Source organism: Apis laboriosa, unplaced genomic scaffold, assembly GCF_014066325.1.
Source record: "Apis laboriosa isolate Shangri-la unplaced genomic scaffold, ASM1406632v1 scaffold26_cov146, whole genome shotgun sequence".
In the NCBI taxonomy this organism is placed as follows: domain Eukaryota; kingdom Metazoa; phylum Arthropoda; class Insecta; order Hymenoptera; family Apidae; genus Apis; species Apis laboriosa.
In genome coordinates, this window is record NW_025222592.1 from 4,378,397 (window position 1) to 4,519,274 (window position 140,878).

The following is a 140,878-nucleotide window of genomic DNA, read 5'->3' on the forward strand; positions in this document are numbered from 1 at the left end:
AATTCGAAATTTACTATAAAGGGAAAGAATAAATTAAAAAAAAAAAAAAAACGACCCTCCTCACCCGCATCTCTCCCCTCGAGCGTGGACCGATGTCAGCGCGCGGATTACAATACATGGAACGATCGGGTTACGAGCGTGACGAGCCCCGATTCGAGCTGATTTTCAGAAAATCGAAAACCCGCTCGTCCACTCCAAGCTCGTACGTGTACCCGGTTATCCCGGCTGGCCATTGTTTCCGTTTCGATTCGATCGACGAAGAGGAGGGAGGGGCGATCGAGAAAGCAGTTAGAACGTCGATGGTGGCTGCACGAGACAGCGGAAGCACTCGAGGAAATCCCCTCGCTCGCGGGATCGAATCGATCGGTAAAGAAGAGTCGACAAACAACCGCGGATCCCCACCCGCTCTTTACCCCCAAATTGAAATTCGATTTTCGGCGGAAGAGCAGTGGACTTCCCTCCCCTCCCTGGAAGGAAGCTGAAACCTTATGATGGATGTGTGAAACGAAGATCGAAAGAGAAGATTTAAGATGATAAGAATGTAAAAACAAAGTGTGAAATGATCGGATTAAAATTTGCGAATCGAATCGTTGTGTAATTTTATCGATCTCTAATTTTATTCGGATTATTAATTGAAAATCATTTCGGGATTCGAAATGGCCAAAGCGCCATGAAAAAGAAAGAAATAATACCTTTCGTTAACGCGTGCTCCACCAATTTAATTTTCCCCTCGTAAATATTTCGGCGGGCATTAACCGCTTTACCAAACATCCGAATTTAACATGTATTCCGCTCGCAATCGAGAGACTTAATTTCTGTCCGATCCATCGATCGTTTTTCCAATAAAAAAAAAAAAAGGAAGGAAGGAAGAAACGAAACAAATCCTTCTTTAAATTTACCATTTTCAACCGGCGAAAATGCTCGTGATACTTGCCATGATATCAGGAACAGGATATCCTCTCTCTTTCTCTCTGAACGAGAGAAGTCGAAGGAAGGAACGTTAAAGCTGTTTTCACATTGTCGTTCGCGGAGGAATTCTCCGCCCCGAGTACTTGCCATGGTAATCAAGTGGAAGCCCACCGGCTGGGTCCATTCCAGATTGCCCCTCGTTCAATTAGCATACATACGATGGCCACGTACGACTCCTTCCTCCGAAAGAGGAGGAAACCTCCGAGCGTTAATTGATTCGACGCGTCCTCCTTCCAAAAAATAATCCGTCACCATTTTCTTTCTCAGAGAAATGAATGAATTTGGACGATTGATTGACAACGATCGATACGCAACGTATTAAGAGATAAGAGACAGTGTCATCTTCGATATCCACGTTAACACAGCGATTCTCCAAGTGTCCGCAAAACATTTCAGCTTCCATCCCTTTTCCACGTGTGCAATACACCGCCCGTATTCGAACTTCTCGTGTTTTCCACTCAGCCCATTTTTCCTCCCCGATGTTTCCTTCCCCTTGGAATTTCGAAAAGTTTCCATTCCACCGTTCGACCGTGAAGCAATAAGAAGCGAGAAGAGGGGAGAAATTTCAAATCCCACCCCGTCATTCGGTTATCGATTTTTATTTCTCGCCGCCATTTTCGATGAGATGAAAATTAGCGCATCGAGTTTAATAGTTCGAAGATTATGATGCATCATGCAAAGCTTCTTTTTTAAAAGGAAAAGGAATTGTTGCTTCATTTGCATCCCTGAACTAACGTTAATATTATTTACATAATTGCGGAGGGTGCCATTGAAATAAATATATGAAAAAAGCATGGCAATTTGATGATGTTATTATAGTTACTGAATTATTATTAAAATCTCTTATAAAAAAGTTTATAATGAATCTTCCGCGTTAATAATTGTGTAAATGAAAATAATAAGTCTGAATATATTTTATTTTGGCAAAAATTAATAAAAGGCGAAGGAATATGAAATTTCGCGGAAGAATACCGGGCGCGTATCAGCTCGATCCGATTAAGTTTCGTGTAAATTTCAGCCAGGATCCGTGTATCCGTGTCGTATTTCATAACTCGTTGCCTCGTTGCACGGGTTCTCGTTCCTTTAATTTCCGCCTTCCTGCCCGGCCTCGACGCGATATATTCGCCTCCGTCCCGTTGCAAATTCGTCTGGCGGCCAATTACGAAAACGATACCTGGCAGTCGATAAACTTTCCGCCACAGCCTTCGATTCGCGTTGAGCCAGAAGTTATCGAGAATAAAAAAAAAGGTAAGGGGATAATAAGGGGATCAAGATTCTTTGCTTCGTAAATCGAAGGAAATATGAATTCAGTAGTTTAATTAGAAGGTATTAAGATCGAGAGGCAACATTCTTTTCTTAATTTCACTCTTTGCGAAAGATAATGCTTGGATAAACCGTTCGTTTGGCATATAAAAAAGATTTTTAGAGTCGAAATTTTTAGAGTGAAATTAATCCGTAACAAATAGTTTTAACGGGGAATTAAAGAAAAATTAATCAAGTTGCAACGATAACGATATCAATCGTCAACAAACCTTCGATCGCAAAGCTATAGATCTTCCTTCCCAGTTTTCAAAGCTCCATTACTCTTCCAGCTTATCTCAAAGGAACGATCCTCTGCCACCTAGGAAGGGATAAAAAAGACGTTGCTCGAAGGACGATCCAGATCCCTTATCCGAGGGAAGCATTCTTTTAGTAAAAAAAATGTTGGAATCCAGGAAACGGAAACCACTTCTTCCCTCCTGTGGTTGGCATCTGGACGACGAAATACGGGAAACAAATCTAGTGGGAGAATCCAGTGGCCAGTTTTCTCTTCCTTCCCCCCTAAAAAAAAAGAAAAACAAAAATAAAAATCTTGTAATAATATCTCGTAATTGTATACGCAGCAACAGGTATCTATTGGAAGAAAAAACAAAAATAAAATTGTGTTAATCGATGAATAATATATTTAGATTGATTATTAAGATTGTATTATCATTAGATCGATGATAAATAGTGATGCGATAAAAATGGGGGTCGAGTAATTTTCCGATGATTGTGTAAAAGGAACAATCGTGGAATCGGTGTTTGTATTTTTAATTTAAAAAAATACATTTTCAATATTGATTTGGAGAGAAAAAATTGGGAATAATAATGAAAAAATAAGAATAATGTTTCTCATCCACGATCCAATCTTCTATTTCTTCGGAAAGAATTATATTAAAAAAAAAAAGCATCTTTACGAATGATGAAACGAGAATTAAAATGACGATGAGTTCCTCGAAGGAAGTTGGAACAGAGGAGCACGATGTCGATGTGTACGTGTAGCGTGTACAGCGACGACAAGCGAAGCTGTACGAAACCGGTCATGAGGAGGAAAGGGAAGAAATAAGAAAAGAGAAGGAACGACATCTGTCGAGTGGCTTTGATCGGTCAATAACGATTTCCCCGGGAATATAAATGTCTCCGCGAGAGCAGTAGTTGTCCAGGTTGTTCGATTCGACCCGTGTCCGGCATCGCCTTTTAATCTTGTAGCTTTGCCTCTTTTAATCTCGTTCCGATCGACCGGCTGGTTTCCTCTCCACCACTCGTTCGAATTTCTTCTTTCGTTTGAAACGATTTGGAATCCTCATCCAAGTATACGCAAAGTCGTTGTACTGGTTCAATGTTGTTAATTTTGAAAAGTATGAAAAAAAGAGATGGAAGTTCGACTTGGAAGTTGTTTAAGAATAATTGTGAAAGATTTGTGAGAGCACATTGTTTGGAAGGTACAAATATCTTCGATATGCTGTATGAATAAGATGATTGCTTTCAACTCGACCCTATTAAAATTCAGAAAAGTTTAAACCGTTGTAACTCCGAAGATAGTAACTTCCGGTCAACGAACGAAAGATCATTAGAAGCGTGGAACCTTGCCCTTTAAAACGGTTTTTCATTCGTCTCGATACGACTTCCGGTTCCCGAGATGTCATCGTGTAAAGACAAGAGTAATTTTTAATCATTTACCTTCAACTCGATTCAAATCTCTATTAAAATTCAGAAAAGTTTAAACCGTTGTAACTCCGAAAATAGTAACTTCCGGTCAACGAACGAAAGATCATTAGAAGCGTGGAACCTTGCCCTTTAAAACGGTTTTTCATTCGTCTCGATACGACTTCCGGTTCCCGAGATATCATCGTGTAAAGACAAGAGTAATTTTTAATCGTTTAATGTCTTCGTCCTTGTCGGTTATTCGTATCTCTCGCTCGCACCTCTTCTAACTGACCTATTCCAAATTCCAGACAAGCGACAGACGTAATTCTTGGAAAAATGTAGTACGCACTTTCAAAAAATGTAGGTCACGAGTCCATTCATAATATCCGCGCTATGTTAAATGCCATGGAAACTTTGACTCGTTATATCTCGGCAATGGATTGAGATATCGGGATGAATCAAAAATGGATTTCAAGAGCATGATTCCCTCTATATCCTGAGAGTGTTTTAAAGAGGAAATTTTTCTAATTTTCTACATATTAATTGAATTGAATCTGGTTTTATTTAAAATATAATCTTCGCATAACAATACACAGCGTTTTCTATTAATGTATTAATTCTCCGTATACGTCTCTGGATACCTTCATAAAGATTTCAAGTTCTGGCTCGAAAGAAATAGATTCGTCTAGCCATAACGAATTTTTCCTCCGTTGGGAAAAATTGTCTCGGACAGGCAGGCAGTCTTCCACGAGGCTTTCATCGCGTGCAAATTTTTACATCGAACGTTAAACTTTCGGGAAGTGTGACGCTCGCTTTGTCACTTCCATGGCTCGGTACATCGGAAATCCACGCCCTTTGACGCCGTCCTGAAAAGTTGCTGGCGACGGGCGATCAGGTTTGACGGGCAATTGACACCGATAATCAAAGCTTCGTACTTTCTCTTTTCGCTCGATAGCGATGACAATTTTTACTTCGTACCCGGGAATAAAATTATTTCTCTCTCGTCGTTCCACGTTGAACGAAAGTCGTCGAGAAAATAAGACATACACGATATTCGATATTCTTTCGACATGAAATCGTTAAAGAGATTAAGAAACTAAAAATTCATCTTATTTCTATATATATTATTATTATTATATATATCAAAAAATGAACAAATAAATACCAACAAACGATATTATATTTGAATTTGAAAATTTTCGAATAATCGAAACGAAGATAAAAATTCGATACCGCCTTAAAAAAGAGAGAGAGAGAGAAATAAAAAAAGACCGTGTCAGTAATGAAAATCGTGCATCGTGCCCCTATATTTCCGGTTATTTAACCTTATCATTGGCGATTCCACGGGATCACGGGAGATGGATCAGGATATTTAGAGTGGCGCATCAATCTCGCATCGGGGGCCGGGCATACGGCCCATTCGGTTGCTCGCAAATCCACGTCGTTTCGCCGGCCGGTGCATTAAACGGGGGATTTATATTTCCTCGAATAGGGGGCGATGGGATCGATCGGCTATTGTCGGCTCCAAGTGGCGCCATTTTGCATCTTATTTAAGGGAAGGGAAGGGACCGCGCCTCCAATAAAAACATCTTTCCTGTCCCAAGGGAAGGGAGGGGAGAGGGTTGGTTGGTTTGTGATCGTTGCCACTTTTGTGCGCGTTCTCTGTCCCCCTCCACTCCTGCTGCGAATTTCGATCCTCCTCGTGCCCTTTCTTATTGCGTTAGGTTATAAGTTATAGGCTCACCTCTGTACCTTGGCGGAGATACAAGGATTTACGAGGTTCTCGACGAATTTACCTACCATCCCCTCCGAAAGAAGAAAACGTGTAAGCACGTGATTGAGGGGTAGTTTAAATGGAATAGGATTTCGATCCTAGTTCTAAATAAGGATAACGAGTAATTTTAATTTTTTTAATCAATCAACCCTTTATATTTCTAAAAATAACGATATATCGATTATTTTATACAATTGAAATATTATTTCCAGTTTATTATTTGTAAAAATTGGGATTCACGTATTTTAAAAAAAAAAAAAAAAAAAAAGAAACTCTCAGAATTTCGATACTCTTTCCTTCCCCCTCCTTTTCGGTGGCGATCATCGCGAACGTAGTCGCCGGAAAAAAGTTGGCAAAAATGGAAGATCTCGGAATCGAGCGTCGATCGGTCGAGAGACAGACAACGATCGAATATCTCGTCCGTCAGTGGTGGAGAATTGTTGGAGTCTCTCCCCGTCGAGGATTGGGACGATTTGGCGTGGCGCTCGACGATATCCACGGGGAGACAGGCGTGGGCTACGGCGAAAGGGCTCGGTGGTAACAGTCGGGACGGGGCGCATAAATCAGCCGCACGAGACCCTCGAGGAGCGCGGAGGAGGCGTCTGGAGGAGGGCCGGCAGGCCGGGCCGTCGATAAAATGCTAAATCGGAGAGATAATAAAGATAAAAATAAAGATAAGCCGCCCCCGGATCCGCACAGAGAGTTCTTGGACGCTGAGTCCACCGACGAGGAGGAGAGGCGTAAGATTTACGAGAGAAATATTAAACGTTTATCCTCTCTCCCCCTTCCATTTTATACGATTCCTCTGTACCATTCCCTTCGTCTCCTTCTCCTTTCGTTTCGTTTCTTTCTTCTTATCCCCGGATGAATTGTTGGACGCGTTCTAACCTAACGATCTCGATTTCGATCAAAAATTAATCGCATTTTAATTGCGATTGTCAAGTATAATTTAAGAATGTATTATTTTAAAAGTATTTTAATGTATTAATGTATTACTTTAAAAGTAGTTTCAATGTATATATTTTAAAAGTTTAATTTTGAAAAATTAGTGAAAATTCAAAATCGAATCGTAACGATTCTTGGAATATTTTCGTTGGAATCTGGAGTATATGAAAGTGTATAGGAATATTGAGCTACTTGAAAATGAGGACGGTGGAAAGCCTTATATGTACCTATCTCGATCCTCCGCGTTCAATTTATCGTTATTAATTGGCCGGTAATCAAAAGAAGCAAATTATATGGCTCCTTAATAAGCAATAGTCCTTTTCTTAAATCCAAATATTACTCCCTCTCTATCAATAATCCTTTTTCTTAAACATCCTTTCCTTTGAAACTTTGCTTCAAAATGTACCTGTATATACATCCTAAAATATTTATCTTCTTATTCTACAAGATTTTACAAGCTTAAAGCTAAGAAATATTTAAGAAATATATTCACAAGTTCGACAATTTGATAAATAAGATCGGCGTCTTCTCGATCGATCGCAAGTACATCGCGTTCAACAGGGATTGAATTATGACGCTCGATGTGATCCACTAACAGACGATTAATAGGCCATTCGATCCGCCCTCGTGTTCCTAATTCGTCTCGAGGTTTACGATAATTCGAGGCCTGTCCCTCGTCAATGCCACGAGTTGGAGGGGGTGGAAACGTGTTTCCAAGTTTCGTAAAGTAGGATGAAACCGATGACGAAAGTGGTGTGGATGTCTGTCGTGGATATTTGCTCGAAATATCTGTGGAGTATCCGTGGAGAGTTGTAGGAGGGGGGGAGAGGGATGGCGAGAAAGGGAGCGGGGTTGAAACAATTAATGTCACGGGCTGGCTGCGGATGATCGAGGGCGGCGAGGCAATTCAGTGGCGAGGACTCGTCGCAAAATCACCGATGGGGTTTAATTTCCTATTAAATTACCCCTTCGCGTGCCTCTTCGTTATCAAGGGGGGGTGAAACGCGGGAGTTAATTATGCGGCCGCCGAAAATTTTCTCGATTTTTTTTTAATCGATTAATGATTATTATTCTCAACAGATGGTGAAAAATGGGGGAAAATATCAGGATGGTAAACGAATAATCATACGAAATTGTTAAGAATTGTTAAGAATTTCTTATATTGTTCCAACAATCTACATAACATATCATATCATATTCTTCTTACTATCGATAATTCGATATATTTAAATATTAGATAATTAAAAAATTATTTTCAACGATTCTTCTAAATAGAAAGAAGAGAGAAATCGAAGTAAAGGGGAGAATCTAAAATTCTCTGATCTCATTATAATTATAAATATAAATTCCATTCCCTATCGATTGGAAAATAAAAAAATCGCTACAATTCTTCGAGCCTTCCGATTGATCCCTTCTTTTTTTTTTTTTTTTTAAATTACGTACTTCTGCAACGAGCGGAATAAAATTTAAAAAAAAAAAGAAAAAGTGAAATTCAATTTTAGGGGAAAATCATTCGAAATCTACCGTCAAAAATGTTATTTCGAAAGGAAAAAAATAAAAAAAAAGAAAAAAAAAGGAGAAAAATCCCCCGACTAAAAAATCGGAGCAACGTTGCTCGAACAAGGTAGCAGATACAGGAATGGCGAAATAATTTCGCACATCGCGCAAAGTGGCCGTAATTACGTCGACAATGGTCGTCGGCGCTCGCGCGCGAGTTAATACACGGCCAAGCAAAAATGTTTGCCGCGAATATCCCGGGTTCGATCGGGGGGAGAAGGGGGTCTCCCTCTGTCGAGAGGAAGGGGAGGAAAAAAAAAAAAAAAAAAAAAAAAAAAAATACCCTCGCGTTGAAAACGCGTAACGAAATTGTAACTGTTAATCCTCTCGACGAGAATTTTATTGCGAATCGCTATTGCGACCAACCCCCGACCACCTCCCCACCGATCGATACGAATGTTAATGAATTTTAATAAACAGCTTCCCCAGCTTTCTCCCTCCCCCAGTCGCGAATATTCGCGTATAATCGCGCTGATAATTGAACAATTTGTCACCTCTCGAAAAACCACCACTCTCGTCGCGTTTGGATTGTAATTTTAGAATTTCGCTCGAAAGGAGCGATTTGGCCGGATTTTTTGGCCGTTTCTCTCGTTGACGAATTTTGATAAAACGGGCCGCTCTTCTTTTGGGATGGATCATGGAGAAATTTACGAATATATCGCGTTGACGATCGACAACCTCGAGAACCATCCCCTCTCGTTGTTTGAATATAATTTTAAGTATGCTTGTGTGATTATTCTCGATGATATTTTTGGGGAGAGGGATGGAAAATTGAAAAATTTATTTATTTATAAAATCGCGTTGAAATAAATATTCTGCGCGAGTCTGGTCAATTCTCTGGACGACGTTTAACGAATTTTCGACAAAAAAAAAAAAAAGAAATTACTTTAATAATTGAACGATTTAACTCTCGAAAAAGAAAAACTTTTCCCTCCCGTTTTCGAATATAAATATTAGATCACTGGTAATTTTGCCAAATTCAATTTTCTCCATTACAACTAAATAACCCTCCCAGATCAATCCTCCCCTACAAAATTTATAATAAATTCCTTCTCTTCTGTGTATTACAAAAATTGTTCCTTCAAATTCTACAAATCCAACAGATTTTTTTCCACAATTTCTTTATCCCCTCTCCCCCCATTTTCATACAAATATCTTCTCTTTTTCCCTCCCTCTCTCTCTCTCTCTCCCCTCCCCCCATATCACGATCCCTTTCGACGATACGAAAAATTCAACGGCAATTCGGCTTTCCTCCTCCTCTGATGACAGGCGCGGGCGCGGCCATTTCCGCGCGTGTCATTTCCCCCCCACCCCCGATGAAAAACGCGCGCCTTTCCCGCTCTTTCCCTGCCTGCAATACATTTTCCATTATCGCTCGATCCCTCGCGCGCGATATCACGCGGAATGTTATCGAATGTTGGCGTGGTCTGGAAATTCGCGACGATCGTAGGTAACTTTTTTTTTTTTTTTTTTTTTTTAAGCGAAGGAAAAAATGGCCGGGACGCGTGATGTTCGAATTGGCGCGAATTTTTTTTACTTTTTTTATTTTTATTATTTTTTTTTTTTTCGGAGGGATTTGCAAAGCGGAAATTGAATCGAAGTGTACGAAGTGGAACGAGAATGAAACAGGGGAGGGGTAGAATCTAGCTTAGCTCGAAGTGGCTAATTGATTCGTCTAATCCCCTAATCTGATTGCGATTCGTATTTTCGTATTATTGATGCTCGCAACGTGTGGAGGAGGATTTGATGAAGAGATTATTATATTCGGATTGATAAATAATGTTGCACGAATATTACGAGCGAGTTTTCCAATTATTTGGTTCCTCCGATCCGATTCGAAATCTTAAAAGGTTGAAATTGGGCGCGAAAAGAAGAGGATATATAATTAGAATAAAAATCTAAGAAAGATGGAGCGAGGAAGTTGTTCGAAAGGGACGATAAATTAGAAGAAATGTTCCCTGAAGCAACAGCCCTGTTAAGGCATAGACTATCATAAAGGCAAGTTTTATGATGTCGAGCAGCCGCGAACAACAAATTTTCACTTCCAAACGGGGATGGAAAAACCCGTATTCCAGCTTTTCCGACAGTCGTTCCAACAACAAGTGATAAAAACACTTTTGTAAATCTCGGGCAAGACACGTTGTTAAGCGACACAAAATCTGTCCCTGTTTTATATACGATGACAATAACGATACGATTTTCGTGCTAATTGACACGCGCGTGCGGAGGAAAAAATTTTAATTATTTCCTATAAGAAATTTCTTCTATTCGAGTATTCCAAAGAAAGATTCTGAATTAACGCGAATCCAAAGATCCATATACGTATTACATTGAATCTAAAATTCGAAACAAAGAAACAAAGATCCGCTCCAAAATCCAAAAGCCAAAACCCTTACTAACAATCCTTCCATCCCGACGAAAGCAAAGTTTTCATTAACAACAATTACAAGAAGAAAAGAGTGGCTCCTCTACACTCTGTTATAAAATGAAATAAGAACGTGACAATGAACGTAAACCATGAAGAACCATGGAAGGCTACGATAATAAGTCCCTTGGCCGGTATTTCCTCCCTGGAAAAGATGGGGAGAGGATGCATCGTTACTATCTACATAATGCTCCCTATCATAGACCGATAAATTACAGCAACGTGTCCCCCCGCGTGTTTCCTCTTCCGCCGTTTCGGTTCCTAGCCGATCGATTTATCGTTGCTGTTAGATTGCCAGCGACGAAGTATCCTCTCGGGATACTTCGGCGAAAAAAGGGGAGATCTCTTGGAAACGATTTAAAAACGCGGTTGGATTTGAAGGGATCTGAAGGATGGATTCGTTTGAATTCTTTCGAGGTCTAATTTTAGGGAAGGAAGGAGTGATTGATTCGAAGGGCGGTCGTAGTTGTACAATTTTGATATTCCTTGTCTTTGGATCGAATCAATCAAAACTGGAATATGTTTCTGTTGCAGGATACGAAGAGGTGGTCGAAGAGGAGCTTAGACCGGTTTACGATGACGAGGAATTGATGGAGCTGGTTAGTGGTTCGACTCTCGCCTTGTAGAATATAGTAAAGTATTCTATCACACGATTGGGTGATAGGATGTTGATGATTATGAACGAGGATGAGAAATATAGGGGGATATTGTTAGTATGAATTATGAGAAAAAATGATGTTGATGAGGGCGGTGATGACGAAGATCGTGTGGATGGGGAAGGTGATGATGAAGATGATGAGAATGATGAAAATTATGAGGATAATGATGATGATGATGATGACGAGGATGATGAGGAGGAAGAGGAACAGGAAGAGGATGATTAGGATGAAGAAGATAGATAAACGACGATGGATAAGTATAGACGATAATCCAAAAAAAAAAAAAATAAAAAATAAACCCGAATTATAATTATAAACCAACATCCCTTCTGTTCACCTTCTGTGTGTAAGAATAAATTAAATCGTAAACGAACGAATCTAAAAATCATTTTTCAAACACATCAAAAAAAAATCATTGCTCGATACACTGTGATGTATCTGTAGAAAAAAAAAAAAAAAAAAAAACCTTCTTTCCTCCCTCAAGATAAACATCGTAAAAGACATGACGACGTTGTCCGGCTTGAAGGACACTCACTGGACCTACTTCAGCGAAATGACGATCCGTGAATTCTTCCTGAACCCGAACTTCACCACCATATGCATGTTCTTCTCCCACAACAGGCTGATCGTCTCCCTCTCCTTCCCCCTGATCCTTGTCACCGAGTTCACCTACTTCATCAGGCAGCCACGGCAGGTGCTGCGCGCAGAAACGTTCAGGAACGAGATATTGTTCGGCACTGTGAACGACAAACCGGAATACTACATACTGTCCATAGTCGAGAACGTGTTGGCGCCGATCTTCCTCAAGATCGAGACCTGGCCAGACAGTATCCTGCTTAATTCCTGTTTAATTAACCAAAGGGCAAAGTCTTCTCCCTCTTGAACGATCTCTCCCCTCGAAAAAGTTGTCGCAAGTTTAATTGCATATTTCTCGAACGAATATCCCGTACATATAATTCGTATCCAAATTTTGGAAAGCTTTTCGATTTTAGCTTTAAATAGATTCCTCCCATAATTTGCTTTGATTAAAAGTATTCATTTAGATAAAAGAGTCGAGAGATTTCTTCGTAATATATATATGTATAGGAAACGCAAAAGTGACAAAAGGAGTAAAAATTTAGAAATCATCCCTCGACTTTAAGCTTTCGACGAGTCTGGCGTTACCAAGCGAATTTCGTAACTTGGGGCGCGCAATCCCTGTTACCGCAGCGCGAACTTCCGGCTTCCAGTGTCGGCCAACACAGGGGTGGGGAGGGAGAAGGAGGACGGCGAAACAGGAAGGGTTAGGACGAAGTTATTATTACCATAATTTTCGGCTAAATGCACCGCTGCAACTCTTCCTCCTCCTCCTCCTCCTCCTCCTTCTCTGCTGCAATTCGAATGTTTGCACACGCACATAGGGGAGGAATTGCATTGCAACGTTTGGCCGGAAGTCGCCTCATTATTTCTAATGGATCCACGTTGAACGGGATGGACAGTGACTCCTCCACTTTTCGTCCAATCTAGAATTGGTGGTGTATATATGGGGGGGGGAGGAAAAGAAGGGTGGTTTTTCTCTTCCTTTTTCAATTTTTCAATTTTTGCCCTAATTTTAGGATTACGATGGTCGTTCGTGATGACAATGAACGATTATTGTATGAGATCATTGAATATCTTTGGATTTTCAGTCAGAAGAATTTGTTTTCTCGATTTAAGGGATACTTTTTATGAGATTGAAATATTGTATCGTGCAAACGAAATGACTGCAAGGATTCGGCTTTCTTTCTTGTATTGTTTTAAATATATACTCAAGGATGATCGCGAAAGATCGATATTTTTTTTCGTTTATTAAATTAGGAAAAAATAATGGAATCGATAGATATTAAGTTTCTTGGAACAATTTGAAATGATTTTTGAAGGGTATCTTCTGAACATCCTTCTTGAATATCCTTTGAAGAAGAAAAATATTTACGTTTCCCAGGCTTATTGCTATTTCCTTAACCTGATACACATGCGTGAAGGCGGATTTCTACACGCACATGGACTCGTTCCTGTGCTCCTTAACGGACCTTACGTACAAAATGCAGGGGTTAACGGTGATATACGTGCCGAGGGAGGGTGACGAGCTGGTTGTGGACGAGATGGGCGCCGATAAGGAGATAATCAAGAGGATGGAGGTGGTGGTGGCCTATTGGACCACCCAAGTGAGGATAGCGCTCTCGGATCAGGAACAGGCAACACCCCTCGAATTGTTGTGCCTCAAGGACGAATACGACTTTTGGATCTATCGATGTTAGTTCCATGCTCCGTCTTGATTTCGGGGATATTTGTAAAAAAATACGATTCAATTCAGAATTTTCCCGCGTCCGTCCATCTCATTCATAATTCATAAATTGGAATTCGATTTTGAAATATTCCTCGAATATTTGAATTTCGACATTTCCAGTGTCGAAAAGTGTTGTGTGAACACTTTTTACTGAAACGAAAAATTTTCAATTTCAATTCTTTTTCCTCCTTATCGTATCGCGGAAAAAAAAAGGAATCTTCATTTTACTGATTATTACTCGGTAAAGATTCGTTGGACAAGATTTCACACTCGCGGATATCTTTTGAAGAAAAATAAATTCTCGTTCGAACAGACGACAATCTCAGCGGTTTAAACTACCAAGTGCAGAACCCCACCGTGAAAAAGATAACGGATTTCCTGATGACGAGCCACTCGACCTACGCCCAACAATTCCTGAAATTAAAGGACGAGATCGAGACGTTCGTGAAGGAGGCCATGTCGAACGTCGAGTACCTACGAATCCTGGTCGACCCCTCCTCCGAGATAGACAAATGCCAATCGCCGTCCGAGATTCAGCAACACTTGCTCCTCATCATACACCTGATCAGAATCATCTGGTTGAATTCACCGTTTTACAACACCCAGGAGAGGATCGAGAATCTGTTCAGGGCGCTCAGCAATCAGATAATCATCATCTGCCGGGACTACATAAACTTCGACGAGCTTTTCGCCGGTCAGACGAGAAAGTACATGGAAAAGTTCGACGAGTGCATACAGAGCTGTAAAAATTACATCGCACTGTACGACCAGGTAACATTCGTTTGATTTCAATATTAATATTCCATAATTTCTTTTCGAAGAAAATCTTTTCTTTCGCCTATAAAGCGAGTCACGCAATTCTTCAATAGTCAATAATTAATGTAATATAATTTCCATAATAAATGTAATTAATATAATATAATTTCCACGGGTTCGAGAACCAAACCCTCTCCTTATCGCGTTTTCAAATTCTCTCCCCGGTCGGTGCATTAAGGAACTATTAAACGACGTGTGTGCAGAGTTACCTCGGATACTTGGGGAAGAGCCGTTAAACGTTAAGCGTTAAACGCCACCTCCGCCTTTGCCCGCTGGTTCGCGATGATCCCAACCCCTTGTTAAAGCAACACACTCGCCCTTCCTCCTGCAATTAATCTTATCTTCATCTTTAATCAGGGGCGAGATGGTTGCAAGCGCGCACGAAACCTGCAATAATCGCGATTAACAATACCGATCTCGATCTTCTCCCGTTAAGAATCGATATAAGAGATGATCGTGAAGAAAATTGTAGCACGAATTGTTTAAAAATGATTCGTCGAATTTTGGAAATTAGGGTTTCATCCCTTGTTGAAGGAGGGGAGGGTCAAGTTTTCGGGTTAATACTAACCCTTAACTTAGGCGTTTCTCGTGTGGTTAGATAAGGCAAGGGGGATGAAAATTGCCACGAGCCATGTAGCTGCCGTATCCTCGGTGGAAGGAGGGTGCAAAGGGAGGAGCACGAATTTTCCTGAAAAATCTCTCGGTTTCGAGGATCAATGGAAATCGCTTTTACGATTATTAATTTCTGTTTCGAGATTGATCGATCTTCCCTCTTCGATTTTCTTAAAAATTAAGAAACACTGGTCCTAATGATATATAATTTGTGCATAGTATTGTAAATTTTTGCGATTATTAATTTCTGTTTCGAGATTGATCGATCTTCTCTCTTCGATTTTCTTAAAAATTAAGAAACACTGGTCCTAATGATATATAATTTGTGTATTGTAAATAGTGCGAAGGAATAGTTTTTCGTGTCTCTCCTGCAAGAAACAGGAATCCAGTTCATTAAAAATCATCGCACCGAAAAAGTAATACGATTCCTGTGCTGATGAAGCAAGCAAGGAAATAAAAAAAAAATAATAAAATAAAAATATTGCATTTTCGATATTGTTTATGAAACCCTGGGGGAGGGTTGAGAGCCGTATCCGTTTCGAGAAACGAATCGTGTTCGATAAAAAAAAAAGAAAAAATTTTTTTTCCAAATCGATTTGAAGAAAAATCGGTTTCTGATCGAAAAAAATAACAACATCGCGCGTTCGAACGTTTTTTTTTTTTTTTTTTTTGAAATTGAATCACCAGTCAGCCAGCCAGTCAAGTCCAATATAGGGGGTGTTTAACGAGGGGATTCGCTTCGTGGGAACGAAATGGCGCCACTTTTATTTCGAAAATTTTTAATAATTTTTAATAGTGTTTTGAAGGGGTGAAAAAAAGGTAATTTGTGAGTGAAACGAATAGAGTACCACCATCCTGTGGAGGTGGTGGTGAACTGTTTCCCCTAAGCGGCCGATAATACAGAATAAATTGTTGGTCTCTTGTGTATTCTCTTATTTTCTCTTAGATCTTCTCGATGAGATATAAATAATATTTTGAAAGGGTTGGATTAATTTCCTCGCGTTACGAGTAATGTAATAGAGATTTTGTGTATTCTCTTTATCTATCTCTTGTAGAGAAAAACATTTTTCCCCTGTACAATTATTTCTCTCCAGATATTTCGAAGGCCTAAAATAATTAATATGATAAACCAGTATCTTAAATTTTTTTTTAAACTATTTTGTAGTTGGAAAAAGAGTTGTAGTATATGTATGATATCTATAGATCTAGGACTGATGTATTTTAAAAAAAAAAAATAATTTTTCAGATAGTGCATGCCCATACTACTCTGTTAGGCGTATCGTGGGATTTGAACAAGATCAATATATTCCAGCATATTGATACTTGCATCAGCAGGTGCTACGATATGATTGAGATCTGTCAGGCGATGATCGATTTTGCCAGGTAATCAGTCCACGCCTCTTCATGCCTGTAGACAAACGACCAGAATTGAAGACAGCGTGATAAACAGGATGAAATCTCGAGTATCGTCTCGATTGTGATTTTGCCAGTGATTCTTCGTGAATCAACAGATATAATAATAATTAAATATAATAATAATTAAAAATTATTCACCAATCTTTTTATATTTTGATAAAAATTAGGCAGATATTTGAAGCGAGAAATTTAGAAAATTTCTAAATGAGAGAGAATTTTGTAGAGTAAAATTTTCTAAATTCGCATGATCTTTCAAATACGTTTTAAATTTATACGATATTCGCAGAATGGACGAAACCACAGACGTGGCCAAGCCTATGTTCGGCGGTACGAGGGGCGAGGAGCGAGAAAGGGTGTGTCAGAAGGTCGAAAGGTTGTTTAAGGAGGCTCTGAAAAAAATCGACGACAACTCTCACAATATCTTCGACATCCACCACAGCATGTGGAACGACGACATGTTCGCCTTTCGAACGGAGATAAAGGATCTGGAAATCATTATCGAGAACCTGGTCACGTCGATCTTCGTCAATTTAAACAATGTACAGGAGGCGATGGAGGATTTTCAAAGCTTTCATAGCTACATGAATCGCGACAAGTTGAGAGCTCTGTTTGATTCCAAAACGAGCGAGGTACGAGGTTGAACTGAAAAATCTATCTATTATAAATCTTCGAATTCTTCTGCATAATTTCCATCATATTCTGAAAGTATTTTCACGAAAAGGAAAAGTATAGTATACGATGTCCAATTTTTACCATAAAAATGTTCAAAAGATTCGTAAGATATTTTTTTCTCTTTCTTCCAATTATTTAAAGAAGAATTCTCGATCCACAGCTTTCTCTGAATTCATCTAAATATCCACTATTACAACGGCTGTTAAACAAAACAACTTTCGAATTCTTGAAAATTTTCTATTCCACGACGTAAAATATAAGAATCGTTTCCTACATTTCGAATCGTAAAGAGAAAACAAATCTCTTCTTGCTCCTTAAATTCCCATTGCTCCACCAGATATGGAAACTTTTCTGCGAGGATATCCAGAAAGCGAAGCAAGAGGTGTTGGACGAAATGGAGGAGTATTCCTCGATGACTCCTTATTACGCGGGCAGGGCGTTGAATTTGCGCACGAAGGGCGCCCGGATACAAGTGACGAGACAGATCCTCGAGCACGCTCTCTGGATGCCCTATTGCGGCCTCCGCTACGAGGCGTTCCATCAGCAAGAGCTGCTGCAAAAATCGATCGAGGATTTCGTCGCCGATTTATACGCGAAATGGATCTACGAGGTCGGTGACAATCCCCGGGCAAAGTTGGATCGTTTCCTCATGCGCCGCTGCAACATCACCGAGGGCCTTCTCAGGTGCAACATAGACCCGTCCATTTTGACCTTGTGCCGCGAGGCCTCCTACTGGATCGCGTTGAAATTCATCATCCCTGTCCACGTGCAGATCGTTTTCGACAAATGGGAGACCCTTAATTTCGTGTTCGAGAGCGTTATCGCAGTTATTATCGGTTACAATAAGGTGATCAAAGGTTAGTTTGCCAATTTTATCTCATTTTATTTTTATATCTCAACAACGGGAGACAACGTTATCGTAGTGATCGAAAGTTAGATTGCCAATTTTATCTTTACTTTTATTTTTATATAACGTTGCGTTGAGACATATAGAACATATCGAACTTCTCATTCGAAAAATCGGATTGTTTCTTGGCAGCCATATTGAATCGAGTCACGGCTCCCTCTGCTTCCGAAACTTATTTCAAAAAAGTCACGCTAGACCAGAATTAAAGAGAACTTTAAAGTGATCCATAGCGCGAGTAGCATTCGAATAATTCCATATATAACTTCATCTCTTTCTCTCTCTCTTTCTCTTCCCCTTCTAAAGCGCGCGTTATTTGAAAAAGCAAAAAACCGTTCCCATGCTGCGCGGAAGCATTAAAATAATCTGTGAAATTGTAATCGAGAGAACAAGTGAACAAGCTTGGAAAAAGCGCGCGTTACTTGAAAAATTCCATCCCAACGCTATCGAGAATATTTTAAAATGATCGATCGAAATTGTAATCGTCGAGTAACGTTCGGATAATCGGGTTTCCAAATGGTTGTGTAGAGGTGTCCACATATACATGTGCATATACCTATATTTTTCCAGCTTTGTCGATAGTGGAACGCGAACTGTTCCGCGAACTAATTCGCCAACTAGACAGGAAGATCAATCCAGGCTTAAACAAGCTGACATGGAACACGGAATACGTGGACGCGTACATCGAGGATTGCTTTAACGAAACGGCAAATGTACGCTTCCTCCTCCTCTCTCTCTCTCTCTCTCTCTCTTTCTCTCTCTCTCTCTCTCTCTCTCTCTTTCTCCCCTCCTCTCTCCCCGTCCAACTTGACCGGTTGGATATAGGTTGGAGGAGGCGGCTGATACGGCGGTGGAGAAATTTATGCGCCGAGTCCCCCGGCTCTGTCCCGCTGCGAAATTAAATTTTCTGGCCGAGCCAAGTGGGATATCTGTCCGCGGATCCTTCGTTTGTTTAATTAAGCAAGAAGCGCGCGCGTGGCGGAGGAATAACAATAGCGGATATCCGGTTTGACCGCCGCTTTGCGAAACGTTACGTTCATTGCGAAGGTGGAAGAAGGAATTCGGCCGAACAAAGCACGGGATATTACAAGCCTCGGTGTTACTTGGATGTTCTCACCTCCGTTCTTCTTCTTCTTCTTCTTCTTTATCTTCATCTTCTTCTTCTTCTTCTTCTTCTTCTTCTTCTCCTTCTTCTTCTTCTTCTTCTCCTTCTTCTTCTTTTTCTTCTCCTTCTTCTTCTTCATCTTCATCTTCATCTTCTCATGTGAGTTTCGTGTGCAGCTTCAAGAGTTCATCGACACGTACAGGATGTCGAACGAGCAGATACTGAAACTCTGCGAGATAATCTGCGACACGCCGATGATCGTTATAAAACCGAACTACATGTACGTAATGGAGGAGTTGAAGGAGGATTTGATGAACTCGAGGTATGAGATCCGATTTTATTTTTGGTTTGGATTTTGGGGATTTTGGGGATTTTGGGGATTGTGAAGCTATGTGATTCGGATATCGGCCTCTTCAGGGACCAGACGTTCATAAAGGTGTCGAACGTTCACAAAACCATCATCGACTACGTGATGCTCATTTTCGACGGGTTCAAGGGCGTGATCGAGGACGTGAGTTTATGTCATATTGTTATTTATCGATGACGTTTTTAATATTGTCGCGTTATTTGATTCTCATAAAGGAAGAATTGTTATTAATTTAAGCATTGGAATATTATAATTCGTTGTTGCGAAAGAAAACTGATGATTTTGAGGAAAGTATTTTGAGGAAGCAGCGTAGGAATGATAATAAGTAACTATAAGTAATTTGGACGTTATATACTTCTCTTAAATATAAGAGATGTATATAAGCTAGAGTCAACATTTGGTGGAAACTTAGAAAGCACTAGATCCACTAGGAATGAATTATATCTATGGTTATATTTCACTTGCATAAATACGTAGAATTCATATTATTCGAGTTATACAATTATAAATACTATTACTGTAAGATACATATTTTTATTAACATTATTAGTTCCCTCCTCGTGATAAAATAATATTATTAAAAAAAATCAATCTCAAGATGTAAATTACCATACAGAATGGAATATCTCCATGTAAATTTTTACGAACAACATAAAATGTCCCCTTCGATCCTTGAAAATTCCTACTCGCAATATATTTAGCCATTTTTCCTTCATAAAAAAATGTTTTATTAAAAATATCCACCGTAGACGAGAAGGGAACATCCTTGAACACGGTGATAATAACAACGAGACTCGACTTTCGCATCCCCCTACGATTTCATTCTCGCTCACGCGGAACAGCTCGTTTCTGCGTTGAATATGACGACAAACGGCGGCTATCCACCTGGTAAAATCCCCGCACGGAGCGTAGCCACGTTATCCCTTCGGGCTATACGCCGCAATTTTTGCGCCATTCCAATCCGGAAACGGAAGACTAGGCCGATATGTCGCTACCCGAGTGCCGGAAGGAACACTCGTTAATCCTTATGTACAGGATAGTTTAACATTTGTACTTTGAAATTTATTAATCATGAGTTAAAAAATAATTTTTCTTTTTTAAATATCGTTCGATAATTGTTAGAAAGAAATTTTATAGAAAGGAATATTTGCATTCTAGTAACAATAATATTACGAAGGAACATACGAATAAAAGTGTAACGATGTTTAGTGCTGGAAGGAACATTCGTTAATTCTTATACAGCCATTTGTAATTTATTAATCATGAGTTAAAAAATAATTTTTCTTTTTTTTGAGATATTGTTCGATAATTGTTAGAAAGAAATTTTATAGAAAAGATTTGCATTCTAGTAACAATAATATTACGAACGAAGAATAAGAATGAAGATGTAACGAAATATTTCGATAACTAGCAAAGAATTAAATAATATTTAGGAATTTTTAGGAATATTTTTAGGAATATTTAGGAATATTTAGGATGAAGATTGACGATTAATTATTTACAAAAATATGTGACAGAGTTTGGAAGAATGGAAAGGGTATTTAAGCAGAATAGACGTGGTGATAGGCGAGGTTTTCAAAATGTGTTTAATCGAATCCTTTAACGCCATGTACCTTGCTCTTCACGGGGATGGAACAGCACCCCCATCGCCTCTCATCCTGGTGCACGTAGAGCTTATAGATAATAAGGTAACAACGATTCTTTTTTTCTCTTTTTCATTCAAAAATCTCATCTGCTTATATTTAAACTTTCGCTCGTTCCGTTCGTTCGCGAATAAGGATAAAAATAGAATAAGAATCGTTGCAGGTAAATTTCATGCCAAATCTATCGGATATCGCGATGGAAATCTCGATGATCTTCGACAATCTCTTGGAACCTTTGAAGAGCGTGATAAGATTGACGGACAAATTCAAGTTGGACTTCCATGTGCCGCCATTTTGGAAAATATACGAGAAAGATCCAGAATTGCTCGATCTTCAACAGAAGTTAAACGACGGTTCGATCGATCTTTTAATCTGTCCATTTATGACAATCCTTTTTTTTTTTTTTTTTTTTCTCCCTTCCCTCGATAATCTCGATGTAATTGTACGAATTCTCAGAGGTGAATTTCTGCTTCATCCAAATGCAAACCTACTTGAAAACCTGGGAACCGTTTCACGAAGTTTGGGAAATGAACAGAGAGATGTTTCTCCAGAGGTATATATATTTGAGATTGAAATTCCAGGAGAGATAAAATCGCTTCGATATTGATTGATTAATTCAAGGTACGAAAAGTTGAAGCCAACCGCGGATACCTTCGATTCAGATATCAGCAGGTACACGATGATCGCGAACAATGTTCAGATACAGGAGACGATGACTTCCGTACACTTCCTCGACGTGAACTCCGATCGATTGAAGGGCGCCATTATCGAAGAGTGCTCGGTTTGGCAACAGAAATTAATCGGCGTTTTGTTCCGGCAAACGCAAAGCATGATGAACCATGTCTACCACTACATCGCGGAGAATTCGAAGAAGTGAGTATATAAGATAGATCGAAATAAATTTTTTTAAACCAATGATAATACAGATTCATAGATAATTTCGTATTCTTCTTAATCTTAAGAAGCTAGACACGTTTGTTTACTCATTGAATAATCTAGGGTCCGGACAATCAAGCAATAAATATCTTAATCAATAAAATTGATAAAGTGATCGAGCGATGTGTAACAAATCTTGGAACAATTTATTAATTTATTACATTCACACTCGTTCTCAGAATATCGAAAGAGCCGACGGATCTGATCACCATGCAACAAGCGATGCAGTTGTTCGATAAGCTGATGGCCGATATTCCTCACGAGGAAGAGCAATTCCCAAAGATCGAGGACCAATTCCAGCTCTTGGGTAAACCGTTGATTAAACTGCTCGCGTGTTTCTTCTCGCCCTCTCCTCGATCGTTACTCGTCCATCCCTTTTTGTCCCAGAAAAGTACGAGGTTACGTTGACGTTCGACTTCAAGCGGAAATTTTACGACATACAGCCTTCCTGGACCGCGTATCTCGGCCTCTTGCAGGAATGCGATTTCATGTTGAAAGAGAAACAGGCAAGCGTTTGGGAAATTTTTAAAAAATTTTCTCGTCCAAATTTGTTTCATCAAACGAATATAATCATAAATCGTAATGGAGGATTATCCAAAGAATCAAATTAATTATTGGTTAACCCTTTAACTGTGGTTTGTATCATTAAAATAATCATTAAAAAATCATTAAAATAAAAATAAAAATACAATAGATAAATCTCTTAAAATAGAATATCACTTCAGTAATATAATTTAAAATTTGAACGTATACATTTATTTCCATTTTATTTTTCTTATCGTTGATTATAAAATGAATACTTTGTCTTTTATGTACAAGATATAGTAAAAGTTTAGTTTCATTTTGATTGCTACTCGAGTCTCTTTCAAAGTATACTTTTGTAAACTTTCCCTAATATGGATAAGCCTTCTACTTCTTCCAGTTCTTCAAGAAAGAAGGTGCGTTGAACAAAACGTTGACGAATATAGTTATTGAAGTTTTAGTTTATTATACTTTCTTATTTTGTATATTTTTTGTAATTTATAAAATAATTAAAATTATTGTCTATTCATTTTTTTCTTTTCTTTTGTGTTTAGATCGTCTGTGTTAAAAGTACTCGCAGTTAAATGATTAAAAGAAATTTTTATTCAAATAATGAATTATTTAATGTGATTAACCCATACACTGTGAATCAGTTAAATTATCGAGAATGGATGGATCTGTGTGTAATCAAATATTTATTACCATTCTTTTTCTTTTTTTTTCTTTTTTAGGCGGAGTTCAAGCAGATGCTGATGGAAGATGTGGTAACGTTCGAGATAGACGTGCAGGAGCTTGTTCAGAGATTCTGGGAATTCGGGCCGTTCACGTCCTTGTGGGAGATACAAGGTATACCCCGTATATACCCACTGTTAACCTAATCGATTAACATCTATCGATATATTAGACGCTCTCAATTGGCTGGCCTCCCTCGAACGAGACTTCGTGAATTTGAAAGCGAAGGAGGGCACGCTGAAGTCGCAGCTTATGGTGTTCGAAATCAGCCAGCCGGATTCGCTCGACCTCATACAATTGGAACAGGTAAATAAATCGGTCGGAATCTGATCAATCGGCGTATGCAAGAGGTCGACAAGAGCTTCAAGTTTCTTTTCAGGATATGAAAGCTATCCAACTGGTGTGGGATATCACGAAAGAGTGGAACGACGCTTGGCAGGTGTACAAAACTGCGAATTTCTGGGAGATCGAGATGGAACAGATGGAGACCACGGCAAATGTCCTGTTCAGAAAGTTGAATCGTCTGAGCAGAGAGTTGAAGGAGAAGAATTGGGAGATCGTCGAGCACTCGAGGTATTATCGTTTTGTCTTCTTTTTTTTTTTTTTTTTTTTTACGACAAAATAATAATTTTGTATCGAATCAATTTTCGTCGATTTAAGGATTAAGAAATTTAAGGAGTTGGAACTTTTTTTTTTTTTTTTTCAGAACGAGCGTGGACAAGTTCAGACGCACCCTTCCATTGATCATCGATCTGAAAAATCCGGCGATGAGGCCTCGGCATTGGCAGAGGCTCAAGGAGATCGTGGGTCGTGATTTCGATGAGCTGTCGCCGGAATTCACTCTGGACGCCATCACCGAGATGGAGTTTCAAAATTTCGCTGAACAGATCAGCGATATATCCAACTCTGCCACCATGGAATTGACCATAGAAATTGTGAGTGATTGCTAAGTTTATTCGTAAACTTGTTGCCGTTTCACGTGTCGAAACCAGACGAGAGAGAATTCTCTCCCATTTCAGGGGTTGAAAAGTATCAGCGACATTTGGCAGAAGATGCCTTTGGAAATGATCCCTTACAAGGATCAAGGTATATACAGGATAAAGACCACGGACGAGATAGTGCAAACATTGGAGGAGCATCAAGTTCAATTATCGGCCATGAAGGCGACCAGGTTTCTTTTCAATTTTTCAAATTGAATCTCTCTCTCAGAGGTTAAGGGTAAGATGCTCACGTGGCAAGCATGGTTCCCAGATTCGTCGAACCGTTCGCGAAAGAGGTGGATTACTGGGAGCGGACCCTTTCGATCATAGGGGAGGTCCTGGAAATAACCCTGATGATTCAGCGAGGCTACATGTACATGGACAACATATTCACCACGGAAGACATCAGGAAACAGCTCCCCAAGGAGACGGACGATTACGACAGACTGACGAAAATGTGGATCGAGATTACGTCACGGATGGCCTCCATTGGCCTGGCCTTGAAAGCCACTCACGAGCCGCGTATGTGTCTTTTATTTTTTTCCTTTTTTAAATTTTTCAGAAAGCGGATACTTTGAATGAAAAACAGTTTTGGGATCAAGAAATTTGGGGGAGATTTGTTAATTTTAATTATTAATCAGAAAGAATCTCTGAACGACGAGTTTAAATTAAATGATCGTTTTTAAATTTTTGCAAACGCTTTCCTTTCGAATCGAATTAATTCTCAATTTTTTAAAATTTTGAATCTTAAAGATTCTCAGTTTCTCAAAGAAAAAATATCTCGCCTTGTTTGTAATACTTCTCCTCCCCCTAATCTTTCGTTTTCGTTTCAAAAATGCAATTTTTTCGAGAGGAGAAAAGTGTAAATAAAAATTTCGAAACGTGAAAAAAAAGTAAGCGTGCGTTGTAATTCAAAAGGAAGAGGGATGTATGACGTGAAAAAGAAAAAGGGAAGGCGGTGAAAAATAATGTAAATCTGCCGGAAGCATTTGCATTTTTTTCTTCGCCTCCACCCAATTCCCCTTCTTTCTTTCTTTTCCTTTCCTTCCTTCTCGCTCCAGCCGGCCTGTTCGAGCTTCTGAATAAAATCAGCCGCGAAATCGAGTTGATGCAACGAGCCCTGGAACAATATCTGGAGACGAAACGACACGTGTTCCCGAGATTCTACTTCATTTCGAACGAGGATCTACTCGAGATCTTGGCCAACGCGAGGAAACCGGAATTGATACAGGTGCACATCAAGAAACTGTTCGAGAATATTAAATTCCTTAGTCTGAGCAAGGTGAGTTCACGAGTATCAAGTTTTTAATTTTAATAAAATTATAAGAAAGAAAAAAAAAGATTGCAAAAGAATCTGATGATAAGAAATTGATTTTTACAATCAGTAGATAATACGAATGATCCATATTCTGTTGATTCGAAATGATTTTAATGTCGTTTCGAATGATTACACAGTCCGTTACCGGGAAACAATTGGCCATAGCGATGAATTCCGGTGAAGGGGAGTTTGTCGATTTTACCGAGCCCGTTGTTCTGGAGGGCCAGGTGGAGAGGTGGCTCTGCGAGATTGGTAAAATGTTTTTCCTTCTCCAAATAAATCACGAAACGACTTAACTTTTCTTTTTCGAGAAAGGTATTATCGAACGAAAAATTTACGATGTAATGTATTCAATGCCAAAATCAAAGAATGACTACATTTTGAAGTGACGAATTATCGATGAATTGAAATCAGTAGTGTGTAAAAGTAGAAATTTTATCCCTTAAAATATCGATTATTTTATCAAATTTTTCTTTTCGAAGTAAATCGAAATAATATTTAATTTTATCATCGAGAGCATAAGTTAAAAATTAACCTTAAACAATTTTATTACTTGTGTTTGCAAAATTGTTTCCAAATTTTATCATATAAATATAAACTTCCAATCAATCTGTTTATCCTCCAACAAAATTCCTACAAACGAAATCCTACCGTAAACTTTAAAATGTTAAGATCGCAAAAGAGCGAAATAAAAAGAGATCCGGCTAAATATTTAACGTCCTTATCCCATCCATTAGAAAATCATATTTGACCTCGTACGAGTGCGTTCAACGGTGGAAAAAATGATTATCCCTCGCGTTTCATTCGCGCTTTTATCCGGCCGTTTTCGAGCTTCCATCCGGCAACAATTTTTCACGCAGAGAGACACAATTTACGCCGGGCGGGAAGCATAAAGACGGCGCGGTACACGGTCGGTTAAAGCTAGATCGGAATTACCGACAGAGAAACCGGCATAATTAAACTATACTTAAACGGAAATAGAATTGTATAATATTTTTGTAATTAATATTAAAATGCTGAAACTCGTTTAGTAGTAACGAAAAGTGATCCTTTGTAATAATAATAACAATTACAATTAAAACAAGTTTTCCAACAAGTGTATACAATAAGTGATGACGATACAATTGTGATCAATATTAACGAATCAATTTCGCAGAGAAAGCGATGAGGGTAAGTTTACACGAGGTACTGAAGCAATGTCGAACGGCGCTGCGAAAAATGATCCAGAAACGCGACAAGTGGGTGAAGGAGTGGCCTGGCCAACCCGGGATCACGTCCACCCAGATCCAGTGGACGACCGACTGCACCCGCACCCTATTGCACTGCAAGTGAGCCTCGCGCTTTATTCCATCGTGGAAATTTAGACGACGTTGCGAGTTACAATTGTAACGGCAATCTGACAGAGAGAGCGCCATTGGAAAGTGGATGAGAGGGAGAGAGAGAGAGAGGCTTCGAAGGTCTGCACCCCATGTTGGAGAGGGTTGGTTCGCGAATAGAGGGACACGGTTACTCTAATAAGGGAGAATTTTGCATATTCCGGCTACGGCGCTGCGATCCACGGCCACAACGGCCATCCTTTCTCCCTCGTTTGCATATACCAGTCGTACCGCGAATAATTTAACCCACGCCACGGGGAGAAAATCCCGAGACCCCTCTCTGTCCCGTGGCAGAGGGTAGGTGGTCCTGGCGTGGCCGGGTCTGACCCTACCGCCCTCCCTGAAAGAAATAAAGGGATACAGAGGTGTCGGACAAAGGGGATGATTATATCCCCTAGCGCTCGAGAGGGGAAAAAAATTTCGCGTTATGAGGCTTTGTACGGTGGAAACGGGGTTAAATGTGGAAAGTGATACCGGCTGATGAGGATAATTAATGACTCTTTCCTTTTCTTTTTTTTTTTTTTTTTTTTTTCTTTCGGGATAGGGAATGACTTTTTGTTCTTGCGAACGGTTTTTGAACGGATGAAACTCGGTCTTGATTAAAAGTATGCGGTCACTGTGATGTGGAAACTGGAAAGGAGAAAGGAGGGAATCGATGGAGGGGTTCTTCAAAGAATTCTTTCCGCTTTGATATACGTACTTTTTAATGCAGCGTTTCCTAATTCTTCTTTATCGAGTTTTCAAACTCCCCCAAGATTTTAATACCTTTTTCCTGGAAAAAAAAAACAAATTGAATTGAATAAAGAACTACGTCAAATAATTTTAAGAATATCTACAGAATGTCTAGACCGTTATTGAACCCTAGATGGCGTCGTTGAGTTATTACAAGTTATTGTAAGATTCTAATAATAATCGTCTCAATCGTCAAAACGTCTTCAATCTTTAAATTAGGAAACGCTGCTTTAAAAAAAAATTTTTTCAAACATTTAATAATAATAAATTAAAAATTTAAAGGCTAGTGGACTCGAGGAAGCCGTTGAAGAAGCTACGAAGACGACAGAATCAGGCGTTGAGCAGATACTCGGAGGCGATCAGGAGCGATTTGACCCACCTGGACCGATTGAAGTTCAAAGCGATCGTGGTGCTCGAGATCCACGCGAGGGACGTTATCGAGAAGATGTACCGTGCTAGTGAGTGATCGATCCGATCTTATCGTAACTTTCGCGACATTTTTCAATCCTCCCTTCCTTCCTTGCCGCGAGCAACAAATTACCCGGATTCCGCCTGCGTTATTGGTTGCGTTATGACGTTTAGAATAACACGATCCTCCGTGCCTCGTAAATTCATCCGAACTCGAGCCGAAAACAGATGGCCGGATAGATCGGAGCTCGTATTATCCTTGCATCATCCTGGAAACAATTTGGCCCGTGCAAATATTGCTAAGTGAACAGGTGCAACGTTTGCAACGATAAATTCACGCGTCAACGACTCGTCCCTCCTCCCTCCAATTAATACGATTCCGCGAATTAGACTAATAGACGCCGGATTCCCTCTCGTTTCATTTGTTTGGCAAACGAGGATTGAACATTTTCCGTGAAAAAATATTTTCGAGTCTCGTTTTTTTTCTTTTTTTTTTAGATTGCAAGGACGTGTCAGCGTTCGAGTGGCTGTCGCAGCTGAGATTCTACTGGGACAAGGACATCGACGATTGCATCGCTTGGCAGACGAACACGTTTTTCGTTTATGGTTACGAATACCTTGGAAATACTGGACGATTGGTGATTACACCGCTCACCGATCGGTAAGATGATTTTGGTGATTAGAAAAAGTAGGGATAAGATATTACGTGAGATACGTAGGAAGGATCTATCTAGTTTTCCAGTTTTGTTCGAATTTTTATCGTAAAGAGAAAAAGAAAAAAGTGTCGATAAGATTTGAAAAATAAACAGCAAAGGATTTTCGTTTCTTCGGCATTTGGAATAATGTTTAAATCGCGAAACCGTAATCAACGTTAATCAACGGTTGTTGAAAGCTTGGCTGAGGGTGATCCTCGAAACTTCGCGAGGCAACTTTGTGGACGCTCGCGAAGAAACGCTCGAGAGAGAAATTTTCGAGCCGAGGAGGGGAACACGAGAGGGGAGATTGTAATTAACGTTGATCAACGAGACTCTCGCAGGCGAGGCCTCTTTGAATCTTGATGTAACTTCATCAATTATGAGAGAAAACCCGGATGTCAGCGTTGGCGACACTAAAAACGACTTGTCTTACTCACTGTCTCAAAGAATTCGAGATCATCGTCGCAATTTTGGTAATTTTTAACGGATAATATTAGAAACGAAATTTTGTTTTGATTACTTGTTCGATTATTCTGAAATATCGCACAATAATTTCACAATGTAATATAGAATAATTTAATTTGATTTAATAACTCAACTGCGCCATCTAGCGCTTCATTATTTCAACATCTATATATTTGAGTCTTGATGAAATCTAATCTCTTTGTGGATGGATAAAGGATCTTTATTAGAATTAATTCTTTATTAATTCTTCTATAAAAATTCTCTGTCTCAAAATACAATGATACTGTACATCCAAATTTGAGTAGTTTGTAATTAAATCAAATATACATCGATCAACAAACAACGTAAGCTCATCTTTTGTCCAAAATTGTGCAATATATACAACAATTAGAACGCGGCTACAAATCTCTTGCGTGAAAGAGCAGTTTGAGAAGGAAGATCGAAGGAAACGATATACGATACTTAACGCTGTTTATCGATTTAATCGCGATAAAAGGATTCCGCGCCGCTGTAATTTATGAACCGAGGGGCTGGGCGTCTCGATACATTTGTTCCCCGAGAATTTGTGTCGCGGAAGGAAGAACGATTCCTCGTAGTAATACGTCGCGACCCACCCTTAAACCCATCCCTTGAAAACGGATTAAACGGATAAGAATAGAATCGCGTGCTCCTTCCTTCTTCAGGAAAAAAAAAAAAAAACCTTTGAAAAGCGCGATTGGGAATCTCTTTGTAATTTTTTTTCTTCTTCTTTTTTAAACGAAGAAACATTGAAAAATTGAAAAACTCATTGAAGCAAAGATCTCTTCGATTCAAGATATCGATCGAATAACTCGAGGGGGAATTAATAAACGATCCTTTAAGGACAGAATCCTGTCTGGATGGTGTTCTAGGTGTTACATAACGCTGACAACCGCTCTCCACCTGTATCGGGGAGGCAGTCCCAAGGGGCCGGCCGGTACCGGGAAAACCGAGACCGTGAAGGATCTTGGGAAAGCGCTTGGATTCAACGTGATCGTGCAGAACTGTTCCGAGGGGCTCGATTACAAAAGCATGGGCAGGTTATTCTCTGGCCTCTCGCAGACCGGGGCGTGGGGCTGCTTCGACGAATTTAACCGGTAAAAAGGAAGGAAGAGGAAATCCATCCCTTCTCGTCCTATCCCTCTCCTCTTCGACTACAATATAATAGCGATCAGGATCATTCCTGGAAACTTTAAAATACGATCTCGCTCACTTCTCGTGAACAATATCTCAATGATTTTTCCCTTGAACACTTGCTTCGATTCGAGGAGAGAGGATGAAAGGACGTTCCAGATTCTTAATTATGGAAAGAAATTGTTCAAAGTATTTCATCGAGTAGCCTGATTTTATAAACGAATAAAATTAAATACCTGGACAGGATAAACATCGAGGTATTGTCGGTGGTGGCGCAGCAGATACTGTCCATACTCACCGCCCTCTCGCAGAAGGTCGTCAGATTCGTGTTCGAAGGATCTGAAATAAAATTGGTGCACACCTGCGGCATCTTCATCACTATGAATCCAGGATACGCGGGTCGTACCGAGCTGCCCGACAATCTGAAATCCATGTTCAGGCCAATCTCGATGATGGTTCCCGACAGCAGCATGATAGCCGAGATCAATTTGTTCTGCGAGGGATTCGAGGGAACTCGAATTCTCGCCAGAAAGGTTTCTCATCTCGCTCCTTGCATCGTATCGACCTCTTCATCTTCTTTTCCTCCAGGTATTCACCCTGTACACGTTGGCCCAACAACAATTAAGCAAACAGTATCACTACGACTTTGGGCTGAGAGGTATAGTCACGCTGACCAGATACGCCGGGAGGAAGAAGAGATTATACCCGAATCTGCCTGACGAGGAGGTAAAACCCATTGTTCGTTCTCGAAATCTTGCATCTGTATATCTCCTCGAACAGTCGAGATTAAATTTCGAGACCAGATTTTGGAGAGGTGAAAAATCCTTTCTTTCAGGTGATCATCCTCGCCATGAACGACATGAACATCGCCAAACTCACCTCGGACGACTTGCCCCTGTTCATCGGTATCACCAGCGACCTCTTCCCGGAGATCGAGGTACCGACCGTGGATTACGAGGAAATTATCAGTTACATAACCAAGGAGGCCATCAAGCTGAAGCTGCAGGTAATCTCGTCGATTCATCGTTTTCTCCAAAAGAGAAGAAGAAATATTCTGTCTCGTTTTTTAATAAATAAATTTAACGTCCATATGATACACTGATCGCTGCTTGAATTATTAACCCTTTGCACTTCCTGTTTGAGTCGAACCATGTTTTAAAATAAGATTACCATAAGATAATTACTCATAAGATAAGATTCCACCTCATAAGATTATGCGTAAAGAGCTTAGGAACCTATTTATGATATTCTAAAAGAATCAAGCATAAATAAATATTGTCGCCGTTCAAGTTGCCGCAACAATCCTCACCGTTGGAGAGCAAAGGGTTAATTTCGCTTCGATCGACGTAACGTCAAGCAATGTTAAATTCGCCTAGGAATTCGAAGTAGGTGTTTGTGTTCATCCAACATTGTTTCCAGCCTATCCCCCTGATACTGACGAAAGTTATCCAGCTGTTCGAGACTATGCACTCGAGGCACTCGACGATGATAGTCGGCGAATCGAACACGGCCAAGTCGGCCACGTGGAAGGTGTTGCAGAACACGATGACTAGCATGAAGAACGACAAGAAACCGGGATACCAGGCCGTCCACGTGTTCCCCATTAACCCGAAAGCGTTGAGCCTTGCCGAGCTTTACGGCGAGTACAATCTCGTGACCGGGGAGTGGCACGACGGCGTCATATCGTCCATCATGCGGAAGACCTGCTCCGGTTCGACCATCCCTCATTTTCGATTTTTCCAAGTAGGATGTATATAAAGGGGATGCACGCGTGTGTACGAAGTGTCTCGTTACTTTTGACAGACGATACCCCTGACGTGAAATGGATCCTCTTTGACGGGCCCGTGGACGCCGACTGGATCGAGAATATGAACAGCGTGATGGACGATAACAAGGTGCGTGCTTTTGTGACTCCGTTGGAAATTTTTTTTTTCTCTCTCTCTCTCTATTCCTTTCTTTGCTGCAACACGAAAATCCTATTCACGGTGGGAATATAAGAACGGATGTGTACAAGAGTCGAAAATTTTTCTTCTTGTGATGATGAGAGATGAAATTGAAAATTGTAGAAATATTATTCGTTTGATCTTCGATCTCTTGCGATCACGCAACATGTTTTATCTCATATTGAATCTTCTTCCCTTGGATCTGTTAAACTCGTTTCAAAGTTTTCCCCTAAAGGGCTCTAAAGGAATGTTAAGGGTTCGGCGTTTATCCTCGATAAGTTGTATAATTTATTTACAAGGATAATAAATAATTGCCTGCAGGTTTTGACGCTCATAAACAACGACCGCATCACCATGCCCCAACAAGTCCTTCTGTTGTTCGAGGTCCAGGATCTGGCTGTCGCCTCCCCCGCCACGGTCTCGCGGGCTGGGATGGTTTACAACGATTACAAGGATCTCGGCTGGAGGCCGTACATGAACAGCTGGATACAAAAATATGAAGCGAAACAGGAATTTTTCGAAGAAGTAAGTACTTTTATAATTTAATTATCGCTATCGAAAAATCTTTAATACGATTCTTAATGGATCTCCCCCTTATTATTTTTTTCGTGCTATGCAGATCAAGAAATTGTTCAATAGTCACGTGGACGCTACGCTGGAATTCAAACGGAAGAAATGCGAGGATCCTGTCCCAGTTCCCGAATTAAATTCCGTTCAATCGTTATGCAAGCTCATAGAAGTGCTCTGTATCCCCGAAAACGGGGTTGAATTCACGGGAGACATAGACATGTTCTCCAATATTTGCCGGATATGGTTCATCTTCTGGTATATTATATTCTCTCAGAAGAAAATACGCCAACGAGATATATAAAAAAAGAAAAGAAGAATTCTTTAATTTATTCATTCCAGTTTGGTGTGGTCTATATGCGCCACGGTGAACGAGGAGAGCCGGTTCAGGGTGGACAATTTCATACGAGAAATAGAGGGCACGTTCCCATTACGCGACACGGTGTACGAATATTTTGTCGATTCCCGTTTACGAATGTTCGTTTCCTGGGAAGAAAGATTGCCCTCGATATGGAAAATTCCTGCGGAGTAAATTTTTCTTATTCTCTCTCTCTCTCTCTCTTCTGATGAACAACTCTTCGATAAATAAATTCTACGTAATAAATTGTAATAAATTCTACGTCTACATATGTACTTTTAATTACAAAATTACAGCACACCGTTCTACAAGATAGTCGTGCCGACAGTGGACACGATTCGATACGAGTTCGTCACTAGTTACCTTCTAAGGAGCCAGTTCCCTATTATGTTGCTGGGTCCCGTTGGGACAGGGAAGACGTCGGTAGTTCAATTGGTATTGAACGCTCTGGACGAGATGAAGTACAACGTGTTGACGCTCAACATGTCCGCCCAGACCACCTCAAAGAACGTGCAGGCGAGTAAAATTTGTTATAATAATTGCAAAATAAATATCAATTATATACCCATATAAGATTATTGGTCGTTTAACTCCCCCTCGCTAAAAGAGAAAAATTAATATTTCAGGACATAGTGGAGAGCAGGCTCGAGAAACGGACCAAGGGAGTGTACGTGCCCGTGGGCGGTAAAATTCTGATCGCGTTCATGGACGACTTCAACATGCCTATGAAAGAGATCTACGGTTCCCAACCGCCGTTGGAATTGATTCGACAATGGATAGGATACGGTTTCTGGTGCGTTTCGAATAAAACGATATTTTTATTATCGAATTTTTATTAAATTAATTAAAAAAAAAAAAAAAAGGTACGATCGGGAGAAGCAGACGCAGATGTTCATCCAAAAGTTGCAATTATTGGTGTCGATGGGCCCGCCGGGAGGTGGGCGGAACGTTATCACGAATCGGTTGTTGACCAAGTTCAACGTCATCAACATGACGTTCCCGGCCGAGAAACAGATCGTGAGGATATACGGGTCAATGTTGCACCACCACATCAGCGAATTCCACTCGGAGGTGAAGGGAATAGGTAGACGAGAATGAAAGATATATCAAAGGGGGTGGGGTGTAACGAAAGGTTTAACCCTTTGCACTCGTATGCCGCCATATAGGCGACATCTTACATTATTTGGGGTCAAATTATAGCCAGATAATATTACATAACACATTCATTTAATTAAATTTATTTACAATTAATTAAAATCATGTTTTCAAGAAATATGATGTCCCTAACATATTATATAGATTTTCATATTTCAAAAGAGTGTGAGATGCAGATTAAATATGTTTATTTGCTAATTTTTTCTACTAAACCGGAAATTTTAATTTATGTTATTATGTTCGCATAAAAATATTCTCCTTTTGATCGATTATGAAAAAAAATTTCGAGTTGATGGGTAGTAGCCTTTCGAAAAAATTTGATTGGTATCCTTATCGAATATATATACGAGTGCAAAGGGTTAAATCTTAAGGGTAATTTCAGCCAATGAAATAACGCTTGCCACCATCGGTGTGTACACGAATGTGGTCACCAAAATGTTGCCAACCCCCGGAAAGATGCACTATCTGTTCAATCTGAGGGACATATCGAAGGTAGAAACCCTGTCCCCTCCCTCTCTCCCTGCGATTTTCCAGATATTCGAATATTATTATTTGGCAAACAACAGGTTTTCCAAGGCCTGCTGCGAAGTCACAAGGATTATCAATTCTCGAGGCAAACCTTCCTCCGTCTATGGGTGCACGAGATGTTCCGCGTCTTCTGCGATCGACTGATCGATGAAAAGTAAATCATTTGGAGAGGGGGGGAATTTTCTAAAATTTTTATATTTTTTCTTTTCCTTTCAGAGACAGGGATTGGTTCGTCGATCAACTCGGGGAGCAACTTGGAAAATACTTCGAAGTAACTTTCGCCACCGTCTGTCCGGAGAGGAAAAGCCCGTTGTTCGGTAATGTAAAATTAAAGAGATAAAAGATAAATCGTTGGAAAGATGAGGGGGTATCCAGATTTAAGACTAGCCTTCTCTTCCTAATGTAATCCTGAGTCGTACCTGACTTGGCTTTATACGAGTACGTACGTAACTCGAATCTAATCCAGGCTTAATCCACGACGACTCGTAGGTAGTTTCATGAACGTTTGGGATATATACGAGGATCTCACGGACATAGGAGCCATAAGGACTTTCATAGAGAATCAAATGGACGACTATAACGCCTCGAGCGGCGTCGTCCGCCTCAATTTAATTCTTTTCCGTGACGCGGTCGAACATATTTGCCGCATCTTTCGCGTTATTTCTCAGGTAATTTTAAATTTCTCCTTCTTGCAATTCTCTCCATGTAACGTGATTCACGAGTTCGTTCTTTAATTCCATTGATTTTGCGTTAAAAAAAAAATTTTAAGAAGAAAAGAATAAAATATTGGATGGACTCGTGGGAGAGAATCGTGAATGTTGAAAAATTGAAAAATTGTTCCCACAGCCGCGTGGCCACGTGCTGCTGATAGGAATCGGCGGAAGCGGAAGGCAATCTCTAAGCCGTATCGCCAGTTACATGTGCGAACTGGCCACCTTCCAGATCTCAGTCACGAAACATTACAGGCTGCCCGAGTTCCGCGAGGACTTGAAGACTCTCTACTCGAAGACGGGGGTGGAGAACAAGCCCACCACGTTCCTATTCGTCGATACCCAAGTAATCGAGGAACAGTTTCTAGAAGTGGTGAACAGTATACTGAGTACCGGCGAGGTGACCAATCTGTTCAAAGCCGACGAGATGGAGGAGGTAACTAACTACAACCTTTCTCTCTCTCTCTCTCTCTCTCTCTCAACATTTCCATTTTTCCCCCCTTTCCTTGAATATCAATCTCTATATACTCCCTTTGCTTCGTTTAAAGTTACAATTTACATAATTCTGAAAAAAAAAAAAAAAAAAGAATACAACAGAAATAGAACAAAGAATTGGGGACATTTTTGTTATTTTCCTTCCCTTGATCAAAAATCGACGAAGTCGAGAAACGAATATAAATGGTGAATATAAAACCCCGTGTTCTCGCAGATTAAACATAAACTGACAAAGGAGGCGACGCGGCTTGGACGGATACCAACGACAGAGACGATCTACGCGCTGTTGATCGAGCGGTCGCGTGCCAATATGCACGTGGTGGTGTGCATGAGCCCGATCGGGGACGCGTTCAGGAACAGATTACGCCAGTACCCTGCCCTGATCAACTGCACGACCATCGATTGGTTCCTGGAATGGCCGAGGGAAGCCCTCCTCGAAGTTGGCAACAAGTTCCTCATGAATCTCAATCTGACGCTCACTATCACCGGCGAGACTAAACCGGTTGGTCCTTGGGGCCCCCCCACCCCTCCCCCTCCCCTCCTTCCGGCCGATCGATCCCATTCGATTCCGATTTCCCTGGAATCGAACACGAGACACTCGAGTTACTCGAGAAAGCAAGAAAGGAGGGGGGAGGGAGGAGGGAGAACCGCATCCACGTCCTCTCTATTTCGTGGAATCCGATTATTTTCCTCTCGACGGCTCGCCCTCCTCCTCCTCCTCCGTCTGGCGAGCTTCCTTCCGGAATGCAATCGTCCAAGAGCGTTTCCGGCGACCAGGCGCTTAATATTTTCGAATTTGCCACGATCACGTATCGTGCTTCCACTTTAAAAGAGTATAGGATCTGAGATTTCTCTCTTAAGTTTTTTTTTAATTTTTATTTATTTTTTATTTATTTTACAAGATGTTGAATCGATTTGTAAAAATTTCTTTTTTTATTTTTATATGGATGTAGGAAGTTTTTGAATTTTCATCGTAAATCGTTATATAATTATGAAGTATCGTTAAAATTTTACTGAATCTTTTCATTTTCACTTACTTAAGTCAAGGAAAAAAGCGTTTCCGGCGACCAGGCGTTTAATATTTTCGAATTTGCCACGATCACGTATCGTGCTTCCACTTTAAAAGAGTATAGGATCCGAGATTTCTCTCTTAAGTTTTTTTTTAATTTTTATTTATTTTACAAGATGTTGAATCCATTTGTAAAAATTTCTTTTTTTATTTTTATATGAATGTAGAAAGTTTGAATTTTCATCGTAAATCGTATATAATTATGAAGTATAAAAAATTTAAAATTGTATCGAATCTTTTCACTTTTGACTTTCATAAGTCAAGGAAAAATCGGCAAAGTTAAATCTACATCTAAATTGATCGTAATCATTCGGTATTCAAATTTAAAAATTTGCTGGAAGATGTATGTATATACGCGTGTAGATCTAGATTTGAAGTAAAAAGAACGAAATGGTTTTGCACAGGAGCCTCGATTATCAGCGACAGCGATTCCTTTGCCGCCGCTGCAGGAACGAATGCGGGACGGAATAGCGGCTACGTTCTCCTTGATCCATGAGACGGTGTCGCAGTTTTCCAGCAGAATGGCCGCCGAGATGAAGCGGTACAATTACGTGACGCCGGTGAATTTCCTCGAGCTGGTCGCAGGCTACAAAATGTGAGTCTTTGGTTAACGTTGCCGGAGAAATCCCTTTTATAAGGGATCCTCTTTTGAAAAATTCGCGGATCTCCTTGCCAACTGGAACTACCTGCAATTTGCCCCTGTTTATACGAATCTTTATGAAACTGCCACGAGATATTCCCTTGGATATTGCAACTTTTCAACGACTTTATCCTTCAAGATCCATCCTCGTCTCTCTCTGATCTCGATGAGAGACATTTTCTTTTTTTTTTTTTTTAAGATAGTAAAATTGAAGAGTATGAATATAACAAGAACGATCGTTGTCCACTATATCGCGATTTATTCGCGTGATAATAATACGAAATAAAATTGAGATGTTTTATCAAAGAAATTCAATTTTTTTTTTTTTTGATAAAAATTGCATCAAAAATCTTCAATTGCGTAAAAGTTGGGAAACAGTTTCCAAACAGAGGTAGGAGAAGGTAAACGACACGTCAGCTCGATGGCCCTCGGTTACAGAATGCTCGCGGAGAAGAGGGACGATTTGGCGGGCCAGGCGAACAAACTTCGTGGCGGTCTCTCGAAGATCGACGACACCCGCCTTAAAGTGCACGAAATGGCTGGGGAGCTGGAAATCACACACGAGCAGGTTTATAAATCAACCAGGGAATGCGAAGAGTTTCTGGTAACGATAGGTACCTGTCATCCTTTCAACGTTGATGTATCGTCATTAGGTGCATTTACATCGAACCACAGGCTGAAACTTGCCCTGTTATCCATCCTTGACCCACGAGTGACAGCTCGTAACATTATATATATATTGATGATAATTCACTCTTGCTCTTTAACGATAGATAAGATAAAACGTACACTTCCCTTTGCTAAAATTAACGTTCAGTGAATTTTCTTTCTTAATTTTGTTCCACGAATTCTTCGAGTTATAATAAGAATTAAAGAGACATTCTTTTATTCGAAGAGTTTTTAACTTTTTTATCTCATTTTATATTAAGTTTACACAATTTCTTTTTCTAATTTCTTGATTTTGTTCGACAAATCGAATTAAAAAAAATATTCTTTAAAATTTAATTTCCTTAGGTCACTTTATATTAAGTTTCATTCATTTTTGTGGCATGCATCACTATTCTTATTCTTCCAATATAATCGAATTAAAAATGATATTCCTCAACATGGAGAATTGAAAATTTAACTTTCTTATACACGAACGAAAAAATTGTCGCGCAGTGAATCAACGTCGCGACGCGGACGAAACGCAGAAGACGGTGACAGCGCGGTCGCAGAAGATCTCGGAGGAGCAGAAGGAGTGCAAGAAGCTCGAGGAAATCGCTCGAGCCGACCTGGCAACCGTTGAACCGGCTCTGAACGAGGCTATGAAGGTATCGTATTCGTTAATTTTTCTTCATCCTCGCGCCCATTCAATTTTCGCCCGTGATCGAAATAGCGCCACTCAACTCAAAGTTCGAAGGCGTATCAGATATATTTTTTATTATTATTTGCGAACAAATAAGTTCGATCTTTCTCCCTTGGTCCCTTCAACTTGCCGTTTTATGCACGCCGTCAGTAAAAAGTTTCCTGGCCAAAAGTTCGCAGCCACGTTTTATAGAGAGCAGTAACATTGGACGTGTTACGTAAATTCGGATCTGCTTTGTCGCTTGGAAAAGTCTCGAAAGCAATATGGCGGCGACGCTGCATTCGTTTCGTCTTTCAATCGATCGTTGAACAGATTATTTTTCAAACATGTTGAGTATCACTTTGATCGCTTCGTTTAATTAAGATTATTCTGTAAATTAAAAAAAGCATGTTAAATTTACAATTCTAAAGACATCTAAGGCCATGTTATATTATATATATATATTTTTCTTAAACAAGACAAGACAATATTTCTTTTTAATAATTAAATAAATAATCAATTCGAGAAATTAAATTAATTTCCAGTGGAAAGAATCTCTGTTTCTTCATATGTTTGATTCATCGCTTGTTCAATTGTTGTACAGGCACTGGAAGCGTTGAGCAAGAAGGATATATCCGAGATACGATCTTTCACGCGTCCACCGCCGAAAGTCGAGATGGTGATGGAGGCGGTGATGATCCTGAAGAACTCGGAGCCGAGCTGGGCGGAGTCGAAGCGTCAACTCGCCGACGTGAACTTTCTGGCAACGGTAACGATACCATTTACCTTAGCCGAGGCTAAAATTTCACAGAGTTTCACGGCCCATCTTCGAATGCCCAGCTTCGAGACTTCGACAAGGACAACATCTCCGACAGGACGCTCAGAGCCATTTCCAAGTACACGTCGAACCCTGAATTCGTGCCGGAAAAGGTTGGCCTCGTGTCTGTGGCGGCCAAGTCGCTCTGCATGTGGGTCATCGCCATGGAAAAATACGGGAAGCTTTACAGGTAACCATGGAGATAAATCTATCGAGGATGGGACGGAGGATCTGAAAAATAGAATTCCTTTCCCCTTCTCTATTTTCAATTCGATCCCATTTATAAATAGTCTGAAGAGAAGAAACGAATTCCTTTCTTTTTTTTTTTTTTTCTTTTTTGAAACGAATATTATTTTCAATTTTTAAAAATAAATATTTTTAAAAATAAAGTATTTTCCAAACGTGACGTGAAAGAGGATACACTTCTCTTTCTTCTACGAATTTCAAGGGGAGGAAACGGGGAAAAGAGTTGTCGATGAAATTTCAGAGTGGTGGCGCCAAAGAGGGAAAAGTTGCAGGCCGCGTTGAAATCTCTGAGGGAGAAGGAGAAGGCGTTGGAGGAGGCGATGTATCAATTGCAGAAATTGCAAGAGAAGCTGCAAGTGTTGCAGGAGATGTACGACGCGAAGATGAAGGAGAAAGAAGAATTGATTAAGCTGGCAAGTGGCGGAACATAATCGTCTCGATTTTAAATAAAATTGAACTATTTGCGTGTACCTTACCTCCCTTGTGCGACTCCGCCAACAGTTTCTATTTGCACGAATTCCCGTTTCGCGGTAAACTTTCCCTCTCCCGGTATTTAAACATCTATTTACCCTGAATTTTCGCGAATTTTCCTATTACTCTTTCCTCCTCCACTCAAGACGGTGTTTGTCTTTATATTTACCTCTTGCGCTTCTTCTCCGTTCGCAACTTTGATTTTGATTGGATTTTGTCGTTACAAAATGGGGGAATCAAATTAAATTGCGAACCACTTATTCGAATAAGTTGTCTATTAAATTGAAACTTATGTACATTAAATATTCGACTAAGTGAATTAATTAAATGTCCATAATAATTTTTGATCACCCGTTATAAATTAAGAAAACAGAACTTCGTTTTAATGCTTAGCTTCTATCGATTTAATTTTTCCCACCTTCGAACTCGATGAAAATTGGATTTATTTTTATTCCATTTATATTTCAACGATTGAATTCTAGTTTTCGGTTTTTCACCAGGCTGAACTATTGAAGCTGAAACTGGATCGAGCCGCGATGCTGGTCGACGGCCTCTCGGACGAGAGGGTCCGATGGGAGAACACGGTCGCATCCTTGGCCGAGTTCTTCGACTGGCTGCCAGGTGATTGCCTAATATCAACCGCCTTCGTCTCCTATCTGGGTCCGTTCGTGTCCAGTTACAGGGAGGAATTGATAGGCATCTGGATGAAAGAGGTGGGGCGCGAATCAGAGTGATACTTTCCATTTTGAATTTCGAAGAGTCGTTGATTGTCGATCGAAATTAATTCGAAAGGTGATGGATAAAGAGATCCCAATGTCGCCTGACCTCTACGTGACGAAATTCCTGGCCGATGCGGCGTTGATCAGGGACTGGAACATGCAAGGGCTACCCTCGGACGATTTCAGTACCGAGAATGGTATCATAGTGACGAGGGGAACGAGATGGCCGTTGGTGATCGATCCACAGTGCCAGGCGGTGAAATGGATCAAGAACATGGAGGCCAGGAACGTATGCATCCGGAAGAACAAGAAGAAGAAGAAGAAGAATAAAAGAAGAAATTCGTATTAACGAATTTATTAATTAATTTGACAGACGTTGAAGGTGATCGACTTTGGCCAACCAGATTTCGTCAGGGTGTTGGAATACGCCCTCCAATTCGGCATGCCTGTTCTGCTCGAAAATATCGGCGAGACTATAGACCCTGTGATGAATCCGATTCTCGATCGGGCATTCGTGAAAGTAGGTGAGCGTATATAATTGTAAATAATGAGCCAAACGGGGAAACAAAACGAGGATAGAATTCGATCGTTCCGTTTTCGTTTCCGCGACGCAGAGGATCAGATAATGATCAAGTTCAACGAGAAGATGATCAGTTACCACGACAAGTTCCGGCTGTTCATCACCACGAAACTCGCGAACCCCCATTACGCCCCGGAGATATCCACCAAAACGACGTTATGCAACTTCGCTATTAAGGAAGAGGGTAATTAATTGTCTTAGTCACGTTAGAAAAGCGTGAAGATGGGGCGAACGGTGAGAGAATGAAATGAAAAGAGAGGGCGGGAATGGATGGGACGCGAGCGGGAGGGAGATGGTGAGGAACTTTGCGGGAGGAACCTTATTATCTCGTGCGCAGGACTGGAAGCCCAGCTTTTGGGGATCGTGGTCAGGAAAGAGAAGCCCCAACTCGAGGAACAGAAGGACAATCTGGTGTACACGATCGCTTCCAATAAACGAACTCTCAAAGAGCTCGAGGACAGAATACTATAGTAAGATATGATACTCTTTCCTACTCTGTCTGATAATAATACCCAAGAAGAGTACAAGGAGGGTTAAAAAGGGGGAGAAACACGCGCCGAGACTAAACCGTATCTGCGATCTCTGCCTCAGTTTGCTGAGCGTGGCCGGGGACACTCTTCTGGACGATCTGGATTTACTGAGCGCCCTCCAGTCGTCCAAGGCGACCTCAATCTCGATCGAGGAGTCGTTGGTCGTCTCCGAGGAGACCGAGAAACAGATAGATCTCGCGAGGGAGGAGTACAGGCCGTGCGCCCATCGTGCCTCGATCCTCTTCTTCGTTCTCAACGAAATGAGCCATATCGATCCGATGTACGAGTTCTCGTTGGACGCGTACATTACCCTGTTCAAGCTGTCCATCGACAAAAGCACGAAGAGTATTAAAATAGAAGAGAGGATAGAGAGCCTGAACGAGTATCACACTTACGCCTTGTACAAGTAAGGGAATATTCATTCTGGAAAGGAAAAGAAAAATATCGGTCGATCGAGCTCAATTATACAAATTGTAAATAAATTTAACCTGAATGATTAATATATATATATATAATATATAATAACCTGAATGATTAAGATTCGAGAAAAATTATCGATCGAAATTTTTAGATATTGATAGACTTACTTACTTACTTACCGGTAGTTAATGGCAACGTGGCGCTAGTATCGACGTCTCGTAATAATAATTGAGAAACACCTTTCAAGGAATACCTGTCGAGGTCTGTTCGAGCAGCACAAGTTGTTGTTCTCGTTCAACATGTGCATGAAAATCCTGGACGCCCAGGGCAAGATCATCCCTAGCGAATACGCGTTCCTGCTTCGGGGTGGAATCGTCCTAGACAGGGAGGCCCAGCCCGATAAACCGGTGGCTTGGCTGCCCGATGAAACTTGGGATAATATCACGGAACTGGATAAGTTGCCCGGGTTTCACGGTCTCATTTCATCGTTCGAGCAATTCCCGCGGGATTGGAACATCTGGTATACGATTGAAATCTCCAAGTAAGTAAGTAAGTAACTTCCGTTTCGTTCGAAAATTTCAGGTACATCGCCACGGAGCCGGAGAACACGCCGTTGGTGTCCGAATGGGAAATGAATTGTAACGTGTTCCAAAAGATGCTGATAATACGTAGCTGTCGCCCGGACAGAATTTCCTTTTGTATAGCGAACTTTATAGTGCTGAACCTCGGCCAAAGATTCGTCGAGCCGCCCGTCCTCGATCTCAAGTCGGTGCTCGACGATTCCATTGCACAAACTCCCCTAATATTCGTCCTCTCCCCGGGCGTGGATCCTACAGGCAGCCTGATGCAGCTAGTCGACAGCCAGGAAATGACTAAACACTTTATGACACTGTCCCTGGGCCAGGGACAGGCGCCTATCGCCACCAGGTCGGTATTTCTCCTCAAAGAAACAATTCCAAATTTCAAATGTTGAGGATGTTGTGTCTTATATTGATCGATAGAAAGAGATTCGTTATTATTATCAAGAAGAGGAAGAAGAGGGTAAAGTTGATAGTGTTAATTCCTATCTGAGATAAAATATTTACTTTTCAGGATGATAGAGGTGGGGGCAAAGGAAGGTGCCTGGGTGTTCCTGGCGAACTGCCACTTGTCCCTCAGCTGGATGCCGAAATTGGACAAGATCGTGGAAATGTTGGGGGCCAGTAAAACCCTTCATCCGCAATTCAGGTTAGATCGTGGTTGTCGTCGTCGCGCGAATCGATAATGAAAGGGGTTTCCGACCGATTGCAGGTTGTGGCTTAGCTCCAGTCCGACTCCCCAGTTCCCCATATCGATCCTCCAAGCCGGTATAAAGATGACCACGGAACCGCCGAAAGGTTTGAAGGCAAACATGAAACGGCTTTACAGCTTGATGACCGAGTACCAGTTCGAGCTCTGCCAGGCAAAGTCCAAGTACAAGAAGCTTCTGTTCGCCCTCGTATTCTTCCACGCGATCCTCCTCGAGCGTAAAAAGTTTCAACAATTGGGCTGGAACGTCATCTACAGCTTCAACGACTCCGACTTTGTGGTAATTTCGATCACTCGATTCGGCTCAACGATCGGCCAGGATATTTGGAAATATCCGAGTAAAATGTTCTGGTCCTTTTTCGTTTGATTCGAAACATCGATTCTACGATTCGATTTTTGATATTTTAATATTATCTCGAAAAATAGGTGTCGGAGAACCTTCTACAGGTATATCTGGACGAGTATCCGGAAACTCCTTGGGAATCGCTGAAATATCTCATAGCGGGTGTTTGTTACGGCGGCCACGTGACCGACGATTGGGACCGCCGATTGTTAATGACATACGTACAACAATATTTCACGGAGGAGGCCCTGACTGTCCCTAATTATCGTTTGTCATCGCTACCGACCTATTACATACCGAAGGATGGCTCGTTGGGGTCCTACCTAGATTTCATAGCTGTTTTACCTACCATCGATAAACCGGAAGCATTCGGTCAACACCCGAACGCGGACATCACTTGTTTAATCATGGAGACTAGAAATATGTTCGAAACTTTGATGGAACTCCAGGTCCAAACTGTTACGAAAGAGGAAGTTAGCAAAGAGGAGAAAGTATGTCAAACTTTGTAGAATCTTCGAATCTTCATTTCTTCAGAATAGTTTTATAAAATTTTATATAAACTTGTGTATCTTATACATATTATTTTTCATATTCTTCAATGTGACCAATAACAATTTTCCCGCCCCGATCAATCGATCGATTCTTCTCAAGGTAAATCAATTAACCTCGGACATATTATCAAAAATACCGGACAACATCGATTACGAGGCGACCGTGAAGTTGATAGGGCCAAAGAAGACACCGTTGGACGTTGTACTGCTCCAAGAGATACAACGATACAACGTGCTGCTGCAAAATACACGGAACAGCTTGAACGAGCTCCAATTGGCCATCAAGGGTTTGATACTGATGTCCCATGAACTCGAGGAGATATTCTTCTGCGTGTTCGAGGGCCGTGTCCCCCCGATCTGGCTAATGGCGTATCCCTCGTTGAAGCTGTTGGGCGCCTGGACCAGGGATTTGGTCAACAGGGTGGAACACTTCAACGAATGGGCCTTAACCACTCATGCACCGGTCCTGTTCTGGCTCGCCGCGTACACTTTCCCAACCGGTTTCCTCACCGCCGTATTACAGATGTCTGCCAGGATGTGGAACGTGTCTATAGACACCCTGTCCTGGGAATTCACCGTTTTCACGATCGACGAGTCGGCCATTGTTGAGCCACCAATGGTAATTGTCGAACCTATTTCAACCCTCGTCCAAAATCGTCCAAAATGTTGCGTATAACGTTGCCTCCTCCCCTTGATGGAACGAAAATTAGGGTAAAATTTCTACAAATACACATTTCAAAAATAGAAGCAATATTTATCTAAGATTTCTTTTTATTAAATCGAAATGAAACGATTCTTATCCCAGAAATCGCCGTAAGCCTCTTCGATATCGAGGCTTGGAAAGATAGGAGGAGGGGGATCTCTAGGACGAGATATATGTGTGCGCAATGCACTTAACTGTGTGTACATTCCATTACAGGACGGCGTGTACGTACGCTCCATATATCTGGAAGGAGCGGGCTGGGACAAGAGGGGTAGCGTCCTCATCGAGCCGGCTCCTATGCAACTTATTTGCAACATGCCGGTGATTCACTTCCGGCCCGCGGAACTCCTTAGAAAGAGAACCAGAGGTAAACGACGACAAAATATTGGGGATGGAACACAAACGATGTTTTCTTTTCGTTTCCTTTTTTTTCTTTCGCAGGACTCTACTCTTGTCCCTGTTACTATTATCCTCAGAGATGCGGGGATCAGGGACGACCTGCATTCGTTGTGGCGGTCGATTTGAATTCGGGTCCCGAAGGATCGGATTTCTGGATAAAAAGAGGCACCGCGTTGTTGTTGAGTCTTGCCACGTAGATTAATCGTTTACTGTTGGTAGTTTTTTTCTTTTTTTTTATTATTATTATTATTAATAATAATTAATCGATCAATTAATTAATTATATTAGAATTAAGTTAGAACTTTTGAGTTTAAGTTAGAATCGAAACCTCCCCTTATGGATTTTGATAATTTTGCAAATATTGTATTGAATATCAAAATCCATCGGAGTGTCACCATTTTTTTTTTTTTTCTTTTTTTCAAGTAGAATCTTAGAAAAGAAAAACTTTTGAACTGACATTGTCACTTCCCTTCCATTCTTCCTGATATATTCTCATTCTTATCTTGGTTAGTATATAGTATATAATAAAAGTCTGTTTCTATAAACAATAGAATATATATATATATACAATAATTGAAATAAAGAAAAATTTACACGCGAATTTGGAACTTTGATATCGTTGTGAACGAGGCAAGAAGGCAAGGAACGATTAACCAATTCGTTTTGAATTTCTCAAGATCGTTGGATGACGAGAATGTCATTATAGTCTCTTCCGCTCTGAGCATCATCGTCCCATAATGATCCCTAGAGTCGTTGACGTTTCTCAGAGCGTCCGAGATCGTTTTGTTCACGTGAGACGCGTATCGAATCCAATCGGGCGGCGGAATCGAGGCCGAATTCGCCGGCAATCGAACGTTAGACAACTCGTCTTCTGCCTTGAGCAGCACGCACATCGCATCTTCGCTGGACAACTGATCGTCGTTCGTCAAACCATCGACCAGATCCTTCACCGTGGAATTCAATTGCGCTTGAAAGCTGAGCCAATCGGCGGCCGTCTCGTTATTGTAAGTCTCCTCGATCAACGTTCTCAAACACGACAGCTGATCCTTGAGATCGGTGAAAGATCGATTGAACATCCTGTGAAGCTCGTCGAAACTGAACTCGTCGGACGAATTGGCGATGGTGAGGATATTCATCACGGTATCGTTGATCCCTTTCTTAAAATCGTCCCATTCCTCCCTCGAAGGAACGACGAGCGAATCGAAGTAATTATATTTGAAGTTTCGTCGTAGATTCAACGAGGATTCATCTCCTCCGCCAGTTTTCGTTCCCAACCACTCGTCTCTAATGCTCTCGATTTCGCTTCTCAGCCTAGCGAATTCGTCATTGACCGTGGCTCGAAACGTTGCCCAAGCGATCGGATCGATCTCCGTAGGTCTCTTGCTCAGAATACCCTCGATCATCCTGGTCACAGAATCGTTGATTCGGGCCCTGAACTCTGACCAATCGACAGTCAGATTGGACACGTTGTTACTCGTAATAATTGGTGCGGAGGCGGTTGAACGATAACGAACGTTTTCTCTCGTGTTGGACAACGTGGCGCGTTCCAGAGATGGCCTCGAGATGGCCTCCAAGTTGGAGAAACTTTTCGTAATCTCGTTTCTGTACGTGGCCCAAGCTGGATCGCCGGGGGGAGGCATCCCGTTCTTGATTTTATTCACGATCTCGTTCATCGTTTCGACGATATGATCTTTGTACGTCAACCAATCGGAGGACGCGTTCGATTCCTTCGGTTCAACGGATCTCTGGCTACCGATTTCGTCCCTGAAAGCAGAAAATCGGTACTTGTCGCCTCTTATATTGGTGATAGTGTTGTTCAAGGACGATATTATGTTGCTCTTGAAGTTCTTCCAATCGAAGATTGCCGGAATCGTGTCGTTCATTCTCGAACTATTCGAAACCTGTTCCTGCTCGTACCTCTTCTTCATCGCCAATTTGGGCGCAACATCTACTTTCATAGCCGCGATCTCATCCTTCAAATTGGCAAACTGATCGACCACGCTTCGTTTAAACGCCAACCACTTGGTCACCGCGGCTGGCCCTCCAGTCATCGTTCGCATAGACCGATTCAACGATCTCGTCACGTTACTTTTCAAACCGATCCAATATCGATACGCGTTCATTGCTCCAGTTTCGGAATCCGATCTTTCCTTGGGCGTTTCTTGGCCATCGTCCGGCGAATGCAATTCGGACAATTGGTTTCTAAGATCGGAAAACGTATCGCTCATGTAATTTTTAAACGCCGCCCAATCGGCGTCCAAACTCGTCCTGGAGTTGTTGATGTAAGCCACGATCTCTTCGATCGTGTTGTTAATATCGTTCCTCAAACCTGTCCAATCCAACGATCCTGCTTGCTCGGTTTCCTTCCACGGCTCGTAAGATGGCGCTGGTATATCCTCGCAAGAGATGACGGGATTCTCCGGACTGACCGCTCGCATCACTTCCGCCTGAATCTGTCCTATCTCATCCGAACAGTCGCAAATCAACCTCGCCAGCGACATCTTACGCAACTCGGTAAGCTGATCTAGAAAGAAAAAGAAGAAAATTCATCTGCCTGTCGTTCACGTATTCCATGTATCCATAGAGGAAATATCGACAGGGAAGGTTTGTTGGAAGATTAAAATTTAAAAAAAAAAAAGAAATCTTACCTTCGGTGAACGAATGAGGTTGTCCACCCAGCTCGTACCAAAACCTGTCCCCCCTCTGCAACCTGACGAACTGGTCGGCGATCAGACACATGAAAGTGGATCCAACGATGCTACCAGCGTTAGGCAACTCGGCCAGAGCCCCCGTGTACAGATCGATATCGTGAACGGACTCGTACAACGAGGAGATATCCTCGAGAGTTCGTGGATCTAGGTGGCCCTCCAAATCGGAGAAACTTTCCGCCCTTCCCAATCCGCAATACTCCCTCCACGCTGTGTAACCTGGAAGCCCGTGATCCCTTCCACGCTGTATATTCAACGAGACAAGATCCAGGCCGCATGGGACGGTCGTGTTCGCGACTGGGTCCTCGAACAGGTGATTGGTCAGCTGAGAGGTGACGTGAGCGGACGTCATCTGGATCACGTTTCTAGCCGCGGATGTGATGGAACTCTTCAACCCCCCCTCCGCGTACAGGCTGTAAGGGTTGAACAGCATTCGGCGCAACTCCACGTAGGAGGAAGTGGCCCCCCTCTCGTCGGTCATCCTCATCAACCCGGGCAACAAGGTGTGGGCGAATCTGAACGCGGCCGCAGCAAAACTGTTCGCTACACTCGGGTCGATGCTCGTGTCGTTCCTGTCCAATTTCCACCCCCTGTGACCAGACGTCAGGGGTCTTAGATCCCTCTTATCCGTCTCCCGATCGCCCAGAATTATTGGCACGAACTCTCGATACGTGATGTGTTGCAATTGGGCGCCGATCACGCGTCGCGACTCCTCGTAAAGCGTCTCGTCGTCCCACGAGGGGTTGATCCTCGCCAGTCGCTCGGCCACCCTGTTGTGCTGCCGCGCCCACAGCAGGTGCATCGTGGTCAAGTGGAGATTCTCGTTCGCCCTCGCGTCGCCTGCCGCGAAACAGTACCTCCCCCTACGTCTCTCGGCTTCACGGTTGCACCCGTCGTTGGGATCCGTGCTAGCTGGCAAGAGGGTTCGATTGTCGGGGGTCAGTTGCATCCTCAAACGGCCGCCCCTGAACTCACGCAGATTCTCGGCCGCGCTCTTGTCCGCCCCGTAAATCGCCGATCCGTCTATGAACGCAGATACCTGCAAAATGAAAAAAGAACGTCTTTCGTTTCTCTCTCTCTCTCTCTTTTTCGAAGGGGATAAAATTGAGTTTATCAATCTCTTTATCGTGTCCTTTATCGTTTCCATCGAGAATCGTTATTATTATCAGGGGTGGAGGAATAACGAACGCGTGATTATAACGGAACTCGTCGAATATAATGAGGTTAATTAACAGCGTTGTTAACGGCGCGAGCTTATTGTTCCGGGGGAAATTTTTCATCGATCTCGACTGCAATTTCGCGCGCCAAGAATTACGATTTTCAACTACGATTTACGAGTTAATATTATCGACGAATTTGAATTAATTGGGGAAACGAGGAGAATCGAAGACGATCGATCGAGTTTTGATTTGTTTCTACCTGGTTCAACTGTTGCCTGGGGCCGAGTTTGCACTGGGGTGCCGGGGCCGATCTGACGAAGTCCATGCAGCTTCTTCCCGCGACGTCGAACACGGGATCTCCGGAGGAGACTGGGACGGGGAAGCACTCGGGATGGGCGTTGGACGGTGGGCAGCACGGAATGGAGGTGCCGTTCAGACCTTGGCTGAGGGCAGTTGCCGTGATATCGTGGTCCAGAAATTGGCCGTAAACGGCCAGCATCACCGTGAAACTCGGGTTGCTGCTCGGCGAAGGTTTGTGCACTATCAGGCTGACCTCCCTCGCCGAGGGTAGATCGGCGCCTGAAGCCGCTTTGCGGGGCGAGTTGATGCCGTCCCCGTAATCAGGGGGCAGGTGTCTTATGAAGGGTGTCATCGCGACTCCCATCTGCATAGGCCTGTTGCAACTTCCGTCGAGGGTCCTGTATTTGGCGGTGGGTGGACAGTCGGGCGTAGCCAGTCGCTTGCACGCGCCTGAAACGAAGCGAGGCCCGCGTTTTAAACCAATCGTTTGTGAATTGGAGGAATTATTTTATTACCGAAAATTTTCCACCCTGCGTCGAAGAAGCTTCCAATGGCAGACGGCCCTCCCCGAGTTGCCCTCAAGTTTTCGATCTTCCTGGTCGCCGCAAGCTCGGCAACAGCGGCCAGGGCAAGCGTGCCGGCGTCGACGCACGTGCTGACCGCGTGACGATGCCTGATCTCAGGCGACGGTGAGGGCAAAGGTGACGTTGAAGCGTCCGTGAAGAGTCGCTCGCTGACCGCCTGGCGACCGGCTTTCAACCCCTCCCTCACCTCCTCCTTGGACAATCTCCCTGTCGCGGTTCCTCTCGACGTTTGATCAGGCAAGATGGAATTGGAAGGGACGGTGGAAGGGTTGTTGAACAACGTGTAAGAACCAGATCCAGGGGCGAAGCCTAGCTTCACTTTTTTCAAAGATCTGGTAAGATTCGCGTTCGAGTCGAATGAAACGGCCGTCAGATTCGATCCTACATCCATCATGTCGTGGCTCACGGAGTAGCTCACTGTCACTACGAGAGCCATGGTGAAGATCGCTCTGAAACAAGAGTATTCGTTTCGTGGTACGTAAAATTTTAGAAATTTTAATGCATTGGAAGAATCTCTGAAATTTATTAAAATATATATATATATATATATAAGTTATCCTTATTCGTTAAAAAAGTTTCTTTTAACGATCTAGGAACGAATTTCTGAAATTTCCAGAGAATTAATCTAAGAAGAAGCAATTAATTGATGTATCGTTGGAAGAAGTTGCTCGAGCGGTTGAACAACCATACTGTCATCGTACAATTATGCATGTAATCAAGGCCAACGTCACGTAACTCTAATCCTACGCGCAAATCTAAGACTGTTGTTTGCGCTTCGTAAACGCATTACACGCCATTTCATCCTGTAAATTTGATAAAGGGCCTTAATATCCGCCATATTGCGTGTCGAAGAAAAGGCGACGCCATTTTATCGTTATATCCGAGATCATTCTCGGGGAGGGGGGGGGGAGGAAGAAAATAACGGCATATATTGATATTTGCTTGCAAAATCGAATATTCTATCTAATCGATCTGGGGATATGATTCTCGTTTGATCTGTCGTGTGTATTCATATTGTTCGCACAGAGAAACCGCAACAGAGAAACCACGAGAGGTTTCGTCATTGCACGGTATCCCCTTTACACGTTAAAGTTTTCCAATCCTATGAAAAATGTGTTCTAAATGCGGACGATTAAATTTTCAATTAGAAATTAGAAATTAATTCAATTGAAAATTAGAATCTGTTGTGATTATTATAAAAGTTAGAAGATATTCAGAGTTGATATTTTTAAAAGTAAGATATTGTGCGATATTCTGTGATAGGATATTGATATAGAATCTTAATTTGTATTTATATAAATGATATTCGTTATCAATTCATTTCTTCTCAAACTCTTCTAGCTAAATCAATTCGATCGAATGCATCAAAATTGTGCATTCCATCATTATCTAAATTCTCCAACATTAAATCCGTTGTTATCAAATAAAATCATGAGGTAATATAATAATCCCATTTTGAAGTTTTAAGATAATCTAATACCTCTCGAGTAGAAGTATATTATACAATTATTATGCAATTTACTTTATAATTCATTTATTTTAAAGATTTTTATTTGAAAAATTCTATCTGTAATCTTAATTATTTAACAAATTCCATATTATTTTCCATCCTTATCGATCACTTGATTCGTACTTTTCTAAATTAATAACAAATATTATTATTTAATTTATTTCATTTCAATGCACGCTCTCGCGTACATACTTATCTTTAATTATTTACCCAATTTAGGGATCAATAAAGATTGTCTTCCATTATTAATCAAAAAATAAATCTACAACTATTTTAAAAAAACGCAATAGAATACGACTCACACCGCGATCGTGTACGCGATACATCGAATCCGCAACAGTTGTCTCCTCGTATGGGAATAAAACGGCAACGCATCTTGACCGTAGTAAACCCTGGTCGGATTATCGCCGGTCAACGAAGTCTTCTCCGAGGAAGGCATGTCTCTCCGTTTGCACGCGCACTCGTCGTCGAGACCACGACCACACTGAAACGATGGCGGCCGGTGGTTCGAGGTGAGCGATGATTTTACATAAGTATCCGCTTACGGTGGGGACACGATCATTTTTTTTTTTCTCTTCCTTCTCTTTATTTCCTTCTTTCTGTCGAGACACGGATGGAAATCGAAAGGAAACTTCGTTGCGGGGTGGAAAAATTGAATCGAAGAGTTGGATTACAGCGATTGTCACGATATCAAAATGGGAAAAAATTCTTTTTTGGTAATTTTTTTTAAATTCTTTTTGCTACGACGAAGAGTCTCGTGATGACGATGGTTAATTGAAGAAGCTTTTTTTGTGAGGTTTTCTTTTTTTTTTTTTTTTTTAAGGAGGTATAATTTAAAAAAATCTTGTTAAGATTTTTTAGAAAATCTGTTTCAGTGAAAAGAAATAATTAAATTAATTGGTTGGATTCTTTGATTCTTTGACCTGTTTATTTGATTGTGATTAATTATACGTGTATCTACGTTACATCACGTGCAACGCATATCTCTGGTAATTATATAAACGCGCTTAATTAAAGACGCAAATTCTTAACGCGGTCAAATATCGGATTGATGTTGTCCAGATGCATTTGTTGTATTTTAACACGTAGTGCATCGAACATTCATCGATAGAAAATAATATTTTATTATTGGTAATTATAATTGCAATATATTATACGTATATTATTTCTTTCAAAGAGAAAAAATATATACATTACACTTATACAAAGAAAGATAATTAAAAGATATTTAAAACAAAAAGAGATTCTCTTTGAAATATAAATAAAAATAAAAAGATTAAGGACAACTTATACTCATTTTACAAAATTCCAATCTTTACTTAAATTTTCTTTTTAATAATAAATAAGTACACAAAAACAACCAATCTCTCTCTCTATCCTCTTTCCAATTAAAAAAATAATCTTTCAAAATTGCCTCTGCAACAAACTCAACCCCCTAATCCCCTAATAAAAATTTTCCACAATTCGTTTCATTACAAAAACTTTCTAAAAACTTTTTCTCGTCCTAATAACTATAAATGAAATAATAATAAACGAACTCACATCAAAGTGGCGCAGATACAACATTGGAACTGTCTGATACGGGTCTTCCTGCTTCTCAGCAAACTCGCGAATTCCACGTAATCCGGCGAGTCCAGAGGCCTGGTCAGGAATGTCCTCTCGTTCACGCACCTGTTCGTGTACATGTCGCAAGCCTCGCCTGGCCAGCGAATGGAAAACGTGATTCGCCGACGATCAAAAGCTAACTGGACAACGGCCGAGGATCAGAGCCGGGTTTCGCAGCTCGACACCGCTCGAGTCGACTCGGCTTACCGCGGAGGAATTGGCGGAAGTTCCGGTGGTACCAATGGACGCTTGCCCTCCCGTTCCTGTCAGTGCGTCGCGAGCCACAGCTTCTCACTTTCCACCCTGCATTCATTCGTGAGAAAAATTGACATCAGACAATTTCCTCTTATTGGACAAATTAATTGAAAATTAGTTGAAAATTACGTTTTCCTTCCTTCCTTGGTGCGAAAGTGTATTTGAGAAAGTAGGTTTAATCTATTCCATTCGAATTTTTGATTTTTGTTCAGATCGTGTTCAAAGTCAATCGATCGATTGATCATTTCTTGATTCATTTTTCTATAAAATTTAATCATATTTCTAGTTCTTCTTATTTTCTGAATTTTATTGATATACAATATTGGTATATTTTAGAATCGAGTAATTTAAAATTGGATAAAATCGAGGATTGTGATTTTTTTTTTATTAATATATATTATCGAAAGTTTGAGAGATTCGATCTCGTAACAATGAGTTTTAAATCAAGATTTCGTTGAAGACGAAGATAGGATCGATACTTATTCTTACCCAAGAAAAAATGAAATATCGGTAAACACAGGCGAAACACGATACGAACGAAATTAATCCCGGCACGTGTTGAAACATCGTATAAATTTTCAAACACTTGGAACTTTCAAAATCAACCGTGATTAAAATTTTTTCAAATGTGTATAATATAATGAATATATCTATAACGATATTCTTGTAAATTGTAAAAAAAATATTGAAAAATCCCCTAAAAATTTCCACGAAATAAAAATCGTACAAATGATATTGAAAGTGCGGGAAGAGTTTCTGAATTCTTATTAAAGTAACAAGAACAAGTGCAACGATCGAAGAGAGGGGCAATTAATCCTCAGATCACCCTCAAATCGTCCTCACACTGTTCACGGTGAGTGAGGCAGATTTGAATACTTTGACGAGTCTCGCTTATTGTCCAAGATATCCAATAAATATAGCCTCCAGCGTGCGTGTGCATACTCGATCTACAAGTCGACTGGTTATATAAGAAGAATCGAGGATCGATGGCTAAGAATGAAACACGAGTCGCCTTATCGTGTTTTTATGAGTGGATCGAGGCCGAGAAACAAAGATCGATTTATGATGATCGAATACTTTTGTATTTTAAAATAAATTGATAAACCAGATGGCCACACTACGACGCACACACCTTATGATTCTTTTGGAAAAAAACATTAGAAGCTTTGAAAACTTTGTACATGTAAAAGGATTCTAAGAAAACTTGAAGATGAATCCTTCAATCTATAACAAGCTATATAAACAAAAAAGAACAGGAAATTAAAAGCTCACGCAAAGAGAATTAAAAAGCAACTCTGTCCATCATTTTCGATTTTTTCCATCGAAGATATTTTTCTTAAAAATCTACTATTCACGTTACACAACAAATATCGTATCACATTTATAAAAACTCGCAATTCACTCACATTTTCGCACTCAATTCTTTCTGCAGTCAACAATCATCGGACGAATCACCGGTTCGAAGTGTGCGACACTCGCACACTTGAACGGCAAAAATCGATTCGATAATCGGTGGAAGCCCTGATGACCACCCTCTGTCGTCGAATCGGCGATCAACGAGCTCCCTGTTGATTATCCACTCACTCTCTCTTTCTCTCTCTCTCTTTCTCTCTATCTATCTCTGCTTTCCCCACGTGTGGCTAGGCAGGTAGTAATTATGAAAGCCTGGTGAACCGGTGAATCGATCGTCGCGCATCCACCGCTAATTACAATCTTCGACGCGTCGTAAACGCGTGTAATTAACTCGATCGAATGCGAAAATTAACCGAGCGACGATAATCCGTATCGTTTCATCGTGTAGGGGCAACGAGGAATCGACTGGTATCAGCCAGAGGTCGACGGCTTAGCTTTCGTGTAGCGCCCCCTCCGCCCCCCTCCTTTTCTTTTATCCCATAATCCATGCGTAACGTAATGCGCGAGAAAAGGTTTCTTTCGACGTATTGGTTGGGCTTCGCGAAGAATTCGTGAGAGAATGAGCTTTGTCGGAAGTATATATAAGTGTTATTACGTAATTCGTTGTTCTTTATTCTTCAATTATTTAAAATTACCGCCCGATGATCGAATTATTATCTCTGTTTTACCAATGGGGATGGGATTGAGTTATTCGAATGATTTTTTTTAGATAATAATTTGTAAAAAGCATTGTAATCGATTGTGATATATATATGTGTGCGATTAAGAGCATTAAAATGGAGAATTCGTGAGAGAATGAGCTTTGTCGGAAGTATACGTGTTATTACGTAATTCGTCGTTCTTTTATTCTTCAATTATTTGAAATTACCGCCCGATGAATTATCATCTCTGTTTTACCAATGGGGATGGGATTGAGTTATTCGAATGATTTTTTTTAGATAATAATTTGTAAAAAGTATTGTAGTCGATTGTGATATATATATGTGTGCGTTTAAGAGCAATTAAAATGGAGAATTCGTGAGAGAATGAGCTTTGTCGGAAGTATACGTGTTATTACGTAATTCGTCGTTCTTTTATTCTTCAATTATTTGAAATTACCGCCCGATGAATTATCATCTCTGTTTTACCAATGGGGATGGGATTGAGTTATTCGAATGATTTTTTTTAGATAATAATTTGTAAAAAGTATTGTAGTCGATTGTGATATATATATGTGTGCGTTTAAGAGCAATTAAAATAGAGAAATTTTCGTGAAATGTAAGTGTTATGATAAAAATGTAGATGTTAGATGACGATGTTAAAACTATATTTATTTTAATTCTTTCCTCCAGATAATTGTAAAAGTGTAGTATAATTTTATAAAATTTGAAAGAAGGAAAGTACAATTTGAATGACAACATGATTAATGTTATTATATTGCTATATAAGTTATATAAATTGTTGTATAAGTATAATGGTCTGCGAATACTTTTTCAGATTATTGTGTATATTTAATTGAGATTTATGACACTTAAGAGACGTATTTCCTAACAGCATTGTGATTTTAATCGTAAAATTATACGTAGGATGTATCAAGTTTTGCCATATAACCACAGATGCGAAACGTAATTAGAAACTTGATCATCGAAACATCGACAATCTTTAAATATATAGGATAGGAACATTTTTAGAAACAAACGATATGAATCTAAGTTTTAATATCTCACGATTGATTCGAGAGTATAATAATAAATTCGTTGAAATATTATTTGGTCAATATTCGGTACAGCAAAAATTATATCTCTTCGAGGCGCGAAGCTCCAACCATTGTTCCTGGTTGGGCACGTACATTTCCGCCGGCATCCGTTCCAATCCAGGGGATTCTGGCGATCCACGCTCGTTTGTTCTTCTAGCTGAAACGTTAAACGAAGATATAAAATTAGATGCGAATTTACATTTCTATATTTTTGGATTTACACCAGTCACGATTCGTATCGTATGAAATTGTTTGTAACAATTCAATGGTTCGATTCTTATTTCAATAAAAAAGATAAAGACGAATTTATATTTTTGCACATTTCGATTTTCATGACCGATGACTCATCTTTTTAATAAATATAAAATATGAAAGTATTTATAGAATTCTCTCTCAATCTAGTTTTCGAAATGAAATAATACCAAATACTAAGACTAAAGTAGTCCATGTTCCTTTTTTTATTTTTTTTTTATAATAGATCTTTTTTACGTAATTTTTTGTTGTCACGAACTTTCAAAATTTGATTCATAATTTAAATTTGTGCATCGAAGAATATCAAATCCAAAATGTAAAGTCTAAATTAAGGATAGATTTGTGGAGAATCAAATTTCTATGAACGGATATTTTTCCTGTTGTATTTTTATACCGTTTAAATTTTAAACGCGCATAAATCTAAAATAAAAGATCCGCAACAAAACCAATCGTAATTTTAATTTTGCATCCATTCTTACCAAGTCGTTTGCGCATGGAGATAGCCTCGCCAGGATGTCGAAGAAGCAATCGTCCAACCCCCTCGCATCTTCGCAACACTTCGTTCTTTAAAAGATGATCCCGTACGTTCTGAGAAATTATCGGACAATTGGTCACCCATTTCGACACGTAAGCGAAGTCCGTGAGCAATTGCAACGCGCCATATTCGCTAGAAAATATTCCTTCGATCGTAGAAAACACTGATCTATTTTATTTCATCCCGTTTCATCGACATATAAAGAGACAAGCCAGAGTTTCTTTTTTTTATTTTCTTTTTTTTTTTTTTTTACCTAAATTTAATTCGATGCAGATATATGTAATCCAACCAAGCTTCGCACATAATTTTCAGGATCATGTTCGACGTATCGGGATCCTCGATAACTTCCAATACAGGGAGCAATACTTTCTCTACGGAGAATCGAGAGCCTCTTAGAGAATCAAGAGCGAAAGGGTGAAAGGGATTTTCTTACCGAAGTAAGGCTGCACGTAGAGGCTAGCCGCCACCGGGGCTACGTCGCCACCTTTCCTCCAATAACTCGACCTTGGAAAGCACATATGCAAATTTGCCAGGCTGACCACGCGGCAAATCTTCGCCAGAATATCCGTACACTTGGTGGAACATTTCTTGGTGGAAAGTTATACATGGAGCAAATAAGAATCCTCTCTTTACTTTACTTCTTTCTTTTTTTTTTTTTTTTTTTTTTTCCAAACAAACAAAATCTACATACCTGGAGTAGATCTATATTCACGTTCACCTCGGATACAATTTTTGCCCTCATTTTTGCGCAAACGTATACCTGGACGCTCACAGAATCTGTCGATAATGCATTGATATGATCGGCAAGCTGAAATTAACAAATTTTAATTTTTAAATCGTTCAAGTACAGAGGAAAAGAATATAACTCACGATATCCACCTTTAAGTAAGAAAGTTCCTCGAGGCAATTAATTATGTCGCCCTTCACCAAAAGGAAGAACACGTCCAGTTCCCACGTATGCGCTATGATTTTCGCCTCTTGCACTATCCACAGCCTCGCTGTGTGCACCGAATGATCTAACCGATGGAGGACGACGATCTGTTCCGACAATGGCAACTCCATCAATGGGGCACCTATCACCCATTCGCCGCCTGCCTCGCACTCGTTGCTCAACCTGACCAGCAATTGGAACAATTCCCCGAACATTTGGCCCGTGTCAGATCCCTGAAGAAATGTGAAACGAAATCGTGTCGAGATGAATGATTAAAATTAATTAGAACGAGAAAAGATGGCTCACGTCCGTGGAGGAAGCTTTCGATTGGCACTTGAAAGCCGAGGTGTATGCCAGTCTAAATAATTGATCCCATTCGATGATTGTGGCATGGCAACGAAGAGCATCGCAGAGGTTTTGCAATGCTGGCCTCACCGTTTCTGGCACTGCTCATAGAAATATTACAATTTAATTTAACAAATTGTTTAAATTCCGATTCGACTTTGTTATATGTTCGTTTCTACACCGTGATTTTTCTGGATGAATTGACTGAGCCAGTCCTTCAATTGCTGTGCTCCGTGACTGTGACGAGTCGCGAGGGCCTCCGGAGACCACCAGAGGACCACGTGATCCAGAATGCTCGACAAAGCACCCCACGCGACCTCTTGGTAGTAATTCTTCACCTTCTTTATCGCGCTACTTCTCAGCCTCGTCTCACCTTTCACGATGATATCGTGATCACGGGCATATTTCATTTTATTACATTTCAATTGCGTCGGATTACAAATACAGTTAAGGTTAAGGTTTTGGTTTACTTGATGTGCTACGTACCATTGATAGTTTTCAGGGCATCTGTGCCCAACAATCTAGGCGAAATTTCTTGCACAACGTTCAACAGCTTAAGAACGTACTTGTTTTGAGTGTTGACCAACGTCTGAATACTTTCGATATTCGACACTTCTGGTTCCGTCTTCGACGAAGAACTCTCGATCGGTGGCGTCAAATGTCTCGTGAGAGCTCTGCAAATCAAATTTTTCATTTTTCAAAATATACCAACAACCGAAAGAGACGATTATTTCACACGTGAAGAATGTTTAATGCTGGTTAACCAACCGATAAATTTCAATACTCGAATTATCCGAAACATCAGCATCACCAGAAATTGTTGAAGAAGGATCGGTCTTCTCCTGAGGCTCGTAATTTGTTAAAAGGCAGTCGATGAGTTCGTGGCAGGATTCCTCGGCTCTGTTTTTGGCCAATATCTGAAAAAGACGAAGTTGTGAAAATGTTATCAAAATTAAAAAAATAATTCTTTTTTATATGAAATATTGTAAATATGTAGGCTATATTATATAGATTATATACAGAGAAAATTATTTATTAATTATCGTTTAGAGTGAAATCAATGTTTAAAGTTTCAATGTTATTTTTTTTAAATATACAATAGAGCAAAATTTTAAACTAATATTAAGATAATTTTAAACTATAATATGATATTCAGATTTTTAATGGTGTTTAATTAAAATTTAAATAATTAAGATATATATTAATTATATATTTTGGTATTTAAATTCGAAATTTTTTAGAAAATGAAATTTCAGAGAAATGAATGATGATGTAATACTCTACTTTGTTTTTTTTTTTTTTGCCATTTCTTTGAAATTTAAATTGAATAATTTGAATTTGATTTTAATTTAATCCTCATGCATAAAAAAAAACATTTAATTATTTTTATTTTATTTTTATTCGAACTTTTTTATACCATCTTCTTATTATTCATGCCAAAAAAATCGCAATCATATTCATTCAAAATATTTGAGACGCTGAATTGCTGTACGCATATTCGCTGTACGCAGAAAAAGATATCGAAATTTTAATGTGTAAAACAGAATAAAAAAAAAATAAATTTTTACCTGCAATATTCGTGTAACAGATATCTTCTTCATCGGTTCTAACATGTAAGGACAATCGTTACAGAACACATTCGTAGAAACATCAGAGACGTCGATATCCATATCCAGCATATCATTATAAATGTTCACCAATCTGGAATCAAACCTGTTTCATTAATCGAAAATTAAAAAGTTGCAAGACTTTCACCTGAAAATTATCCTAAGTAGCTCGTCGCTCTTGCAATCGACGATTTCGTTAATCAAGTTGCGAGTAAATCTCGCGAGGACGTTCAATTTTCGTTTCAACATCATCAAAAAATGTCTCATCTTGTAATTATAAATTGGATGTGCACTGAGATTCATCGTACTGATCGATTTATATTCTTCTTTCATCTCTTCTAAATCGTTTGCGATTCCATTGTATACCTGCACTTAAAATACGATTCAAAATGTTTATTCAAGAAAAAAACATTTATATTCATTCGTGAAACTTTTCAGATTTAAAAAAACAATTTTTTAACAAACTTTAATTTCATGAATATTTCACTAGTTTTTATAAAATTTATTCTATATCCAAAAATTTTGATATCGATAAACAATGGAAGTTTTCTCAAATGCAAAACGAAAATATAAAATATGAAATTTCAATTTTAAAATATTGAAAAAGAAATAGCTAATTCCTAATTGAATTTGAACAGCATGAAAATTTTCCTCTTTATCGATATCAAACAGAATATTGCAAAGATATTATGGATTAATTTTAATAAAAAATTAAATTAAATGCACAAATTGATCATGAAAAAGAAAACTTTCACACCTTTGAATCATATGTCTGAGCGTCTGCAATGTCTCGAATAATTAACGCTATATTTTCCACAAAATTGTCCATTCTTTTTATGAGCATCGATGAGTCTGTCAACCATTTCTCAAGAACATCACTCGGAAGTGGCAACCATTTGCCGATATTTATTCTATAATTAATATCCATATGGCTAAAGAACTTCAAAATAATCAAAAATTTATACCAATTTTTATTTTTCTTTCAAATCAATTGTATAGAAAATTGTGTCATTATTATCATTTGTGATTTCGAGATTTATATCATTTCTAAATGCCATAATTACAGATTGAACACCTGTCAAATTTGAAAGAAGATATACTTTATTATGCTATAGCAACAAACATCTTTGTCATCTTTACATTATTCTATTATTAATTTATTAAATACTTGTGATATTTGTTCGATTTTATTGAATCACCAAATTATGTAATGAGCGATGAGATTCTTCGAAAATGTTTCTGATAGAAAATCGATTAAGAATACACGGTTGAATAATATTGAGATGTTAAAAGACTAAAGTGAAACTAAGCAATTTTACTTTATACTAAAGCAAAAGTCGCGTATAACTCGAGTAGAGTTGCCAGGGGAACGCCTAACGAATTGCAATTATTCATGCAGTCAAAGAAACATAAAAATCAGTGTGTTATTTTGTCTTAAGTCATTCTTTTGACGATAATGATTTCAAATATTCATATCAAATATCAATACTGTTTGTAAGAACAAAGAAGAGAAAAAAATTTTTTTTATATTTAATATCTTATCTTCATTTTATTATTTTATTATAACGTAATTGTGTTGGTCAAATTGTTTCTTCGGTGAAATATGTACTTATACAGAATAATCAATTGTTCAAGATAATTTATCTTTAGTAATAGATTACTTTTAATTTCTCTTATTTTCTTAAACTGTACGTATTATTGTGCATTATTATAACCTATTTTGTGTGATATTTGAATATTAGATTTCAAATTTATATATATATATATATATATATATATATATATAATTTTAAAACATGAGTTGTATTAGAAATTTAATTCATATGTGTACCAAATTACGTATAAAAAATCAATGTAAACATAAGGATAATAGTAAGTATACGCAAGAATTAAAAGTTAATTTAAAAAATTATATAAATATATAAGTGTATGTTACAAAAAGAAATGAGGATTGGTTACTTCTGATAGATCGGATATAAAAGTAAAAAAGAAAAAGTCGTAAGTCTTACAATCGCAAAGTCACAGATTATATAGTAAATTATACATAATAAAATCGTTGACTTTTGTGAGATAAGCATTGAAATATATAATGGGTAAATATATTTTCAATATTCTTTTATATATTTATCCTTATGCACATTCTATATTATTTCAGGTAACTCACAAAATAAAAATGTTCCAAAACAAAAGAATTCAGATATGTTTCATGCATATAATCTAAATCGAACTACATTTCCTAATGTTATACCACCTTCATCGTTTATAACGGAAGACGAATTTTTCAAAACATGGTGCTCTTGGAAAAATGAATTTTTAACATTCAAAAAAATTTTAAATAAAGAGAATTTTAATAAGGAAAAATGGGGAAATCTGTTATTAAATTTAATGGGTCCAATTGGACAAAATATTCATAGCACATTTCAATTTAATTCTCTGAATGATAAAGAAAATGTAGATATATTACTTGAAAAATTTGATGAATATTACATATTTTCAGGAAGAAAAAAATTACCTTTAGAAAATATATATGAATACATAAAGGACTTACAAGTAAAAAAATTTAAAAATTTATAACAAAAATTTTAATAAAAAATATATAACAGTTTATGTTAAATATATATAATATATATATATATATAACAACAATTTTACTTATTATATAATTTTTTTTTTTTAGTTTATTATCAAAGAAAAAAACATTGACAATGAACAAGAATTAATAAGGAAGAAAATTTTAGCAGAAATCAATGAATATCAATTTAATAATGCTGCGAAACGTGTAATTCCAACATTTACATTTTCTTCTGATTTCAATAAATTAACAATAAAGGAAATTGCATTTATTTGGAAATTATATATTGATAGTAATAGTTTAAAAAGCTGTACACGTTGTGGATCTAATCATGTTTCTAATAAATGCCCATCATTGGGAAAACAATGTATAAAATGTAATGAATGGAATCATTTTCCAAAAAGATGTCCAAAAAATTTTATTACTAACTGTCATTATTGTGGAAGTGATCATAGACATAAAAATTGTCCAGCTTATAATGAAATTTGTACTAAATGTCAGAAATTACATCATTTTAGCTGGAAATGTAAAGCTAAAAAAATTCTGCAATGCAATTATTGTGGTTTAACCCATATTGCATCTAGATCGCATTGCATAGCAAAAAATATTATTTGCAATAATTGTAAAACAATGGGTCATATTTCTTCAAAATGTAATAAAAAATCAAATAAATATAACAACTAAAAATAATTTTAATTTAAATTTTAATATAATAAGTGAAATTTTTTTGTGTTAGATGATATAATCAATATTTGTTTATTTCTTTTGTGTATTTTTGTTAGAGATATTAGAAATATATATTTTATATCATTACATATTATATTTTACATATTACACAATATATTACATATTAATGATTTATAATATGATATATATTTTAATTTAACATGTAAGAAAATATATATATTTTTATATGCAAATATATTTGTATGTATCTCTAAATAACTTTGTAATATTTTTCATAAAATAAATTTTTTATTGTTAATTTTTGATTCTCCTTTTCTATTTTAAACTATTATTATTTTTACTTCTTAATATGATAATATCAAAAGAATAAATAAAAATTAGTATCTAAAATTAAATATTAGTTATCTTTTTTTCAATAATTTCCAAAAATTTTGCTTAGTAATATTCTCTAATACCACTATATGCAATTATTAATAATAATTAATAATAAAATTATATTTCATATATCTATAATATGATATACTTGATTAATTGGAGGAAACTTTTTTAATATATTTTTCCTTCTTTAAAGTTTCATATACATTAAAAATATATTTAGAAAAATTTTTTTCTATAATTATATTATAGAATATATTATATAATATATATATATATATATATATATATATTATATAAATTATATATATATATAATATATATTATATAAATTATGAAATATAATAATATTTTATTATATTATACAAATAAATAAAAATCAAATAATTTTACATCAATCTTAAATCAAAATCATATATTTATATTATATAATATATATTATTCAAATTTATATATATATATTATGTGTATTATTAATATTTAAATTTTTAAAACTAATTCTCAAAACTAATAAACAAAAAATTAATTTATTTTCAGATGTTAAAAACAAAAGAATAGAATTCTTTCAATTGTTCTTCAAAGTTTATGAAGTTTTAAAATATGTTTTGTTCCATGTCTAACTAAATATGTTGTTGTAATCTTTGTAATCTTCCTAAAGAAAATATTTAAAAATATTCTCCACTAATATAAAAATATCATTATAAAATAAATTGTTTTGTTTTTGGCTAAAGAAATTTTCTAATTTTTAAATTGATATATTTTACTTATCTTGAATTATATATTTATATTTAAAATTGAAAAATATTAATTTTTATATTTGTAAAGTTTAAAAATTTCATTAGAAAATTTGAAACTTTGAAATTTTTTGCATTCAAATATTGTTAGGAAACCAAGAAATTTTCGTAATTATTGATATTCTAAAATAAAATTTGAACATTGTATAATTTTATAATTGATATATTTCGCTTGAACAAGTACGGAACAAGAAGGATAAATAGTAAAAGAAGAAAAAAAAAAAAAAACTAAAAAATATAAAATCGTTTCTAGAACATCAAGAATGAAAAAAAATAGATGAAGAAAAAAAATAGATGAAAAAAAAAAATAGCAGAAAAAGATAAAAATAATCTTATCTCTAATAAATAATATATAAAATAAGATAAAAAATATTATTTTTTCGAGATTAATTCGATATTAATTTGATAATTAATAAATATAATGTTATATATGTTTATTTTATATTGTTTGTAATTTCATATTTTTATTAATTATTAAATATAAATCATAAATCGTAAATTTTTGTTTAGTATTTATTTAGTAGCACTATTCGTTTTAAAAGTATTCAAAATGAACACTTAATATAAAAAATGTTAGTTATTAAGTTATTATAATTTAAATTTTCATTACATTGCAGAAATACTAACTGATATCTAGTAGAATTTTCTAAACTTAAAACTAACAAAATCTATAAAGTTAAGTCTTCGAAAATAAATAAATCATGAATAAACGTAAATCACAAATTACTAAATAATTAACTAGATAAACTAGATAAAATAATAAATTAGATAACATAATACCAAAATTATTTATATTATTATATAAAATTAACTTCTACTATTGATTTCCTATTTTCAAAACAATGAGCTATTTAATTCTTTTAATATTTAAATATATATGTATATAATTATGTTTGTTATTATATTTTTTGTTTTTATTCATTTTAACAACGAATAATTTTATGAATTAATATGAAAAAAGAAAAGACATTTTTTATTTCATATTTCAAGATCATAAATTAAATTTCTTTTTTCATTTTTTGATCATGTATTTTTATTTATACGGTACAGAATATAAATATAAAACATAATTAAATACTATAAAATATAAAATAATTAAATTTTAATTTGTTACCAACATTAAAGTCGATAATTCTATTTATAATTTTGATTCATCTGATCATGATTCATCTTTTAAATTATTAACTAGGGAAATACCCGTTGTAAAAAGTACTGTAGTATATAAGTATATAAGAACAAATCATTTCTGACATTAATTTGTAAAACATAAATCATTTTTACTAATTTTTTTTATTTTTAATAAGAATTTATTTTTAATTTCTTCAGGTACGTAATAATCATAAAATATATAATCTATTTAGAAGAAATTAGTTTTTATTAAGTAAATAAAATTAAAATATATGTATACATATATAAATTTTATGTTAAAAAATATATCGATGAAATAATTAATTAATATTATTTAATTTTAAATATATATATATATATATATATATTTTAAAAGATATATATTTCTTTTTGTAATAATTGTAATAATAATTATTACAATAATTATTATTAATTATTATAATATTTATTTAATGATTAAGTTTTTTATATTTTTATATATTAATAAAATATTTTTATTTTGTTAATTATATATTTATATATTATTATATTAACATAATTATATATTATATTTTATTATATTATAGTTATATTATTTATTATATATTATAGTTTATAAAATTATATTTAATATTATAATATTTATATAATAATATTAATATATTATAAAATTAATATTTAATATTATAATATTATATATTATAGTTTATAAAACTAAAAAATTCAATTTTTTTTAATTTATAGATATACATTGTTTATTGTTACATTATTATATGTTAATTTTTAGATATACATTGTTAGAATATAAATCTGATGACAAAATGAATATATATGTAAGACCTCCTGATCCTTTATCTGATAATGGAGATATTGCTCAAAATTGGAAGCAGTGGAAAAAAGATTTTATGATATTTATGAATGTAACTAATTCAATGGATAAACCAAAAGAACAACAAGCTTATCTTTTAAGAAGTTATATAGGAAAAATTGGTCAAAATGCTATAGAAAAAATTATTTCAACCAATTTGAAAGAAAGAGATGATATGAATGTATTATTAGCAAAACTTGATAAATATTTTTGTCCTTCTAAAAATGAAGTTATTGAAAGATATAATTTCTTTAATTCAAGAAAAAAAAAAGATGAATCTATTGAAACTTATATCACTCAGTTGAAGGTAAATATTAAAATAATTTCTATACTTTTTAATATATATTTTTTAAATACATATTTGTTTTTAGAGTAAAGCAAAAACTTGTAACTTTGGAAAAATAACAGAGAGTTTAATTAGAGATAAAATAATTATGGAAATCAATGATAAAAATTTAAAAACAAAAATTTTTAATACAGAAAATCTCAATTTATTAACATTAATAAAAATTTTTAATGAGCATCAAAATTTGCAAAAAAAAAAAGAAGAAAACAAAATAAAAAATGATACAAGAAGTGATAATGCATCTTTTAGAAATACACCTAAGATTGTTAAAAATTTTGATGAAAAAACTAATAAGTCAAATAATAATGAAAAATCAATAAACATGCAAAATAAAAGGAATTGTAAAAAATGTAACCAAAGACATCCTATAAAAGCTTGTCCTGCTTGGGGTTTGAAATGTGAAAAATGTGGCATGTACAATCATTATACTAATTGTTGTCCAACTCAATTTAATGAAAAAAAAGAAGTAAATATATTTTATTTATTTTTTTTTATTTATTACATATATCAATTATTTTTTTTTTATTTATTACATATATCAATTTTTTTTCTTTTATTAATATAATTGTATTTTTGTTATAATAAATTTTAGCAAAAATCAAATATTGCTGATAATATGAATTTACAAAAAGAAAATTTACAGGTAAAATATTGAAAAATGATATTATATTTTAAACCATTTATATTTAAATAAAAAAATAATAAAAAATTTTCTTGTAGATTCCTAGTGCTCCACCATTTTTGGATATTGATCCTAGATTATACCCAAATTTAGATCATGTAAAAATATCTCAAGAAAGAATGGTATAATTAAAAAAAGGAAAAAATAAAATATATATAATAATAACAATTTTTTAATTTTTTTCTTTCCTTTTTTTTTTTTTTTTAAGATGTGTAGTCAACATATAATTTCATCGACACATCCAAATTCATGGTCATGGATAGAGAATAAAAATAAAATCATTAATGAAAATTTACAAAATAATAATAATTCATTGGTAAGTGTTTTTTAAATTTTTGTATATATAATTTATTAAATTATTAAAGTATTTTATTTTTACATAAGCCTTCAGTATCAAATATGAATATCGGATATGAATATAATATGGAAGTTTCTGAAGTAAAAAAAGAAAGTACTAGTGACATTGATCAAAATAAAAATATTTCTAAAAATAAATGTCGAATATCATAGAAAAACGTGTAAGATATTTTAATTATATTATTGTATAACTTAATATTTTTTATAATATGATACCTTTGATCATTTATTTTAAAAATAATTTAAAAAATTGTGATATTAAATAAAAGAATATATTATATGTAACAATAAATAAATTTTAATTTATTACATTGGTCCCTAATTAAAAATTAAATTATTTCTATGAATATTAATTAAAAAAAAATGGCACATTAAATATGAATTATAATAGATTAATTTTTTAATTACCAGTATTTAAATATCAAAAAATCAATTACAATAAATATGTATAATTTGTTATTTGTCTTCAATTTAAAAAATATCATATTTATTTGATTTCCGAATAATATGAAATATAACATTAAATGATACAACTTATTAACAAAAATAAATAAAGCACAAATCTCTTTGGTATGAGACTTACATAATAATTGTAATTAAAAATCTTGTATAATATTTTATAATTAAAAAATAAGCATTCTTGTTATATGTTTACATTTTGAAAAATACAGCAATTCTGTCAAATGATATAGTGTTTTATAAATTTATATAATTGTGTGAAAAAATATAAAAATTTGTTATATTATAAATTAATATTATATTATGTCATGAAAACTAATAAATAAATATGCGATAAATTCTATATGTACTGATTATATACTGCATGATATAAACTGACGTTTTTTTCTATTTCATGTCTCTCATTATCTTAAATAATTTAACATTTTACAAGATCTTGTCAACTTGATAAACAAATTATTATTTAATTATTTAATTATACTAATAAATCACAATTTAAAATGGTTAAGTAGTAGAATAGTTTAGATAATAATAATACTATAGTATAAAATCAAGCTTTTAAAGAAAACAGATATTAAAAAAGTATTTTAAATATAAAAACAGTTTTTTTTAAATTTTATCTATGTTAAAAAATATTAGCAACATTTATAAAATATTAGTAAAATTTGTTTAAAAATGTTATTATAGAAAAAATTATAAAGATAAATATATGTTATTATAGAGATAAATACATCTTATAAAAATCTATAAAAATACATTAATTGTAATATCTGCTTCTTAATAAACATATTATGCATAATTTATATGTATATATTATAATGTATATAAAGTCTTTTATAATTGAAAGACTTTGATATCAATGGCATTAGTAAATATGCAAAATATATTAACTAATATTTTAACTTTTTAATATTGAATATAAATATATATTAAACTTATATATTATATATTATACTTTACATAAATATATTTATAAAATATCAAAAAATGAAAAATGTATATAAAAAATGTTTTTATTTAGATATATAAAAATTGTAAAACTTTTTCAAAACTTTTTATATCTTTTTCAAATTTAATAATTTAAAAATTTTTTAATTGAATGAAATAGATATGTCTAATCTTATTAAAATATAAAATTAAATCTAATTTTTATTACATTTGTTATGTTACTAAAATTATGTTAAAAAATCATATAATTCACTGTTATTTTTAACAGTGATAAACACTTTCTTATGTACATAAAAAGAAAAGGTACATAATAGAATATAAATGGTAACTCTTTAATTTCCTATTATATAACTAAAATCTATGTATATAAATATTATGACATATAATTTTCAGTATACTGGCAAGACACACGGTCATCAAATAATTTGAATCAAGTTACGGACGGGTCTTGACTAAAATTATCTATATCTGAAGAAAGTATAAGTTTATTTAAATTATAAGGTGGTCTTTTTGGTTTCGGAGGAGGAGTAGGTGGTTTCGTTTGAATATCAAGATCATCAGTAGGAGTTGGTAATTTGTTTTTTGACCATTGTCCTAATGACCGGTTAAAATTATTTAAACTACCTGTTCCATAATGTTGAATAGGTAATTCTTCTGGAAGATTACAATAATCAGCTTCGCGAGTTTTCATAGGTAAAGGTGGAGGTGGATCATCTTCAGAGGCTGTACTATCTGTGGTGCCAATACTGTCTCTATTTCCTTTCCCTAAGCTACTCAAATCTATTCCATTATTTATATTCCTTAAATAATGTTGAGATTGTCCAGATAGGCGATTACTTATTCTTCTTTCTTTTTCTACTTCTGATCTTAAAGGACGTTTAGGAGTTAACTAGAAAAATTTTAATAATATTTTTTATTTTGTTGTTGTTATTATTATTATTATTATTATTATTATTATTATTATTATTATTATTATTATTATTATTATTATTACTATTACTATTACTATTACTATTATTACCATTATTATTATAACAATATTAATTATACCGAAACGTTACCTCTTGACGAAGTTCAAATTTCGGAGTAGAAAGAAAACTAGATATTGATGGAGTAGCAGAGATTGATGTAATTTGTGATACATCTGTTGTAGTGTACCATTGACTCGTCGGTTGATCATTTTTTGTCGATGCAACTGAATCACTTTTGCGTGAACTTCTTCGCTTTGAATCTTTCTTTTTATTTGTTCCAGGACTTGGACTTCCTAATGCCTTTTGTAAAGATGCCGTTGACAATATGTGTGAACGTATTGAAGAATTCCTGTACAATAATAATATTTATTACTATCTAATTATGAGAATATCTATTTATATTAATAATTAAAATTTTAATATTATACTAATATAATAGCACACTATTTACCTATTTAGCATAATAGTCGGTTGTGTTATAGAACTTGTTTTATCCAGGGACAAACATGGTAATATAACAAATAATACAAAAAATATCATGCAAATAAAAAATAGAATAAAAGAAGAAAAAATGAAATAATATATAAATATTACTTTTAAGATATATATGTATATATGTATATATGTAATATTTTTTCTTGTTTTTTTTATTTTCAATTTTTAGGAGCATTCTTATAAAATATTTGATTAATTTAAATAATATAAAAATAGTTAAATAAAGAATAATTTTAAAACAATATGTTAAATGACTTATAAGTCAAAAAAAATAAGTAAGATATAAATAAAGATTTTTACACATATATACACATGTGTATATATACAAAAACTGCTAGGTATGGAGAAAGGATAATAGGATATTGTGTTTATCAGATCCAACAGCAAAATTCCTGAAATTATAGATAAATTATTCTAATATCTATTCGAAATATGAAAATGATATGAAATTAGAAAAATGTTTTTAGATTAATATTTAACCAATTTTTTTGTCAAAATAATCAATTATTAAATAATTTATTTAAAAATAAACTTTTAATCAAATTATCAATAAACAAATATTATGATATAAACAAATAGTATGAATATATAAAATAGTACATATAAAAATAAAAAAAAATATATAACATAAAACTGAATAATATTGACAATAAATTTAAAAAACTATGTATAAAATAAAAAAGAAACTAAACAAGTTAATTATAGCATAAATATTTTTATGCATCATTATCATCATCATCATAATATCTTTACCTTGACAAACTGATGTTTTGAATACCAGATGAAGGCGTGCTGTTATTAAAATTGAATGAGGCGAGCGACTTGAATGTTGCAACTTGGGATCTTGTAAGAGAGGATACCCTGGAGTGAGTTCCACAGCTGAACGAGATAATTACAAAGTAACCACATAACATTATAATAAAAAATATGACAAAATTATGTAGGAAGCATTTTACATGTTTTTATATGAAATTTGTGTTATGAATTTTAGTCAACTTTTTTTTTTGCATGCATATCAATTATAATAAATATAAATAATATTTTAAAACAAACGTAATTATAATCCCATGATAAAAATAATGCAATTTAATAATATAGAAAGAAATGAGCAAAAATGTTAGTACAAATATTTGCAGAAAAGTTGTAAAAAATTACATGATATTATACATTAACATATTATTATATATACATTACTTACTCTGTATTTATATTTGATTCAGATAATCGATGAATTTCGCCTCTTGAAGCTTGATGTCGTCGCATCGTAACAGATTGAGTTAAATTTTCAATTTGTAAATCACATGTCTATAATACATATATGTAATTAATTTTTTTTAAAAATATATGTACGTATATATAATTTTTTCAAAAATTTTTTTTAATAAAAAACAAATATCTTACTCTTTTTCCGTATTTTGCTTCTACTTGATTTCGCATTGATGCAAAACATTGTTCCAAACGCTGATGAAATGGAGTTAATTCAAGTGGAGCACGCATTTTATGTAATTGAACACCAATACTTAATAGTGGAATTTGTTCAGCAATTAATCCTTCCAATTTCAAAAGATCAGAACTTTCTTCTAGATGGGAATTGCGATATTCAGAATTGAGAAATGCTTTCTCATAATTATCTATACCACCCATAACTGCTGGATCTAATATACCATTTAATTTCATGCTAAGCGGATTTAACGGAAGATTATTATCAGCTTTATGTGCTAAGATCAAATCTCTTAATGCAATATTTGTAGCTTCCATTGTTTCAATTGCATTACGAAGAGGACTAACTAAATAGGTTTCACTGGATGTAACAGGAAAACATCTAAGAATACCCGGCAACGGATGACTCGTAACGAGTACTGTTCTTTCTAACCATAACGAAGCAAATTCATTATTAATAATAGTATTCATATCTTTTTCTTTATCACCAGAATTTATAGTAGTTGAAATTACATCTTTCTTTGGTGCTGGTCTTGAAAAACGGAAACGCTGAACATCGTTTACTCGATGATATCTTAAATATATATTTTTTATTTGATTTTAAAAAAATTTTAAATTTCATGAATTTCATAAATATATGTTATTAAATCATATTTTACCTCAATACTGCCTCTGCAGTTATAGGTTTTCCACTAAGTCGGTGTCTTTTCTCATCCATTAATGGATCTACTCTATTGATTTGAACATATTGATGATTGGATTCTAACATTTCCGAAGTAGGAGGAGATAATTTATTCATTTGTTCTGCATTTGGTAACTGATTTAATGTTCGTGAACAAAAATCACTGAGACGTTCATATTCTTTCCCGCGATAAATAAATACCTGATTAATTAATCATAATTAATTAAGCGTGTGTGTGTCAAATAATTAATTACAGATACAGAAATTTCTCATAACATACTTTGTTCTGTAAAAATGCTGGATGACCACGACCATAATATGCAACTCTAAAATATTCAGGTTCAGGTCTTAATTGTTTTACTATAGAATCATAAAATTTGGCCATGCGCCTTAATAATACAGATAATTGTAAATAATCGAATGTTTCTTCTTCATATTGTGCAACTAATTCTTTACATATTGCAAGCGCACATTCCCACATTTTACCTTTATCAAAATATTCGATCATATCATTATATAATGCTTCTTTTAATTCACGATGCGTTTGACATAATAAATATCTATGTGATTTTAAAAGTGGTGGTAATAGTTGATCACTCCAAGCTAGTAATTGACTATGAAGTTTCAAAGAATATGCGGCTTCGGTATAATTGTCACATTCTAAGTGTAACTCACAAAGCTTGTTTACATACCTACAAGACGAAGACTATAGACTTAGAATTCAATTTTTAAAAATTGTATATAACTTTAAAAAAAATGATTTATTTTGATAAAATTATTGATTATATAATATTTAAATAATACTATATATATAATATTATATAATATTAAAATTATTGATTACATACCTAATATACATTTCTTTTCTATTTATTTCCGAATAAAATTCTAACAAATTTACAATACATAGCATCCTATGTTCTTGAGATTCAGCATGAATAATATCACGATATTGTAATAGACGTTCCATAAGTTTAGCTATTGTATCAACAAAGCGTAATCCTTGTTCTCGCATAGTTGAGTGCTTTTCACAAAGATTACCCATTACTTGAATCCAAAGCAAACGAAATTGTTCATCTCCTCTGCCTCCCTCAACCTATAGAAATAATTATGTATTGATGTATATGTAATTGATAAATCAACAAATATATAGAAGATATATATTATAACCTACTAATATATCTAATTTTGCAATCATTTCATTTTCATATTCTGTGAAATTAGCTTTTATGTGTGCAGGATCACGTTTTGTATCACCATATCCTTCAACAATACGTGAACTGTAAAATTCACATTGCATCATATCAAAAAATATAGGTATTGTTGCTTTTCTTAGTTCACTTTCTGGAATTAATGCCATTTCTAATATTGCTCCAACTAAAGCCGGAACAAACAATATTTTATGTTGTCCTAAATTAAACCACATAGATCGTATTTCAAATGCTGTTTCTCTATAAAAAAAAGTTATTTTAATATTTATTGATAATATTTAAAAAATAAAATAATTTGATAATTTAAGATATACCTCCGCATATCATTATAACGCGAAACAATGCGATTGCGTTTTGATGGTGTAAATGTTTCCAATTGTAGAGCTGGTTGAGTTAGAAATGCAATTGCACAATGAAAGAAATTAGACCAAGCTTGTTGTTCAAAATCAATAAAGAAATAATCTCTAATAGTACCCGAAAAATAACGCAATGATTTTAAGATTATACTATTTTGAAGCATAATCATTTCACACCAATCTTCTGGAAATACACTTTTTGATACTAAATCTTTAAATACAAGTAATATTTCCATAAGAAAATCAAGCAAATCAAATTTGGTTCCAAAGTGATTTATATAAATTTCATAATGATGTTGTGTCATTTGTCTGAAATATATTGAACGCTTAGATTAGCGTACATATTTCTTTAAAAAGATTTTTATTCCAATTTTCTACCTGAATATTGCTAACATGACTGAAACTAAATTACCCACTAATGGGTTTTCTCTATCCATTGATATAACTGTTTGAATAATAGTCCGTAAGGCAGTAAGCATAATTTCTTTTACATCCTGTACAGTGCTTCCTATATTTTTTCTAAATGTTAAATCCAAGATATCAGATAAAATCTTGACACATAATTCAACCTACATGAACATAAAATAAGAAATATTTTGCATCATCATTGTGGATTTTCAATATTATTGTAAAAATAATTATAAAAAAAAAAGAAACAAAAAATTTAAAACACAACAATAAACAGCATTCCTGTAAATCTAATATAAAATACTTATTATAAGTATAAAAGTAAGAACAATATATTTTTCATGACATCAGCAATTACCGTGCCAATAATTCAAAATTTACTTGTAACATTCGAAATCACGATGTATTTCAACAATTACCTCTTCAGAATAGCCACGGTGCTGGTTGAGTCGATGTCGATTTTCGCCGAGCAGCCTGGCTACCTTCGCCACGCTATTTCCAGGCGTATTTGACAGCCCCTTTTATAGGCCAATAACCAAAACCAAACCAAACACAAAAATGAAATAGCCCTATGTTAGTGAGAATATTATGCCAATTTATGCGTAAAAAAATATAGTTATATCCTTAATATTGTCCATCACCTAAGAGAAATTGTGTTATAAAACTGCATGCATAAACAATGCAGTGCCTCAAGCAATAGGATAGTTATAAAAAAGTTGAAAAACTACATTAAATACAAGAATTCCTATAAAAATTTTTTATTGACTATTTCTTAAAGAGACTTTTTTTATTTTAAAGACAGTGTGTTTTTATAATACACATCTAATCTGTATAAAGTGAAAAGATAGATACACAATGAATAACTTACATTTCATGAATGAAAATTGGATATTTTATGATTACATGCTATATCAGGAAGTAAAAATGAATTCAATTCTCATGCTACAGTAAAAATTTGTAGAGGATGTCTTTGATTTCATTACAATTCTTTATATCATTATTATTTTAAATTTATTATTCAGGTTAATAATAGAATATTATTTTATGAATATCTGTGCTAATAGAATATTATTATATTCAGAAACATTACAAAAAAATAAAACAACCTGATTTAGAAACATATCACAAAAAATAAAGACATCCTAATTTATAGAATAATATAAGATTGATGAAATTCACAGAAAGATGCGTGGCGGGAGGATGTCAGGCTGCACGGAAAGCACAAATAATGACACTATTCACAAGTTTTATATAGCGAAATTTTAAATGCAAATCAAAAGCTTCATTCATATTTTAATTATATTAAATATGCAAATATGTTTGCTTTTTAAAGTTTCGTTATGACAATATTAATATGAATGAAGCTTCAACAAAAATTTTGTCACTCAAAAACAATTCATATTTGAGAAATTCCCAATATATTAAGTATAATAGCAATTTTTAATTATTTCATATGCATTTCAATGAATAATAATTCCCTTTTTTGACACTAAAGTTAATAAATTAGTTTTTAATAGCTAATATACACTACCTCTTCTTTAGCTTCCAATAAATCACGAACCAAAATAGTAATTCTAGGTAATAAAATTGCTCTACATTCTGCATTTAAAAAAAGAGGACTGTGAACAATATCATTTACAGTCATCATTTTTTGTTTAGTTAGTCTTCTCATTGGTAAAGTAATTAATAAATCAGTCAAAATTGTGCTCAACTGTTTGCCACTATATACCCGTAGCAAATGGGGTATAGTAGTTGGTAAATATTTTAGACATGCTCCTTGAACTAATAAAGTACTATCTGTTTCATGTCTCATAAGTTCAACAATAGATTTCAATAATTCCGTTAAAGTTTGAGAAAATTCTTCTTCATCTTGATTCAATCTATATATAATAGTATAAAAATAAATAAAGATATTTTAATTATATATAATAATTTTTCAAATGATATAAAAAAAATAAAACATACGCAGTGAATAAAAGACGGGATTCTACAACAAATCTCATACAATATTGAAGACTTTTCATTGTTTTAAGCAATATATCGCGTTCTTGTCCATCATTATTAGTTGCATTATCTATACGTTTACGTAATACTGCAATCAATTTCTTGTATGCAAGTGTTGCAGAGAAACTCTCAGAAATATACAAATCCATTACTGGTTGAAAGTGTTGATATTTTCTATCAGATACAAGACCAATAATATATAATAAACATTCAAATACCATATCATCATAAATATCACTATCTGAATTACTCATTAATATGTTAAATAAAGCATCTAAAACATCCTAAAAAATAAATCTGGTAAATATGATATAATGAAATTGTGACAGATATTTTATGTTTATTATGTATTTTTATATTTATATTATATAATATAAAAAATTTACTACCTGTAAAAACTTTACAACTTCTTCACCATCAACTTTCATTAAAGCAGTCAGAGATTCTTTCAAATCTGTATTGTGTGATGCCCAATTCAATAAACCCAATAAATCTACATTTTGCGTTAATTTTGTTGAACAAATATTAGTTGCTATTAAAAAACTATCTTTACTACTTAAAGTAAGTGCTCCTAATGTTGGCTTTTTTTCAACATTTAATTCAATCTAAAAAAAAAATAAATAAATTTAATAAAATTAAATTTTGCAATATTTATATATAAAAATAATTTAATGTTGATATTATTTTTACCAATTCACTCCTTGTTGATGGCAATTTCAAATATGAAATATCAGTTTCTTCATATTTCTTTTGATCTAACTTGTAAACTAATAATTCATGTTGTATATCTTGTAAAGTTGTTCCATTACGTTGCATTAATTTAACATAACTTAAGGCAAAAGGTTTCTCAGACTTATCTTTTGCTTCATTTGAACTTCGATGTTTAAATGTAAATTTCAAATGAGCTTGTTTAAATTCTTCAATAGGTACAGCAATTTTAAATGTTTCACACCATCTAGGCTTATCTTCATGATAATAAATAACACTATGATATTCATCAATTAATAAAGCTCCACCACCTAATGTAATAACTCCTGGTATTGGTACACCAAATTCATTGCATACTTTAACCTATTAAAAGATTCAATAATATAATAAAAAATTAAATCATAAACATACTTGAAAATATTAATTTTTAAATATTACTGACTGTAACTTCAACATTTTTATCTGTAGATTTTGATCCTTTATTAAATTCACCATTAATCAATGTGAGATATAAATCATTTCTCACATCACCTGGTAAAATAACTTCTGGAAATCCCATTTTTCTTGCAATAGCAACATTACCAAGTACTAAATGTGGATTCTCATCGCGTACCTAAATATGAAATTCTTCATAATTAATAATAATTCATATATTAAAATATATTTATAAATTAATTTTTTTTAAATTAATTTTTTACTTACTTGCTTTGGATCTCCTCTAAGCAACTTTAAGCTAGTCCATAAACCTTGACCACCGGCAAAGTTGCCACTATTTCCATTACTATTTTTTTGAATATTTGTTTCTTTTTGGGAAAGAATTCTACGTAATGTGCCATCTAAACTTTCTTTCTCACAACATCTGAAACAATGAAGAAGAGCCAAACAAAACAGATCTATTTTATATATAATTATATTCATAATTTTAGGTTTTTTTTAATTTTTTTCAGATTTTTTATATATATTTAAATATATTTAAAATATAAATTAAAATAAAATTTTACACTTACTGTACAAATGGAATAAAATGATGATGATCTGAATCACCTTCAAGTTTACCATTAATATATGAAGTAATATCCATTGCTGCTACACCAAATGGTCTTCTCATATTTTCAGTATTTTTTATTTTTTGATTACTTTGGGCTACACTTGAACGTCTGTGATCAGCATCTTTAGCTTCCATGCCTCCTACTCTTATTACATAACAAACTAAATAAACTTTATCTTTGGCTAAATCTCGAGAGCCAAGATCTGTGAATAAAACTCTAAGATTGTGAAGTTGATCTATATCTCTTGCAAGTCCTTCCTTACTCCATGATACTACATAATTTTCAGTAATTGCTTTCATTTCTCTACCATCATATAATGTCAATAATAATTCTACATCTTCTGCCATTTTACATACAAAATTTCTTACACTAACAAAAAAGATATGTGAATAAACTGGTGTTTGTAATTTTAAAGGCTTTTGTTTAGTATCATTAGTTGCTTTTTTTATTCTTTCTGCAGCTGTTTCATGATGATAATATAATTGAATTGTACTTGTTTCTTCAGGATTAAGAACATTTCCTTGATCATCACGGACAACCATATCCATACCTAATAATTGATTACCAGTATCAATTCTAGCTGTTGCTAATCTTTTCATATCCTTTAATTCATCCACTGTTAATGTGCCACTTAAAATTTTGCTTCTATATCCTATTAACTCTAAAATTTGTTGTTGCATTGTTTTAAAGTGCATAGAATGAATCTATTGATAAAAAAAATTATATTAATTTCTTAATCATTAAATATAATTTTATTGATAAAATTTTATTAAATTAATAAAAATTTTATTAATAAAATTATATTATACAAACCACATATAAATGCTTCCAATGATGTCCCCATTCTCTTAAAACATTAGTAATTTCATATATTAAACAATCCATATTTTTTGATTGTTGTAATATATATATATAAGATTTTGGAAAAATTCCAAATGTTCCTTTAAATTTACTATGTCCATAATACCAATCTCCACATTCTTCTAATATTTGTACAATTTCTCCAACAGTTAATCTCATTGTATAAGGAGTTCCATGTACAAAATTATGAATAGCTATATATATAGTAAACAATTAACAATAAAAATAATTTTTAAAAAATTATATATTTCAACAATTTATTTATATATATTTATATATATTTATATATATTTCAACAATTAAATATAATTTATTAAAATTTATTAATTAAAATATAAAATAATTTACGTTAAAAATATAAAAAAATGAAATAACAATTAAATAATTATTCATTTAATTATTAAATATTTATATATATTCATATTCATAATTATTAAAGACAATATAGATACTATATCATGCGGTTATTATATAAATGATAATGTCATGAACAATTATAGATCATTTTAATAACATCCGTTAATTAAATATTTTTGAATGATCAAAATAAAATTATTATTTATTTATTTATAATTAAAATAACGAGCAAAATTATTTATATGTCATAAATTGATGTTTCGCGCGCAAAACAAAAACTAAAATTTTATCTGGTTGGGGCACCTCCCAGGATGTTAGATCTTTACAAAGACTAAATTAGTAATATTCTACAATTTATTTCTTACCTACTCCTAAATGTTCTTTAACTTGCTTCCATGCCATTGTCATTTTAATTAACAACTTATTATAATAAAATATATACACTAATTACATTTCGATTCGCACATTTGTTGTGCGAACAAAATACGACTCTTTTATCTTGACATCTAACACAAGTATAATGTGAAACAGGATGCTTAGTGTTTCAATATTATCACGATGATGGGAACACGAAGCAAATACACCATGAAATATATCCTAACTTATAGATATTCCAATATACTGCATATTTTCTTATATTAGAAACCGCGAAAAGTAGAATTTCTTAAATTTACGTATACATTCATAAGTTTTGAATAAATTTGTTTGTATAAAATTTTTAATTGTTTATTCTATATTTATAAAATAGTATTTCATGATTAAATAAAAATATATTAGTAAATTAAGATAAATATATGCACAATTATAAATTATATTCTATTTAAAATCAGTTCGACACGTGTTAATTTAAAAGATAATAAAAATAGAATTGAAAATAAATTCTATTTATTTTATTATTTTATTATCATAAATTGAAAATTGCAGGTTTATTATTCTCAATTAAAATATTAGAAATATTTTTAATTTTTCCATATTTAATTTGTTTATTTAAATTATCAGTTATGTTCTAATCAATAAAGTATAATATATATGCTAATATACATGCCGAAAGCATAGTCAGTTTAAAATTTTCTTATCGTGGCAAATATTTTTATGTGCTGTACTTATCTTTTCTAAATTTAATATTTGACTATTTTTCACTCAATTTATAAAATTGATATATATATATATACGTATAAATTTTTATAAACTTTCATAATTGATTAAACGGTATTAATAATAAAATGATGCCGTTTTATGAATCTGATAAATTGACAGAGGATAAATCATTTAATGAGTAAGATCAAAATGTTTTTTAATTTTGTTTGAACATAAAATTATTTAAAATCAATTTCTAGATATTTACTTAAATATTCTATTATATTTTGTTATTTTATGATATATTTTTTCTAGTATGACAATTGCACATCACGTGTATACTTTTTTAAAACAATCGTATATTGTTAAAAATTAAATAGCTTTTAATATTTTATACATATATTCATATTTATGTAAATATTTATTGATTTTATAAATTCATAAAATACATTCATGTATTTTAATATAAATAAATATTAAAATAAATGAAAAAATGAATAAATATTTATATATTCTTTTTATGTATAAAAATGTTGAAATTGTTTATTTTTAGTGGGGAATTTACATTATATATAAATAATTTACCTGCAGAATTAAATAAGGTATATATGTATTTAATAAATTTATCATTTTTATCATATTATTAATATATTTGACTATTTATAAATTATTTAATTATCATCAATCATTAACAATTGTTTTTTTTATTTATTGTATATTTTATTTTTTTAATATAAAATATATAATAAATAATTATATAATAATATTTAATATCTTTTTAATTATATTTAAAAGTAATAATAAAAAGTAATGAATTTATATTTTATATTTTATATTTGTGATTTTTTTAGCATGGATTATTACAAATCTTCAATCACTATGGACAAATTAAAGAATATTTTTATCGTCCAAATACTAATTGGGCTTATATTAGTTATAATACATATCGAGAAGCAGAAAATGCTATAAAAGATTTACATAATATACCACCATTACATTTGAAAGTATCATTTGCCAAAGAAAAAGATTTTAATGGAATTCAATCTGTAAAAACATCTACTACTAAAAATGTTGAAGAAGAAAGTGAAAATGTTAGTGCAATACCTATTACATTAGTAGATAAGGAATTGTAAGTAAATTATATAAAATATTTATATATATTCATATTATATACATATGTTCAACAATATAAGAGATGAATATATATAGGATACAAACAAGAGGACGAGGCAAACCTTTAGATATATTTAAAAAAATTCAACCAAATCCAGGATTACCAAAGTATACTTATACACCAGATAATGATTTATTATATCCATATCCTTGTGAACCATATACATATAATCCATATGAAAATGCAGAACCTTATACAAGTACAAATACATTATGGACAAGGTATTATTCAAAATTCAGTAAAAAATATACTTAAATTATACATAAATTATATATAATATAAATTTTTATTAAAAACATTTTAGAGGACAATTAACAATTACTCCAGATGGTAAGAGACATGTTTCACTTGGTCGGGGTTATACATTATATGAAATTCCAGAACCTAATCCTGAAATTCATAATCATATTAACAAAGTATATGAAAAACGTAATTCTGTAAGTATATTATTAAATAATATTAAAAAAATAAAATAGAATATTTTTTAATAATAATTTAATAATATAATTTCATGTAATAGGGTTTATATGAGTATGGAAAAGATATGTTACAAAATGCAATTGGAACATGTAAAATATGTTTAAAAAAGACAAAATATACTTGTGAAAAATGCCATACATTTTATTGTAGCAGAAATTGTCAAATAGCTGATTGGTCACAACATAAAATAGAATGTCAAGCTATACCGTATGTATTTTCTCATATTTCAATATTACAACTAAAAAATATGAAAATTTTTTATTTTTTTTGCTTTTTAAAATTTTGTTTTTCATACTTTATTTTTAGAGCTTTAGTAACATCTATGCATTCTATGTCTACATTTCAATCAAATAATGAAGAACAAATATCTACTAGAAATATTTCTAATATTCAAATACCTCTACGACGACCAAAAAAATTAATAAACACAATAACAAATTCGAACGAAATTTCTCATACTGTTTCAGAGAATAAAGATATGGGTAATATATCTGGTACAATTAATAATAATAATGAAAATAATAATGATTCAAAATATTTAGTTACAAAAACTATTAATCAACAGAAGACATATAAGAAAAATGAAGTAACCATTGAAGGAAATAATTCTTTTTTATGTAAACAATCAATTAATGAAATTTTTAACAATAATATTAAAAGCATAGAAGAAATAGATAGTCAAGAAAATGTTAGAAAATGGCAAAAATTTAATGAAAACGATGTAACGATGATGGAAAATGAAATATCTTTTTGTAACAATACATTTCTATCCAAAATAAAATTTACTGATGTAACAATAATAATGAAGGAAGGTTGTGAATATTGGGTCCAAAAAGTAGAAGATCAGAATTCTATTTCTCAATTAATGACTGAATTACAAAGGGAAGCACAAAATGCACAAAAAGTAGAACCAGTAATTGGAAATATTTGTGCTATAGAATATGAAGGTGTATGGCATAGAGCTGTAGTTACATGTTTAAATCCCGTAAAAGTACATTATATCGATTATGGTAATGAAGAAATTGCTCAAACAAATGATTTTCGTAAAATTGATAAATATAGGAACATTCCAAAATTTTGTACTAAAATTCGATTATCACAAAAAGCATATGAAAAATATAAGAATCTAAAATTTGAGGATGTAATAAGTGTGAAAATGATATCGATTGATTCTAATAAAATTATTAATGTCGAAGTTCAAAATGAAAACGATATTTCAAGTTTAGAAATAATTCAAAAAATGGATATTTCAACTAATGTAAAAATTGATAAAAATATGATTTCTTCAAAAATAATAACTGATGATAAACTATCAAGTTCTTTAAACAAAGTAAAAAGTATAGTAAGTGCAGTATCTATTGGAGAAAATGGTATTCTAGAAATTCATGCAGAAATAAAAAATGATATCTACAGTATTACATTACTGCCTAATAATGCAATACCTGATTATGAAAAATTATTAACAGAATTACCTATAATGTGTGCAAAAGCAGAATGTTCAAATCATAAGTATATATTAATAATATATTATGCTATTAGAGATTTTTTTATTTATAAGATTTTGATATTATTTATAAAATTTTTAATTTTTCTAGACCAAATGTAGGAGATTTAATATGTGGTCAAAGATTTGATGGTGATTGGCTCAGAGGCTATATTTTATCTCTTGTACCACCTTTAAAAATGGTTATAATAGATGAAGCTAGAATAATGCCAATTAATAAAACTGTAACATGTGATAAAATTTTTTCAAATATTTATGCATTTGGTGCAATATGTGAAATAATTGATACTAAACATAAATTTAAGGTTTAAAATATTTAATATGTAAAATATATGTAATATTTATTTCTACACATAATTATAATTATAATTATAATTTATAGGAAGGTGATCATTATGAATTTAAAGTGATAGCACAAAACATTAATAATGAACAACATGAAATTGAAATAGAAATTTCGAATATTTCGAAAAATCAAGATAAATTAAAAGCTATTGTAAAACCTTGGATACCAATGCCTGAACAGAAAGGATTACAATATGCTGAATTGAAAAGTGGATCTGAGGTATATATATAAATTGCAATTTTAATTTTATTAAAAAAATAGTTATTACATTTAATATCTATTTTTAATTTGAATACAGAAAATTTTTATAGGAAAATAGTTCTTTATAGATTAATTTTTTAGGTATGTCTTACTTCTTATCGAAGTCACAATGTTTTATATGCTCGTTCTTTAGATACTGCAGAATTAGAACATTATAATTATGTTATGCAAAATATTGCAAAATGCGCTCAAACATGTATGTATGATATTAAATATAATATAATATACTATGATATAATAGGAAGTAAATATTTAATATAAAATTATTATTATTTTTTTTTATATATAGCTCCATTTTTTAAAAAACCACCAGTTGTAGGAGAGATGGTAATTGCTAAATTTGCAGATGAAAATTATTATCGTGCAATTGTTACTAAAATACAAAACAATGAAATTGTAATTTCATATATTGATTTTGGTAATACTGAAGTTACTAATATAAAAAAACTTAAAATTTTATCTGATAATTTAAAACAAGTATGTTATTATATTATAGTTATAATTATAATAGAATATAGTTAAAAATTCTAATATCTAATATTTTTTAAAGCTTCGATCTTGTACAACAAAGATTGTCCTAAAAGATGTTCCTATAGATATTCCTATGACAAAAGAAGTAAGTGATTATCTAAATTATTTAACAGGAACTGAAGTTCCTTTATTGTGTACATTTGATGGTGTACCTTCCAAAGATGGTGTATATCTTAAACTTCATAATGGAGAAAATGTTAATAAAGTAATAAGTGAATTACTTGTACCTGCATCAAAGAAAATTGAAGAAGGTAATTATTAAAAATTATATATTTATATAAATTCATAATTAAATGTTTTTATCGAACATTTTTAACATTATTTGGATAATAATTAATATTGATTTTTTTTTATAGACAAAACATGTTATATGGCAGGTGATTTAAGTACTATTGATTTAGGAAATATTGGTGATACTGTTGAAGCACTTGTATTATATCCTATTGATGATAGTTACAAATATGCAATGTGTCCCTTAGATTATGATTTAATGACTCATGTTTTTGATATAATGCCAAAAAAAGTAATTTTTATATTTTAGTAAGATTTTATTACGATTTAAAATAAATGTATATAACATATTTTTATTATTTTAATATTTTTAAAGATGACTGAATATTGCGAAGCAAATGATTATTATATTCCTCGTGATACTGAACTTTGTCTTGCTTTTTATGATGGTGGATGGTATCGTGCCATATGTATAAGTCGTAGCTACACTCCTACAACAAGTGCTGTATTTTTTGTTGATTTTGGTAATACTGAATTTATTGATCATAAAGATATACGACTTATGCCAAAAGATTTTATGAGTCCTCATGCACTTGCAAATATTTGTAATATTATTAGTAAGTAATATATATTTATTATAATATATTTGAATCAATATGGACATTATAAATTATAATATGATTTTATAGATGTTGCAGCTATTAATGACAATGGACAATATTCTACCGAAATAGAAGAAAGAATCAAAGAATTAGTTGTTCCTGATAATTGTATTAAAATAAAGATTGTTGATCACGATTTGGAATCTGGAATATACAATGTGGAATTACCATTTATTCGAGATAAATTAATTGAAGAGAATTTGATATCAGCTTGAAAAAAGATGATATGTAACTCATTAGCATTTTAATCAAAATGTTTAAAATTAAAATTATTAAAATATTTTTAAACGTAATAGTTTAAGTATTTTCGTAAAAGTATTTTTATATCTTTATATGCTGTTCTACATTTCGTTTCTAAATTAAGTTTCATTTAATATTCCAAAAATTTCATTTATTAATTGGCGATTATAGTTTGTTATTTAATTGCTGTATAAGATTGAAAGATTTTTTTGAATATTTTATATTTTACTTTTGTTATCTTTTATTTTATTTCAATAGACTATTGTCTTTAAAAAATGATTTTTGCGATTTGAAAGATGTTAATATGTTAAGAAAAAATATATTTTATATTTTGTGTACAATTTATAATAAATATAAAATAAAAATAAAAATTCCCTTCTTTAATATAATTAATATAAAACTAAATTTATTAATTATTTTTTTTAATAAAAATTGTATATTATTATTTTAACTGTCATTTCTAATGAGTTTAATGATCTATTTACATAATTATTATCGCGTTGATTTTTGAAATATTAACGTTCCTAACCTCTCTTACGATTATTTGACTAACCTTCCTTGATGTATCTATTCAGATGACAGATCGCTATAAGCAACTTTGATTTAAATAATACGAGGCTTCCATAGAATAGAAATAATAAATAATGAATGTTCAAATAAGACATCCGTATGAAGGTTTATTACATAAATATACTAATGCCATGAAAGGATGGCAATATCGTTGGTTTATACTTAGACCAGAGACTGGTGAATTACATTATTTTCTTAGTGAATCTGAAAAAAATCAACGACCACGATGTTCAATATATTTAGCTGGTGCAGTGATTGCACCAAGTGATGAAGATTCTAATACTTTCACTGTCAATTCTGCTACAGGTATTTGAAATATATCAAGTAACATTATTAGATTAAAAATTCAAATGATGATATAGCATTTTTATATTAATATAGGTGATATGATAAAATTAAGAGCAACAGATGCACGAGCTCGTCAAGAATGGGTTGACAAACTGCGAGCTGTTACAGAAATGTATACTAGAGCAATAGCTAGTAGCCATCCTCCTTTACCTCCAAGAGAACATTCTACCAATTCCAATAGAAATCCAGTTGCTAAACTGGAAGTTTTAGATGCATTTGCCAATTGTCAAGAACAATTACGCAGAGTAGAAAAACATAATCTTGCATTAGCACAAACCATTGAGAACTCAAATTTAAACTTAGATCCTGATTTATTAGTTCTTAAAGCAACTGCACATACTACTTTACACACATTAAATCAATGTCTCAATATCTTATACCAATAATTTATTAGAAGTTTTAATATCATTGATTAAAGACAGATAAAAATTTCTTTATCTTTCATTATCAAAATATATTTAATGCATTTTAATTAATTTGTATAGGATATATTTTAAATTTATTACTGACAATCCAGCTATATGATCTTCCAATCAGTGCTAAAGAACAATTTGCCTTCTTATTAAATATTAATTAAATAAAAATAAAAAAAATTATTATGTTTATAAGACTTTTAAATATAAGGCCTTTTTATGTTAAAGATTGTTTCAAATCTTTAAATAAAAAGGAATTACAACATATATATATATATATATATATATATATATATATATATAAATTGAAGATGAGACTAGAATTGGATAAATATTTGTAATTATTACATAACATATTAATAAAAATATAAATAATTATATATGTATAGTATAATTATTACTATTAAAGTATTTATTATTAATGCTTCAATATTATTATTAAAAATGCTTCAATAAAGATAATGTTTATGAAGTTTAAGATATTTTTTTCAATTCAAATTAACGTTGATGATGTAAAAAGAAAAAGCTGAAGCTACAATTTCCTTAAAAAAATAAATGTCAAGGATACAAAATTAGGTGAAGGTAAACAGGCAAGTATTTTATCTTGCTTAGAGACAAACTCGATCAGTTTCGTTATTACGTGGTTCTCGTAAAGATCATAACATTTATATATTTGATATATAAATTTTATTTGATGTAGTTAATAAGATAACTATGATAATAAATCGAAATTTACAAAATAATAATAAGTTTTAGATTTGTGTTTAAAAAATTATTTTTGTGTTTTAAATTTATGATCACATTTAATGATCATTCAAAAGTGAATTGAAATTACATAAAAAAATTTGAAAAAAGATAAAATAAATCCTGAAAGAACTATGTCTGTTACGTATACCTCAAAACTTTTAACTGAAGCTGCAGGTGTTAAGATTTATATGACAGAAGAACATACATCAATTGATACAATTACAGGAAAAATTTGTATAATATTAAAAAATATAAAAGAAGCTAAAGCACTTGGTAAATCTTGCGGATTTCATTTAACGAAATCGAAGTGGGATCCTTATCCATGGATAAATCATATTGAAGTCGACAGTCTTGCCGATATAGCAGGACTTAGGTAAGAATAAAAAAAAATGATGAAATAAATATATAAAATTTAAAAATTTTAAATTGTTTGTTGCTGCGTTTTTAGAGTTGGCGATTGTTTAATTAATATTGACGGAAAAGATTTATTAGGATTAAAAATAAAACAAATAGCGGAATTGATTCATTATTATCAAGAATGTAATTTAAAATTATCTATTTGGAGATTTATCGAGGAAGAAAAAGAAAAAGAGACAGGTATAGCCGTAAAAGGACCATTACCAGAAGTAGCTTGCAAACTTGCAAATGCAGTAGCTGGAGTGGTGTGTAATTTAAAATCGAAAATTTTTTAAAATATTTTTAAATATATATTACAATATTTTATAAAAATAATTATTATATTTGTTTAGATACGAGTTTTAGAATGTCCAATTTGTCTGGAAAATTCATTATCTCCAGTCTCTCAATGTGTTCACGGTCATATCATTTGTGTTGGATGTAGATCAAGGACATCTCGTTGTCCAATTTGTAGAGTTAGATTAGGTCAAGGGAGATGTTTGCTTGCGGATAAACTTAATAAGATATTTCGGGATATTTTTGATATTAAAGATAATTTATATAATAAAGCAGAATGTCATACAAAAAATCTTCGAGATCGTCTTTTTGGAAAAATTAAAAAGAAAGAATTAACGCAAGTAGCAGAAAAAACTAATGGTATAAATTCGAAAACATGTCAACTATTGTTAACTAAATTATTTCGTGGTGGATTGGAAAAAGCTGCTTCAGCAGATAACTTAACAATAGTTTCTAATGAAAAATCAAAAGCAAATGTTCCATTTATAAATCATATTGACGAACGTTTAAATTTATATGATCGAACGAAATCTGCAAGTACTGGAGAATTATCAAAAGAACGCAGCGTTGGTAATAATTATTTACAAATTAATGCACCAAATATATCAAGTAATAATAGTTTAATATCCAATATATCTCCTACATTAGTTTGGGGAGATTCCATAGATTCTATATCTTGTACTCAAATAATATGTCCGCTTTTAAAACAAAGTGGATGTAAAAATATTATTACACCTGATGCAGTATTGGAACATTTGAATGAAATTCATGAAGTACCACAAGTTCATTTTTATTCTATTTGTGCAAAACTTCCAATACCTCTTCCATTTGGTTCAGAAGCTGTTTATATATTACATTATGGTGAAGATCTTTTTTTCTTTCAGGTATATTTACCAATTTTATTAAATTTATTTATTACATGTAAAAAATAATTAAATAAAAAATGTTTTGAATATATAGTGTGAAAATGAAATTGTTTGGATTACTAGTACTATAGGAAAAAAAACATCATGGAAATGGATTTTGTATGGTCAAGGAGAAAATGGTACTGAAATAAAAATATGCAGAAATGTTGCTAGTCTTGTAAGTCCTTTGGTATTATCATCACAACACACTGCACCATTGCCAAATGCTTTATTATTATACACATTAAACATTCAATTAATAGAATGTCTCTCACATGAACAATTAGAAATATAAAAAAATATAAATTTTAAAAAAATTTTAAATAAAATTTTAAATAAATTTTAAAAAGTAATAAAATTGTTCATTTTTATTGATAAAAATTAACAAGTACATTATATTTTAGTATAAAAATTTGATATAATATCACAATGTTAATATAAGAATATTTATGTAAATAATATTAACATTTACATGTAATAAAAGAATATAATATAGTCTTGTATTAAGATCAATTTAATAAAATGAAATTATTAAAATATGTATTATTATAAGATATACAAATAGATAATATATGAATTTTTTGATTTTTAAAGCATATGTGAAAGACTTAAAATTCATATAAGTATGTATTATGGTGTTTTATGTAATATATCATCCATATATGGTTTAAAAAATTCAAGTTGTCCAGTTTTGATTGCTTGACCTGCCATAATATCATATGCATATTTTAATACAGCCAAATAGTTTTCTTTCCCAACAATACTTAATTGAACATTGAATACATGAGTATCACAGGAAGGCATTATTTTCTTTGCAACTGGCATACAAAGCATTCTTTTTTTTATATCAGGTTGTACATCTGTCACTTCAGCTTCTTCTTTCTTTTTATCTCTTTTGGGACAACTACAAACTCTAACAGGAAGTCTTCTTCGACCTAAAATTCTTTTATTACGATCTTCCAAAGTAAAAATTAATTCTGTTGGTCTACGATTCATACCAGATGGACAACTGTTTTTACATAAAAATTTAAAACATACTGGAACATATTGTGATCCAGGTTGTGGTCTATTAAGAGGTATTATTATAGATAAATGTTCATTTCTTTCTTCATACATAGTAAGATGATGTGTACATCTAACAACATGTTTAATTACTCTGGGATCCACATCTCTATTACTTGGATTATTTGGTGCCATGTGATTATGACATCTTCTAACTGGATCACTAGCATATTGATCTAAACTAAAAACCATAGCAGTACGTAAAAGAAAACCATCCTCAGGTGGTTCCCACTTAACACGTAGTGGCAATGTTTCTTCCATAATAATAAACACTTTTTTTAATGTTTGAGAATACTAAATAAAATAAATGGAATCAAATATACATTACATATTAAATTTTTACACATATGATTAATAATATTTCAATTATATACTTACAACCCAATGTTTACTAGAATCTTGATTAACTAATAAAACCTGAAAATTATGACGACCGGGAAACTCTTCTCTTACTGGAATAGGAGGATCAATGATCTCCAAAGGATCTTGAAAATATTCTTCTTCCTCTTCATCTTTCATTTGTTTTTCTTCTTCTATATATTGTTGTGTTAAATCATATTTTTCTTCCGTTTTATCTTCTGTTATACTTTGAAACCAAAATGAGGGTACAAATCCACTAAATCAAATAATATGTAATGACATATAATATTTAATATAAAGAAAACTAAAGTAGTGAAGCGCATAAGAATGTTGTAATAATTATTATATATCAACATTTCTTACATATCCTTCACAATTATTTTGTAATCTTCTTCACCTAATATATCAGACTCTTGTGAGTCTGAAAATCCATTCGTAGTGGTCATATTCCATAAAATATTTATTATCTGTGTAACAACAAATCATTAAACTTAAATCACGTTGTTCTAAAATGATGCCATTTATATCCGCGGGAATATCCTTTGTTAAAATAATAGTTGATTTTCAATTAATTATAAAATCGTTCTTAATGTAGATTTTCATGAAATAATATTTTTTTTTAACTGAGTTTTTAGTTGATTAAATAAAATAATATTTAATATAATAATTAAGAAAAATAAAAAAATTGTATTTTTAATTACTTTAAAGATACTTTTACAAGATATTAAATAATTATATATATTATTTAGTATTATAATAAATATATATTATATATATAGTATTTAATATATTATATTATATAGTATTTAGTAGTTTTATATATATATTATAATAATTAAAAAAATTTTTTTAATGTTTTTAATTAAATTTTTTTTTGCGTTTACATACATATCTATAATTTGTATATTATATGGATACATGTCACGTTATTTTATGGCGGGAATAACATGTGGCGCACCACGGTAATGTACGTCAAATGTACGAAACAAACGACTCCAATATGGCGAATGTAAGGGACAGTGATACTTCGTTGTGGCTTCATAACAAGCTTGGAACGTCAAATGATAGCTGGACTGGAAGTTCAATTTGTTCACAACTTAACGCAGAAGTATTGCGGAATATTAAAGATTGTTTTCCAGATCTTCAAACGCAAGTTAAACTTAAATTACTTCTTTCATTTTTCCACATACCAAGACGAAATGTCGAGGAGGTAGGATAAATTTTATTTATTGCATATATTTAAAGTATAAAAAAACAAAGATTTTTTTTGTAAAATACATATAAAAAGATTTATAATTATTACTTGAATGCATATTTAATAATTATTATATACATAGGTCTTAAGATTCCATTGTTATTTATTTTATTAGATATTGAATGTTTTTGAAATGTTTAGTAACTAATCACATTTTATGTTTAATATTGTTTATAAAATTATAAATTAATAAATATAATTAATTTCTTTTTATTTATATTTATATTTATATTTATACTTTATTACTTATATTTATATTTTTTAAATATATTTAAAAAAATATATATTTTTTCATTTTCAATATAATTTATATTTTAAGTCTATTTTTTGTTATGCATATTTATGATTTGTAATTTATTAAATTATGCAGTGGCGTGTTGAATTGGAAGAAATCATTGAAGTGGCATCATTGGATAGTGAATTATGGGTGTCAATGTTATCCGAAGCGATGAAAACATTTCCATCAACAGGTTCTTTGAATACAGACATTACAGATTTAGATGAACATAGGCCTATTTTTGGAGAACTAGTCAATGATCTTCGAAAACTTTTAAAAAAACAAAATGATCCAGCTATGCTTCCATTAGAATGTCATTATCTTAATAAGACTGCTCTTACTTCTGTGGTTGGCCAGCAACCTGCACCAGTTAAGCATTTTACTTTAAAGAGAAAACCAAAAAGTGCTGCATTAAGAGCAGAGTTACTTCAAAAGAGTACAGATGCTGCAAGTAATTTAAAAAAAAGCACTGCTCCTACAGTACCTGTAAGAAGTAGAGGAATGCCTAGGAAAATGACTGACACAAGTAAATTTATATGTATTTTATACTTTTAATTAATATTATTTAAAAAAAAAAAAGTAATATGTAAATATAAAATAATATACTACTTTTAGCACCTTTGAAAGGCATTCCCAGTAGAGTTCCTACAAGTGGTTTTCGTTCTCCCTCGCTTACGAGTTCTTCAATGTCTAACAGGACACCTCTTAGCAATAGAATGCGCAAAGACGGTGGTATTAAGTTACTGGATATTAATGAACAACCACTTGGCTATGCTCAAGCAAAAAAACGAAAGAGAATGATGGAATTGGAAGAACAACAAAAGAAAGTTGCAGAGGCTCAAGCTGTAGCAGCTGCTACTACATCACCGGTTACGACTACAACGGAAACATCAACAACTCCAGAATATGCCCAGGGATTAACTTCGATTAATCCACCTGCTACCCCCATTACTCCTGTAGCATCTGTACAATCTTATACACCTACTACTCCAAGTGGAGTAGTGCCAGTAACAACACCACAAACTCGTATGTTTTTATATATAGCTATGCTAGAATAAGAAATTAAATGAATAAAAAAAAATAATTAATTTTCTCTTATACAGCTACAACACCAAGTACACCTACAACTCCGAGTACAGTTATACCTGTTACGACACCGACAGTTATTACACCTGTGGAAAGTACACCTGTCGGAGTGCAAACAGTTAGGCCAGCCCAAACAGTTACACAAATTCGTATACAAACTACTGCACAACCTGCTAATGCGGCAGCAAATACGAGAAAAGGCTTGTCTCTCACGGTATGAAAAATATTTATACTGTATGCTATACATATTATATATATCGTATATAAAAATTATAATTGTTATTTTATTAATTTATTGTATTATTTTTATAGCGAGAACAAATGTTGGAAGCACAAGAAATGTTTAGAACAGCTAATAAAGTAACTCGACCAGAGAAAGCTCTTATTCTAGGTTTTATGGCTGGTTCAAGAGGTATATATATATATATCTTTTTAAAATATTTTTTAATATCAAATATCTTTTAATAAAAAAAATACATTTATTTATTTATATATTCATATATTTAGATAATCCTTGTCCAAAGTTGGGTAATATAGTGACAGTAATGCTCTCGGAAAATATAGAAGAAGTGACTCAACCGGATGGTACAACAGTTCCCATGTTGGTTGAGACACATTTCCAAATGAATTATACAAATGGCGAATGGAAGAGGATAAAGAAAAATCGACGAATTATTACAGAAGAATCAACGTCCACTACGACTCCTACTCCCAGTGTGACGGCAACAGCTTCCAATTGAAAAAAAATAAAAGAAATTTTTATCAAGTTGCAATTATATAGGTCAATAATTCTGTCATTTTTTAGATGACGGTGTTTTGAAAAACTCTGTTCTATAGATAGCAAAAGAATTTGAATGCAGAAGGCAAAACATGTCCTCTGTGTTCTATATGGTGTAAGCAGACTTGTGTATCATGTTTTAGTAGTAAAACTTTAATGTATGATGTACATGTTACATCAAAAAAGTTATGTTATTCGAAAAAATATAATGTAATAATGAAGATATTCTTGTTTCCATTTTTTTTTAAAAATGGAAGAATGATTAAACAGATACATTTTTTAATTGAAAATAAGACGTTATTTTCAACAGATTTCAAATATTATCAGAAATGAAAATTTCTATTTCTATGCGCGCATCTGGTTTCATTGACAATGAATAATTAAAATAAAAACATTGGTTAATTAAAAAATTAAATGCTATTTATTAATAGTATGATATTTTTCATTGTAGGGGAAACCGGATGTTATTAATTTAAATGCGATAGTTCATAATTTGAATTTATATATAAATATATATATAAAAATATGTTTCTTCATTCAATAGAAACAAATATAAAACTTATAATATTGTTATTTGAATAAAATATGGTTATATTGATTAAATTCGATTTAATTAAAAAATTATATTTATTATTATAATGCAATTAATGCAATATATACTCGAGATTCTTTTGAAATATTGAAATGTTAAGATATTGATGTATTGGCAATTCCAAAGATCAATTTTACTTCGACAATTGTCGCCCTCTAACATTTTACTAGAAGGTTATTTCGATTTTTCGAAAGAATATTTTATAAGAATCTAAAGAATTATTTTCTCGATAGTAATTAATATTTGAACAAAATTAGTTAAAATTAATATATATATAATAAGTTCTGAAATATTTTCTATTATTTTTTATTAAAATGTGTCATTCATAAGAAAAGTGAATTATATAACCTCTTTGAAAAGTTCAAGATAAACTTTCGAAAATAAGTTTTAAATTTAATATTTATTGTTTCATGAAGTAATTTTGTATTTCTCTGATTATAAGATTTGTTATCGTTGCTTATTGTTCTTGCATTGAGAATAATTTATATATTAATAATGCTTCGATTCTTAGCATCTTTACATTCTCAAACTTGCAAAGCGGTAAGTTATTTGATCTAATAGAAATATTAATTATTTAATTTATTTATATCGTTTGAAAATTATTTTAATTTAATAATAATATTTTAATATGTATTTAATTATTAATTTTATTATTCAATATCATATTTGTAATATATGAATAGTACATTTACAGGTATATGTAGCAACATCAAATTTGATGAAAACTAAACAACCGACGTTAGTAGAACATGCTCGAAATTTTTGTGTGAGTTCAAAACTTTTTTCTTGCCAACTTCAAATTCAAAAGCCTGCACCTGAATTTTCCGGAACTGCCGTAGTGGATGGCGATTTCAAAGAAATCAAATTAAGCGATTACAAAGGAAAATATGTTGTACTCTTCTTTTATCCATTAGACTTGTAAGTTATTAAGAATTATATATTCAGGAAAAATCAAATATTTTATTTGAAAATATATATAATTTTATTTTTCAGCACATTTGTCTGCCCTACTGAGTTGATAGCATTTAGTGAAAAAATTTCAGAATTTAAAGCTTTGAATACGCAAGTAATTGGAGTTTCTACAGATTCCCATTTTAGTCATTTAGCATGGACTAATACACCAAGAAAACAGGGTGGATTAGGTGGTAATTTAGGTTATCCTCTTCTTAGTGATTTTAATAAGGAAATATCAATCAAATATAATGTACTTCTCCAAGAATCTGGAATTGCTTTACGAGGTCTCTTCATTATAGACAAAGAAGGAATATTAAGACAGCTAAGCATAAATGATTTACCAGTAGGCAGAAGCGTAGATGAAACATTGAGACTTATCAAAGCATTCCAATTTGTTGAAAAACATGGAGAAGTTTGTCCTGCTAATTGGCAACCAGATTCTAAAACCATTAAACCAAATCCAAAGGATAGTAAACAATATTTTGAATCGGTTAATTAAATATTAAAAATGCATATTTTCTATAAGTATAACTAAACTATACTGAATTGTATAATAAAAAGCATGTAATACAAAAAATATTAACATATATTATAAAAATATGAAAAAACGATAATTTACTTTTTACCTTTTACTATTTAATTTTTTTAAAAATATTTTTCATGTAAATTTTTTTTCTTTTTTTAAATAACATATTGAAAAGTATAAAATTTATCAAATGCATATTATATATTATATTAATATATTATTTTTCGTAAACGGTTTTCGTAAAAACCTTATTCAACAATAAAGTTGAGAATACTTTTAATCAGAAGCAAAGCATATTGAAATATTTGAAATTAAAAAATAAAAAAGAGAGAAAAAATATATAAACGGTCTCATATGCGTGTAATAAAATGTAAAGAATTCAAGAATCGAATCCGAAGTGCCGATATAAAAGAAAAATCTTGCATCTTGTATTAATTTAATTTTTTAGGATGATTTTTTAGAAAGTAATATGGATCAAATTTTTTTTGCGATATACAAAATTCGTTTGTAAGCGATATTGATCAATATCAAAAAAAAAAAAAGTCGATTGTGAAATCCATGAGACCGCATTTACGATGAATTTATAAGAGAGAGCTTATTATTTCGCAAAGAAGATACCGACGCCGGTAACGCCCCTAAAGGAAGGGATAAAGTAACTAGAGAAGAGGGTCGGAAAACGGTCGACGTATAAGAGCAGGAGACTGAAAAACTGAAAAACGACGCTGGAGATAAACGGCTCATCCTTTCTCGCCCTATAAAATCCAATCCTGTCCTTTACAAGCCGAAATTTCAAGATTAAACATATTTTCTGTCTTCTCGCGAGATCGAGATAGCAGAAATTAACTTTTCAAGACTTCTTATATCTTATATGGTAAATACTTAATTTATTCATTGAATAAAATATCGTTAGGATGATTTAAAAATTAAAATTAGCTATTTCTCTTTTTTTCATTTATCTTAAAGAAGAAAGAAAAAGATTTTTGCCTTCTATTCCTGTCGTAGTATTTTTTTTTTTTTTTTTTTTTTTGTAATTTCTAATATGAAAAAAGAAACACAGAAAATAAGCAATAAGATCTATCAAATGCTAAAGAATAACCCGTTTGATATTATAAATCTAAAAATATCAGAAAGAAATTTATAGATTGAATCGATGCCATAACAGTGCGGATAAATTTTTCCGTCGATTCTCGCGTTTATCTTTTGTTAAAAGTTTGCGAAATTGAATTACATTTCGTTTTCTATCTTTCTCTTCTCTCTTTTTCCAATTTTTATTCTTACGACGATTATCGATCTTTCTTTTAAGGCTTGTCAATTCCATCATAATGTCTGTTCGATTAAGAGTGAGCGTGGATTATGTCGTTGTCAGGTGTACGTGTATTTTCTTCTTTTAATCGACTTTCTAACTATCGTCGCCGGTTTGTTCCGCCTCCGCGGTTGTTGGGGCTGCGATTGTACGGCTTCTCGTTCTAATTGCTTCTCTTGTTGTCCGTAACTAACGCTTAACAGATCTTACCATTTATCTTCGATATCGTCGCTCGCTTCTAAAGCGATTCGTTGAGCTTTGATATCGAATTTATATAACGATTTTAAAATAGAATAATATAGTTTATAATAATCAGAAAAAATATATTTATAAAGAGAGAAGACGCGAATCATTGATTATTGTAGAAAAAAAAAATATGGTACGCGTGTTACTTCGTGTGTATACGAAATCAAGAGAGAGAACTAAATATTTTTTTCTTTTAATATAACAAAAAAATAATACGCGCATTTTATTTTGTCTTAAAGCAACAACAGCATACAACTTTTTTTCTTTTTTATATTTACATACGGAATAATACTTGAAGTAAAAAAAAAAAAAAAAAAGATAGGAACGAAAATAAATCTTTCTCAAGCAATTATTTATCGTGATAGTACGAGATTTTTCAACTCGTTAAATAAATAATTAAATAAATCATCCTATCGATAGAGATATCAAATGTTCGGATGCCATAAAATATCTTTATATCTATCCCGATAAATCCATCGGTGTCAAAGATGTCCTACGTGCACACAAACTCGCTCTCGAGAATATCTATCGGTCACTCTTCCCCCGCGGATAACAATAACCGGCAAATCGTTTTAACTTCGTTAGCCTAGCCACGAACCATAGTCTCGCCTACCGCGAAATTGTAGGCGGGACGAATAGAATAAGACGAAGAATAAGAAAGGAAAGGCGGTCGACTATCCAACCCGGCCCGTTTATTGTCGTCCGAGCGATCGAAGCGAGCGAACGCGCGCGTCAAAGGGGCCCATCCTCTATCGTTTCTCGTGAAATAGAGCTCGCTCCGTCGTTTGAACGCATCCTCCTTTTCTCGCCCTTCCTCTCCCTCCTCCTCCCTCTCTCTCTCAGCCGAGCCACTCGTTTTTTACCCCCGCCGGGGGTAGGAGCCGTCTAATAACCTCCCAGCTGAAGGACTGCCTCGCGAAAAAGGAACATTTTCTTAAAGGAGCATTCAGAGCGCGGCTTGATAGGTGGATATTATAGTAGCTGGGGGAGGGGAGAGGAGGAGGAGGAGGAGGAGGAGAGTTACCCTCTGCCTAGGAAGAAGAGAAGAGAGAAGGAAGGAGGAGAAAACGTGGCCGCGCCAACGAAACGAGGAGAGAAAGAGGGAAAAAGAGAAAGAGAGAGAGAGAGAGAGAGACGGGGAGGGAGGGAGAGTGGGGTTGTACCCAGTGGAGGCAGAGGGATGCATCCATCCATATCCATCCCGGGGTGGCTACTGGGGCTTTGATTACTTGTTTTAATCTTCCGACTGCCGACTGGGCGAGCATCTGTCACTCAAAATCCGTAATTGCGCCCGGTACCGCGGCGGAAGGCTCTCCTTCCAACCCCCTCCAACCCCTAGACCGTTGATTCGCGGAAGAGCAGGCCGCCCATGATGCCTCTCGAAAAGAGGAGAGGAAAGGGGAGGGGGCAGGGGGTTGCCTCTATGCCTTCTCGCTTTGACCGCTCTCCCATTACTTTCTTATTGCTCGTTTAGCACTTTCACACTGGCCTTCTCCACACTGCTTACGGGCTACGGGACGCATTCGGAGGCGATCGGCTAATCGGATTAGCACCGTTGCACGATTCGAATTCCTTCTTCGCTATTTCCACCCAGTCTCGACACCGGGTCTCCTCCTTTCAGATATATATATATATATATATGTATCTCGTCGAGATTATTGCACAAGGGACGGATACGGTTTTACGGCCGGTAAAGGTTCGTTTTGCGAAACGAAATCGGGAAGAGGGAATCGTGAAAGGGATCTTGCCCCGTTGGCAAGCCTCGATCCCGAAGAATTGGGAAAAAGAATCGACCACCACGTTAAAGTAGACCAAGAGGTTTAGCGCACAAGCTCCAGTGCCCTTAGCACTCGAATAAATCTGGCCACGTTCCCCACGGTCAAGACAGTTCGTTTCGTCTCTTCTTCTCTCTGGAAAGAAGTCTCCTAGGTCGCTCGTAGGTCGTCGTCAAAGAAACGAAAGGCGAAGAAGAAAAAGAAGAAGAAGAGGAAGAAGAAGAGGAAGAAGAAGAGGCAGAAGGAGGAAAAGAACTTTCTATTCTCTTCCAACTTACATGGACGAGGTGGTCATCAGATCGACGAAGAAAAAAGATTCACGACACGGCGCTGGTTAAATGGTGGCCCGGTATCGGCGTTGCCCTACAACGAGGCCAATCGGGGGCGCCGTTGGCCGATAGAGGGAGGAACGGGGAGTACGAAAATACTACTACAACACCCCCGGCAGCGTGATCTAATTGTACCCACTCAAACCGGATGAAAACAATGCGGGACACGGGCTCGCGCGTTGCATTTAGCTAAATGTGTCTTTTGTCACGGCCATTGCCCGTCCACCGTGTCGTTCGCGAATTAGACGACAAAGCCCGGTCTCCTCCGTTGTTTACGTCCACCGGCCATTGTGCCAGGGTTAACTCTCTGCGCACGTCAAAGCCCACTTAATGCCGCCTTTAATTACAAGTGTCCCGGGCAACAACGCATCACCGAATCGAATATATCCAACCCTTGAGCGATGATAGCGGATCGATAGCGTGCCACCTTCCTTGGGAAAGAAACTGTTGGGAAAGATACGATTTCTTCTTTTTTATTTTTTTTAGGATAGAGTTAATTTAAAATTTAATTCAATTATTCTCGTTACTTATCACGATGCGTTCATAATAGAAATTTAAAATATTTAAAATAACGATATCGCAGAATTAATATAATATAATTCGTTTTTTATTAACGTACGACGACGAATTTTTGTTCCAGATGAATCCAATGTAATTTCTCATCATTCTCCGCTGTACATTGATCTCGAGGAGGGATCCATCAAGCTCCGCCAATCGAGAAAGAAAATTCAAAAGAGATCCGGATTCTTTGGAGAGCGAGCGAGAGTCGACCCCCCCGCGTATTATTTCCGTCCAGACGCGACGTAATCGTTCCTCCGACCGATTTAATCTGCCCGATTCCCCAATGGTCGCAGAGGCGGCGCAATCTCGTGGCGATCGCGTGAGCAAGAAAAGAAGAAGGTTCGCCGGGATTCTCTAATTGTCGGAGTCATTCGTTCCTTTCACGGAACAACGGAACAGATGCACCGACTTTGTGCTCGGGAGGCTGGATTGAGGGGAGAATCAGGGGGGGTCCCCGTGTCTCTTGGGGTTATTTTCAGTCGATTATCCGGCCGGGCGTGGGGTCAACACCGCTGATAGTTTGCCCCGACAAGGAAAAGAGTGCTCTATTAGTGGGCCGGGATGGAATATCGAGGATGGGGGTTGGAAAAGAATGGTAGGATCGACGACTTAATTTTCGTCTTTTCTTACGCATCGTGAAGCTTCTGCTCGGATCATCCACGCTTCCCAACCATGCCTATATCCCAGATAGATCGTGATTCCCGCCCGCTGACACGCGCCGGATCCTTTGTGACCCGCGAGAGTGTGTGCGACTTCGACCGGAGCAAATCATTTCTATGTGGTGGTAAGATAATCAAGTGAGTTTGAAATGAAATTGCTCGAGAAACTCGATCATTGGTTGGTGGTTGGATGGAGTTTAATTTAGTTCTCTCTCTCTCTCTCTCTCTCTTTTTTTTTTTGAAGGTAGATTTGACAAGAGAGTAAGAGAACTTGTACAATTTGAAAAACTAAACAATCCTTTGAGAAAATCAATCCTTTTCAAATTCAAATTCATTATGATCAATTTCGATCAAATTATATATCGATAAAGAGAATAGTATCGATTTTTTGAAGAATTACGTGTATTAAGAAACATAGATAAAGAAATCGACTTCTTTCAATCTCCGAGTAAAAATTTCGAAGTAAAGGTTAAATAATAATAATAATAATAATAATAATGATAATAATAAAAACCTACCCTCGCTGATGACAAAGAGTCGTGCTTCCAAGTGTCAACACTTGCTCGTGGATCTCCTTTTTCTATAACTATAATTATCTGCCGCGGCTCGTTGTCCCCGGCCGTGTTCCGCGGTGAAACGCGTCGGGAAAGAGATCGCACGCAGCAAGTAAATGGATGGATGAACCGGGGCGAAAAAGGGTGCCTTTGAGCCGGGCGAGTCCGTTGCTGCCAGATTAATTAACGAAGCGCTCGCCCGGGGTCCGGAAAAGGATCAACAACTCCGATACCGGGATACCCGGAGCTAATAGACAGGTGGCCCTGTATCTGCTTAACCATCGTTTCGCTCCTTTCGATCGATCGTTCGATGGTGTGCGGTAATCGCGAATCAATCGTCTCCACCCCTCTTCCCTCCCTCCGCTTTCTCTCGCCGCTTCCCTCCATCGAGAGAGGGTGGATTAGAATCTGTCTTTTGACTTGAGCGAGGAGAAAAACTGACTTTTGACATTTTTTTCTCAAATATCGCGGAGGAGGAATCGAAATGAAAATTTTTTTTTTATTTAGAGATGAACAATTATTAACACTTTTATTTTTAACCATTGACGAAGATATTATAATTGACGAGTGTTTAGGTTACGACCGATCAAAATTTTATTTTTAATTTAACTTTTAATTTTATGAATTATCGGTTAAAGTGGTTTTTTTGTTTTTTTTTTTTTTTAGAGATAGAAAATTACTAGATAATTTTTAATATTTAATTGTTAATTCAATTATCAGTTATTATTAGTTATAAAAATATATGTATATATCTTTGATGTTCCTTTTTTTTTTAATGTCGTTATAATTTTATGATTTCAGATAAAAATGGATCTTCGCCTCTTTTGCTGCGTAGAATTTCTCTGAACTGGGAAAATCACTTTGCCACCAGTCCATCCTACACGGTGAGTCGAAATTAAAAACTCGAAAAAGATATATCCGCTTATAAGTTTACTTACATTCGATATTTCCCCATTCGAGCAATATAAAAATTATCTCACTTTGATTTTTGTCATAATTTATATTTTAATCCATTCCGAGAAATTTTACCCCCTTTCAGATTTTTCCCTGAAAATTTCATTCCATTCTCTCAATAAAATACGTAAAATTTTACGCTGAAAGTGTTTTCGGAATTTATCGACAATCCATCGGCAATTTCGAAAACGCTTATTCTGGATTGCAATTAATTACACGGAGAATTGAACGATGTAATTAGAGAAAGAGGGAGGAAGACGAGAGGAGGGAAGATGAGAGGAATTAAGAGATATTTTAATTTGTCTATACATATATATACATATATATATATATATATGTAATCAGGTTGCAACTGAAACTTCGATTGCCCCGCTCCCAATACAATATTAATTATACGCTCGTTTCTCGATTTCTTCCTTTCTCGCCGAGTTTCGACGAGCGCCAATCGCTCGAGCTAATTGCTCGATCCAATCGTGCCAATCGTAATTATCCATTCCGTCCTTCGTATATATATCTATATGTGGACAGCGACTTTTCATTTCGTGCGTGAAATTAGTACTCGTCTCCGTTGTCGTCGTGGCGACGACGATCGATCAATGAAAAATTCATCGAACGGAAATAAACGATCGATTCCTATCCATTGTCGATCGCTCTGATGATCCGATGAGAGGAAAGAAATAATAAATGAAAATCGAGGATAAATTCGGGATAATTAACTCGGTGATGGATGAAATTGGACGAATTTTTCTTAAAAAAAAAAAAAAAAAAAAACCTTTGCGATACGTGTTTTATTTCCTCCTTCCCCTCTGTTGAAACGGGGGTTCGTGTCAAAGGTCCGTCCATCTAAGTAATTACCGGAGCTTAGGAGCGTCACAGTTGGGCTCAACGATGTCGATTAAACGCGAGATAAGATACAACTGCTCCACCTTTGCACGGTTTATGCGTTGCAGGGCAGTACATTTTCCTTTTTCACAATTCTCTTTTAATAGGATGGCCGTGTGTTTTACACACGAAATGCTTTAAAATTATCTCTCTCGATCATCATCCATCGAAATCTTCTTGTTTTTAAAAATTATCGAGCGCGAAATTTTCGATTAAAAATTATTTTTCGATTTATCATCTTCCCCCTCCCTTTTTCCTTTAAAATATATATATATATATATATATATACACATTCGATTCGAAAATCGAAGAGTTTCAATTAAAGAGAAACTTAATTCGATCTTCTCGAAAGGGGAAGAAAGAAAATTACGGAATGACTCCAATTCGGTCGATTGATTTAATTAGCGATGGCGGATTCCAAGCGGGTGGATGGGAATGGACAAAATATAGCGGCGATATTTAGCCGAATCGGGTGAAGCCGCAAGTATGCCGATTGAAATTTCATCAAAAGGGTTGATTAGTCCCGCTTTTCGATAGATAGTTCTCTCTGCTCTGTTGTATTGTGAATGGTAATACGATCACGCGGTATTGTACCGCGGCCAACATATGCGGCCTGCGGAGTAAGCGCATCGTAGTAGACAACATATCGGTGTGTATGGAAGCGAAAAACCAACGGGGTGAAGAGCGGGGGGAGAGCGATGCACTTTTCGGAGTAGGAAAGGGAGAGAAAGCGTGCCGCGTGTTATTTCGAACAATGCCTCCGGCCGATTTAGCCTCTGCATCGCGACGACACGCTCGAGGAATGGAACGAAGGAATCGCTTTCTGCCAATTCTGCCCACCCCTTCCCCTACAAATACGATTTTTTTTTTTTTTTTATAAATAAAAAGAAATCAAAAATTTCACAATAGATTTGAAACTTTAAAACACGCGAGAATTTTAATCGCTCTCTTTGAAAATTTGAAAATTTCGATTCTAAATCTCATCGTCAATCTTCTTTTCTACTTGGAACGAAATCTGCGAGAGAGACAAATGTGTAACAACGAAGAAATGAGAGAAAGAAGAAAGGAAAAGGAAAAAAACAAGTGCGCAATACTGGAATCGAGAAGGCAAGTAGTATAATCGCGGTTCGACGCGGCGTATAAAGTCCGAGGAATGGGTAGCGGAGTAGTACAGGGCGAGGAGGAAAGGAGGGCTGACACGGTGACAAAGCGTGGTAAGAGAAAACGATGACGGGCAGCTCGGGCAAGAGGGTAAAGAGAGGGAGTCAATGGGTATAAGCACTAAGCACGTAACTATAAAAGGAGCAGGGGGAGAGAGGGGAGAGGGTTGCGAATCGTCGCTAGATTAAAAAGAGGCTCCCTTTTTCGCTTGCTCTCTTTTATGCCCGTGCGCCGCGCCCCACACGCATCATGTGCCTTCGATGTTCATACGTGTAATACGGGTGTGCGCACACGGCCGCCAATCCATACACGCAAACACCGTCTTCTTATGTATACACGCAAGCGTTCGATATCTCGCGACCGTCCGCTGTAAAAAGCAATTCGATCTGGCAGCGCGGTCTATAAGCCCTCCCCTCTCACCCCTCTTATCCCTTTTGGTGGCAGCCTCGCGAGCGCGTCAATCTTCCTGCGGGATTCGAACTCACCGCTCGTCGTCTGCCCGTTCTGCGCGCAATGAAAATCGGCTGATTTTCGGCGGCGCAAATGGTGAATCCCGTTTCAAAATTAAACCTCCGATAAATCTGGATCTCTCTCCATCGTACGTTTCGTCGAGATTAAACCGCAAAATCGTGGATTTATATCGTAAACCTATCGTCCCTTTCTACAATAATTGAACGTTACGTACGAGTCGAAATGTTCGCGCCATCACGCCTCTCCCTATATATATATATATATCTCTTCCGATCTATCGCCTCCTTCGAGACAGGGAACAATAATCGAGAAGATTCGTCAAGTTGTTCGCGAAAGAGGGTTTGTCGTTGGAACGAAGGGTGTGGCCGCGGAAAGTGGTTAATGGATGGCGAGGTCTCGATAGTTTTTCCAAAAAATTATTCCATTAGAGTAATTGTCGAGAGCTCCTGCTGGAGGCAGGTAATAATAAGTCACGAAAGGATAATAATGCGAACCGTACGATAATGGCCGTCATAAATTGGCGGTCGCGTTGCACGTGTGAGAGACGCGTGGGAGAGACCTGTCAGGGATCGTCATCTGCCTTCTTTTTTTTCCCCTCCTCCCCCTTTCTTTCTTTCTTTCCTTTTTGCTTCTTTTTTTTTTTCTTTTTTTTTATTACATCGAAACCGCAGCTGTCGCGAAGTCGTTTTATCAGCTTGGTAATTAACTCGATTAGCCGAACGATGAAGTTTCATACAAATGAGGCGGCCGCCTTCTACGACCACGGCAATTAAGCCTCTCTCTATCGATTGTGTTTCATCGCGAATCACGTGAATTAACGCGCACTCGCGTGAACGCTCGGCCGATGCGTGTGTGCTTAAACAGAGTCACGCGATGATGATACATCCCCCTCCGTTTCGGCTTATCGTCAACCCGATCCTAGGATTAATTTACTAACGAATCGAGATCCCTTGTCCACTCCACGCCATTAGGAATTACTGATTTTCTTTCTTTTCTCTTTTTCTTTTTTTTTTTTTCCCCTAGACGAGCAACGTCTAGATGGCGCGATTGGGAGGCCTAGGGATCCCTATCGTTCTTCGAAAACTACGTGTATTCTCCGGAGAAATGGCGCATAGTCGAATCGATCACGAGATTTGTCGGCTGGACAGCGACGGGAATGGCTTCCAGAGAGGGATAAACTGCGGTTAGGGGAGGCTGGAATCGGTAATGGTATATCCACGTGGTGTGTATCGTGGCTTCGTGGAATTTATGGGACATCCTGTGTATAATCCTATTTCGAGGCTATTTTGGGTTATACTCGGAAAATTATGAAATTATTGGAGTCATTTCGTTCGAGAAATTTGATTCGTAAAGGTATTCGCGCAACAATCGTGTGTAACAATCCTCCTTTGACGATCTATCGTAAATGTTCAACAATACAAATTGGATCGATCCTTCAGAGGAAAACTCTGAAAAAACTCGTCGTCGATCACTCGCCTCCAATAATCGCCACTCCTCCGTTCGAAAATTCGAAAAAAAAAAAAAGAAAGAAAGAGGAGAGGGGAGGGGGCCGACACCAGAGGGGCAGGAGTAATGAGACCAATCACCGTTGGGGAGATCGAAGAATAGATTCTTTCGAAGATTTCGTGAGTTTGCCCGTGTAACACGATCGTCACTTATACGAGACCTCGAAGAACACGGGCTTCGAGACCGTTGTCATCCCCCTTACGTGTTAAATTACCCCGGGACGGGTCGTATAGAGCACGTCGTATAGTGACGGAGGGGTGCAATACGACTCTAGATTGGTGCCGACAATGAGCCGGTGAATTTTCGTTTCGCCGGGGACAAACACGATCTTAACACGATTTTTTTTGAATCAAGATCCGATTCAAAAAGAAAAAAAAAAGTGGAATGTCGTAGAGGAGGAGGAGGAAAGGGGGAGGGAGGGGGGCTAATTGACCGGGGTGGAGGATATTTTTCGAAAGGTGTGAAGATCCAGGTTGCAGTGTGGATCGGTTCTAAACTCGAGCGGGGAGCTTAGTCGGGTGAAATGGGTGCAGAGTGTGTTGTTTAACAGGCAGCTAGTTTGTGAAACATATATTCGGGTACGCGAATATTGTTTTGTTAAAAAATCCAGGATTTTTTTCCCCAATTTTTCTTTTTTCTTTTTTTTTCTTTTTTTTTTTTTTCACATAGATTCGTCGGTAAAATTATATGGAAGCTTCTCTGGTTTCTTGATTTTTTTTTTTTTCCCCCACTGTATCTCCCATTACTAGACCGCGGATTTTTATCCGGTCTAAAACATGCACAAATATTCAACTAATATGTGAAAAAAAAAAATGTCTATGTCAAATATTGTGTAAAGTACATGTAAATATCAATATATGTACACGTTAGAATATTCAAGATTTTCGTAGATCCTTTAATAGAAATAATTTAACAGAATATTTTTAGAAAGAGATGTTATTTAAATTTTCTTTCCGATATCAAGCATCTAAATTATCATGTTACTGCATATAACATGTTACTGCAATTTTAACTTTTCTATAAAAATCCGCGATCTATCGTCGTCATCTGTATCATTCGAATTTATTTTATTCCACTTATCTTTACCATCCCCATCGAGCATTAAGAATCCGATCATCTCAAACAGGTTTTTCCCATTAAATCGAGGAAAAATTTTCTCGTTCCCGTTTTTTGACGAGATGCGGAATCGAAATGGGAAAGAAATATACTTTTCCCTTCTTTTTTTCCATTTTATCTCCCTCTCCCTCTCTCTTTCTCTCTCATCCGTTGCACCAGAGGAACGATATCGACGAACGGCTGAATTTTCCGATCGGCTTGTTAGCGATAGGGAAACGTTGTTCCGCAACGAAAGCTAACGTCCGGGACAAAAAGGAAGAGAAAATTGGAATCGATCGATCAATGCGCTCCTCGCGGGCAGCAGCGCCGTTTCATCGCAATTACCGAGTTAATGAGTCGCTTTAAATATTCAATGCCATCGCTTATTAACGCCAATATAAATCGTGTTTAATCAGTCGAACCGCGTTTAATCCACCCGGCGACGACCGTGCAGAGAATAATATCTTCGAGCTGCACCAACGAGTACCCTACCAGTTCTTCAGCTCCATTCAGCTCCTCCATCATTTTTCGTGCCAAATGGATACGCAATTTTTTCCCTCTTCCTCTCTAATTGTAATATCTTCTCTTCTTCGTTTTTTTCAATTATTTTGTTCGATTAATCGAAATGAATTCGTAACTCCGTTGTGATATTTCAATAAACCGTCAATGAAAAATATTTTGAGATATATATATATATATATATACATTTTAAATCTTTGATCGAAGAGTTAATTTATATTTTATATCATCATCATTTTTATCGATATAAAACTCGACGTGTAAAATCTTCTTCAATTTTGAATAACATCGATCGCGTATGATTCACGGTTTGTTTATACGTAACCGAAACTCTATCGAGGAAACTTCCGAGAGAATTACCCAAACAGTCGCTTTGTATATCAATTTACATCGAAACACAACAGTGGAAAGGACACTTGCCGAACAGCTTGGTACCGTAAACTCGAACGAGACCGCAGACAAGCCTTCGTATTCGACCAGTTTCGATCTTCCGCTCCTTCCTTCAACGTGTTGCTCCTAGCCTCGATCTCTCGAATATACGCAACGTAACAGAAATATTCCTTAAACATAAATCATCGTCAACGTTTCGTTCATCGACGAGTAGATCATTTCTTAAAAAAAAAAAAAAAAAAAGAAGAAAGGACACGATTACAGATTGAAAGACAGATTTAAAAAGAGACATCTGTAGAATTTAATAATATCTCTGATATATAATCGAGTCCTCGCGGTGTACAAGCGAGGAGGGGCACGAACGTATCCGAGAAAGATACACGATAAATGTCGAAACGCGCAAAGAGGAATGAAACTAAAGCAGGAGGGACACGAACGTATAGGCCGTTTCCAGGCTAGGTTGCACTGTGGAGGGGAGGGGGTGTGTTGCACGGAATGGAATCGCTCGGCGGATGAAAAGGTTCTCGCCGGAGAAAAAGAGAGATCAGAGGCGAAAAAGAAAAAAAAAAGAAAAAAAGAAAGAAAGGAAGAGGCGAAGGCGCGATGGCGCGCGACGGCCTGTGAGAACGATGATTGAAGTGCACGTTACTTACGTGCGCGTACTTACTCGGTGATGCCTCCCTGTGCCCCCCGTGTGTTTTGCAAGAGATGCGGAGAGAGAGAAAGAGAGAGAGAGAGAGAGAGAGAGAGACGCGGGCTGGAAACGGGCTTCATTGTCGTCCCTGCTCCCTCGTGGTCGACACCCACCAACGCCGCCTCTCGACGTTTTTCTCCTCGAAAGCGACGATGAATCGGCTTGAACGTGCCTGTGAACCCACCTGACACACCGCGCCACCTCATTCCACACTCCATAGCTAAAACTGTGTCGCGAGTGTACACCGGATGCGTATGATGTCCTCCTTTGATCGAGTCCAAGAGGTACGGGTTTATCCGCCTTTCGATGGTGGATTGAGAGGAGGTGGGAAGGGGGCATCGATCAGGGGGAGGAATTGTCGCCGATATCTGAGAGGGTTGTCCGCGTTAACCCTCCTCGTCCGCCCTCTTTTCTTCTACATATTTCGCTTCGAGATTGCTCGCGGTATACACTGGTATGCAGCTTTTCGAAAGGTGGAATTAAATTTGAAAAGATCGGTGGTAACTCCCCACCATCATGGAAATTTCCAATGTTGGAATTGGAGTTTCACTCCAAAGAAGTGATCGATCGAAAATAAGAAAAGATCCCTCGTTGATTTTCAAATCTTGGAACAGTTAAGAAAAAAGAAGAACGAGACGTTTGCTCCCCTCTCTTGTTTCTTCTTTTTCTTCGAATTCTTTTCCTTTCGATTCGACGTCTATTTAGATTAGGGTGAGGAGGAGAGAGAGCCGGTATTTCGTAACTCTACCGTTCGTTTAATAAAATCAATCGTTTAAATACTTATCACAACAGGTAGAATAAATGTCGTAGGAACCCTGCCTGTTTTCTTACTTGCGTGTTACTTAACGATTAGTTACAATCTCTTAACGGGTTACATTTACACACTCTCCTGTGACTTCTTCGCTTCGCTTCGCTTTTGCAACGTTCCCGATCGAAAAGGAGATTTGAAAATTTTGAAAAGGAAAAGGAAAAAAAATAAAAAAATAAAAAAAAAAAAAGAAAGAAAGGATAGCGAGAGGAAACCGATCAAAGAAAATAATAATAATAATAATAATAATAAATGTAGAAACGATTATTCGCGCGTAGTAACAATTTTTTACTAACTTTTACAACGAGACGAGGGATGAGAACGAGAAGAACGAAAGAACGACAGAGAGGTAGAGACAGAATATAGAAATGTGTATGTGTGGGTGTTTATGCGTGGTGTGTACGTGTGTGTGTGTGTGTGTTTGTCCCGCGCGTCTCATCGACAAAATATTCTTAATAATCGTTCCACGAGCAGTTTTCTTATCGACATGTTGACAGACTAGATACAATACTTTATATTACAATTGTTCGACTTGCCGGAAGTCGCCAGCCGTTCGACCACAGCGATTTTATATATATATATATATATATATATATATATATATATATGTGTGTGTGTGTGTCCGACCCTCGGCCAACGAGCGACGAGAATCCTCCACCTTCATCGCGTTTCGATGCATCCATTCCTTTCGAATGGGATACGCGAGGGGGGGAGAGGAGGAGGGCTTGTTGTTGTATTACGTGGTTTTGGAACGTGCGATTGAAAGACGTGGCGCGACGAGCGTGGATAAAACGAGATCGTTTCGTGCTCGGAACTCGGAGACTCGGAGGGAGAGGAGGGGGGGGAGGGGGAGGGGCCATCGATCGTGCCGAAACTTTGCGAGCCAGTCCCGTTGCGATTGGAAGCTCGGTTGGAAAGCTTTTCGGGTTGGCGCTTGCCAGATTACGATTTTGATTGAAACCATTATTAAATTTCACCAATATCCTTCCTTTCTTCCTTTCTTCTTCTTCGACTTTTCAAAATATATATATATTTTTTTAAGGAAAAATTTATAAGATCGGGGAGTTCTGTGGTTGTTTTCAATGTTTCTCCAGAATTAATCATATCATATCTTTTCCACAAATTTTTTCGCGAGTGAAACGGATGAGCACAAATCGTTCATCGCTCGATAATCTAAAATTCTGCCCAATTTTACCCAACCTTGCCTCAAAGTCAAAGTCAAATTCGACTTACGTAATTTTATCCAAGATAACCCGTCTTTAATGTTTCTCCAAAAAACATGGAAAACCACGGAGTGGTTGTATTACGCTCATTGTTACGCCCATTTTGCCACGATCAAACACGCGTCTCAGAACGAACGCGTTTCCACTCAGAAGAAACGGAAGAAAAGGAAAGGAGAGGAAAGAATCGTATCGACGAATGAGTAGAAAGCAGGCACGATCGAGGATTCGGTGGAGGATGATCGAGCGGCGCGAGCGAGGGTGTCCTTCCCTATCCGGACAAGGCGATCGAGGCGAGTCGCGAGAGGGAGATCGCGGTGTCGGCGTTGGTTGGTTGCATTGGGCCGACGGTCTCGTGTGCCGGACGGTGTTATTGCGAGGAGGATTGGGGTGGTTGGCCGTTAGGCGGGGGCGGGGGTGGCGGCGGGGGTTGCGGGTGCACCTGGTGGGGGAGGAGAGTGTGCGCCTGCACGTGAGCCGGATGATGATGGTGGTGCTGGTGGTGATGGGAGTAGAAGATGGGCTGTGCGGTGGTGGGGGGGCAGGAGGTGCCGACGCCGACACCGACGCCGACTCCTACGCCGACCGAGTGGGAGAGCGCCGACGTGGCGACCGACGCTGGCGCAGCGGCGGCCGGCGGCGCGGTCACCGAGACCGAGACGCTCGCGGACGTTCCGCTCCCGGCCGACGCCTCGTGATACAGTATCGGCACCCTGACCAGTCTCTGGGCGGCGTGGGCCATGTTCGCCGCCTCCAGTTCGGCGGCAAGCTGCCTCTTCCACTTGTTACGACGATTCTGGAACCAGATCTTCACCTGGGTCTCGGTCAGCCGCAACGAGGCGGCGAGGCCCGCCCGCTCCGAGGAGGAGAGGTAACGCTTCATGTCGAACGTGCTCTCCAGTTGGAACACCTGGGAACGGGAGAACACCGTCCTCGTCTTCTTCTTCCGTTTCATGCTGCTCGAGTCCCGACCGTCCACCCCGACCTGCACGCTGTTCTGGCCCCCGCCTCCGCCGCCTCCGCCGCCTCCGCCGCCGCCCCCCGCCCCTGTGCCGCCGCTCCCGCCGCCGTGGAGGCCCGCCGAGTTCGTCGATTCACCCTCGCCGTCCGCCTCCGGGCAGTCGTCCTGCTCGCCGAGGTCGTCGTGTCCCTCGTCGCCCGTGGACGGGCTCCGTGTCCGGTGCAGACGCTCCTCCCCGTTCTCGTCGTCCAGGTCGTCTGCGAAGGGAAAACGATACCGCTCGCTTGAGAATTGAAATTGCTCTCGTTTTTGTTTTTTTTTCGCTTTGAGAAGTTCAAGCAGGAAAATTTCTCGATCGAAGTATATATATATATATCGTTTTACGAGCTTTGGAGTGTTTTGCTCGATTTATCGATTAAGTATTTTGAGGGAGACGGGGATGGGAGAGGGGAGGTTTAATTTTATACAAGTTCAATTGTTTTTTCCACGAAGGATTAAGATTCAAATAATATTTTTCGCGTTTTAGATTGTGTAATGCAAAAGTTTGACATGTGGCGAATTTAAGAAATCCCTATCCTAAACATATATATGGAAAACTCTAATAATATTTGAATCGCCAGTTCATATCGAGAATCGATTCCTCCAAGCAAAGAAGCTATAAAAGGGTATCTAGTCGTCTGGAATCGGGCGACAATCGATGCAAAGTAACTGGTGGGATAAGATAACACCTCGGTTGTCGGTCGATGCACGAGCTCGGTCATCGATAACGATTAACGCCCCGATTTTCCGGATAGGCTGCCGCGCACGTGGTAATGGAAACATATGCTTCGAGTGGTCGCGATGATCGGTAGTTCGTTGTCGTTGCGTCAATGTGCACTATCAAATGTGTACAGCCCGTGTTATAAATCGTCGTGCATCGAAAGCAACTCTCGGTCGCCGTCGTAAATCTTGAAAGACTCGAATCGGTCAATTTAAGAACAAGAATCGAGGGGGATTGTTAACGAGAAAAAAGGAAAACGTTCTATTCAAATTTTTAATAAGCACGAGATAAATGAAATTAGAGCGTAATTAATTAGGATGCCAATGGTACGATGAGTATAATTAGCGTATATTAACTTCCTTTCTTCGGACTATGAGTTTGATTCGTTGATTGACTTGATTTAATTTCTTTTTTGTTTAATTGTAAAAAAAAGAAAAAAGAGAAATTTGCTATAAACATCTGCAAAATTTTCACTGATACTTGATTACATAAAAAAAAATTTCGATTCGAATTTTGTAAAATTAAAAGTATCATCGTTCTTCGAAACAACATTTCTCAAAAATCCAAAAAATTGTTATGTACAAGTATTGCAACAAGAATAATTTCGATTGGATAATTATACGTGTATTTACGACAAGCGACGAGTCGGTATGATTTTCACAAATCGGTCTATTTATTCGGCCGATCGTTGAATGTTGGGGAAAATCGTTTGCAATATGCTAAACGCGTTAATTAACTGGTCCCTTTAAAGCGTTTTCCTGGTCGATCGACGAGGAAACAGAAACACGAGGATGATATCTTTTTCGGTATCATTGTCGATCACCGTGGAATATTGCTATCTATAAATTCTCTTCTCGCTCGGTGAATTCGATAATTCATCTCGGCCGGCCGTTTGCATTTAATATTTAGTCGATTGATAGTCGGCTAATTAATATTCTATTTATCCATTTTGATATAATTGCCTCAGATATCGCGACGTAGCCGTGTTTTCCATCCTCGTGTAATGAAATATTTGTCGTTTTCCACCACCGCCGGTTCTTCGCGCCTTTCATGCAAAACTTCACCTCTTTGTTTTCGCGCTTCCGTTAATTGTTATCTATTTTATCTCCAATTTAATTATCGTTTTCGAACGATTTTCTCGTAGGAAATTGCAATCACCTTTCACGCAGAATTATTTGTACGCAGATGTAAATTTCGATTACTTTATCGGGGATACGAAGACATTTGAGAGGGATGTTTCAGTAAGGAATTAAAGGAAGCAAAGTTAAGCTTCAATGACTATATCGTGTAAAATTCCAATTGCGAGATATTATTTTGAAGAGTTTAACTTCGATCCAATCTTTTTTACGTGTTTCCAAAATGCTGGAGGAATAAACAATAAAGAAACTTTATGAATTCGTTTCTTCAAATTTTTGGAAAGATATACAAATAGAAAGGTGATGTAGATTAAAATTTATAATGATTCACCGTCTGTATCTTTCGAAAATGTCAAAAAAATGGATCGTCAAAATTCTCCTTATAATTTTTAACAATCTTAATGACGTCTAAGATCGAAGTTAAGGAGAGAAGGAGAATTATCATCGAGGGAGTCTCGCCTCGTAGGTGCAAACGGTCAGTCCACCAGGCTGCCAAGTATTTTGGCGAAGTGGCCAGGAGTAAAACGATCGGTGGGTAAGACGATCGACGTTGGTTTGTCGTGGTGGAAGCCGTGGAAGCCGTATCTCGTCGACGACGTCCACGCTCGCGTTTATATACTTACGTAGAACGCATACGAGCCCTCGCCTTGCCCTTTTCTCTTTATTCCGCTTCCCATTTCTTTTTTTCACGAATTCCCATCTTCCCAGACGCGTTTCTCGCTCCCGTTCCCCGTTCTAAACCTAACGTTATTTCTCACGGAATATTAATCTTTTAACTTTCAATCGGAAAAGTTGAGCGAGTTTTGATTTTTTAAAAATTAAAAGCGATCGAAGAAGAATCGTGGAAGAAAAAGAATCCTCGAGAGTAACGAAGGAAGGAGTGTTTTTTTGAAGGATCGAATTGAAATTGAATCACGAACGGAGCATGAAATTACGGGAATCAATCGATCATGATATCTCTCCGCGATTTGGAATTGATGCGGAGCGATAGACGCATCGTTCGATGTCCTCGTTCATTGAACGGTTCTATTTACAGATAGCTGAATCGAGCTGAAACAGCCCGAAACGGTGGCACGATTTTCAATCAACGAGTTGTTCCCCACGAGAATGTTTACAAGCCGGTATTACGCACGACTAGCCTAAATTTATGATCAAACTCGTAACGATTTCACGCATAATCATACTCCTATAATATATATATATAGGTTGTTTATGTACGCGAGCAGTTAACAGAACAAATCATTTCTAATCGAATCGTTCGATATTTAACGTGAAATATCTACGGAATATTCTTTAAAATTTTAAGCGGATGATATTCTTTTTTTTATACACGGTCAATATCCTAATTATTAATCCGATCTCACAGTTTAAAAAATTTTACCAATCTATTGGATACATCTGATACAATATGTTAATAGATTCGAGTCAAGTTTCAGAGAAAAATTTAATATCTCTGTTTCTATTATTTCTAAGAGTCGTACCAACTCTCAGAATGGAAAAATTCTAAAGATAATATCCGTTTTCGGATCGGATCGGTTTTCGAAAATCGATAGTTAAACTCTGTAATTATTATAATTCGATTCTTTTGGATTGTTAGAGATCCACGTCTCACGGACTCACCCCTTTGCGGGAAGGACGCGGAAGCGGGGCTGACGCGGCTCAGGGTGCCGACCACGTCGCTCGGCGACGGATGCTCCAGCGTCTGCAGGCCGTGCGTCGGCCTCCATGGAAACGGCCAACCGGCGCCACCGGGCAGGACGCCGCGGATGCCGTCGGCGTCCACGATGTCCGATTGGCCGGTTACCTGGACGGCGTTGCTCAACGCCGACGAGGCGGCAGCAAGCCTCGAGTGGTGCTGGTGCTGCTGCTGTTGGTGAAGGTGCTGCAACGTCGAGGGGAAGAACACACCGCCGACACCGATCCCGACCGGATATCGGCCCGCGATCAGCGACGACATCAAGCCCAATCTGGAAATTCGAAAATCGTCACGTTTCAAAAAAAAAAAAAAAAAAAAAAGATCTTTATTCTATTTATTCTTTTCACGAGTTGTTCAATCTTTCGGGGAATTATTGGATTGGATTGTGTGAATCGTGGTGGAAGTTGGAAACGCGTTGGATTCCTTTTAATTTTTCACCGATTTTAGGATTATTCTTAGTCTGTTCATTTCGAATAAATATTCAATCGTTCGACAACAGACGACTTCTCAAACGACACGCCAAATAATCGATCAAATCACCGATTAACGACTTCTCGAAACGACTAAGATCTAAATATCGAAATCCTAGAAGATCTAAACTCTAAAGATCTAAATCCTCGAATCTCTTCCCTCCCCCAAAAAAACATTTTCGAGGAATGTTTATCCATCGGCGAAAAAATTCAAGGAACGGGGTTAAAGAGCAACGATGAAGGTGGAGAAGAGAGAAGGCTTCGATTAAACGTTCGGAAGCATCCGGGATCGGATCGGTCGCCGTTTCAAGAGTCGAGCTTCTGCCCGGATCATCATTTCGGGGCGCGGCGGCGTAAAAGTGAAACCGTTAGCGAAAAAATGTTTGCGAGCACCGTTTAAAGCCGCGCTCTAAATAAAACAGCGCTAAAAATAACAAAAAAAAAAACAAAAAAAAAAAAGACAAAANAGACAAAAAAAGAAAAGAAAAAAAAAGAAAAAAAACGAGGAAGAAGAAAAAAAGAGAGAGAGGAGGAGAAAAAAAGAGAGAGGAGGAGAGGAAAAACAGCTGGATTAAAAACACAGCGGCCGCGTTTCCATCGGCCGTTGAATGCGAGCGTTGCACAGGCGAGCTTTACACAGTCCGTGGAACGTGTCCGAGGCGTCGGGCGCGATTCACCCTGGCCCCGCTGTCTTCTTCCCCCTCCCCTCCCCTCTTATCTCGCCCCCGAAAAAACCGGCAAAACGTTTCCAAACCCATTTATCCGGTCCGCGAAACTCGCCTCGCCTCATTCTCCCCCTTGGTTGTGTTGGCGCACTCGCGAGAAAATGCGAGCCAACAGTTTTCCAACCCCCTTTCCCCCCCCCCCCTCCCTGCGCCGATCCTCCGCCATCTTCCGGAAACCATTAACATCCGCCGAGGAACATCCACCCGGTTGAGGAAAGACTCGCTCAAAGGAATATTTCCCTCTTTCGCGAGAGTAGTTACGCCTATTAAGGGCGACGCGAGATCGACAACAATGATATTCGACGGCTCGGTGCTCCTTATTAACATTGAAAATCCGCTTATCCGGGGGAAGGGGAGGGATCTGGATGGATTCTGAGAGGTATATACCTGTGTCGACGATTCTTGGCTCGGTGGCCGAGTGCGGGATCGATCGTGTTCGATTAGAATGATCGATCAACAGAGAGATGAGATGAAAATTGGTAATGGAATGGAATATTTTCGATTTCGGTTAATTTGTACGGCGAAAGTTTTTATGGTAGATAGATAATACTCTTTGTCGAGTAGTTTCCTTGAGAGGTTGGTTCTTAATTGTAGATTAGGGTGAATGGAGGGGTGATACCTAAACCTGGGCCCAAATCCCCAAATCCGGATACTTGTAAATGGAAGCTCGGAGAGGTCGCGTTTTACTAATCGGTGATCTCGGCCCGGGCACAACCGTGATCCCTTTTCAATGGAAATTGTTGCACACGCAACAACTGGAACTCTCGCTTCTTGCGAGAGAATTGTTGGAGAGAGCCGCAACTCGACGCCGCCCTTGACGCCATCCGAACGTCTGAACTGCAATTAGCACTCTCCGTTTCATAGATCAAGGGGATTAGACTTTACAATGTTCCGCCTCTTAAATTCTACTCTACTTCTATCCGATTAGAGAAACTTTGGAAAGATTGTAATATATTAAATTCAAGATACGAATACGAAATTATTTCTAAGAACCAACGAAGAATTTTCACATCGGACTCTGCTGATATTCGACGAAAATATACATTAAAATAAGAATTAATTCAAAATTAGGACCAATATCAATTTTATGAAAATTATCTACATTATTTCTATACATCCTTCCATCATCGCCTTTTAATATCTTATCAAATTAGTACCCCAAAAAATTTTCAACAAACCTAACCTCCAAAAACCTAACCTCCAAAAACCTAACCTCCAAAAACCTAACCTCCAAAAACCTAACCCCCAAAAACCTAATCTCCAAAAACCTAACCTCTAAAAATCTAACCTCCAAAAACCTAACCTTCAAAAACCTAACCCCCAAAAACCTAATCTCCAAAAACCTAACCTCCAAAAATCTAACCTCCTTTCGCAATATTCCGACATCGATGCAACATGAATCCTTCCACAATGCAGCGACACAACGGCATTTCTTCTCGGCGCGAAGAGGGCTGCCAATATTCAGCAACCCCCAGGGCGGCTCCCTCTGCCCCCGAGCCAGAGTTCTCAATTATACCGGCCATTTTGCCGGGTCGCGTGTAACAGCCTCGCGATCGTTATTCCTGATCAACGTTAAGTGCAGCTGCGAACGCTCTCCGCTCGAAACAGAGGCGGACAGAGAGGGAGGGGTGGAGGATGGAGAAACGCTCTAGCGGCGATTTGCGGCGGCGATTTAGTTGGTCATCAAGAAATGTAGGTTCGGACACATCGTCGAGAGCCGGTAAGGCGAGAAGCCCACCGATTCGGAAGCCATACCAGCTCCCCTCGTGTTCCTTCGCTCGTTCCCTCCCTGATCGACTCTCGATGCACTTCTCCGTAGTAGCCTGCCTTTTTCGTGCTTGTCGACGATCGCGCCAGGCCGATTCGCCTCGCCGATCGAAGTTTGTCCGAGCTGCTTGCGGTGGGATTCCTTAATCGTTCCAAGTTGTCGAGCGCTGTTCAGGGACACTGGTTTCGATGACACGCTTCGATCGATTAGCGGATGTGCACAGATTCGTTCGTTTGGAGTCGAGATCGATGTCTTTTTGCATCGAGTTTTTTGCGAATACCGGATTGATGCATTTTAATTTATAGATCGTGTGGATTAAACGGACAATAGCGTGTCCACGAAGTCTTACGATTGGTAAATTGGTTATAACTGAACAAGTGTTTAGAATCGTCGTAGATTTTCAATTTACAAATTCTACTTTAAAGATACATTAAAATAATTATAACAAAAATTATGGCACACAGTTTTCACCATTGATTCCGATAAATACAGCCTCTGAAATAGACGAATTTCTATTCGGTATTTAAGATTTGATATAATCGAATCAAAGAGAAGGAAAATTTTCCAAATCTACGATCGATCGATAATCTAATCCGAAGAATTCCACCACCAATGTAACGGAGAAAAAATTCCCCAGAAAAGAATTTCGATTCGCCGTTTACAAATAATTACCAGGCACACCTTTCCGAGGAGTCACCGGAAGAAGAAAAAGAAGAAGAAGAAGAAGAAGAAGAAGAAAAGGAAAGAAAGAAAGAAAGAAAGGAAAAAAAGCACGCAATCCCAGTTTTCTCGCATCGATAACGGATAGAGGAGGGTGGCTGGTCTTCGGGGATAAGAAAAGAGGAAAAACGCAAAGGAGGAGCGGTATCTGCCGGGGGCATCGGGCGTACAGATGCCCGGGGAAAGATAAAAGAAATCTGACAACCGCCTGTTTGTAAGCATCCACCGGTAGGGTGGCCGTTTTCTAAGGAGGCCAGGTATAAACACCAAACACTCTCCGCTTCGTTCGAGGAGCTCGTGCTCCACCTTTTTCTGCCTAATTCTTGCGCGGCTTACGTACTCCTGTTGGGTAGCCAGCCTCTTGGATGAATGGCCGTGAGGAGAGAGGGCTTTCTTCTCTCCTTTCTACGGGGCGCGACTCCTCTTGCTCCTCCGGCTTCTTCCTTCGCTCGATCGATTTCCACGAGGGTCCTCGACTTCCTCCTTCGATTCTCCCTCTCTTTCGCCAACACCAATTCCAAACAAGAAGGGAGACATTCCCTTTCTCCCTTCGCTCATTCATCGTCCACTTCGTTTTCCTCCACCCTCTTGATCTCTTCCCCCCTTGTTCGTTGATCGATCAACGGCGATCTTATTGGCCCCCATCTCACCGTTCCACGGGAAACTCGTTGATTACGAGCCGCCCAATCTTCGCATAATCGGATACAGGACGGCTTTGTCGGAGCGCGACGATGAATATACTCATTGATCAAATACCATGGCGATACCATCCCTGTATATATCGATTCGAGTTGTGTATATATATATATATATATCTATCCGGTCAAGCCTCGGATTCTTTCAATGCGGATCCTCGACCAATTTGTCCGTTAAACTTCACCCATACTCTGTACAGTCATAGTTCAATGGGGGGATATATTATCCCTTTTCCCGTATTGATCATTATTCTACCTTTTTACCGGCCACGCTCCCGCTTTCGTCGATCGAAACGTGCGCCTGGTAAGTGGCATTCTCGAATATAAACTCTTTATGCCGTGGTTAACGATCGCTCGTAACACGATACGTTTTTGTCGTGTACCGTTACACCAGGGGTGGTAGTAGCTCGATGCGTTGGACAGAAGAAGGAGAAGTCGATTTACGCACGATGGCGGCGGCCAATCGCCTCCAGACTTCGCCGATTTCCGCGGCGCAAGGGTTTCGCCGCCTTTCCTTGGTAATTAAGGGCTGCGCTGCGCCCGTGGAAACCGATCGTTGACGCCTTTCTTGTTTTCTTCTTCTTCTCCTTCTTCTTCTTTTTCTTTTTCTCGCCCCTTTCGAGGCTTTGGTGGCTAATTCGGTGGCGAGAGCGTTGAAGGGGAAGGAATAAAATTATACCAATTTTGATCGCCCTTCGTTCTTTAATGGTTTAAAGGAATAATTTTTTAGTTAATCTGAGTAATTGGGTATCGTGACTGGTATTTAGTACCACTTTTATATCAGTTTCACTTTCGTTTTTGACGTTACGTTGAATATAAATTGTACTTTGTAAGTCAATATCCAGGGCAATTTCTTTTTTCGATTTTTGCAAATCATTAACTAAATATCTACAGTTACCTGTTTCTTTTTTTTATTTTAAAAAACTTTTAAAACTTCCAATGAATATTTAGAGAGAAGAGGAATAAGATGGGATAAAATTATATTCCCCCGATTTTCCCCCTTCGATGTTCTTCTTGTTATCTTCTACACCTTGAAGAAACAAGGTGTACGAGCGTGTAACTTGTTATTGGCGAAAGATGAAAACCTGAGTTCTGTTTTTATCGATTCGCGTTCTAACGGTTCGCGTTCACGGTTACGTACTGACTTATAAAGTGTCATTACGATGACCCAACAATGAGTTATTGGCTTTCAAAGTACCCCGTTAAATCCTCTACTTGGCTTCGTTCCGCTCGCTGCCTGTTACAGGCCAAGTGGAGGATTTATGCTTGTGCTTACACAGGAGACAACTTCATTTCACTGGATTTCAAGGAAACAACTTAATTGCTTTAGTGCGACGCTTGCAGGCTTTAGAAACCCAGACCAGGATACACTCGCGGATTAAACCCTTCGCCATGGGAGGAGGAGGAGGAGGAGGGAATTAATTACGCGAGACGACTCCAAGATTTCTTCCCTCCCCTCCGTTAAAAACCGTTGCACGGTTTAAACCACGTTTGAAACACGTGAACGCACGAATCTTTCTTTCTTGCTTTCTCGTGGAATAAATTGAACAAACGATGGAAAATTCGAAGGAAATTATTTTTCCCACGACGACGACGACGACGACGGAGGTAACGACGCCAGGGTGGGGCAGGGGGCGAAGTAACCGGATAGGATTGAAAAATAAAAAATTGTTTTTGATTCTAAACAACTGGTTTTATTTGCCGCGTACAAACGGAATAAATAACCGGTAGACCGATCGTTTAAATAGCATTTTATACTAGACTGGTCGCGACTATCCGCGTGTTTCGAAATCAATTTCCCGCGTGGACGTGGAAATGGAATCGACAGCTCCACAGCGTTTTTTCCCGTTTGTTTTTTTTGTTGATTGAAAATTCATCTTATGCGATTAATATTCTCGTGTACAAAACTCGTGCAAAATAGAGAAGTTACAGTGGAGATTTTTAGAAAGGAATGTATATATATATATATATGTGTGTGTGTGTGTATACACACGAGTTTTAAAAATATATTCGAGTTTCATTCGATTCATAACCACGCGAGCAATATTTTCCACCAAAGTTGCGTTTGATTTACGTTTCTTTCTTTTTAATTTATTCTTCGATTATTCGAAATTCGCGAGAATTTCTACGATTCGTGAGAATTAGAGTTAACGAGGGATATCGGATCGAGTCATACATTCTCCAAATTCACGATCGATGAAACATAAAAATTACCGCGATGTCTTGAAAAAAATATAAATTTCCGATCGATCCTTCCACAAAGTAAAAGAAACGGGAGAAAGAGAGAAAGAGAGCCGGATATAAATATATCAAAGTCCTTGTTCCACCCGTTTTCAGGATTTTCGATCTCGACGAGAGAACGGAGGCGTCATCACCGTCAACGAGAGAATAAAAGGGGACGAGCTCGAGGAAGGAAAAGAGTGAAAAACGGAGAGAGAGAGAGAGAGAGAGAGAGAGAGAGAAACACGAGTCACGAAAAACGACACACGTACACACAGAGAAGGAGGAGGAGGAGGAGGAGGAGGAGGAACCGGGAGGGAGAAGAGAAAGAGGTGAAAAAAGGAAAGAAAGCGCAAAGAGAAAAAGTAAGAGAGAGAGAGAAACTGTGTTTCGACGCGATTATTATTCGCGGTCTATTCCCAGCTACCGTTCATTCCACATTTGTTTCCGACGTTGAACATCCATATCGCCCTCGAACGGGCGATCATACACAATGGGCTTTATCGTACCTTCCTTTGAAACTTGGAGCGCGATCCCACGCTAATTAACGAATCATTCATCGGCGCTGTAATTAACGAGGCCGACTCTGTCGCGGATTATCCCGGCCAGATCTTTTGCGCATAGACGTCATGTGCCTGCGGTTACGTTACTGAATATTGTTGCTCCCCCTCCTTGCAAAACAGTGGGGCCCGCGCCACCGTTTTGCACCGTTGCGAAAAGGGAGTATAGAGGATCTGAGGAGAGAAACAGATATAAAAATATATATTTATATATATATATACACGCGCAGATATATCCTTACGACGTTTCCTGCATCCTCCGGTTATTTCAATGGCGTATGTCCGCGCGAGATTTCTCTTCTTGTTCCCCCGCTCTTTTTGTTCCCCCGTATTTCTTTTCTTTTCTTTTTTTTTTTTTTTTTTTTAAACGGAACGCCGTTACACTTGTCACCGGGATAAACACGTCGCGCGGCGTGTTAATTAGATCGGAGCGAGAGGGAAAATGTTGGATATGATAAAGACGGGAGGATCTCTACGTTCTACCCTCCCTCCGATTAATTTATGGGGAGAACGATCTCAAAAGCTACGACTTTCTCACGAATATCAATTTTAATACGATATTATTGTCGCGAGGAGGAGTTTGCTCAGCCGTTACTTTTTAAACTTTTACTTCGAAGAATCTTTTCTTATTCTTATTCTTCCCGTAAAATGGAGCGCGAATCGAAGATGTTTCGAGGATAGAAGATACGATAATATAATTTTTTCCCCTCCCCCGAAAACGAAAAACGTTTTGTAACGATTGGAAAAGTTAACTTCCCTTTTGAAACGAATTTTGGAACGCACGTACGTGTGTGTGTGTGTGTGTGTGTATGCGTGTATAAAAGGTGGCGAGGCGAGATAAATTCGCGGAGAGCGTCTAATTCAGGTAATATTCTACACGGGAATCCTTTCTGCTGAAATCTCTTCCACCCCGGTGAAATGCTATTACCGTATCAGTTCAGCGGCGGGGGAGGGGACGGGAAGGGCGCGTTAAGCGGCGAGACACGGGGGGGTGGTCGGGGAAGATTGCGAGCTTTTCGTCTACTTAGCCGACCTTGGCGAGGCCAAGACCTGGCTCGTGGATGCCGTAGGCAACGATTTAATAATAAATCAAACCAGGAGCGTGTACACAGCTCGTGCGCCCGTGTGTTGCTCGCTTCCTCCGCGCGCGGAAGACGCTCGTCGGGGTGGGCGAAACGCGAGGAGACGACGACGCAGGGGAGACGGCGGTGGTCCCTTCCTCACGGGACGGCGTTCCTTACTTCGACGGAGGCTCCTCGACTCGGCCCACGCGCGCCGCCGTTTCATCCGCTGATGCATTATGCACCCGTTGCCTTAATCGATTCCCTCCTCTACTTTCCTTTTCGCGACACACGATCCCCTCGAATCGGAACGGCGATCTTTTCACTCGGCGCGCGACGGGAGGATTTCTCGAGGATTTCTCGAATTATTTAGAGGGGGCGATTTACATGGACTGGCATAAAAAAGAGAATTTCTCATCTCGATCGGGTTTAAGCTTCAAGTATTTGGAAAGTATTTTCCATAAAAATTCTATATAATATGTACGTATTTTATGAGAGAGAGAGAGAGAGTTTTTCGAAAATTTTAAATTCCGCTTCTACTTAAAAAAGAAGATAAAATTAAAATCCGATTTGGAGGAGGAGATACACCCTCGACGGCGAGGATGATCTCCATTCGAATAATCTTTTCCCTCCCTCCCGAAGTGGAAAGGCACTCGCGTCCCGAGTGCACCGTCGCACAGGAGTGGAACTTAATCAAATGGTAAACGGGTGGAAAACAAGCAATTGGAGGCATCGAACCGGCGAGAAGAGCGAGTAAGCAAGGCAGCCACCCGGTTATATATACAGTGGGGTGCCGTCAATCGGAAGAGGGGGAATGGGGAGAGGGGGGGGTGTAAATCTGATAAAATCATCTCGAACCCTCCCTCGGCAGCCCCTTGTGGCGCGGCTCGAGTTCCTCGCCGAGATATATCCGATATAGAGAGGCCGGTAACGGCCCTAAGTAACGTAAGTAATGTAAGAGGGTGGTTGTTGCTACGGTTGTTATTAAATGAGACAGCCTAATAGGCCCATTACGGACCCCCTCGGTCCATTCCCACATAATATAATCCGAGGCAGCCAGCCACGCGTCCTCTCCACTACCTATTCTTTATCACTCCTCTGCTTTATCACTCCTAAGAGAAAACGCGCAAGATATGCACGGAATATATAATATAATCGAGGCGAAAATCCGATTTCCTCGAACCTCTGTCCATCCGTATCCCCTTCTAATTTTGGATCGGGGGAATAATATTTGGAGGAGGAAGAGGAGGTGTCTTCTCGCTCATCGCATTCTGCTGCATCGTAGCCGGGCACACAAGAGACAGTTGGATATTCGAGAACGCTTATTTTCGATGGTGTTATTATTATTCGAGAGGCGCCTTTGATTCTGTCCTCTTTCCCTCCCGATCGGTTGTTGACGTTTGATCCGAGTGACGAAGTTTGGGGAAAATAAGGGAGAATGGTAGAGAAATATCCGGAGATTTCTACATCCCCCCCTCTCTCTTTCGGGAAAATAATAATCGTAGAAGAGAGATTGGAGAGAGAGAGATAAAGTTGAACACGTGTCGATTGATCGTTGCCGATCGATCGTTAATTCGTGTGCCGCGGATGAAATAGTTATCGCGTGGTCGACATCGATATAAAATTGATGGCGCGCGCTAATTCCTTATTAGTAAACATTCATAGCGTAGTGTTGAATCGATCAATGGATATCATCGCTTCGACGATTCGACGAATATTGGGATACCAACCCAAAGATACAAAATCCTGTGGTAAACAAATCGATGGAACGCGCGTGTATCTCGAATATTTACCATATACATTCGAGTCTTAATAATAACCACGATTCTTAAAATTTACGCGATTTAGAAAAATCCCCTCCTCCCTTTCCGTCCAAACTTCTCCAATCGTGTATCGATTCGACCGGAAACCGGATGGATTCGACGAGCATTAACTCGGCACCGCAAACAACACGATGCGAAATCGTAAAGCGCCGATCAAACCACGAGCGGCAACGAGTTCAGTGGAGCACGGGGGTGGGGAGGGGGTGAGATTGGTACACCAGAAACTATCGCACGCCGCAACCGCACAATATTCCCGTTCGAAGTTCCATCAAACGGTGTATACACCGTGAAAAGCGGATCGATACAGAGAGAGAGAGAGAGGGAGAGAGAGAGAAGGAGAGAAAACGTACATACCTCGACAACATCGCCAAGTCGGCCGACGCTTGATGGCCGAGCAAAGGGTTAGCTGCGGCGTCGGTGGGCGGCGAGAAAGTGGACGCAGGGCTCGTGGTGCTGGTAGCGCATCCGATCCCCATGCCGCTCGCGTTGCTCCTGTTCTCGACCGCGTGGCCGAGGGTCGAGGTGCCCCTCTGGCTGGCCGAGAACCTCAAGGACGTCGGAGACGAGAGGCCACCCCTCGCCGGGCTGTCGTCGATCCTCTGCGTGTTTTGCGCGTTGTGGGGTAACGGCGAGCCCCTGTCCACGTCCGACGATTGCCTCTCGGCCGAGACGGTGGACGTCGAGTCGATCGGCGGCGACTCGGGCCTTCCAAGGATGCTGGATATGCTGAAGGACGTGTACTGGGGGTTGCAGGCGGGCCTCAAGGCGGGTTTGCCCACGTCGAAGCTGAACGGGTGGTGGTTGTTCAACCCGCAACCGGATTTCCCGTTCTTCTCCTCCCGAAGGAGAAGCTCGGCCGGCGTGGAGCTGCTCCTCGAGCCCTCCAACTCCAGATCCTCCTCGGAAACGACCGACACCTCGATCTCCGTTTCGCCGGACATCATTGACGAGTCGAAGGAACCGCGGGCGCGACGCTCCTCGGACGAGGCTGTGTCGAGTTGCGTGTCCACAATGATACAAGAGCGGTCACCTCTTGTCCCGAGCACGAAAGCGGCGTGGTCCCGTTGCACTGGGGGCCCGTCCCGTCAGAAGGGCGGCACGACCGTCGACGACGACGGTGCGACGGCTGGGCGACACAGTCTATCCGACACGCGGAGCGGCTCGAAGCGCGGCTCGCGTCGCATATCAAGCGTGGATGTTTTTGGCGCGGCGCGGATGGTGGTCGTGTGGTGCACACGGTTGCGTTGGCTAGCGGGCACGTCGCGTCGCCTCCGACGGCAGGCGGACGTCGTGGCGGATCGGTCGGTCGCGCGGCGACATTCGTAAGCGATACCCTGGACGACAGGATGACGAGGAGACGAGACACTTGGAGGGCTCACCCTTTCGAGAGCCACCCTCTTTCGGAGCCTCCCTCTCGTCCTTCAACCGCCTCTCTCATCCACCACCACCTTTTCTGTCTTTATTTCTACGCGCGCGCGCGCGTATGTGCGTGTGCGCGTGTGTGTGTGTGTGTGTGTCACGTTGCGTGCGAGTGTCTCTCTGGCAGCGCACAAGTGTGCGTGCGTGCGTGTGTGTGTGTATACTCCTCCTCCTCCTATCACCACCGCCCACCACCCTGACACGTAGCCGTGTCTTCTCCTCTCTTCCTCGTCCACCGACCGATCTCCTCTTCCCCTCCTCGCCGCTAGTCCATTCGCGAGACGTTCCCGTGCGTGTAAAACCGCGAAGAGTAACACGAAGTCACTTCCTCGAGTCACTTTCTCTACCACTGATCGTTAATCACACTCCGTGTTTCTCTTCCCGTCTTCTCCCTCCTCCTTTCCTTCTTCTCTCCTCTTTTCGTTTCCGTTCGTATCACGGACGAGGATCGATGGAGGATGCACGTATTACGTATACGTTGTACGTGACAAACAATTATTTATTACATATATACACTCCAGCGTTTACGCGATTCGCGAGCAAGCAAGCACGGCGGTCGTATCACGGGGGATGATACGTTTTTTTACGAAGTTTCGAAACCACGACGACGACGACGACGACGACGAGGGAGAGTATCCGGCGGATAGCACTCGCGAATGTTTGGGATCGCGCGAACGCTTGTAAAAATCCGGGGTGTACGCCCCGGAGTATCGGATATGATGGACTGCGGACGGCCACTGTGCTCGCACTAAGGGTAGGAAAACGGCAGAGAAACCACAGGTCACACGAACGAACGGCCTTACTCGAACATTCGCGCACGCAGCGTTACGGAGCGCGCGGAGCGACGTAGTGAAAGCGGTGGAGACGAGGCGGAGTGCGAGCGAGATGGGTGGAGAGATCCAGCGGCGAGGGAGAAAGAGATAGAGAGAGAGAGAGATAGAGGGAGAGAAAGGAGGAGAAGGAGACGAGGGTAGTAGGCAGGGTGAAGAGAAATAGAGAGAGAGAGAGAGAGAGAGAGAAGGAGAAGATGGAGACGGAGAAGAAGGACAGAGTGTGGAGTCACGCTTCGAGAGTCACGGGGTGGTAGTGGTTGCGCGTCGGATGGATAGGCGACTGGGCGAAGGACGGACGTACGGTACGAAGGGATGGTTGGAACGAGAGGGATGAACGAGCGGCCAACGCTCGTGGTGGTGGGGTGGGGACGGCCGGAGAGGACGGCTGAGCTGCAACTTGGCGGAAGGGGTGTCGTGGTTGGAGGGGCGGGGAGGGGGAGGGAGGCGCAGGGGGCGGGGCGAACGGGCCACCGTGGGGGATGGATGTCGCGATTTCTCATAGGGTGGAGGCGCGATCGATGACTCGTGGCGGAGTGTATCCGGCACGGGGGTAGCCGTGGGCGCGGGCCAATCGCGTGAGCCGCGTAGTCCTTAACTCGAAAGATACTCGGCCCTCCGACGATCCTGCGGATCGTGGAACGGGGTGGTGGTTGCCGTTGCCTCGTCGCCTATGCCACCCCGTGTATATCCTACCACCTCCTCTGCCCGAGCGCGGGAGCGGGAGGGGGAGTGGGGATAACACACAACTCCGCCGGCTGGTGGCCGTGCCTCGCCGTGTTACTTATCCATTATAACACTCCAAGATCTTGATTTAAGCCTGCAGCCAGCGGTGAGCTTTTAACCAATTAGCCTTTATAGCCTACCCCCTCCCCCTCGACACCCCGTTCACTAGTACTCCTCTCTACTACTACCCCGTGTGCTGCTACCCCCCTGTCCTTCCCGCACCGCGCCACCCCCCTTGTCCTCGCGAACGCGCGCGTTCGTCAGCCATACCCCTCTCCCCCTCCCCCTCCCTCCTCTCTCTCCTCTCTCTCTCTCTCTCTCTCTCTCTCTCTCTCTCTCTCTGTGCCCGCCCGCCCATTTTAGCTTGCCTCTCCTCCTCCTCCTCCTCTTCCTCGCTCTCTCGTGTCCCTAACCGGTGCGCCACACCGATAGTAGTTGCCGTGCACCTATATTCTGCTATTCTATACCAACGTCCTCGCCGCAGTCGCGCGATGTACCCACCTAATCTACTGCTTCTCTCCCTTCCACCGCCTCCAACCCTCTAGTTACCTCTATCCGTTAACTCCCTCTTTTTCTTCGCCGTGACTCCCTCCCTCTCCTCCCCCTCTCTCCCTCTCCTCCCTCTCTCTCTCTCTCTCTCTCTCTTTCTCGAAGCACTCGTTCTCTCATAACCACATGCATTATGCGCGTCGGTGTATCAGAGCCGCGTATTCGCGCGTGCAAATAACCCGAGGAGAGCAGGGGGGGAGGATGAGTTCTCCCCGTCGGTTCTCCCGTCGTCGGTTTAAATACGCTACGGTGACGGAAATTAAGAGTGGACGAGCCGCGATACCTACTTTATCAACGATTTCTCTCTTCTCGATCTCTTGGAGAGGGAGGGTATATTTGGAAGGGGGAGGAGAAGTGATTTTGTCGTTTTCGTGATATCGATACTCCGATGATCAAAGAGAGAACCGATTCTTTTCTTTCTTTAAATAACGTTTATCACTAGATCTGTTGATAAAATATAAACATACACATACAATATAACAAAGCTCTTTTTGTTATATATTTGCAAATATATTCGGAAGATCATCGAGATAAATTTTCATCGACATCATCGGACGGAACAGTTGGCCATTATTTAATTTAACCACCGCGAGAATTACACAGATACTTATTGGTACAATTTATCCTAAAATCACACATTGATCATCGTAACAATTTTCCTCGCAAGAAAAGAAAAAAAAAAAAAGAAAGAAACATCTCTCGACGTAATTCGCGCGATAAAGGATGGAAATCGTTTCGAATCTCGGCACCAGCCTCCCTTCCACGAAGGAATCGGCGAAGGCAGGGCCGGCTAACGAGTCCGGAGGGCTCCTTTAACGACCCTTTCATCCCCGACATTAACAAAACGCGCGCGTCGCGCGGGATAATGGGCCGGTCCTCGCCGCGGATCCACCCGGAAGGGCAGAGAAGCGATTCGGGGAGGGCCGGCCGCGCGAAAGGGCGCCAAGTTTGTCGACGAAAGTAGTAGGAGAGAGTGATTACACCGGCTGCGGAAGGAAGGAAAGCCGTCCCCTGACTAAGAAAAAAGAGAAAAAAGGGTCAAACGCGTTCCACGCGTGGAAGGAGGCTGCGACCTGGGTGACGGGCAAAGCGAAAAAGCGTTGCGCGACGTCGTTCACGTGTCTCTCTCTGCTCACCCTTCCCTCCCCGCGCCTCGAAGTAACGAGAAACCGTTGACCAACCCCCGGAGAAACGAGCGGAAACAGGCAGAGACGCGGCTCCAGTTTCACTGTAACGAGGTTATATCGAGACGTTGCATTCATACGTTCCAATCGTGTTAAACTCGTGCTCCCGTAATAACACGGGGATGTTTTGGATCGATGCGATTAGATTAGTACGAGTTTTGGGGCGAATTTTTCTATTTAATAACGATGAATTAGTATTAAAGAAAAAAAAAAAAAAGAATCGTCAAGAGGAGGTTAAAAAAGAGGGAAGAACTGGACTCCGCTCGTCTCGATTATAAATCCATGAAAAAAAAAAGAAAAAGAAAAATCACTCTTTCTACGCGGAAACATCGGTAACCGAAACAGGCCAGGCGGTCCTTGTGTTGTCCGCATTTTACTTTGTGCCCGATGCGTAAGAGGATTATATACATCCTCTCTTCCTCCTTCCATCGAGCGACGAACAGGGATAGACACTTCTAAACGAGACGAGAAGAGAGATAGATAGATATAGATAGATAGATAGAGAGAGAGAGAGAGAGATTCCCTCGAACGATCCTGGAAGAGGGAAACGAAAGAGCGAAACAAATACGGAATAAGACGCGACGGAGGAGGACAGAGATGGATGATGGAGCAGGGTGAGGTAAGTGGTGGATATGTATTCACTTTTCACGGGGGCGCCATTGTTCCCTATTATCCGTCGTGATTAGTCGATGATGCAGGTAAGCTACCACGGGGGGTCCCCATTATACCGCGGCACAACTCGCTCATCCGCGAACTGCGTGAGTCTCGGCCTCGAATGTTGCGGCCATCCTCTTGCAACGTGCCCTACATCCCTCCTTTTTTCTCTCTCTCTCTCTCTCTTCCCCTCCATCCTTATACCTTGTACAACAAGCGAGCGCACGTTGCCTCTCTATTTACAGGCGCAGGCTCTTTCTCCGCGATGGACACCGGAATCGGTCGCCGACCTGCTGTGAAATTTATACTCTTAACGTGGGCCGCAACAATGATCCTAGCAGCCTCCTTTTCCGTTTTTCCACGGCCGATTTGTATTATCGTTCAGGGCCTGGCCTTTATTCGCCTCGAAACGCGAATCTGCTTTACCGAGTAATTAGACCGTGCGCCGACCGGTGTACTTCTCTCTCTCTCTCTCGCTCGCTCGCTCGCTCGCTCGCTCGGTTTCGAACCGAGCGCGCACCTGGAAGATAGATCGATCGTTGGAATCGATGATCGGGAGGATCGATCCTCGACGCATTGCTCGTCGTCCGATGTTTTTAGCCGTGGTTTATAAACGTGTAATTGCGCTTATCCCGGGAAATTTCCTGAAATCGCAATTGATGAAGCTCGTTTCTGAATTTATCGGAGATTATTATAACCCGTGGAAACGAGAGCGAGAGGAGAGACGAATTTGTGTAAACAGGTGTCGTAAATTCGATGAACAAAATTCGTTTCGATGTTTCCCCTTCCTTCCAGAGAGAAGAAGAAGGTGTTCCTTCGTTGATCGATCCTGACGAGAGCGAGCAAGAGTGACGCGATACCCGAAGTAAAAGCAAAAAGAAAGTAGGAGAGAAAGAAGAGATATTCTCCTCTCCCCGTAGCAAGGTTAGATAACGAGCGATTAACGACGGTCGCGCAGCTTAAAACCTGTGGTGGAGCGGATGGGACAAGGGTGGGATATAATGGGTAGACGGAGGTAAACTGACGGAGGAAGGTCGTCGTGGAACAAGGCGGCCGCCCCGTTGGAAGGAGAGCCCCGTGCCGGGTTTAATACCTTGCATTAAATCTCGAGAGGCGAGCTTGACTAATTACTTGACGCCGTGATCACAGTGAACGCGAATTAAAGAAGGAGGCTCATTTTCGCGGGAGGGTTTCTCCTCCCCCTCCCTTTTGTCTCGTTGTCCGGGCCGGGACGCGAGCGCGCTACTTTTCGCCCTGGCGAAATCTTGGACCCGATCGAAGCGGACGTTCGGATCCGGCGGAAGAGGGAGTTCTGCCCCGTGCTCGATCTCTCGTAAAAAGAAGCGATCTCCTCCGCTCCTCTTCCTGCCGTGGCCGCTCGAGGAAAATTAAAGAGGAGAGTCGATCGACTCGGTTAAGTTTGCTAAGTTATTAAAACGGGAGGCAACTTTCCAAGTTTTTCCTCCAAGCGGTACGTATCGTCGAAAGTGGAGGCAAGTTCGATCGATTTTTTTTCACTTTGAACAGTGAATCGGACGATTTTGGATAGATTTTAGTTAAGTAATGAGATTATATCTCGTTGTATAATTTTATGATACAATGTATGGGAATATTTCTTTTTTTTAAATGAGCCAACGAGTTAAAGTACGACTTGGATCATCCTTTTTTTATCTCTCGATGATAACGATCGTTTTGAGATGACTTAGTATTGGGAGACACGGAGTGATTGTAATGTTTATTTACAATCATATAAAAATTTGGACACGAATTTTTTCTATCTTTATATAATTTTCATCTATTCAATTCGAACAATCATTCAAAAAATCACCACTTTCGAATATTATATTATAACAATAATTTTTCAGAAACTGTCCAAATAATCTCTATTCATTAATTCTAATCCAATATCGATGATTATCGTTATCGCCCGACAAAATCATGATCGAGAGACCAGAGATAAGGGGGTGGTGACTAACAGATAAGAGATAATTTTTAATCATGCGGTCACGGTCCCGTGGATCTAAATTAAAATCGTCAGGGCGATATAATAGGAGGGGGGGGAGGGGAGGGAGTGACGAGATGTTGCGGTCAATAATGGCGTTTTCACGTTTTGACTGTCGACGCAAAGGGGGACGCGATCTAAATTTCGGGGACAGAGAATGGGAAGGGGGAGAGGAGGGAGGGGTAGTGTTAATGGACGAGGGCTAGTGTATTCCCTAAGGACAATCGTGCCGGTCAAATTAGGTAACTTTCCGTAAATAGCCAGGGTGGTGGGTATATGGTGGTTCTCTATAGCCGGGGGCGGCACGCCAAGAATTAAGGGTTGCTCGTCCCTCTTTGCTTTTTCTCCCCGAAACCGCCTACGTGAAATCCTAATAATTACAATAGTACAATCCTTGACGCACACTAGAGAGTGTAAAGATCAAGCATAACGTTGGATAACTTTTATTTTTAACTTTAATAACAATCCAATTTAATTTCTAAATTCAAAATTTTAACGGGAATATTTAATTTTTTTTTTTTTTTTTTTTTTTTTTTTAAGAAATTAATACTCTCGTTATCGATTTTAGTTCCCTGGATAAAAAGGAAAGAAAAATATATTTTTCATTTCTCTTAGACATCTCTTAAAAGGATCGACTAAGACACTCGGTGATTAGATATACTCGGGTTAATAATTGGTGGACACGTCGAGTTATACGTATCAGGGCTTCATTATCCCCTCCCCCATCCTTATGGGATAAATGAGCGATCAGGTGAAAAAGAGAGGTATCGTTATTTCGTCCTGCGAGGGAGAGGAGGGAGAGGAGGGGGCGAACAATGCAAATGGAGTTGTTTGCCGGCCGGGTGCATTATGATTATTTTAATAATGGGAACATTCGCCGTGCGTTCGATGAAAAAAGCGAATTTAACGAAAAATTCACGGACGAGCCGCGATTATGACGGTACAATTACATAAACAATACAGGCGCGCGCGGAATAGGCGACCGTCGGTTCGTTATACATACGCCCCCGCATAAATATAATATTAATACAAAAGGAGCAAAAATTGTCGGACATTTTACGAACAGGGGATATCATTTTGTACAAAAGCGAGTCGATCCATCAAAATGTTCGATTTCATTTAAAAACGGCAACACGCATCCTCCTTATCCAACATTATAAATGAACAATAATTATTCGCGATCTCGCTGTGAATACATCTCGCGATTAATTAAAAAAGTTTCGACGTTGCGTGCGTGCGTGCGTGCGTGTATGTGTGTGTGCGGAGAGAAAAATCCTTCCTATGCAGGGACTCGAACGAAATATAAAAAAAAAAAAAAAGAAAAAAGAAAAAAGAAAAAAAAAAGAAAAAAAAAGGAAGAAGGAAAAATAGGGAAGAGAAAGGAACTAAAAAAGAAAAGAAAAAAAGGAGCGGAGGGGAAAAGAGCGGAAGAAACGAATACATAGCGGAGCGTCGGTTTTTCGAAAAACTCAATCTTTGATATTCGTTTCGCGAGAAGAGGAAACATTACGCTGTATCCATAATAGAACGCGTGCATTTCACAAAACCAATAAAAACGCGGCGAATAAAAGCAACGCGAAGAATTCTCGCGGTATTTCGAATCGTATCTGATTCGAACGCGAAATTTCCTTTTAACTCTTTGTGTAGCTGTGAGTGTATTACCTTTTCTTTCGTTTTCTTTTTCTTTTTTTTTTTTTTTTCCTCCCTTCCGATTCGATATCGAATATTATTCGAATAAATTAGCGAGAGGAATAATTATCTGTATAAAAGGATCTTGGAACATTTTTTTATCGGTGATGGAACGATTTTTTTAAACGATATTGGTATTAATTCCCGGAATTTCTAATAATAATAATAAAATAGAAGAGTTTTAAATTTGTTTTAATTTCCAAAAGATTTCGTAAGGTAAGGTTGATCGGGAAAATTAATTCTCAATGATAAAAAGAGAGACAATGGAGAGACGATGGAGGAGAAAGAGTTAAATTACCACGAAAATTATTCCCACCGATTTAACTCCCTTCAGAGTCGCGAGGACCGTGAAGTTCCTATACATCCTCGGCCGCCATTGTCTTTTTCCGCGCACATTTTCCAGATGTATTTCCTACGGTTCTTCAGCCGGGCCGGAAGGAAGCCGGAAAAATTCCTCGGACCGAGCGTTTGCCCATCAGAGCCCACGAAAAGTCGTAGTTTCGACCCTCGAGACTTAAAGCTTACACGCACATCCCTGTCGAAATGCGTGTCTCCTCCATGTACAAACTGAGCGACAAATTTTTAGCCCAAGTTTGTTGCAATTTTGATCAAATTCCCATATAAGCTTCACGAATTCACACATATTTCCATTTTTCGTGATTACGTTTATTTTTTTAAAATAATCGAATATTTTAGACAGATATTAATTCGTGCAAGTTTCTTTCTTTCTAAGGTATGTAAAGAGAAAAGTAATATTTTATATATTTTATATATATATATACACAGGAGGAGCAGAGAGATCGACGACGATTGTGATGATTAAATCGCGTGTTTAATGGAAATGTGTTTAATCACGTGTCGGAAGTGGAGGTCGGTAAATAAGTTTGGGCCGATACACTTTATCGATCGGATCTGCACGTAATGCGGCGTGAAAAACTAGCGGAGTCCTAAGAGGTCTCGGGGGAACATTAAAGTTAATTGATCTCTTAATTTGAGAAATTTCTACCAGTCCATAAACTCTGAACAGCCATGTCGACTTTAATGTAACTTTCTACTTAACTATATTGGATATATAGTGAAAATTTTACGAGTCAAAGTAAGACGAAAACCGTAGTAACTTTCTTTCAGACAAACGATCGCATATCGTTAAATATCAAATTATTGTCAAGTAGAGAACAACATTAGATAAAATTTTTCTACCTGTGAGAAAAGAATGACACAAAAATACAGAAATATTTCGATCTACGCCTCGTTTAGCGAAGAAAAATTGGATTCAAACGCACCGCCCTTCTTATTTCAGAATAATAAAATAATCTCTTTAACCGAGAGGATGGAACCAGGATTCTTCATTCTTTCATTTTTATCCTTCACTTCAGACATCGCGTTGCACGATTAAAAAAAATATAAACTTTCTCTATACTATCACAATATTATTAATTCATTTCGTCCACGAAAAAATACGATCACCAAAAACCCTTTCTCATAACCCACCCACTTTTGCAACAATCCTCGTCGCATAATTTCGATCGAGCAACGAAAATAATCGAAAACAATTGAAACGGCGATATTCCTCGACTGGCAAAACCAAAAAAAAAAAAAAAAAAAAAAAAAAAATGAAAGAAAGAAAAAAAAAATCCTACAAAAAAAAAATCACTTTGGCCACGTATAACAAGCATGGACGTCCAGTGGCGGCGATTCATCGACGCGATAACCCGCGCGACAACTCCCCCAAGTATCGTTTCCATTTCGGTCAAGCCATTCTCGTCTCTCTTTATCCCGCGTCGGCTCAAGCGATGGCGCCCGCTCTCCACATTAATCCCGCGAACCGCTCGCGTAAAACTTTTGAACGCGGCGTGTACACATAAGCGCGCGTATGTGTGCGGGCTTATGCACACGAGCAAAGGCGGAAAAAAAAAAAAAAAAAAAAAAAAAAAAAGAGAAAAAGAAAAAAAGAAGAAGGGAAACGCACGGTCCACGGGTATTTCGGTATTCGCCCCGTTTCGGCCCGTTCTCTGGCAAACCGAGCGCGCTCGCGACGAAACCGAGGCGAGATAGAAGGGACGGGCTTGAAAGGGACGGGGGATGCAAGTTTCTTTGCTAGGCTGGAAATGGGTGTCTTGCGCGCGCTCGCGATGATTACGCGCGCGAAAGAAAGAAAGAGCGGGACAAAGAGGCGCGGATGGCGCGGAGGAAGAGGAGAGTTGGGGAGGAGAGGAGAGGAGAGGAGAGGAGAGGAGAGAGAGAAAAAAAGAGGGAGGAGAGGGGAGGGGGATAGGCTGAGGTACTACGACCCGGGTCTCCGGGTAGATATTGCCGCCCGGCTAAATGAAACCGCACGTGAAAAAAACGCGGAGGAGAAAGGTGCAAGAGCGCTCCGGCGAATCGTCATCCCGACGCCTACTCGTTCGATTTTCTCTGCAGCAACCTCTCCCCTCCCCCGCCCTCCCCTACCCCGATTCGGCAAATTCCAAGCGTTTCCAGCGCTGACGCTAAATCGAGCTCCCGACTCCATCGTTGCCCGTCCATCGATCGCTAAGATTAATCAACGCGTCTCGAGATCAGCGTTGAACAGATTTTTGAAAAATGATTAGGCTAGATCGGTGATGAAGAAAAATCCACGATTTTTGGAACTGATTTGATTTGGCTCGGCTGTTTAAATATATTTATATTTGGGAATGAAATTTCTCCGAATTTTTTGATATTGGTTGATATATATAGGATCGATATGTACGATGAAAAATTTCTCGCGTCTCGATACTAATATTTCGTTTTAAATCTTGGAGGGGAGGATGAAAATTTTCAAGCGGCGAAACGTTTTGCTCGACAACAGTTTAATAGGATAAATAAGATGGTAATTAATGGAGGAGTTGAATAGATCGATTGTGCATTGAAGCCACTCTGGCATGAAAAGAATATTCTGACGAAGTTAGAACCGCCTCCCTTCCGGTGTCCCTCCGCACAATACCCCTTCGAGCTTCCCTTGATCGTATCTCCGAAAGGGGTGGTTTATGACTGCGTTATTTGTCGCATGGTTGAGTTCACGCGAATGTTATCTGGCCTTCTTGTTGTGAAAAGTAAGTCGACTTTCATTCTCCCATACACGAAAAAAAAAAAAGATAATCTCGAAACCCGTACCCGTACACAAAGAGAGCCCGTATTACACAGACGAATTAGCTAAGTGATCTCACCCTTACGAGATTCCTCGCAAGCAAAAAAAAAAAAAAAAAAAGAAAAAAAGTTTCCAAATCTTTCCCTCCCTTTCGAAAGCGAAGAGAATGAGAAACACGAAGGGGAAAGGAAAATATAATCCAACCGAAAGGGACGAAATTTAACTCTTAACTGTTTACCCCTTATTAAATCAAGAATAAATAAACGTCTCTTCTAATACGATAATTATTAAAAAAAAAAAAAATTTCAAAATGAAATTTCAAATTCCAAGATTCGCGAAAATAGAGATTTGTAAAGAGAGATGCGCTGTAAACGCATTCTCATCATCATCAGCTTTTCTTTTCTTTTTTTCTTTTTCCACTTTTACTCCACGATCTTAAAAGGCTGGATCTTTTGAACGATCACCCGCCCCGTTCAAAAAGAAAAGCAAAAGGTGGAAAAAAAAAAGTATATAACGTGTAAAAGAGCGAGCATAAACGCATCTTGTCGTGGCGCGGTCCGTTAAAAGGCCGGGCGATCAAATTTTCCTTCTTTCCCGGGGAAAACAGAGAGAGAGAGAGAGAGAGAGAGAGAGAGAGAGAGAGAGAGAGTGAGGCGCGGCGTCGGGTTGCCGCGCGAGATAAAGAAATCGGTGGAAAGCCCTGGCTGGCGAACAGGCGGCCGTTCTCTCCATTCTCTGTCCGTTGGAGCGCGGTTGACCGTTGCCAAAGGATCGTTTCATTGCGGAAACGAAAACGCGAATCGTTGAACGCGCGCGCTCGCAAAAACCGCTCCGCACACACACACACACGCACACACACGCACACACGCACACACACACGCCTTCTCACACCGCGTGACGGGATAGAGGTGCAGAGCAGAGAGAGAATAAAGAGAGAGAGAGGGAGGGAGGGA

General features: G+C 37.2%; 13 protein-coding genes across 29 annotated transcripts; 8 read left to right on the plus strand and 5 right to left on the minus strand.

The window, feature by feature from the left end:
• Positions 1-11,780: 11,780 nt before the first annotated feature.
• On the plus strand, positions 11,781-46,498 carry LOC122713934 (dynein axonemal heavy chain 2). Its single transcript, XM_043934774.1, has 63 exons — positions 11,781-12,140; positions 13,279-13,549; positions 13,897-14,354; positions 16,258-16,394; positions 16,714-17,056; positions 17,437-17,956; positions 18,574-18,716; positions 19,285-19,430; positions 19,526-19,619; positions 20,993-21,163; positions 21,282-21,460; positions 21,740-21,991; positions 22,234-22,361; positions 22,442-22,560; positions 23,308-23,422; positions 23,481-23,614; positions 23,688-23,881; positions 24,015-24,243; positions 24,328-24,479; positions 24,560-24,810; positions 25,350-25,584; positions 25,752-25,858; positions 26,763-26,934; positions 27,997-28,172; positions 28,621-28,783; positions 30,173-30,397; positions 30,679-30,967; positions 31,023-31,160; positions 31,270-31,440; positions 31,854-32,145; positions 32,238-32,329; positions 32,699-32,902; positions 32,997-33,202; positions 33,287-33,472; positions 33,599-33,818; positions 33,929-34,095; positions 34,166-34,386; positions 34,840-34,949; positions 35,024-35,139; positions 35,202-35,302; positions 35,475-35,653; positions 35,832-36,131; positions 36,405-36,692; positions 37,664-37,854; positions 38,338-38,513; positions 39,061-39,212; positions 39,831-39,995; positions 40,067-40,233; positions 40,531-40,698; positions 41,245-41,473; positions 41,553-41,768; positions 41,853-42,003; positions 42,094-42,243; positions 42,397-42,529; positions 42,651-42,995; positions 43,257-43,529; positions 43,592-43,936; positions 44,102-44,236; positions 44,300-44,576; positions 44,723-45,130; positions 45,291-45,855; positions 46,009-46,260; positions 46,335-46,498. The coding sequence occupies exons 1-63, from the start codon at positions 11,781-11,783 to the stop codon at positions 46,487-46,489; spliced, it is 13,407 nt and encodes a 4,468-aa protein (XP_043790709.1). The 3' UTR covers positions 46,490-46,498.
• A 107-nt stretch (positions 46,499-46,605) lies between these two features.
• LOC122713970 lies at positions 46,606-56,559 on the minus strand. Of its 8 annotated transcripts, XM_043934866.1 has the most exons (8): positions 55,821-56,559; positions 54,544-54,675; positions 54,097-54,462; positions 50,976-51,493; positions 50,420-50,910; positions 48,941-50,039; positions 48,210-48,816; positions 46,606-48,056 (listed from the first exon to the last, which is right to left on the minus strand). In XM_043934866.1, the coding sequence occupies exons 3-8, from the start codon at positions 54,237-54,239 to the stop codon at positions 46,883-46,885; spliced, it is 4,032 nt and encodes a 1,343-aa protein (XP_043790801.1). In that variant the 5' UTR covers positions 54,240-54,462; positions 54,544-54,675; positions 55,821-56,559; the 3' UTR covers positions 46,606-46,882. The 8 variants fall into 8 exon arrangements, with proteins under 8 accessions (XP_043790801.1, XP_043790794.1, XP_043790797.1 ...); XM_043934859.1 differs by having other exon boundaries at positions 46,606-48,816; positions 55,821-56,558; XM_043934862.1 differs by lacking the exon at positions 55,821-56,559 and adding an exon at positions 54,904-54,920 and having other exon boundaries at positions 46,606-48,816.
• A 525-nt stretch (positions 56,560-57,084) lies between these two features.
• LOC122713972 (coiled-coil domain-containing protein 142) lies at positions 57,085-62,223 on the minus strand. The gene is made up of 13 exons (XM_043934867.1): positions 61,990-62,223; positions 61,381-61,598; positions 61,194-61,326; positions 60,394-60,542; positions 60,112-60,299; positions 59,807-59,998; positions 59,587-59,726; positions 59,229-59,513; positions 59,041-59,157; positions 58,783-58,936; positions 58,603-58,720; positions 58,294-58,481; positions 57,085-57,719 (listed from the first exon to the last, which is right to left on the minus strand). Exons 1-13 carry the CDS (start codon positions 62,158-62,160, stop codon positions 57,580-57,582), a joined length of 2,193 nt encoding a protein of 730 aa, XP_043790802.1. The 5' UTR covers positions 62,161-62,223; the 3' UTR covers positions 57,085-57,579.
• A 656-nt stretch (positions 62,224-62,879) lies between these two features.
• LOC122713973 lies at positions 62,880-64,525 on the plus strand. Of its 2 annotated transcripts, XM_043934870.1 has the most exons (4): positions 63,083-63,104; positions 63,201-63,325; positions 63,388-63,782; positions 63,910-64,525. In XM_043934870.1, the coding sequence occupies exons 2-4, from the start codon at positions 63,322-63,324 to the stop codon at positions 64,486-64,488; spliced, it is 978 nt and encodes a 325-aa protein (XP_043790805.1). In that variant the 5' UTR covers positions 63,083-63,104; positions 63,201-63,321; the 3' UTR covers positions 64,489-64,525. The 2 variants fall into 2 exon arrangements, with proteins under 2 accessions (XP_043790803.1, XP_043790805.1); XM_043934868.1 differs by lacking the exon at positions 63,201-63,325 and having other exon boundaries at positions 62,880-63,104.
• Positions 64,526-66,911: 2,386 nt separating this feature from the next.
• On the plus strand, positions 66,912-69,192 carry LOC122713737 (myb-like protein F). Its single transcript, XM_043934465.1, has 7 exons — positions 66,912-66,986; positions 67,555-67,942; positions 68,007-68,447; positions 68,574-68,624; positions 68,702-68,785; positions 68,872-68,979; positions 69,048-69,192. Exons 2-7 carry the CDS (start codon positions 67,589-67,591, stop codon positions 69,171-69,173), a joined length of 1,164 nt encoding a protein of 387 aa, XP_043790400.1. The 5' UTR covers positions 66,912-66,986; positions 67,555-67,588; the 3' UTR covers positions 69,174-69,192.
• A 1,442-nt stretch (positions 69,193-70,634) lies between these two features.
• On the minus strand, positions 70,635-81,522 carry LOC122713735 (dedicator of cytokinesis protein 1). 6 transcript variants are annotated; one of them, XM_043934461.1, is made up of 21 exons: positions 81,335-81,522; positions 80,565-80,806; positions 79,710-80,455; positions 79,405-79,561; positions 79,145-79,315; positions 78,685-79,065; positions 78,384-78,599; positions 77,956-78,278; positions 77,522-77,870; positions 76,410-76,508; positions 75,961-76,151; positions 75,541-75,891; positions 75,190-75,466; positions 74,864-75,111; positions 74,296-74,707; positions 73,993-74,216; positions 73,295-73,907; positions 73,092-73,198; positions 72,647-72,754; positions 71,489-71,747; positions 70,635-71,316 (listed from the first exon to the last, which is right to left on the minus strand). In XM_043934461.1, the coding sequence occupies exons 1-21, from the start codon at positions 81,375-81,377 to the stop codon at positions 70,858-70,860; spliced, it is 5,976 nt and encodes a 1,991-aa protein (XP_043790396.1). In that variant the 5' UTR covers positions 81,378-81,522; the 3' UTR covers positions 70,635-70,857. The 6 variants fall into 6 exon arrangements, with proteins under 6 accessions (XP_043790396.1, XP_043790395.1, XP_043790394.1 ...); XM_043934460.1 differs by having other exon boundaries at positions 72,647-72,772; positions 79,405-79,558; positions 81,335-81,521; XM_043934459.1 differs by having other exon boundaries at positions 72,647-72,772; positions 81,335-81,521.
• Positions 81,523-82,102: 580 nt separating this feature from the next.
• Positions 82,103-87,772, plus strand: LOC122713753. The gene is made up of 15 exons (XM_043934491.1): positions 82,103-82,245; positions 82,600-82,648; positions 82,898-83,175; positions 83,256-83,441; positions 83,525-83,657; positions 83,741-83,907; positions 84,007-85,209; positions 85,296-85,509; positions 85,587-85,769; positions 85,893-86,007; positions 86,101-86,288; positions 86,362-86,593; positions 86,699-86,865; positions 86,950-87,190; positions 87,263-87,772. Exons 1-15 carry the CDS (start codon positions 82,193-82,195, stop codon positions 87,448-87,450), a joined length of 3,597 nt encoding a protein of 1,198 aa, XP_043790426.1. The 5' UTR covers positions 82,103-82,192; the 3' UTR covers positions 87,451-87,772.
• A 251-nt stretch (positions 87,773-88,023) lies between these two features.
• LOC122713770 (oxysterol-binding protein-related protein 11) lies at positions 88,024-89,044 on the plus strand. Its single transcript, XM_043934519.1, has 2 exons — positions 88,024-88,351; positions 88,427-89,044. Exons 1-2 carry the CDS (start codon positions 88,120-88,122, stop codon positions 88,777-88,779), a joined length of 585 nt encoding a protein of 194 aa, XP_043790454.1. The 5' UTR covers positions 88,024-88,119; the 3' UTR covers positions 88,780-89,044.
• A 313-nt stretch (positions 89,045-89,357) lies between these two features.
• Positions 89,358-91,498, plus strand: LOC122713769. 2 transcript variants are annotated; one of them, XM_043934518.1, is made up of 5 exons: positions 89,358-89,926; positions 90,002-90,215; positions 90,303-90,816; positions 90,895-91,130; positions 91,207-91,498. In XM_043934518.1, the coding sequence occupies exons 1-5, from the start codon at positions 89,685-89,687 to the stop codon at positions 91,444-91,446; spliced, it is 1,446 nt and encodes a 481-aa protein (XP_043790453.1). In that variant the 5' UTR covers positions 89,358-89,684; the 3' UTR covers positions 91,447-91,498. The 2 variants fall into 2 exon arrangements, with proteins under 2 accessions (XP_043790453.1, XP_043790452.1); XM_043934517.1 differs by having other exon boundaries at positions 90,303-91,130.
• A 209-nt stretch (positions 91,499-91,707) lies between these two features.
• On the minus strand, positions 91,708-93,105 carry LOC122713845 (cellular tumor antigen p53). 3 transcript variants are annotated; one of them, XM_043934639.1, is made up of 4 exons: positions 92,937-93,074; positions 92,592-92,829; positions 92,150-92,507; positions 91,708-92,086 (listed from the first exon to the last, which is right to left on the minus strand). In XM_043934639.1, exons 1-4 carry the CDS (start codon positions 93,017-93,019, stop codon positions 91,782-91,784), a joined length of 984 nt encoding a protein of 327 aa, XP_043790574.1. In that variant the 5' UTR covers positions 93,020-93,074; the 3' UTR covers positions 91,708-91,781. The 3 variants fall into 3 exon arrangements, with proteins under 3 accessions (XP_043790574.1, XP_043790575.1, XP_043790573.1); XM_043934640.1 differs by having other exon boundaries at positions 91,708-92,507; positions 92,971-93,105; XM_043934638.1 differs by having other exon boundaries at positions 91,708-92,507.
• Positions 93,106-93,549: 444 nt separating this feature from the next.
• LOC122713818 (negative elongation factor A) lies at positions 93,550-96,194 on the plus strand. The gene is made up of 6 exons (XM_043934603.1): positions 93,550-93,783; positions 94,199-94,631; positions 94,721-95,131; positions 95,209-95,405; positions 95,504-95,603; positions 95,699-96,194. Exons 1-6 carry the CDS (start codon positions 93,550-93,552, stop codon positions 95,929-95,931), a joined length of 1,608 nt encoding a protein of 535 aa, XP_043790538.1. The 3' UTR covers positions 95,932-96,194.
• Positions 96,195-96,757: 563 nt separating this feature from the next.
• On the plus strand, positions 96,758-98,123 carry LOC122713689 (peroxiredoxin-like). The gene is made up of 3 exons (XM_043934380.1): positions 96,758-97,101; positions 97,256-97,479; positions 97,555-98,123. The coding sequence occupies exons 1-3, from the start codon at positions 97,057-97,059 to the stop codon at positions 98,012-98,014; spliced, it is 729 nt and encodes a 242-aa protein (XP_043790315.1). The 5' UTR covers positions 96,758-97,056; the 3' UTR covers positions 98,015-98,123.
• Positions 98,124-113,538: 15,415 nt separating this feature from the next.
• Positions 113,539-128,704, minus strand: LOC122713861 (homeobox protein Hmx). The gene is made up of 3 exons (XM_043934669.1): positions 128,118-128,704; positions 117,646-117,992; positions 113,539-114,386 (listed from the first exon to the last, which is right to left on the minus strand). The coding sequence occupies exons 1-3, from the start codon at positions 128,702-128,704 to the stop codon at positions 113,539-113,541; spliced, it is 1,782 nt and encodes a 593-aa protein (XP_043790604.1).
• Positions 128,705-140,878: the final 12,174 nt, after the last annotated feature.

Coding starts and splice junctions, on each gene's coding strand:
- LOC122713934 (XM_043934774.1), top strand. CDS start 11,781: ATGACGACGTTGTCCGGCTTGAAGGACACTCACTGGACCTACTTCAGC. Junction 18,717..19,284: donor GCTTTAACGAAACGGCAAAT/GTACGCTTCCTC, acceptor TTTCGTGTGCAG/CTTCAAGAGTTCATCGACAC. Junction 41,769..41,852: donor AGAACATGGAGGCCAGGAAC/GTATGCATCCGG, acceptor TTAATTTGACAG/ACGTTGAAGGTGATCGACTT.
- LOC122713970 (XM_043934864.1), bottom strand. CDS start 54,239: ATGTACACGAACAGGTGCGTGAACGAGAGGACATTCCTGACCAGGCCT. Junction 51,494..54,096: donor TGTATCTGCGCCACTTTGAT/GTGAGTTCGTTT, acceptor CTCTTGTTTCAG/AGCGATCTTCACCATGGCTC. Junction 50,040..50,419: donor CCAGGCAACAGTTGAACCAG/GTAGAAACAAAT, acceptor TTCATTTTGCAG/GTATCTGCGTTCATAGACGG.
- LOC122713972 (XM_043934867.1), bottom strand. CDS start 62,160: ATGGATATTAATTATAGAATAAATATCGGCAAATGGTTGCCACTTCCG. Junction 59,727..59,806: donor ATTCATCCAGAAAAATCACG/GTGTAGAAACGA, acceptor TTCTATGAGCAG/TGCCAGAAACGGTGAGGCCA. Junction 59,158..59,228: donor AGGAACTTTCTTACTTAAAG/GTGGATATCGTG, acceptor TGTTAATTTCAG/CTTGCCGATCATATCAATGC.
- LOC122713973 (XM_043934868.1), top strand. CDS start 63,029: ATGAGTTGTATTAGAAATTTAATTCATATGTGTACCAAATTACGTATA. Junction 63,105..63,387: donor ATGTAAACATAAGGATAATA/GTAAGTATACGC, acceptor ATATTATTTCAG/GTAACTCACAAAATAAAAAT. Junction 63,783..63,909: donor AATACATAAAGGACTTACAA/GTAAAAAAATTT, acceptor TTTTTTTTTTAG/TTTATTATCAAAGAAAAAAA.
- LOC122713737 (XM_043934465.1), top strand. CDS start 67,589: ATGAATATATATGTAAGACCTCCTGATCCTTTATCTGATAATGGAGAT. Junction 67,943..68,006: donor CTTATATCACTCAGTTGAAG/GTAAATATTAAA, acceptor ATTTGTTTTTAG/AGTAAAGCAAAAACTTGTAA. Junction 68,786..68,871: donor AAATATCTCAAGAAAGAATG/GTATAATTAAAA, acceptor TTTTTTTTTAAG/ATGTGTAGTCAACATATAAT.
- LOC122713735 (XM_043934459.1), bottom strand. CDS start 81,377: ATGACAATGGCATGGAAGCAAGTTAAAGAACATTTAGGAGTAG. Junction 78,279..78,383: donor AAGTTGTAAAGTTTTTACAG/GTAGTAAATTTT, acceptor TTTATTTTTTAG/GATGTTTTAGATGCTTTATT. Junction 71,748..72,646: donor CAAAACATCAGTTTGTCAAG/GTAAAGATATTA, acceptor ATTATTGTACAG/GAATTCTTCAATACGTTCAC.
- LOC122713753 (XM_043934491.1), top strand. CDS start 82,193: ATGATGCCGTTTTATGAATCTGATAAATTGACAGAGGATAAATCATTT. Junction 86,289..86,361: donor TATCTGATAATTTAAAACAA/GTATGTTATTAT, acceptor TATTTTTTAAAG/CTTCGATCTTGTACAACAAA. Junction 86,866..86,949: donor TTGATATAATGCCAAAAAAA/GTAATTTTTATA, acceptor ATATTTTTAAAG/ATGACTGAATATTGCGAAGC.
- LOC122713770 (XM_043934519.1), top strand. CDS start 88,120: ATGAATGTTCAAATAAGACATCCGTATGAAGGTTTATTACATAAATAT. Junction 88,352..88,426: donor CACTGTCAATTCTGCTACAG/GTATTTGAAATA, acceptor ATATTAATATAG/GTGATATGATAAAATTAAGA.
- LOC122713769 (XM_043934517.1), top strand. CDS start 89,685: ATGTCTGTTACGTATACCTCAAAACTTTTAACTGAAGCTGCAGGTGTT. Junction 89,927..90,001: donor GCCGATATAGCAGGACTTAG/GTAAGAATAAAA, acceptor CTGCGTTTTTAG/AGTTGGCGATTGTTTAATTA. Junction 90,216..90,302: donor CAAATGCAGTAGCTGGAGTG/GTGTGTAATTTA, acceptor ATATTTGTTTAG/ATACGAGTTTTAGAATGTCC.
- LOC122713845 (XM_043934638.1), bottom strand. CDS start 93,019: ATGACCACTACGAATGGATTTTCAGACTCACAAGAGTCTGATATATTA. Junction 92,830..92,936: donor AAAATAATTGTGAAGGATAT/GTAAGAAATGTT, acceptor TATTTGATTTAG/TGGATTTGTACCCTCATTTT. Junction 92,508..92,591: donor ATTCTAGTAAACATTGGGTT/GTAAGTATATAA, acceptor TATTTTATTTAG/TATTCTCAAACATTAAAAAA.
- LOC122713818 (XM_043934603.1), top strand. CDS start 93,550: ATGTACGAAACAAACGACTCCAATATGGCGAATGTAAGGGACAGTGAT. Junction 95,132..95,208: donor AGTAACAACACCACAAACTC/GTATGTTTTTAT, acceptor TCTCTTATACAG/CTACAACACCAAGTACACCT. Junction 95,406..95,503: donor GAAAAGGCTTGTCTCTCACG/GTATGAAAAATA, acceptor TTATTTTTATAG/CGAGAACAAATGTTGGAAGC.
- LOC122713689 (XM_043934380.1), top strand. CDS start 97,057: ATGCTTCGATTCTTAGCATCTTTACATTCTCAAACTTGCAAAGCG. Junction 97,102..97,255: donor ATTCTCAAACTTGCAAAGCG/GTAAGTTATTTG, acceptor GTACATTTACAG/GTATATGTAGCAACATCAAA. Junction 97,480..97,554: donor TTCTTTTATCCATTAGACTT/GTAAGTTATTAA, acceptor TTTATTTTTCAG/CACATTTGTCTGCCCTACTG.
- LOC122713861 (XM_043934669.1), bottom strand. CDS start 128,704: ATGTCCGGCGAAACGGAGATCGAGGTGTCGGTCGTTTCCGAGGAGGAT. Junction 117,993..128,117: donor GACTTGGCGATGTTGTCGAG/GTATGTACGTTT, acceptor TCGAATTTCCAG/ATTGGGCTTGATGTCGTCGC. Junction 114,387..117,645: donor CGCGTCCTTCCCGCAAAGGG/GTGAGTCCGTGA, acceptor TTCCCTTCGCAG/ACGACCTGGACGACGAGAAC.